The 143,061-nt window shown below is 45.7% G+C and overlaps 3 protein-coding genes across 10 annotated transcripts; 2 read left to right on the top strand and 1 right to left on the bottom strand.

Moving 5' to 3' along the window:
* Positions 1-8,470: 8,470 nt before the first annotated feature.
* FAM43A (family with sequence similarity 43 member A) lies at positions 8,471-11,573 on the bottom strand. Its single transcript, XM_007171566.2, has one exon. It carries the CDS (start codon positions 10,627-10,629, stop codon positions 9,343-9,345), a length of 1,287 nt encoding a protein of 428 aa, XP_007171628.1. The 5' UTR covers positions 10,630-11,573; the 3' UTR covers positions 8,471-9,342.
* A 15,013-nt stretch (positions 11,574-26,586) lies between these two features.
* LSG1 (large 60S subunit nuclear export GTPase 1) lies at positions 26,587-53,174 on the top strand. The gene is made up of 14 exons (XM_007195156.2): positions 26,587-26,748; positions 28,398-28,524; positions 32,368-32,488; positions 32,668-32,754; positions 33,286-33,372; positions 38,732-38,792; positions 39,940-40,116; positions 44,399-44,797; positions 45,224-45,325; positions 45,472-45,615; positions 46,062-46,185; positions 48,555-48,634; positions 49,984-50,157; positions 51,650-53,174. The coding sequence occupies exons 1-14, from the start codon at positions 26,650-26,652 to the stop codon at positions 51,827-51,829; spliced, it is 1,962 nt and encodes a 653-aa protein (XP_007195218.2). The 5' UTR covers positions 26,587-26,649; the 3' UTR covers positions 51,830-53,174.
* A 9,998-nt stretch (positions 53,175-63,172) lies between these two features.
* On the top strand, positions 63,173-111,868 carry TMEM44 (transmembrane protein 44). Of its 8 annotated transcripts, XR_009008212.1 has the most exons (13): positions 63,174-63,579; positions 66,419-66,545; positions 68,257-68,350; positions 69,416-69,582; positions 69,796-69,882; positions 74,915-75,085; positions 77,704-77,844; positions 79,453-79,557; positions 84,767-84,925; positions 94,283-94,315; positions 96,923-99,231; positions 110,091-110,269; positions 111,694-111,868. XR_009008212.1 is itself a non-coding variant. In XM_007195157.2 (11 exons), exons 1-11 carry the CDS (start codon positions 63,443-63,445, stop codon positions 97,031-97,033), a joined length of 1,332 nt encoding a protein of 443 aa, XP_007195219.2. In that variant the 5' UTR covers positions 63,174-63,442; the 3' UTR covers positions 97,034-99,829. The 8 variants fall into 8 exon arrangements, 2 of the variants coding, with proteins under 2 accessions (XP_007195220.2, XP_007195219.2); XR_009008216.1 differs by lacking the exon at positions 111,694-111,868 and having other exon boundaries at positions 63,173-63,579; positions 79,453-79,553; positions 110,091-110,936; XR_009008211.1 differs by lacking the exon at positions 111,694-111,868 and having other exon boundaries at positions 110,091-110,931.
* Positions 111,869-143,061: the final 31,193 nt, after the last annotated feature.

The following is a 143,061-nucleotide window of genomic DNA, read 5'->3' as shown; positions in this document are numbered from 1 at the left end:
GGAAGATCCCACATGCCGCAGAGCAACTAGGCCCGTGAACCACAACTGCTGAGCCTGCGCGTCTGGAGCCTGTGCTCTGCAACAAGAGAGGCCGCGATAGTGAGAGGCCCGCGCACCGCGATGAAGAGTGGCCCCCGCTTGCCGCAACTAGAGAAAGCCCTTGCACAGAAACGAAGACCCAACACAGCCATAAATAAAATAAATAAATAAAAAAGAATTTCCCTTCTCCACTTTTTAAAAAAAAAAAAAAAAAGACATGCACAGGTTAAGGTCAAAATTATCTAGGTAATAGGTAGAGAAACATAATTTATCATCCAAACTAGGACACTTGTGAGAGTGAAATGTGGCTCTACTATAATTATGTGAGGACATCAGGCATAAATGGGGACTGTCCTGAGCAAACCAGAATCTGTGGTCATCCTAGCAGAGGCCCCTGTGGATCGTGGTCTCCCACGATATAGAGCATTCCTCAAGGAAATTGGTGATTTCTATTAGTTTAAGGATCCTTTAAGATTAAAAACAAGCCAAAAAGGAGACTCAGAGTACAATGGAAAGGAAAGGGTGACGTGATTTGAAGTTTTTCTTGGCCGAAATCTGGGAGGATCAGCATAGCTCTCTCATTGCGCTGTGAGCTTTCACTGATCATTTCACACTAATGCCAAGCACAACATCTTGAGTTTACAGTACAGCTCAGCTGCGTCCTAGAGCACAGTCCCAGGCATACCCACAGGAACTTGTACATGCGCACACACACACACACACACACACACACACCAGTTCCATCAGAACAGGAGGATCCTAATTATTCCTGTGTGTACTCTATCTACATAGCATGTCTCCAAGGAACACCTCAGAACTTCCACATTTCTAGAAAATAGTCTAAAGAATCACTCTAAGAGAACCGTGTCCATTTCAGGGACATCCATTTGAGAAGTAAATGAAATCATGATTGTGAATATTTGTGGAAAGTTTCGGGAAGTAGTGCGTGTGTGTGTGTGTGTGTGTATGTGTGTGTGTGTGTGTCTGTCAGTCTGAGTGTAGAACAGTAATCACACTAGAAATACTGATCTGGCTGATCATCACATGCTGACAAAATGAATCTAATTACAGAGAACAAATAAAAATCTAGCCAGAGAACACAGGCAGTTGCCACGCTCTCCCGCCACAGCCGATGGAAGAGATTGGGCTGGAGGTGGAGTCACATAGTTCAGGTGGCTATCTAGAGCTTCAGACGGAAAATTGGCCCATAATCTTTCCACATAAAGCATGCCATTTGAACGCCCACCTACGGTTTCCTATTCTTAATAGATTACTTCCTTGTGTTTGCCTGTTTTCCCTCCTTGGGTCCCTGGAACATGTTTCATGGAAAATGTCCCTGCCCAGCTATACATTCCCTCCGTGGAGGAGGCCCACTGAGGCTCAGTCATCCCGACGGTGTTATTTCAATCTGAATATTCCAGCAGCCACCACTCCTTTCCTGGACTGCTCTTTACCGAGAGCACTGACTTATCCAACATTTAGATTTTGAGCCTCAAAGCAACCTGAGAGATCGTTTGGTTAGCTATTACTACCTCCATTTCACAAAAAGAAACTGGCCCAAGGTCAAAGAGCTGATATACGGGAAAACCAAGGCTAGAACCAGGTCTCAAGTCCAATTCTCTTTTGGCTCTACCCACAGACTCATCCACAAGAATACTACCCCCCACCCCACCCTAGCCCCCCAGTTATTTCATTTGTCAGTTAATATTGGACATTTGCTAAGACCTGGGTCAAAGAAATGAAGTGGCAGAGATATTACGTAACTAAAACCTCTTTGGACTTCATCAACGTGAACACCTCCAAAAGGGTCTGACCAGCCATGGGCTCCGTGAGCTTCCTTCATCAGCAACAACTGCTACAGATATGAGAGGAAGGGTCCCACACACCTTGGTGTGGCCCCACATCTCCTTCGGGCGAGTAGTGTGGTTTGGTGCGGGCACAAACAGGATCACCTGATCTCATGGTGCTCCTTTAAAGAGATGAGCTCCTCTACTGGAAATCAGGTGGTGTGAGCGTTTTCCCTGGGAATCGAGGACGTGGAGGATGAGTTGGCCTGGAAAGGCTAAGACAGGTTTACCTGCAGAGGAAGCCTTGGTGGAGGACAGACAGCAGCTGTGGACAAGGAACTGCTGATGGTTTTGTAGATCTTTAGATGGTGCCTGGGAATCATTTGCAAGCCCTGCTCTGGCACACAGAACTGATAGTAGGACCCAGTGGCCCTACCCACCCTCCCTCCTTGAACCCATGAGACTTTGGAAACATCACTTTCTCTGTGTATGAGTTCAGCTGCAAGAGTGTGACCTTTAGGAACGCGGCTTATGACGCTAGAACATCTGTAATGTTAGGAGAGGTATTCCCTGCACTAAAACATTTTTTCCTGCCTACTGTGGCCTCCTACATCACGGTGCCTGAAATTCTCTTATTATGGGGTTTTATATCTCAAAGGCTTTTAATATCCAAGAATACCCTATTAAAATGTCAGTTCCCTGAAAAGGCCACTTAGGTAAGAGTTTGGGACACACTGTAGGCTTTAGGAACAATTGCTTGAGGATGCAAAAGTGCGAACATTACCACTTAGGGAAGGGAGGGAGGCAGGCCCTGTGCTTCACACACACACACTTGGCCCACGTCACCAAGGCAGTGGGGGGAGAAATTAGAAGCCTGAGTTCTAATCGTGGCTCCACTATAAGCTCCCTGCAACACCTGAACGAGTCCTTTCCCTTCTCTGAGCTCGGTGTCCTCATCTATAAAAGGAAGGGACTGGTCTGGAAGTGCGCTGAGGTTCTGTCTGGCTCTCAGGCTCTCAGGGAGAGTAGATGATCTTGGAGTGAGCTGGTGACCTCTTGAGCCATTCATTGTTGGCTAATCCTGGAACAGAGGGGAGGGAGAATCCCCGACAGGCAGCAAAGAATAAATTCCCCTAGGAGAGGGATCCAGGATTGGGATGGGTGCTGGAGTAGGGAGGATCGAGAGGGTGGGGAAGATGCCCCAGGATGCCTACTCCCTCTTACTCCCAGACTTGTTGCCAGTGGGTCCTGATCACCCTTGTTAGGAAAACAAAACACCGTGCTACCAGGTGCCCTTATGGTCTTTGATCAGATGCCTGGGCTCTGCCAAATTTCCTTGAAGAGTGGCTGGGTTGCTTTCAAACTAACTTATCCCAACCAAAAAAATACAGAGAAAAAGAGGGTAGGACTTGGAGTTAGGAGACCTGACTTCTGGCCCCAACTTGCTGAGTGATCTTAGGGCAAGTTATTTTATGTTTCCTAACCTGGCCCTTAGATACAGTATCAGTCTGCATTTTAGGACACAGCATGGCCTCCAAGTTTTGAGGTAGTGAAAGGGATGTCTAGCAGGCAACTCCTGCTCTGGCTTGGCCAAGAGAACATTACCTCCAAATTAGACTCTGGTGAGGGTCCAAGCCACAGTGAGTCCTAAAGATGTCCCCAGAGCCCCAGACAGTTTCTAGCCCACAGTCAGAGGTTTCTTCTATTCTCACCCACTAGGGGATGGAGGAAGGCAGAAACATGCTTGACTTTAACCTTTGCTCCTTCTTTAATTCAGAACATTAGTTTTGCTATTATCTAATGCAATCCATCCATTTTACCTATGAGGATCCCAAGGCTAGAGAGGGGAAGTGACTTGACTGGGTCAGTGCAGACAGAGTCTCGATCACTTCAAGGCCTGGATTCAAGGCTCTTCCTTCAGGCTTCTGCCATACCACATTTTACGAGCCTTCATTTGGCTCAAATTACAGGGAGGTATATGGGCAATAACTTTGGTGACTACAATTCCATTAAAGCTAATTCCAAGTAAACCATCCTTCTCCAAACCAGAACCATCCCTTCCCTAAGAAGGTCGGGGAAGTTCCAAGGAAAATCTTGAGAACTGAATCTACCTGATATGGAGTGGAGGAGTCAATTGAATCCCAATCTTCCCTCCCTTCCAAACATAATATCCTTAAAACCTTGGCTCCTCCATCTGGGTGATGACCTTGAACTTTATCAGCCCTATTCTCATAGCATAAAGTGGAATCACCCCCTTTACTCCCTCCTTAGCATTTCCTGAGCACCTACTAGGTGTTGGGCTCTATGCTAAGTTTGGTGAATCAGAGATGCCTAAAGTCACATGCCTGTCCTGGGAGAACTCAGCCAACCAGGAGGGATACAGATGATTAATAAATATGGTGCAAGAGAAAGAGCTCCTCCACCCTCAGACTACACCTGCTCTTCTAGGGCAAGGCCTTGCCAGACCAGACCTCAGGGGTGGAAACAAGAGGAGACCAAGTTCCTCTGGGGGTGGCCACCCCACCCACCAGCAGCATCCTTGCCAGGAAGACAGACACCTGGCCCCTCTACCTTCAGCATCGTGCAGCTAGTAGACACTCATGCGCACTTGTTGGTGAGAGTGGTATGTTAAAGAATGGCACACAAGTTTATCATCCAGCACCTACCATGTGTAAAATGTAGGGGTAGCTAAGAAAGGGGGAAACAAAGAACAATTCAACTGCTAGTTTCTGCCATCCCAAAGCTAAAAATCTAGTCATAAGCCATAAAAACTGGAGGAATGTAAAAAGAGCATGGGTTTAGGAGTTTGAAACCCTGGGTCTTGGTGTCTCCTTGTATAACTTTGAGCAGGACATCACCCCTCTGTACCTCATTTGTTCATTTCTAAGTGGGGGGTGGGCAGGGCCAAAGCATGCCCTGGAGTTGCAGGATTGGTGTTGATGGATGACTGTGTGCTTGGTTTGTTTTTCCTTTAAAGTTTGGGCTTTCTTTTATTCCATGTGATTAAAGTCTGAACTAGGTTTGTGGGAAGAAGGAAAAATGAAGCCAGGATCAGGTGGGAAGCTGGGTAATAGGAGAAGCCCAAGGGGAATGATGTGTTACAGGAGGAAGTGGGGTGGGAGGTAGACGAAGAAGAGAAACAGGAAAGGAGGTGGTCAGAAGGGCTGCTCTCCCTGGGGGTTAGAAACAAGGGCCTTTGCTGGTGCCATGAACAGCCCTAGAGCGGTGAAGGAATTAGTGCCAAGCTCCAGGGCCACCTAGCCATTCAAACCACCAAAATGATGGTTAGTCAAGGCTGTTCAGATTGGGTCACTCCAGAGCTGGGGGGGTGGCGGGGGGGAGGGCGGGAAGTGGGGTTGGTCCCAGGCACATTGTGAACATGGATGAGCCAGCAGGAGCAGGAAAGGCCCCAGCTAACCATAAAGCCAGATCCAGATGGGGCCGAGCACATGGAACATTCTCCAGGGTAGATCACATGCTGGGTCACAAAGCAAGCCTCGGTAGATTTCAGGAAACTGAAATCATAACAAGCATCTTTTGCAACCACAACACTATGAGGCTAGAAATCAACTATATGAAAAAAACTGAAAGAAACACAAACATGTGGAGGCTAAACAATATGCTACTAAACAACCAATGGATCACTGAAGAAATCAAAGAGGGAATCAAAAAATACCTAGAGACAGATGTGGCCAAGTACAGAAAAACCTGGTGCCAAGAGTATAGAGCGCCCTGGCCCTAGGGGCCTCCTGCCCGCCTGGAGCCCTGAGTAGTTTCCCACGTGTCAGGCAAGGCTCCTAGCACCAACAATCCCTGCACATTGCTAGCTCTGTCATGCATCACTTACCAGCAGATGCTAAGGCTACGGTTGCATACCACACAGAGGAAAGAGTTCTTCTTATTACATTACTAAACCCTTTAGAAATGAGGGCAACGAGCTCCTAATAGAATTGTTACATTTCTCATGGTTCTTGGTGACTCCCATGAGGTTTCCTAATCTCCAGTGTGGTGCCAGGGGTGGATTCTACCAGCCCGTTCCTTCTCCTTTCACAAGCAGAACCCTTAAAAGCAACTCTGTCCCTGGGAGGGCATTGTGCTTTCTCAGTATAACAGAGCCTTTCTAATTTGTTTAAAATCTACTCTTCTGCTGACTGAGGGGCAGTGAGAGGGAAGGTTTTCTTTAGGGGGGGGCACATGTGTGTGTGTAGAGTGGGTGTTGTCTGACACTGTAATAGTTGAGAGGCTATGTAATACCACTGTCTATTTTACTGTCCTACTCCTCTCTCCTTCTGCCTCAACACACACAAAAATTGTACAAATGGGATGTTTGTGCCGAGAGAGGTGGAGAAACACCTCCTCTGTGGACGCACGCGGCCACCCCTGCAACCATCTCTCTTTCAGCCGGAAGCCACTCCGTGTTTCGTGCAGTCAAGGCTGCATTGTTGGACACCAAGGATTACTTAGGCTGGGGAAGACTGTGGCAAGAGTCTCGCTGCATTTAAAGTACCATCAGGTAGTAAAGGAGAAACGTGAGCCTCACCTTGCAAGACGGAAAAGCTAAATTTGATGAATAAACCAGACCTCAGGTGCTTTCTGGAACGTGTATTTCCTCTGCTTCACTGTGCTTTTGTCACACCACTCTTTTCCCCCTGAGTGTCAAGAGTAAATTGGTTTTCCGGTTTTGTTTTGTTTTGTTTTTTCATTTAAAACATCTCTCCTTACGCTAGTGATGTCATCCCTGGAAGACTGAGATGTAAGAAGAGGTGAATCATGTATCACCTTCGCATCTCTTCTAGAATTACATCAGCCAGAGCCCTGGGGTGCAGTGGGGATAAAAGCCAAAAAGTAGAGGGGAGGAAAGAGGGAAAGGGAGGGCGCCGGTGGGGGAGGGAAAAAGAGAGCTGGTTCTTTTGCAGTCTGCTTATTTTCTTCTTTCTCCTTCCTCACCCCCTAAACACCCCTTCCCTATTTATAAATCAGATAACAGGAAAAATCAGACTTTAAAGAGACAGTTGCCTTATATTTATTGATGGTGTTGGTGTAAATGTCATTTGTTTGAACTTTCTGACCAATCACCATACCCTCATCAGTCACAGACGAAAGCCACCTTGGTATTCTCTCTGGACACATCAATTGGATTAAGAAGGAAGATATGAAGACCCTGCCCCACCCCCCAAGTATTCATCAAATGATCTTCACCGTGATTAACGTTCTCATCAGTTTCAAACAGCAAAGGAACTGGCAGTGCATGGAAATAATTTGAAATATGAAATTACTGAAATGTGAAATCTAATCATGCAAACTAGCGATGACCCACAGCTGACTTTCCTGCCCTCTCTCTACCTGGGGGTTTGAAAACATCATTCAATAATGTGTAGCTGAGGTATTCAGGGAAAGGGATAGGGACTCTCAACCAAACCAAAATATAATAGAAGAGAAATATAAGATAGGCCTTGTTCTAATGCCCTCAGAAAGTGACTCTGAATATTTTTCAATTTCCCACACACCCACCCACCCTTTGCTTTTCTAAAGATCATCTTATGCCTGAACCACTCCTGTTAATTAGGAAGAAAGTCTACCACCCCCCTTCCTCTATGGCTCCAGTGAATTCCAGACTCCTTAGGATCACTGGGTCTAGCTGCTCAGAACATATTTATGATGAAAACAAAACCAAGGGTCTCAGGACACTACACTAGGGAAGGCCAGGAGAGCGCTCAATTTCTGCAACACAGGAAAAGGAGCCCATAGGGGCAAAGGGAAAAAATAGTTTGCAGAAGGCACAGTTTTGGCAGAATCTTATTACAGCTTCCAGCTGATCGGGTGTAGCCAAACTAGAGACATCTGTTTGGAGTTTACAACAGAAACAAACACACGGAAAGCATGAAAACGCTAAGACACACACACAGACCAAGCTCTAGCAGTCCTTCTCCGCCTTGACCTCCAAACCATCCTCCCACTGGGTCATGCTGGGTTGTAGAAGGGAAGGAAATAGGCTCTTCCACCTGCCCCTGCCCCGACCCCACCCCACGTGCACCATGACTCATTCAAGCCATGACTGGAACCTCTCCACTTTCCTCTCTCCTTGACTTTCCTCCCAGGAAAAACAGAGATGTTCCCACTCCTCAGAGAGCATCATGGGGACTTTCCTTAGCTCTCTAATTCACATCTTTAAAGCTCCTTGAGCTGTTTGGAAAGGAAAAGGTGAACCACAGAAGGAGGTGGTAAAACCTCAGAAGACCTTGAAAGTCACCCCTCCCTAAATAACCTCATAGGTCTGGCAATGAGGAACAGAACTCACCCGGCATCTCCAAGAATTGCCTCAAAGAAGCCAGAAAAAGCCCACACTCACATTAACTAATAATAAGTGAAGAATACGGTCCCAGCTGCAGCATCCAGAGTTGCAGAGGACCAGAAAGGCCCCAGGCTACGCATAAAGTGGGTTCCCCTTCCCTAATTACCTCCAAGCCCCCGCAAAGGACAAAGACTGTCCTCCCACCCCATCCCAGCCATGGTCACACCTTCTGCCGCCCAGCCCCACGGCCAAGCATTTTCTGAAGCAGGTCTAGACGCTCACCTGTTCTGTTAAATTTTCCTCTTTATTCTCTCCCCACTGGCGGGCAAACAGAACCAGAGCAGTGCTACTCTTTAAAAATAACAAAATGTTTTATACACATTTCTGTATATACAGCTGAACAACATTTTACATGTCCCTTTTGCACAGCAAAAGATATAAACATTGGACTCTGAGAACACAGTTATGTACAAAAAAAAAAAAACCAAAAAGATGTCAAAAATACTTCACAACAGTGCAAAAATATTTTACACAGTATCATGGAGTGAGATCTTTTGAGCGGGAGCAAGGTGTGTGTGTTTCTAAAGGAAAACTCCTTTTTTAGATATTAGATGTCTTTAACTGTAAACAAAATGCAACTTTCTTTCTCCCCCCCCTCCCTTCCCCACCAGTTATTTGAGGAATTTGGCAGAATTTCAAGGGTCTGAGTCTGAGGTAAACAACCCAAGCTCTCGCACCAAAAAGACTGGGGACAAGGAGGTGGCACTAAAGCCTCAAACATTGTGAGAGCAAATTCTTTTTTTTTTTTTTTAATGACATGTCAATGACAGTGCCAGGCCGCTCCCAGTTGGGGGCTGGTGGAGGAAGTTAACCCCTCCTCCTCAGGCCCCAGCTGCCCCACAAACAGGAAACTGGCCGGCAGACACCTCACGCCTGTGGGGCTTTGCTAACACCAGCTGCCCTTCCCCTCCCCAGACCCCAGAGGCTGCCTCTCTCCCCTTCCTTGTAGAGTTTCCCTCCCCCATATCTCCACGTGCAATCTGAGCCCTGCTTCAAACAGAGCCAAACGTATGGGGGTGGGGGAGGGTCTGGGCCTCAAGTGTCCCCTTTCCCCTTTCTTTGGGGGAGGGGGGGGTCGGGAAGGTAAGGAAGTGGTGGAGAGACGGGGGGGGGGGGGGGGTCACGATGGAGCAACAGGGGAGCGCACAGGACATTGCTGGGAGCTCAGCCCGAGTGGGGCTCGTCTGAGCTGGCGCAGTCGGCGGGGTCGGACTGGTCCCCGGCGGTGGTAGTGGTGGGTTCCGGGCCCCCTCCTTCGATGGAGCTCTCACTACCCGTGCTCTCACCCGACAGTAGGCGCGTCACCCGCAAGTCGGCCTGCAGGCTGCGTACGTCGTTGCCGAAGCTGAGCTCTCCCAGATCATTAATAAGCTGGGACAGCTCGGCCTTCATGTCGGAGGTGCTGCCCAGCAGCAGAGACGGCGACACAGCCTCAGGACCCGGCGAGACCCCGCCGCCCCCCAGCGCCTCTTCGCGGCCACTCTCCAGCGTGTCCAGCAAGTCCCCGCATTCGAAGTGCATGGCCACCACCAGCGCCCGCTGCGCCTCGGCCTCTTGCTCTGCCGGGTCTCCCTCCCCGGCTCGGTCCTCCTCCTCCTCCTCCTCCTCCTCCTCCGGGCAGCCCTCCGTGTGCAACCCTCTCTCTTCCTCCTGCAGCTCCTGCTCCTGCTGTTCGCCGAGCAGATCCTCGGTGATGGAGCCGAGCTTGGGCGCGCTGCGGCTGCGCTCCACCGGCGGCTTGTAGCAGCAGGGTCCGTGCAGGAGCAGCTTGCGCAGAGGCACTAGCGGGATGGTGTGCGCGCCCACCAGCTCCTGCTGTTGGTGACGCGCATCGTCCCGCCGCTTGAGCCGTTTAAATTCCGCCAGAGCGTTGGCTGACGTCTGGTAAAGCAGCAGGGCCATGGCCTGCGCCTTCTCGGGCTTGGACACCAGCACCGCGTGGCAGCGCAGCATTACCGCCTTGTGCTTAAGCTCGTGCCGGTACACCCAGGCGAAGACCTTGGGCAGTCGCGCGTCCGCCACGCAGTAGGTAACGCGGTGCAGCAGGTAGAGGTGGCCCGGGCGGCGCAGCGCACGCTCCTCGGCGTGCACCATGCGGATGCCCTGCGCACTCACAGTCAGCTTCATCTTGGTGCCCTGACGGCCCGCCTCGCTCTTGCTCCAGATCTTGCCCACCGCTAGGTCGGTGCAGCCGTCGCCGCGCGCCTGGATGGTGGTGGCATTGCCCAGGTAGAGCACGGTGTAAGTTGGGTCCTCGCTGGTGATGTGCAGCTTCTTGCGCTTGGAGCGGAACATGCTGCCCACCCGGCTGAGCGCGCCTTCGGGGCACGCCCGCGCCAGAGAGCTGAGCGCCGAGTAGTGCAGGCTCACCGCGTAGCCCTTGGGTTTGGACGCCTGCCGTGGCGGCGCCTCGGCCAGCAGCTCGAACTTGTGCTTCTTCCACGGCAGCATCTCCGGAGGGCGCCCCAGCGCAGCTGGGCGGCGGCGGCGGAGCGCCGATTGGGAGCCCGGCTGAGCCACCCGCCCCGGCCGGGCCCGGCCGGGGCAAGACCGAAAAATAAAACTCTGCTGGGAGTGGCCCAGTCGGAGGGAGTGGGGGCGGGGGAAATGTTCGAGAACCCCGCCGAAAGAGGTAGGGGTAGAATTTTTTTTTTAAGAGGATTTAACTGCAAGGAGTGGGAGGGAGGGAGGAGCACACAGATTTACCCCAGCCTGGGCAGGACCAGGGCAAAGAGTCTTGGGCAAGCAAAATGAGAGAAAGCACGAGAGTGGAGCAGAAAATGTCTTTAGAAAAAAGGGATGCGCGCGTGCAGCAAAAGCAGCCGGGATGGTGCGAGAATACGCAGGAACTCCCCGGCGAAGGTGAAAAGGGGCCCCCTCTCACACACACACACAATCCCCAGGGCTAGGGCCAGAAACCGCGGAAACTCAACCGCTAGTGTGCCCAGGGGTCGGTGCTCCCCACCCCCAAGGGGTGCTGGAGGCAGAGAGGCCCTCGGCTGAGCGGGTCCCAGAATCAGCTGCTTGCCCCAAGTGCGCTCAGATGGTGGGTCCGGCTGGCCGCGGCGGGCCCAGCGCAGCAGTCCCGCCGTGGCTCACTGCATCTTCTCTCCCGCAGGACGCCGGGGACTCGGGCTTCTCCGGCTCACTGTCCGGGCTGGCTCCGCCAGGGCAGCGCCAGGCTCCGAGGGCGGGGCGTGCGCATGGTCGGCTCCGGGGATGGTCGCTACCTCATTTCTTCCCTCCGGAGGGTGTCCGACTGCGCTCCCGGGATCCCCTGGCTTGGCTGCCCGCCTTTGCTGCGCGCCCCCTCCGGTGTCGCGAGCGGTAGCTGCCTCGCCAGCCTCACATCCTTGCCGTCTGGGAGGAAGATCTCGGGTAAATATAGGCCGGCGCGAACCATTCGCCGCGCGGGGACAGGGGAGGAGCAGAGAAGAGGATCTGTTTCGGGCTTGGAAGCCCGGCGGGTTCCTGGTCTCTTAAAGGGACCTGGTTGCAGCCATTGGTTGAGGGAAAGGGGAGAACGGTCCAACCTGGCAATTAAATCCCAAGTTTACCAGCAGAAATTCTGTAGAATTTATCTACAAAAATCGCCAAGACCTTTGGTTACCCCGCAAGAAAAGCAACTTGAATTCTGACACTCCACCCCCAGCCTGAGTTGCAACTCACTGATGTGTGTCTCCATCGGAACTTCTGGGGGAGGTGGTGGAAGGTGGGATTTACACTATAAAATACAAAAAGGTTGGGGAAATAGTGATTCTTTCCGTGTGTAATAGCTTTCTGAAATTGACTGGGTGCTGTTTAATTTTTTTTTTCAGAATTTTATTCTATTGAAGAAAATAAATAGGGGCAAAGAAAACGCTGAGACTTATCTTTCACTATCTTGGAGCCCTTTCTCCACAGGCAAAGAGCAGATAGTGAAAAGAGAGATGAGTGGTAATAGGATGATTAGAGTGAACACTATAGTATGTGTTTGGTAAATAAGGTGCTTCCAGCTCCTAACCCCCAGCAGTGCCCCCTCCTTCTGTCAGGCCTCAGAGTAGAGCAGTTTCAAGCAGTTTTCTGAGATATATTCAATTTCTAAGTAATGCTTGTGTGTGGTTAGAACTCAGTTTATAATTTGGCAGGCCAGTCATTCAGTTTTATTACATCATTATGACATTATGGATGAGAATTCCTAGTAAAAATTCAAATGACGTTTTTTATTTGTGTCAAATAATGCCCGGCCACCCTCCACAGAGAATGGTTAGCATTAATCATTCTTTTCTCTTGTGCCAGCTGGATAATGTCGCTTTAATCATCTGGCCGGCTTGACCCTTGGCTAGTAACTCATTTCTGGGCCCTCGAAACAACCGGCTTGCCTCTATGGTCTGCTCAATCAAAGCAAAACCACTTCTAGCTGGAATGTGTGATAACTGTCCAGATGACCCTGCATCAAACTCCCAAACTCATCCCAGAGGAGGAGAGTAGGCCCTCCCACTCCCCAGGCCCAGTCTACTGGGGATTTGGATGTCTCTGGCTACCATGCCAGATTCTGATTTCAGAACAACTGTAGCTCCTCAAGGAAATTCTCTGGCCCTCTACCTTTGCTAACTTTTAACCTTTCTTTGAACTCTAACCCAATTTCCTAGAGTCATTGGTGCTGCGTTTCAATTTAACTAACTTTCCTGAGTACCTTTTGGTACCAGGCCCTGAGCTGGGAACACACCTAATTCCTGTCTCCAAGAAGCTCCCAATCCAATGAAGGATGTAAACTTCACCCACCTCTGGGCTTCTTCTGGAATGTAAGTCCTGTGAGAGCACCCTATCTCCCCCCAGTGCCTGACACTACTTAATTGTTGAATGAATGACTGAAACATGCATGTGAACAAGAAGACAGAGTAAACTAAATGCCCTGAGAAAGACCCAAAGTACTCTGAGAAGCTGGAAGAAAAGGTTCTTTGTGACTAGGAAAATCAGAAAAGGTTCCATGGAGGTGGTGAAGTTTGAAATATGGACAGGATTTTGCCACGGAGGGAAGAATTAAAGGGCTTTCCAGATATAGAGAACGGCAAAATTATAGAACCTAAAAATGCGTGCACATGTGTAGTTGAGGATGGCATTTGACAATTGTGACAATGAAAGAAGAAAATTTCCTGATCAAACAAGGAAGTCTTCTGATCATGCCCTCCTAGTCTCTGAGGGAAGGAATGGCCTTTTCATGGCTGGCTGGTCCCAGAATGTCATTAGACCAAAGCTCTAATGCCTTACTCCTCAGCTGCACTGATGGGTTAATGGAGGTATGGTGTTGGAATGAGCTGGTTAGGACTATAATAACCCATTTAAACCAAGGTTAATTCCTCTTCTGCTCACATTTCTGGAATATCTTGCAGTGGCAATGAAGCAGATAGTATGTGCTCCCAACAAAAAATTCCGATAAAAAACCCACCAAATTAAACTGTGCTAAGTGACCTTTAGCTGGTCCATAATCTCAAAGTCTAGACTCTACAAAAGCAGGCATCATGTTCAAGCAGTTAACATTTCCAAATTACTCAGAGGTCCAGGGACCAGAAGTGTTTGAGCAGGAAGAGGAGGGACCAGTGGTGGGAGCTAAGGCTGCTCTCAGCCTCCGCGAGAGGCACCTCTTTGGGCTTCATGCAGTGGCAGGGAAACCAGTGGACCACAGCAGCAGGGAGGACTCCACTGGCGGGCCAGACTTTCCAGTGGAGCCAGAGTGTCAGACCCAGATGCACAGGCCCACAGAGCCTGCTCCTGACTGTCTTCTTAATAAGCCTGTTTTCAACCTGGGGAGGACAGAGAAATTCTAGACAAATGTCAACACTCTGACATGTGAGTCCCGCTCTGTGCAGATTTGAGACACAGAGCAGTTCCAGAAGAGACCTCAGCAAAGTCAGCCGGAAATGGCTTAGATACTGCATGGGACCGCAGACTGCACCTGTTTTTTATGACACTGCCCCATCTACTGGTGCCAGGCAGAAGTGACACTTGATGAGATGGTTTCTCATAGAACTGGATAAGCCAGTGGTTGAATCAATACACAGCCAAGTCACAGCTGGAAAGAAACCCAGCCTCTAACGTAACATGTAAGAGTCAGCCTTTTAGCGCGCAGGAAGCTTTCAGGCTGGTTTTCTCCCACCTTATTTCTTGTATAACGCTCCTGCCTCTTGGTCCCCCTCCCCCTACACCCCACTGAATGAATATGGGCTTCAGAGATGACAAATGACGTATCTGGGATCTTCAACGTCATTCAGCAAATATTTGTGGATGTGATTTGTGGATATACTGTGGATGTGATGTTGTTGCTGGGGATACTGCCCCAAAGCAGACAGACGGGTCTCTGCCCTCATGAGATTTATATCCTATGGGGAGGCAGATAATCAGCAAACAAATAACTAATAAAATATCCGTTAGTGATAAGTCTCTGAGGAAAAGAAAACAGTGTTAGGAGTAGAAAGTAGCTGGGTTAGACAGCAGAGCCAGAGAAGGTATCTCTGGGCAGAGACCTGGAAGAGATGGAACCAGCCAGGCAAAGATATGGAGGGAGAACATTCCAACCCGTGTTGACCAAAGTGGTAGTCACTGGCCACGTGCATCTAATGAACACTTGACACGTACTTGGTCCAAATTGAGATGTGATGCAAACATGAAATACACTCTGGATTTTAAAGACTTAGTAAGATAAGAAGGATGTAAAATATCTCAATAATTTTATAGTAGTTATATATTGAATGATAATATTTTGGCTATTTTGAGTTAATAGAATATACTATTAAAATTGATTTTGCCTGTTTCCTTTTACTTCTTTAATGTGGCTGCTAGAACATTTAAAACTATACATATGGACAGCTTTGTGCTAGGCAAAGGACACACCCAATATGAAGTCCCCAAGGTGGGAATGACTCCAGTGGGTTCAAGGACTCTCTGGCTTCAAAATCCCACTGTGTGATCACAGCCTCTTACCCTTCCAGCCCTCTTCATTCCTTACTCTATCACATCAGTTATTTAACCTTCTCAAGACCTCCAGGATCTACATCAGCATTCCTCACAAGTAGACTCACCCACTGGCTGCATCAGAATTCCCTGGGACAAGTCCTGGATCCCACCCTTAAATGGGAATTTCTGGAGTTAGGGGCTGGGGGTATACATGCTTAAACTCCTCCATGATAGAACAGTTACTAAAGTTTAGTGAGCCCTGCCCTGGCCCACTTCATTTTTCCCACTATCAACTCCTTCCTAGCCTCTTATCCTTGCCTTCCTCCCCATCCAGGACCTTCTGGATGAGCATCGGGTCCACAATTTCTGTGCACTGCATCCACCCCATCCCTGGACCACTACCACAATCTCTATGCTCTGCTTCTGGAGCTATAATGCTGAGTAGAATCCCTCAGCTGTTCGGGCAGTGCCTCAACCCATTCTGACCCCTCCTATGGTAGGCAGAATAATGACCCCCCCCCAAAGATGTCTATGTCCTAATCTCCAGAACTTGTGAATATGTTACAGTGCATGGCAAAGGGGAAGGAAGATTCTACAATAGATGGAATTAAGGTTGCTAACCAGCTGACCTTAAAAAGGGAGAATAATCTGAATTATCCAGATGGGCTCAATGTAATCACCAGGGTCCTTAAAAGTGAAAGTGGAGACCTCAAAAACATTATGCTAAAGTGAAGGAAGACACAAAAGGTCACATACTGTATGAGTCCATTTATATGAGCCATCCAGAATGGGTGAATCCATAATGACAGAATGCAGATTGATGGTTGCCAAGGGCTGGAGGGATGGAGGAAGGGGGAGCAAGTGCTTAATGGATACAGGGTTTCCTTTTGGGGTGATGAAAATATTTTGGAACTAGATGGAAGTGGTAGTTGCACAACATTGTGAATATGCTAAATATCACTTAATCCTTCCCTTTTACAGGGTTAATTTTATGTTATATGAATCTCACCTCAATTTTTTTTTTAAATAAAGAAGGAAGCAGAAGAGAGGGTCAGAGTAGTGTGATATGAGAAGGGCCCAACTCTCCCTTGCTGGTTTTGAAGATGGAGAAAGGGGCCACAGGCCAAAGGATGCAGGCAGCCTCTAGAAGCTGGAAAAGGCAAGGACGAATTCTCCCCTAGAGTTTCCAGAAAAGAGGCCCTACCGACACCTTGACTTCAGCTCTGTGAGACCTGTATTGGACTTGTAACCTGCAGCATTGTAAATTTATGTTGATTTAAGCCAAGCTTGTGGTAACTTGTTACAGCAGCAGTACACCTCCCATCTAGCTGTCCATTCCTCTGTCACTCCCCTCAATGTGTACCCTGAATCCTCGCACTTTCTAGAAGCCACCCACTCCCCATTAGAGCCAAGCAGAGGACCTGGTGCTTCCTTAAAAAAACTAAGGCAGTTAGAGCAACATTAACTGTGTGCCAACCCCAATTAACCCGGTCACTTAGCTCCATCTATACCCATTCCCATCTTTCTGCCTGCCCCCCTCAAATCCACCCTTCACGCTCTCACCAAACCACAAATCTGACCTTGTACTTCCTCTCATTATAACCCTGCAGTGGCTTCCCACCAGCCACAGGTTACAGCCCCAGCTTCTCAGTATAACACGTGAGAATGTTCGGGTCTGGCACCTGCCCACCTCTGCAGCCTCATTCGTCGCCTCTCCTGACCTCGTAATTTATGCTGCAGCGATGGAGAAGAGCCTATGCTTCTCCAGGGCTCGTGAGACTGTTTCTTGTCTTCCTGCCATTGCTTATGTGGTTCTAACTGGAATGGCCTCCTCCTACCATGTCCCCTGGCTGACCCGGACTGGGGTCCCACCGTCTCCAGGAAAATGTCCCGAGATCCCTAACTCCTTCTCCATGCCCCCTTGTGTGTATCTCGACCTCTGTGATCACCTGCTTGTCATACTAGTGCCTTTAATTCTCTGCCTCCTTCACTAGGCTGTGAGCGCCTCAACAGGAGTGACTGTATTTAATTCATCTTTCTGTCCCCAGTTCCTAGCACAAGGCCTGCCACCAAGTCAGTATACGATAAACATTTGTGGACTGGACGTCAACCATGTGCTTATTTTCATAGCAATTGAATTGTCATAAGCACAGACTGGCAGGACTGGAAGGGCCCCTCAAGATAATCTAGCCTGGGGGCTTCCCTGGTGGTGCAGTGGTTGAGAATCTGCCTGCCAATGCAGGGGACACGGGTTTGAGCCCTGGTCTGGGAAGATCCCACATGCCGCGGAGCAACTAGGCCCGTGAGCCACAGCTACTGAGCCTGCGCGTCTGGAGCTTGTGCCCCCAACAAGAGAGGCCGCGATAGTGAGAGGCCCGTGCACCGCGATGAAGAGTGGCCCCCGCTTGCCGCAACTAGAGAAAGCCCTCGCACAGAAACGAAGACCCAACACAGCCAAAAAAATAAATAAATAATTAAATAAATAATTAAATAAATAAAGGAGTTCCTTTAAAAAAAAAAAAAAAGATAATCTAGCCTGCCCCTTGGTTTTATAGACAGGAAAATCAGGTCCTGAGAGTACACTCACTGGTCATACAGTTATTTTCTGACCAGGCCAAGATTAGGACACATGTGGCCTGAATCTCAATCCAGGCAATCCGTTCAGCTAAACATAAAGCCAGAGGCTTTTAAACACATAAATGTGTGGCACACATGTTCTGCACTCTCTCCCTTCTACGAAGGGCTATGTCTGGGGACTCATGGGGGGACTGGGCAGAAGCCGCCCTCATCAATCAAACGTACATCTCCCTGTGACACGATTGAGCTGCCACTCACTGGGCCCCTTGAAAAGTCCCCTTGTCACTGGCCTTCATGCCACCGAAGAGGTTCAAGGCAAACATGACTGTCGTGGGATCTACATGGTTGGACTTTGGTCTCCTTAGTGGTCGAGATCTCACCCAGGTCCACGACAGTCCGGTGGCCCACTGGGCTCCTCTGCTCTGCCCAGTAACCCTCAACCTCGCTGGGGTTTTCACCTCCAAAACAATGAGCGTTGTAGCAGTTCTTACTTCTCAGGAAATAATAAAAGATGTACAGTAAAATGAAATGAGTGTGGTAAATACTTGGAGATTTTCAAACTGAGGGTAGAGAGGATATTATGCAATCTGTGTTTTAGTTTGTCTCTCAGTTTTGAACTTCTCTCTGGGCATGTGGGCCTGACGGATCTCTAACTAGGCCACACAAATGAGCTGGCAAAGTCACAGCTCTTCAATCACAAATATTAACTGCACTGGCCTCTCCGCACTGGGTGCTGGGGAGATGCACAGGGTCTCACCCTTAAGGAGCCTATAATCCAGTGTTCACTGATTCAGAGAGGACTTGAGGAGGTACTTTGGGTATGTGGTAGGACACGGGTCCCCAACCCCCGGGCCACGGACCACTAACGGTCCATGGCCTGTTAGGAACCGGGCCACACAGCAGGATGTGAGCGGTGGGCAAGTGAGTGAAGCTTCCTCTGCCTCTCCCCATCGCTCCCCATCGCTCCCCATCGCTCACATTACCGCCTGAACCATCCCCCCACCCCACCCCGGTCCGTGGAAAAATTGTCTTCCACGAAACCGGTCCCTGGTGCCAAAAAGTTTGGGGACCTCTGTCGTAGGGGATGAAACATAGGTGCAAATAGGTTTAGTCTGAGATAGTGGAGACTGAGCTAAAGCGCTCTGAGGGCTCAAAGGGAAAAAGAAGTTCTAGCCAATCAGTGAGAGACCAGGGCCCTCTTCATGGAGGGGGTGGGTTACAGGCTTCACTGAAGGATGGGCAGGTTGGTGTGGACAGAGATGGGAGAGAGAAGTCTAGAGGGAGGAAAGGGCTTGTGCGATGGCGTTAGTGTTGAACCCTAAATGACGGGCAAAAGCAGGAAACTCAAGCGTATTGAGCACCTACTACACGTAGTCACTGCACTGATGCTTCACATCCATCTGAACGTTTCATCCTCTTAAGACTGTTGTGAGGGGCTTCCCTGGTGGCGCAGTTGTTGAGAATCTGCCTGCCAATGCAGGGGACACGGGTTTGAGCCCTGGTCTGGGAAGATCCCACATGCCGCGGAGCAACTAGGCCCGTGAGCCACAACTACTGAGCCTGCGCGTCTGGACCCTGTGCTCTGCAACAAAAGAGGCCGCGATAGTGAAGAGGCCCGCGCACCCCGATGAAGAGTGGCCCCCACTTGCCGCAACTAGAGAAAGCCCTCGCACAGAAACGAAGACCCAACACAGCCAAAAATAAATAAATAAATAAATAAAATTAAAAAAAAAAAAGACTGTTGTGAGGTTCATGATATTCCCTTCATTTTACACAAGGAAAGGACTGAGGCTAAGAGAAGTTAAGACACCTGCATGATATCATGTATATGTGGAATCTAAAACAATACAATTGAATGAATATGCAAAACAGAAACAGACTCACAGACATAGAAGACAAACAAGTGGTTACCAAAGGGGAAAGGTTGGGGTTGGGGGGAAGGGACAAATTAGGGGTATGGGATTAACATACGAGCTACTGTGTAAAAAATAGGTAAGCAACAAGGACATACTGTATAGCACAGGGAATTACAACCATTATTTTGTAATAACCTAAAATGGAGTATAATCTACAAAAACACTGAATCACTAGGCTGTACACCTGAAACTAATATAATATTGTAAATCAACTATACTTCAATTAAAAAAAAGAAAGAAAATAAACCTGCCAAAGATTTCCAAAGCCTATGCTCTTTTTATTTTAAAATTTATTTTATTCTAGTAGAGTTGATTTACAATGTTGTGTTAGTTTCTGCTGTACAACAAAGTGATTCAGTTATACATATATATATATATGTATATATATATATATATATATATATATATACATTCTTTTTCATATTTTTTCCATTATGGTTTATCACAGGATATTGAATATAGTTCCCTGTGCTATACAGTAGGACCTTGTTGTTTATCCATTCTATATATACTAGTTTGCATCTGCTAATCCCAAACTCCCAAGCCATCCCTCCCGCATCCCTCTTCCCCCTTGGCAACCACGTCTGTTCTCTATGTCTTTGAGTCTGTTTCTGTTTTGTAGATAAGTTCATTTGTGTCATATTTTAGATTCCACATATAAGGGATGTCATATGATATTTGTCTTTCTCTTTCTGACTTACTTCACTTAGTATGATAATCTCTAGGTCCATCCATGTTGCTGCAAATGGCATTATTTCATTCTTTTTCATGGCTGAGTAGTATTCCATTGTATATATGTACCACATCTTCTTTATCCATTCATCTGTTGATAGTTTCCATGTCTTGGCTATTGTGAATAGTGCTGCTATGAACATAAGAGTACATGTATCTTTCTGAATTATAGTTTTGTCTGGATATACACACAGGAGTAGGATTGCTGGATCATATGGTAATTCTATTTTTAGTTTTTTGAGGCTCCTCCATACTGTTTTCCAGATTGGCTGCACCAATTTACATTCCCACCAACAGTGTAGGAGGGTTTGCTTTTCTCCACACCCTCTCCAGCATTTGTTATTTGTAGACTTTTTAATGATGGACATTCTGACCAGTGTGAGGTGGTACCTCATTATAGTTTTGATTTGCATTTCTCTAATAATTAGCGATGTTGAGCATCTTCTCATGTGCCTGTTGGCCATCTGTATGTCTTCTTTGGCGAAATGTCTATTTAGGTCTTCTGTCCATTTTGCGATTGTGTTGTTTGGTTTTTTGTTATTGAGTTTTATGAGCTGCTTGTATATTTTGGAAATTAAGCCCTTGTCAGTTACATCATTTGCAAGTCTTTTCTCCCAGTCCATACAAAGCCTATGCTCTTTGTGTTGAGTCAGGTCAAGCCTGACTCTGGAGGACCTTGAATAGCAGGTGGAGGCATCTCACAGTCTGGGTGAGTCACTGGAGGCATTTGAGTAGGGACGTGCCTTGATCAGAGCCGGAGCTCAGACACCCACATCCCAGCTCTCACTCAATGAGGGTCCCAGAGCAAGATGTTGCCCCTTTCTGGCCCTCACCTTCCTGCTTGTGAGCTGAGCAAATTCCCCTTTGGTTCTAAGATCATAGGAGGCTGTGTTGGTTTTCTAGGGCTGCCATAACAAATTATCATAAACAGAGTGGCTTAAAACAATAGACATTTTTTCTCTCACAGGTCCTGAGGCTGGAAGAAGGAAGCATCCTTCCTTGCCTCTTCCTAGTTTCCACAATCCTTGGCATTCCTTGGCTTGTAGACATATCGTTCCAATCTCTATCTCCATCCTCTGATGGTGTTCACCCCCTGTGTTTTCTCTGTGTGTGCCCAAATTTGTATCTTCTTATAAGGACATCTGTCATTACAGTAGGACCCGCTCTAATCACATATGACCTCATCTTCACTTGATTACATCTACAAAGATCTTATTTCCAAATAACGTCACATCCAGGTTAAGACTGGAAGCTCTATTTTTTTTTTTTTTTGGAACCTCTGTTTTTGAGAGACACCATTCAACTCAAAGCAGAGGCCATGATAGGAAACTGCAGGGGTAAGAGAAGAAAATAGACAAGTTAGATGTCTATAAACTCCGAAGGTCACCCTGTGTCTGAAGCCCCCAGAGATGTTGTCACCATGACCTTGTTTGCGCTGAAGCCCCTCCTTTCATGCGCTGCTTGCTTGGAATATTTACCACCTGGACAAGGGCCAGGCAGAAATGCAAAGGCATAAGAAGGCAGTCAAGAGAAGTGAAACGATGAGCCTTGCAAGTGAGCCTTTCTCATCAGGGCCACCAGAGGCAAGGAATGCCAAGTTTGTCCCCTCCAAAAGCAGAGGGCAGAGAAATTGCTATGCCTGCATGGTTCCCTTTAAAACTGAAACCTTGTATCTTCACTTTTCCGTTTGTGCTAACAGTACTGTAACTAATGATGGCCACATTTGCTAGATGGTTGGTTCATGGTGCCCTCAACCCTCACATGACAAAGAGGGCGCAATGTTGTCTTCTCCCTGGGTTATATGGTGAAGGAACCGCCCTGCTATTGACAGCCTGGGCACCTTTTCTGAGACCGTCATTGTGCCCCTGTTATTTCAGAGACTGGAGTGAAACAAAGGGTAGCATGAAGCAGAAGGGAACCCATTGAGGTAAGGAGTCTGTTAAGCACCTTAGTGATTATGTATTCCAACACCCACTTTGAAGTATGAACATACTTGAGAACATCCTGATGCCTGGTTATTTAGCCTTTGCTTAAACACCTCCAGTGGCAGAGAGCTCACTACCTTTCAAAGCTATCCATTCCATATTTGAACCACTCCAATTGTAAGTAGGTTCAGACAGATGGCAGTGGCAACTCTGTAGCTTCTCCCTATTTGTTCTAGTTCTGCTTGCCTCACGTCTACTCAGAACTCTCGTCTCTCCTGTCCTAGGGTAGTCCTTCACATAAATAGAAATGGCCCATCATACCTTCTCCTGAGACTAGCCATACTTCCTCCACCTTTTCCTCATTCCCTCACCATGCAAGTGTACCTGCTAACATTATCAATGTATCTATTAAAGTGACTTAGGGGAGGGCCCACAGTTAGACACAAAAAGTAAAATCCCAGTGATCAGAAGATTTCCCAGTGGATTAGGGTCTACCTGGTGGTATAGTTCGTGGCTCCACCAGCGACTTGAGCTATTTAACCTCGAATGAGTCCCTCTGTCAGGCTGATCACCACTAAAATACAAGCTCATAGGGGCAAGGAGTTTGTCCAATGCTGAATCCCCAGAGCCTAGAGATGAATGAATGAATGAATAAATGAATGAATGAATGAACAAGAGAAACCTGGCACTTTCCATCTGCAGATTTTAGAGTTGGTGATTATTCATTCTACTTGGAGCCTTCTTTACTTTGTATTACTTCACTGAACTTTATTGGGTCTCAATTTCTACAACTAAAAGTTCAGAAAAACAACAGTGCCCTTTCTCACTTGACTGTTGTGAGGGAAAAAAGAATGGCAAAGTCATCTGTGAATAAAAGACCCCAGAAATTCCACATATAACTACAAGAGTTGGGAAAAAAATCCACAGGTTCAAATACAGTACACGTAGGATCTTGTAGCCTACACACCAAAACAAGAGGTCATTTACACGTTTCGTTGCACACACAATGACTTGCACAAGCACGAAATCAATGTTTGAAGTGACTCAAATTAATCATTTATAATAACCACAAAGGGCTACTGAACTACTGAAACTTGATTATGTGTAAGAATCCACTCATTTTCAACAGGGATAAATTGAGAATCGCAGATAACCGAAGGGAGTTTCCCTACTGATTCAGTGACTCTGCAGAGACTGCCAGACTTCTATTTTCACAACTCTCAGCATTATGCAAACTGCTTTAATGTCCTTGTGGAAGTACTTGGTGTAGAGAATGGGAGAGAGGGAGGGGCAGGGTTGCAAGCTTGCCTGGGAACAATTTTTCTACCAGTGACACATTGATGGCCAAGGGGTGAAAAGAAAACCAAAACAGAAACCCACCTACTCACCCCTCTCCACTCCCAGAGAGAGGTGGAGCCCAGAGGCAGAACAGTGTGGAGTTGGAGAGCAGAAAGCTACTCCAAGTTTTGTTCCTGAGTGTGGGTTTGTGGGGCTTGGAACTACATTTGTTGAATCACAGTAAATCAAGTAGTATGCAACATCATGAATGAAGAACACTCCGTATTGCTATCTGGAAACTGGATATGAGGCTTCCAATCTCAAAATCAATGCAACTTTCTCCAAGGGTCAGCTATTCAGAAAATCTTGGCTTCAAGAGAAGGTCTAAGCTATATGGGCATTCAGGAGGATCTGACCAGTCTTCCAGACAGAAACATTTCCACTATCGTGACGAAGTGATGAGAGGAGTTTGAGTGGGTTGTGTTGTTCCCTGAAGTGTGTGGGTGGAGTGGCTTTTGTAGTTAGAGGGCAGGGACCGGGCTGATTCATCTCTGCAACCCCCTCCCTCGGGAGCAGCAGCCAACACCTTCCCCATCCTTCACCACCACCATCATCACTCCCTCCTCATCTCACTTGGTTCCTCTGAATCTGGATACCATGATCGTGTCTCACCAGCATCCTCAAGTCCCCTTCCTCCTTGCCCTTCTCACTGAACTAGCCTCATAATCCCTCAACATGGACCAATTATACATCTGGATTCTCACCTGCATTGTCCACTTCTGGGAAAAAAATTGTTCAGTTGTGAAAATGGGTACCCCACAAAATACCAGGCAATGAACTTGCAGCATTATCTCATTTGCTACCTCTGCCGGACAGGAATTATTATTATCCCCATGAACCAGATAAGAAAACTGAGGCTCGGTCGGTTAGTTCTTTTTCAATGGTAGATTTGAGGAGCATCTTGGGGGGATAGAATTATTTATGCCTTACTTATTTGTCAGCTAAGAATAGTTGCTGCTATTTTAATTTTATAATGTCAGTGTCTTTTTGACACCCCACCCATCTTGATTAAACTATCACTTTATTTGGTCAAGATTTTTTGGAGCCCATAAGAGGAATGACAATAGAAACCAAAAGTGTCTGTTTTCCTTAAATCTCTGAAGGTGACAAAATCTGGAAGAGGAAATGAGGGTGAAGTCCCAAGTTTCTGATTGAGCTCTAGGAATGAGGTGAGGTTTCTTTATATCATCTATTATTATTATTTATTTTTAACATCTTTATTAGAGTATAATTGCTTTACAATGATGTGTCAGTTTCTGCTTTATAACAAAGTGAATCAGCTATACATATACATATACCCCCATATCTCCTCCCTCTTGAGTCTCCCTCCCACCCTCCCTAACCCACCCCTCTAGGTGGTCACAAAGCACCGAGCTGATCTCCCTGTGCTATGCGGCTGCTTCCCACTAGCTATCTATTTTACGTTTGGTAGTGTATATATGTCATCTATTATTATTATTGTCACTAGAATATAAAGTTCATTGAATCTTACTGTATGAGTTAGTTTTATCTTTAACCACTCAGCTCCAAGAGAATGCCAGAAACTGTCGGCTAATTCTCTTCCATGGGTCTTCTCCATATCTTACTTCTGGAGGTGATGGTCAGGTTTTTTAAAGATACACTGTTTCTAAGTTGAGAAATGGGAGAAACCATGTTCTAATGTATTCCTTCACTGATCTGCGAACACTGCCTTCCCAAAGCCTTGCCAGCTACTACATGGCTTGTCAGCAGCCCTTTGGGTGTTTCCCAAAGTTCACTCCAATTCAGTAAGAGTCAGCAGTGAGGTGTAGCACACAACGGTCAGGGTCCCAGCTCTTCCTGACCCAAACTTGCTGTGACTGACTTTTAGCCAGTCCACTTCAGTGTCTTCACTAGCAGGCAGTGGACTTCTCTTGCTACTCAGAGTGGCCTGTGGCCCAGACCAGCATCATCAGCATCTCCTGGAAGTACAGAGGGCCGGCCCCACCCTAGACCTTATCAATCAGAATCTGCACATTAACAACATTCCCAGGGGGTTCACATGCACATCAAAGTTTGAGAACTGGATTCTGAAATACACACTAACAACCGTCATTCTCCCCTTGCCCCAGGAACGAATAAAATAGTGAGGAGACCTGGGTTTGATGCCTGGCTCCGAATATATTTCATCTCTGACTTGGGCAAGCTGCTTCCTCTCCGGAGCATCACAAATTGAGGTGCTTCTCCTGATTAAGGAGAATGGAGCTTAAACGCCCAACACCCACACAACTCTAACCCGACTTTTCTAACGATAAAGTGAGAAACAAAATCCAGGCCGCAAAGGATGGAGCGGGGTCACTGTTTTTCACTTTATTTTAATTTACAGGAAAATTTAAATACAATTCTAGGTGGAACTTTTAAACGCTTTTTAAAAAATTATTTGAAAAAAAAAGCATTTAAGTCAGATCCATTTGGCTTTCCTTGCAACCTTGCCAAGCTCTTTCCATTCCGAACTGCCATCCAGGCTGGGACTCTTCTCACCAATTCACAGCTCCGGAAGACCAAGTATACAAAAAGCTGTTTAGTTGCCGTGCGTGACAGCGGCGAGGACACACCTTAGAACACCGGCCGAAAACTAGCGCCAGGAAGCAACGCCACCTAGCGCTGCAGGAACACCCTTCACCCGGGCCTCCGCCTCCTTCTGACGAAAGTAGCCGGGAGGCGGGGCTAGTATCCCGAATATGAACGGCCACGTTTTCCATGTCTCCTAGTTCTACACCGGACGCTAAAGACCGATGCACAAGTTTGGAAGGTACCATTCTTTTAATTTAATCAACTTATCAAAATTTGAGATATTCCTAGGAATATATATTGAAAATTAAGTCCTCAGACCACTTTACATTTATTTTCCATCATAGTGGCAAATATGAGATATATAAGTGGCGATTTGAAACAATTATTGTGTTTCCCTTCAACTTCGGGCCTTAACTACTTGGGCTAGCTCATACGTCACTTCCGGAGATCTATCGTCTAACTGTCCAAAACACACGAGCGGGTCCGGCAAGGCAGATTCGTGCGCCGACGGGGCAGCTATGGGTCGGAGGAGAGCGCCGGAGGCTGAGACCCTCGGCCGGGCTCTTATCCGCCAGCAAGTTCAGCGGAGCCGTAGCCATCGTCCCACCGACTCCTGGGTAAGACCGTGTCATCTTTCCCAGTCTGTCTAGTTATGAGAGTCTGAAAGCTGTGAAGCTTGGGGTCAGAGGTCACAGGGAAATTTTCCAGAGGAAAATGATGCCAAAATAGGGTTTCTAAGGATGAATACAGTCGTCCCCCGTTAACCGCGGGGGTCGGTTTGGGACCCCCCGACTCCCCGCGGATACCGCAATGCGCAAATGTTCAAGTCCTTTAGAGCCTCCCAGGCAGATAAACAGGCCCTCCTTCTAGCAAGGCACAGGGCCCAGAGGTGGAGGTGGTGGTGATGAGGTTGCAGTGAGATCTTGAATGCCAGGGTGAAAGTTTGGTCTTTGCCCTGTAAGCCCTGGAAGCGTTTGGAAGTTTCTGCACAGGAAAGACATAAAAACTATTTTTTTGTATTCATTTGTTCAAAGAATTGACCCTCCAATAGACGCTGGTTGGTACCAGAAGTACAAAATAACTCAAATTCCTGCTTCATCCTTTTTATTCCCTAGTGGTTTCACTCAAAGCTGAACAACTTATCTCCAACGTTTGGCGGGCCTAATAGTTCCCTGGGCCTGGGAACGATCATCATTTTTAGGATCCTTGAAAAGCGGATGAAGTAGTTTGACTTGTGTTTGTCATTTTGACATTCATTCCCTCATGTATTTGAGAACTCACGAAGTTCTCTGTAAGAATCTGTGCAAAGTCAAAGGTGTCTCTAATTATCCATGTGCACTTCACACCATCTAACTTCCATCTGTGTAATCTGCAGAGTAAACAGCATACAGAGCTCATCAATATTCATCAGGTCAGAGTTACTCTGGACATTAGATTACCAGTAATTTTAATTGATTTTGAAGCAACTTGTTGTTAATGTACCCATTAGGAAGCAGTGCGAAGATTCGATTATGAATTCTAAAGAACTGGATTCTAATCCTTATGCTGATTTTTGCTGATTCTGTGGCCTTGGGCAAACCACCTAGCCTTTTAACCTTCAATTTTTTCATTTACTTGTACCTGTACAGAGTGTAGAGCTTAGGATGGTGTTTATCTTATCAAACTGTGGGTTGTGTCTGGAAATCAGTTCAGTAGCTCGCAACTAGCCAGGTTTTTCACCCTACAGAATAGAATTCAAGAAAATACCAGTCTGTGTGGCATGTAATAAAGTAACTTTGTTTCAGGATTCCTTTGTTTCCATTTTACTATGCTGAATGGTACACAGTTGTATCACTAAGTTTCTCACAGCATTTGGGTTACTATGTGAAATGTATTTCTTACTGGGGGTCTCCATCAAAAAAATGTGACTAACAGTGGCTGCCAGGACCAGAGTATATGGTATATGGGTTCAGGTTCTTACCTCTACCACATATTAGCTTGCCACTATAGGTAAGTTATTTTATCTAATTTAATCCTGTTTCCTCATCAGTAAAGCAGAGATACAATAAAATTTATCTTAAAAGATTTTGAAAATAAAATGAGAAAATAAATGGAGAGTAACTATCAAGAGGTAAGAAAGTGCTAATTTAAATGTTAACTCTTATTAGTATTGACTCTAAAGGGGCTGATACCACCCTCAAGACCATAGAATAGTTACTTGGGAGTTAGTTTGGATGTTAAGAGCAGAAGAGAGCAGCTGTATTACCACCTTGTGTTTTATTCATAGTTGCACACAAGTGAACTCAATGATGGCTATGATTGGGGTCGTCTTAATCTTCAGTCCGTGACTGAACAGAGCTCCCTGGATGAATTCCTTGCCACTGCGGAACTTGCAGGAACAGAGTTTGTAGCTGGTAAGTTGTTGCTGAGTGCCTACAGCACATTTGTGTCTTTGCTGACTATATACAAATAAGTCTACTTGGAAGTGTTTTGCCGATCCTACCAAACTCATAAAGGAGCTGTCTTTAATCCAAAGGCAGATATCCCAGAAGCAGTGTGGGCAGGTCCAGATGAACTCAACTGGGAGGTACAGAATGTGCCACAGTTTTCAAATTCAGCTCTAAAAGACACTTCAGGTTATCCATCATCATATCAAATTCAAGAACCTCAGTCTCTCATAAGGAAAGAGACCAGTCAACATTACAGTGACAATACCAGCATTTTTCAGAAAATGTTTTCTGATACCATTGTTAGAAGCAAAATCCTGGGCCTGCTGCTGTAACTTAGGCAATTTGAATTGTATTTTAAAGCACTTGTTAACACATAATAGTGAATTTTTCCATGCATGTAATTTGTTTTAATCACTGCTTTCCCTTTTTTTGTTTTTGTTTTTGTTTTTTCTAAGTACTTAGAAAACTGCCTGGCACAGAGACAGCATTATAAACTACCATCTCTATTGCTCTTCTCTTATTATAAGTGTTATTATGTTGTTTAGCAAATTCATTCATTTGTTCAAAATGCTTTTATTGAGCCCCAGCTACTCTCAGGTATTGTACTGGCTCCTGAAAGTATGGTGTTGACTAAGACAAATTTTGTTTCTGCAGAATTTTGTCTAAGGTGCTATAAAAGAAGTCTGTATCAGGGAATGGGGTCATAAAAGATGGAGTTGGTGTTCATTTCTGTCTGAAGGAAAACTAGGGCCAGTCAGGGCAAGCTTTACCCTGGGGCTGAGTCTTAAAAGATGAGTAGATGTTAGCAGGACAGGTGAGATGACACAGGACATTATACACAGGCAGGCAGAGCACTTGAAACTAAGATCTGAGCAGCAGTCTACTTTGTTCAGAAAACGGTTAGGAGCTTCGCCCTGTTGGTGCTTAAAGTACATGGGGACAGGATGTGATGCACAAACACTAGGGAGGAGGGCCAGGGCCAGGAGAGAATAAGGGCTTTAAAGGAGTCTTTAGAGGGATGTAAGCAAGTAGGAAACATTTTTTGAAAGATCACTGATGGATTTTGAGGAAGAAAAACTAGTTAGGAAACTATTGCTTTAGTCCAGCAAGAGAATCAGGCCAGAACTGAAATAGTAGTAGTAGAAGAATGGAGAAAAGACTAGGAACAAGATTTTTAGTGGGCTAGAATAAACCAGACTTTATGGAGGGGGTGGAGTAAGTGAAGAGTGAGGAGTGTCTTTTTGCATGTTAATGAGGACCCCTAAATAGCTTCAGGATGGGAGTTGGTCCTGTGAGCAATGTAAGTATAATTAGAAGGTTGGAATTTTTAGCCCCACTGGGGAGAGGAGAGGAGCTGGAGATTAAGTTAATCACTAATGACCAATGACTTGAACAGTCATACCTACATAATGAAGTTTCCATAAGCCTTTCAAAAATCGGTAAGAATTCCTCATTGAAATTAATTTCATGCCTTTTTCTCTTTTTCCTTAATAATGTAGAAGTGATAGAATTTTGTCTCAACTCTCTGTGGCCTTCAGACAACACTTGTCTCCTGGACACACAGGGCCAGGGACTTAACCTGGAGGCTACAAGTTTCAGCTGTCTGTGAACCCCTCAGATTGCAGGCAAAATTGTACGTGTGTGTGTGTGTACATAGTGCGTTTTGAATCAGGTTAGGTCCATGGTTTTTAAGCCGGTTCTCACATGGATGGATCCCTGACCTTGCAAAGGAGAGCAAAACAATGAGAAATGCTAAGTGTTCACTGGGAACTCTTTACTTTTAAAAGATGGCACAGGCCGTACTCACTTCTTATGTTCAGCAAGTAAGAGGAGGATGTGATACTGTGATATAATAAGAAATACATTTATATTTGGTCTTCATCTCTGGTTCCTTGATACAAGAGCTTCTAAAACCCTTGTAATTTCTTGAGTGGTAGGGGTGAGAGGAGTGTCTTTTGTTATTCATAATAAGGCCCTTGCAGCCTTACTAGAGTTTATGCTAATGAGGTGACCCGTGGGCCCCTAGGTAACTTCTTTGTGGAGGCTGATTGCCACAGGAAGCAACCCTGGGATTTGAGGGTTGGGATTTTCAGAAACTCCTCCCTCAACCACTGGGGAGCGGAGACGTCCTGGAGATTGAGTTAATCACCAGTGGCCAATGATTTAATCTATGGGGCCTCCATAAAAATACATTCAGAGATTTGGCATCTGAAGTGGGGAAGTCACCTGGTAGTTAGTGTCAGAATAGAATTGAATTGTAGGACACCCAGTTGGTGTCTGGAGAGTTGGAGAACTGGTTGTTGGTGTGGGAAAACCCACACATTCGGTGTCAGAAGTGTTGGTAGTAAAAACAGTTCAGAGACAGGTGGCTGCGTTATTGTGTGATTACCTCCAGCAGAACTCAGCATCGTTACTGAATGAGAACGAGAATGGATAGTTGGCTCAGTGCAGTGGGCCAAGGAATTTGATGTTTGGTCGGAGAGTGGTGGAATGGATGGACCATGTGGTTTTAGCCAAATAGGGAAAGAAGTGAAGCTGCAAGCTGGGTGGTACACTGGGAGAAGAGGAAAGAATCAAGGGGCTGGAGACGTTTACAGAGGTTGGCCCAAGCAAAGTGGGAACACTGGGTGGGAGATCACCATTGGAAGGAGGAAATAATGTGAAAGAATTATCCAGTATGGGGCTAAAGGGATGTGTATTCTGACTGTTGGTTGAGGATGACATGAATGAGAATGGTGACTGAATTGGCTGTACTCTAGGTCAGGGGTCCCCAACCTAGGTACCAGTCCTCGACCTGTTAGGAACCGGGCCGCACAGCAGGAGGTGAGCAGTGGGCGAGCGAGCTAAGCTTCATCTGCCGCTCCCCATGGCTCACAGTAGCGCCTGAACCACCGTTCGCATTACCTCCTGAACCATTCCCACCCCACCCCACCCCCCCGCCAGTCCATGGAAAAATTGTCTTCCATGAAACTGGTTCCTGGTGCCAGAAAGGCTGGGGACTGCTGCTCTAGGTGACTGGACCGTGCAGTATTGGTGGTCCAATGAGGGTAGCAGATTGCAGTCTTTGCTTAAAGGTTAAGAGGAACATTGCTGAAGATGTCCTGTTATCCTTGGATAGGACCTCCCCTTGGCATTTTGGTAAGAAGCTTAGCTGGCTTCTCAGGTGCTTACCTCAGTGGAGTCACCTGCCCAGGAGACTAGGTGGCCATGTGTGGTACAGTAGAGGGGCCTGGAGCAACTTGAGGGGGATAGAGCCCTAGAGCAGAGGTCTCTGCTTATACATAGACTGGGCGTTTTTTTATTCCTTTGAGTTCTTATATAGCTTAATTGTGGATGTGCATAAATATTTCATATAAATTATAGCTGTGTAGTAATTTACCAGTTCTAACTGGAGTGAGTCTCCTTGCTGAATCTTTGCTTCCCCCCTCACTCCCACTGGCTTACAGTTATTCTCCACATGTAAAATGAGATTGGTTGTAATGAATGTTTACAATCTCTTCCCACTCTTATTGCTTCTGTTTCCATGAAATGCATTTAGCATGTGGAGTTTTATAAAATCAGTACTTGAAAAAGTGGTTGATCTTTTGAAAGTTTTAGTAAGGCTCTGTTCTTGTGTTCTTTTTTGGGGGGTGGCTAGAAAACTTCCTTTAGAAATTATAATTAATTCAAGGCTAGGGGAATCTATCTAAATAAAGAAAGCTTAAATTCTGTTTTAGGTGCTCATATTTTTAGTTTTCTAAATAATGACCAACATTCACTCTCTATACTTCCTCTTAAATAACAGTACTTTTTTTTTCCTACAAACAGAGAAGCTTAATATTAAATTTGTGCCTCCTGAGGCTAGAACTGGACTACTGTCTTTTGAGGAGAACCAGAGAATTAAGAAACTCCATGAAGAAAACAAACAGTTCTTGTGTATCCCAAGGAGGTGAGTTGAATAAAAATATAGGACATTAAAAGGCATAACAAGGCCACTAAATACAAAATTTTTTATTTGGTGTTCACGTTTTTCTGCTTTCTTTTCTCAGCTGCTATTATTAAATCCCAATCTCCTATATTATTTTGGTAACTCATGTGGAATTTTTTTTTCCTTTATGATTGTTGCAGACCAAAGTGGGACCAAAAAACTAGCCCAGAAGAACTCAAACAGGCAGAGAAAGATAACTTTCTAGAATGGAGACGTCAACTTGTCCGGTGAGTGTTAGCCTACAGGAAGATTTGCCTTGAAATTCTGAGTTAGGCATTTTAGTGTGCTTGCATTGCTATTTGCATTTTGAAGGCTTTGTTCTTTTAAAAGGGAAATGGTAGATTTCATCTTATAAGTGCAAATTGGTGTGTGTGCAAACCACATTGCTTTGTGCACATGCATCCTTGCACAAAGATGGTGAGTTGATTGCTCCATTCCTGGCCTTTTCTCCTTTTCATACCCTTCTCTAGCCATTAGTCACCCTGGAGTTGATCACTGCTCTCTGGAGCATTCTTCCAGGAAGAGGTGTCTGGGAGAAATGTCACTTAATGTGTTAAATAAACTTTCAGGGCTTAAAAAGCTTAAGTATAAAATTTGCATTTGATTTGCATGTTGATTCAGCAGAAAGTATATAAAAATCACTTGACAGTTAATACTTGTGTACTTATTTTTTTAATGCAGTGAATTTGGGTGTTTATACTACTTGAACCCTACTATTATAATCTGGCAGAGGTATAAACTTCTCATTCTAAAACCAGGTTGGAAGAGGAACAAGACCTAATATTGACTCCATTTGAAAGAAATTTGGATTTTTGGCGCCAGCTCTGGAGGGTGATTGAAAGAAGGTAGGTTACCGTTTTCATTTTGTGTAAGGGGTATGTGGTGGTGGCGGTATATTAGATTGGGAAGTTATATATGTTTGTGAGCCCAGGGAGGGGCTGAGGGGACAGGATCAAGTTATGCACGGGGCTACTGAGAATTATTATAAAACCTGAAAGTATGATACTATATTTCTTTTTAAATATAAGGGGTTTTTGTTATTAGATAAACACATTGATAAACTTGCAAGAGTGGTGACTATCTTCTGTAAGATGAGTTCTGAAGCACCTGTAGTTTTTCAGCAAATGAGTATGAGTTCCTACCTGTAATACGGAAAATATGGCTGGGAAAGGGGTAGGTGTCTGCTTGCAAAGAGCAAATATGTTATGGGGGAGGCCAAGAAAAGGGCCAAGCTCCAGGGGCATACAGTTGGATGAAATGCAATCATTGCACTAAGGTATGAGTAAAATACAAACTGGAGTGTGGTTCCTGTTGTATTAGAGAGAGGATAGTGGGCTGAGTCAGAGCAGAGGAAGGAGCAGTTCGTAGTATTGGGGGAAATTAAGGAGTGATTTGTTTTAATTGGGCTTTGAAAAGAAGAGAATGCCTTTGATAAGTTGAGACTGTGAGATTTTTTAAGTCTTTTCCATATCCTGATAGCTAAAAGGTTTTTATTTTTGTCAAAGAGTGTATGAATTATTTATAAGGATTCCATAAATGAACCTTTTTTTTTCAACATCTTTATTGGAGTATAATTGCTTTACAGTGGTGTGTTAGTTTCCGCTTTATAACAAAGTGAATCAGTTATACATACACATATATCCCCAAATCTCTTCCCTCTTGCGTCTCCCTCCCTCCCACCCTCCCTATCCCACCCCTCTAGATGGTCAAAAGGCACCAAGCTGATCTCCCTGTGCTATGCGGCTGCTTCCCACTAGCTATCTGTTTTATATTTGGTAGTGTATATATGTCCATGCCACTCTCTCACTTTGTCCCAGCTTACCCTTCCCCCTCCCCGTATCCTGAAGTCCGTTCTCTAGTAGGTCTGCGTCTTTATTCCCGTGTCCCTAGGTTCTTCATGACCCTTTTTTTTTTTTTTTTTAGATTCCATATATATGTGTTAGCATACGGTATTTGTTTTTCTCTTTCTAACTTACTTCACTCTGTATGACAGACTCTAGGTCATCCACCTCACTACAAATAACTCCATTTCGTTTCTTTTTATGGCTGAGTAATATTCCATTGTATATATGTGCCACATCTTCTTTATCCATTCATCTGTTGATGGACACTTAGGTGTCTTCCATATCCTGGCTATTGTAAATAGAGCTGCAGTGAACATTGTGGTACATGACTCTTTTTGAATTATGGCTTTCCCAGGGTATATGCCCAGTAGTGGGATTGCTGGGTCGTATGGTAGTTCTATTTTTAGTTTTTTAAGGACCCTCCATACTGTTCTCCATAGTGGCTGTATCAATTTACATTCCCACCAACAGTGCAAGAGAGTTCCCTTTTCTCCACACCCTCTCCAGCATTTATTGTTTGTAGATTTTTTGATGATGGCCGTTCTGACTGGTGTGAAATGATATCTCATTGTAGTTTTATTTGCATTTCTCTAATGATTAGTGATGTTGAGCATTCTTTCATGTGTTTGTTGGCAATCTGTATATCTTCTTTGGAGAAATGTCTGTTTAGGTCTTCTGCCCATTTTTGGATTGGGTTGTTTGTTTTTTTGATATTGAGCTGCATGAGCTGCTTGTAAATTTTGGAGATCATAAATGAACCTTATATTTGAAATGATGCTTTTAACAAGGAGCCCTTAGGATGTGGGTTTGTTTGTTTAGTCCATAAAATATACCCAATAAGAACATTAGGAAACAGGGCGCTTTAACTGGGATTCTCTGGGAAAGAATATTAGCACATTTAGCACCGTTACTAAGAAAAAGGACTTGGATTAAATTTGTAGAAGTTATTTACATTTCCTTTTAGAGTGATGAAAATGATCTGGAATTAGATAGTGGTGATGGTTGCACCACTTTGTGAATATACTAAAAACCACTGAACTGTACACTTTTTAAAAGATGGATCTTCTGATATGTGAATTATATCTCTCTCTCTTTTTTTTTTAAGTCACTTATATACCTCCCCCCATCATCTCGCTCCCTCAGGGGCAGAGAGGGCTGTTGGCCTGGGATGTGAGGAGGTCAGAGTAGCAAGGCAAATCTCTAAGCCTGAAGAAAGGGGAAGCTTGCTCCTGATCGCGGGCTCCATGCAGGCTTGAATGGGGCTTGGGAAGACCCAGTATGGTTCTCCCAGGGAGCAGAGTGAGCTAATCTCTCCTTCAGGGCCTCATTAGCATTTGGGGTACATACTGCTGAAAATGTCTGTTTTCTTATTTCCAAAGATAAATGGTAACAATGTGAAATATTGAAACCTCACCCTTGAGGGAATGCCCCCATTTGCACGCTTATAGTTTACTATTTAATTGTAGATTTTCTCCTACTTCCTTTATTGTCTGTCTTCCCTCTGCATTCCTTTTTTTTTTCCTACTTATTCTGGTTTCTGACTTTTACATAAGAGGCCTTCATCTGATGTCAAGTGATGTTTGTTGTCTGTTCATATTTAAGAACAAAGCATTACAAAGCTGATGGACAGGACTTTTGTTTGGGTGGAGTTTGCCCACTGGTCAACTTCACTGTACAGTAACTGAGCAGGGATCAATTTTATTTTTTTGGAATATGCCAAGATGTCAGTATCTATGGGTGTTTTCCCTAGGATCAGTCAGTTTCTTAAAGAGGAGGACTGTCTCCTGCCAGGAACAGGGCTGAAGGTGGTGGTGTAATACAAGGGAGCTGGGCATTTCCATCATTTGGGGTGTAGACTTACGTTTAATCCTCCTCTCTTCAGTACAGCACCTCTTTCCCACCTTCTCCTGTGCTTGAGGTCCCAGTTCAGGAGCCTGTCAGGTTCATTTTCTCCATGGGTTCATTTTCTCCACAGGGGCTGTGGGGTGGCGTGCGGCTGCCTGGCTGAATGGAACAGGGGCGTGGACCTAATTGCTCCCTGCTGAGAGTGATTTCAGTCCTATACCTCACTCTCGCCATGCAAGCTAGACGTGTTGCTTCTAATCCTGAGCTTTCTCGGAGCTCTGGGGCGTGAACAGGCTCACTTCTCGCTGGGCTGACGTTTCTTAGTTGCTGTTCTTTCTTTCTCTTTGTCCTGATGAGTTCCAGTCTTTGCTTTCATGTTTTGCAGGCTTTGAGAGGGAACAGTGGTAGCCATATGAGTTCTTCCAGATTTAACAGCAAGGCCCTTCCCTTGCTTTTCATGCCCCTAAATAAGCAATTTGTTTCCCCAGAGTAAGCCTGTACTATTGAAACTTCTAGCTTCTATTGGATTACAGCATTACTTGCTCTTTTACTTTTTTGTGATATTTCTCTGTGTTTTTATAAGAGAGAACATGTTTCTGACTCAGGGAATATAGTTTATATCACACAGAAGTGGATCTGAGTCACATAGAAACATCAATAAAGTGACTACTGCTGTGTCTTTTAATAGGAAATATTTATTGATATGTTCTGTACAGCAGATGTCTCCTGTTTGGTAACAGGCTAGCTACGCCATCTGCCTCTTTAATTTCAAGAGTAGTTATCAGAAAAGATTTGATGTATAATATGTCATTGAAATGGCGGAAACTGCCAAGGCACGGAGGGCAGAACGCTGTATTCCAGTAAGACAAGGCGCTTCCATTGTGTTGCATCAACCCTTCCTGGTACATAGCTGGCACTTTGCTAGGCATCCTAATTCAGCACACGAAGCAAGCTGCCTTAAACTTTTCTTCTTTTCTTACTGGCGTGTCTAAGCTGGTTATTCTTTCTACCTGTTTGGTAGGTAGACATAATGTGTGTGGACCTTGTAATTTTAGTTCATTAGGCTTTGTCCATTTTTTGCAGTCATTTTTGCATTTACTGTTAAATCCTCACAGTTGGAAAGTGGTAGATATTACCTTAAAGAAGGAAATACTAGGACCCACTTAACTAGAGAACTTAAAAGCAATTTGTCATAAATTAGCAGGTCTGTGAGTTTCTTTGACTCACTAGATCATGCTGGAAATTTAACTATTCTGAAGGAGAATGCACTTTGTCAAAAGCTCTGCCCTAGGGGCTTCCCTGGTGGCGCAGTGGTTGAGAATCTGCCTGCTAATGCAGGAGACACGGGTTCGAGCCCTGGTCTGGGAAGATCCCACATGCCGCAAAGCAGCTGGGCCCGTGAGCCACAATTACTGAGCCTGCGCGTCTGGAGCCTGTGCTCCGCAACAAGAGAGGCCGCGACAGTGAGAGGCCCCTGCACAGCGATGAAGAGTGGCCCCCACTTGCCACAACTAGAGAAAGCCCTCGCACAGAAACGAAGACCCAACACAGCCATAAATTAAAAATAAATAAATAAAAAATTAAAAAAAAAAAAAAAAAAAAAGCTCTGCCCTAAATGGTAACCTTGATTTAATACATTTCCTTCAGTCGCATAGGAGCTACCTCAGGAAAAGCTGACCAGATACGGATTTGCGGGAGACTGGTGGAAGGTGGTAGCACATCCACAGCTTGTTTCCTTCCAGTGGCGGTCACAGCTGTCCCTTAAAGCAGCTTTCCTAGCCACAGGGTCTGAAGGGAGGGAGGATTGTGCCGGAGAAGTGCAGTTATTTATTCTTACAGTGCTCAGCTGCTGTCGTCCCCACTACATTTGTGAGGGATTCGAGGGGCTTGCTGTCAGCCGCAGAAAGTTTTCATATTGCTACATCATCTTACGTGTGATGGAAGGCGTTGGACTCATCATTCCTGCTTCATTATGGCAACTTAAGTTGATATTTTGCTGTTTTGTATTTTTGCCATTTAAACACATTCTTGGAACTGGTGGATGATGATTTGCTACATGTACACTTATCAGCCCTAGGTTTAAATAAGATATAGGCTTTGATGGTGGCAGCTGTGAGCAGGTGATATATTAGGGGTTTTTGAGGCCTTACTTAACACAAGTGTAAACTAGGCACTGAGTGTACAGTAGACCTCACCTTGGATTGAAGTCTTTGGAATACTCTTTGATCTCTCCAGGAGAGTTTACTAGAAGATACAGGTAAAAGTTTTAACAATGAAACATCATCAGAGACTACAAGCTCTGGTCCAGAGTGCTTGCGTTCTCATTCCAGCTCCCTCACTTAGTAGCTGGTGACCTTGAACAAGCCACTTAGCTGTTCTAAACTTCAGTCTCTTCGTATATAAACTGAGGATAAGTGTACCTTAAAATGTTATATCAGTGCTTAATATGTGGAAAGTGTTTGCTACTATTTCCTTTCACTTCACAGTGATTGGTGTACCTCACATTTGTTTTCAGTGATATCGTGGTCCAGATAGTAGATGCTCGAAATCCACTCCTGTTTAGGTGTGAGGATTTGGTAAGTAAAATGTGACATGATTCAAACTTTAAGTCCTTGGGCAGCAGTGGGAGGACAGCATCACCGATAGCAGTGACCCTAGGCAGGCCTTTGCACCCTCCTCTAGCTTTGTTTAATCTGGCCTCCTGCTCCTCCCAAGGTCAGGAGCCTGCATTTTGGGACTGTTTAGATAGATGTTTTCTTCAAACAGTTGTTTCCATCTGCAGGAAGGCACAAACACTTGAACTTTCTACTTTTAGAAGCCACTTTGTTAATAGGCATTTGCCAGTGTTTCTCATTTTTTAAGAGACTCTAGTTGAAATAGCATTTTGCTTACTTTAGCATATGCCTAGTCCCTTCACTTAGTGGGATGGGTAACATCCCACTAAGCTTTCTCTTCTCACACCGTAGTTATTACCTCCTGCGGTATTTTACAAATGAAGTAAGTGTGTAAAACACCACAGGGGGTAGTCATTAAGGTGTGAGGATCACAAGAAATAATGTGATACAGGCTTTCAATTAATAAGACACTGAACACACATGAAGTATTCCTATTTTTGTTTGAGGACCAGAGTAGGAATAGTACTGATTATTTTAAAATCCACTGGTGAATAACAATCTTAATGGGGAAGCTCTTATTAATTCAGCTTTCATACTTCTGGTATATTTCCTAATGGAGAGCTGTACTTGGGAATTAATTTAATCACTGGGTCTTGTTTTCCTTTTAGACTTCAAAAATAGTTTTTTATATTAATAGGTAAGATTATTATTAGCTATCATCACTTGGCTTGAAGATAGTCCCTGCTGGCTGACAAATCTAGTTATACAGTTCTTTATCTTTGCTTAAAAGAAATAATTCAGGGTTATTAAAGAGAGGAACTATATAATTTAAAGAAATAAGAAGCTGTTAAACTGGGCAGGAAAGCATTTCTTTTTACCCTCCAGTTTCTTATGTGAAGAGTATTTTTTCTAAGTATAGATGACCTAACTTCTTTTCAGAGCCTGCTGAAAGGATCCATAGAATGTATCATGATTAAAAATCTTTAAATTAGGAATGATTTAAAACTGGGGGCAGTAAAAACTTTTAGTCATAGCTGGGGATCTTCAGTATAATTAGCCTAATTTTTCCCCTTTTGGAGAAATATCTAAATATCTTTATCTTTCATAGGAATGTTATGTGAAAACAATTGATGACAACAAGGAGAATGTTATTCTGATAAATAAGGCTGACTTGCTGACTACCGAGCAGCGGAGTGCCTGGACCGAGTTCTTCGAAAAGGAAAATGTGAAAGTCATTTTCTGGTCGGCTTTGTCTGAAGCCATTCAACTGATTGGTGACTCTAAGGTAACCTGGGGGACTTTTTCAGGTTGGGTTTCAAGGAGGAGGATTTTGGCTTCTGTTAAGTGTGCTCTGGTTTTTTTTTTTTTGGTTTTTTTTTTATTGTTGATGTGTGGGGTTTTGTTTCTTTTTTCCCTAAGTGCTGTGATAGTTGGGTGATCTATAGAAAAAGTGAGTCACAAGGTTGCTTTCTCTGGTTTTTAAATAGTCTGCTATCCCAGGGGTCTATGATGCACACTGATAGTAGCTATAATTTTTTTTTTTTTTTTGTATATTATTTTCAACACTTTATCCTAAGGTCTGCAAAGTAGATGCCCAATACATTTTTTTTTGTTTTGTTTGTTTTTTTATACTGCAGGTTCTTATTAGGCATCAGTTTTATACACATCAGTGTATACATGTCAATCCCAATCGCCCAATTCAGCACACCACCATCCCCACCTCACCGCAGTTTCCCCCCCTTGGTGTCCATATGTCCATTCTCTACATCTGTGTCTCAACTTCTGCCCTGCAAACTGGCTCATCTGTACCATTTTTCTAGGTTCCACATACATGCATTAATATACAATATTTGTTTTTCTCTTTCTGACTTACTTCACTCTGTATGACAGTCTCTAGATCCATCCACGTCTCAACAAATGACTCAATTTCGTTCCTTTTTATGGCTGAGTAATATTCCATTGTATATATGTACCACAACTTCTTTATCCATTCGTCTGTTGATGGGCATTTAGGTTGCTTCCATGACCTGGCTATTGTAAATAGTGCTGCAATGAACATTCGGGTGCATGTGTCCTTTTGAATTACGGTTTTCTCTGGGTATATGCCCAGTAGTGGATTGCTGGGTCATATGGTAATTCTATTTTTAGTTTTTTAAGGAACCTCCATATTGTTCTCCATAGTGGCTGTATCAATTTACATTCCCACCAACAGTGCAAGAGGGTTCCCTTTTCTCCACACCCTCTCCAGCATTTGTTGTTTGTAGATTTTCTGATGATGCCCATTCTAACAGGAGTGAGGTGATACCTCATTGTAGTTTTGATTTGCATTTCTCTAATAATTAGTGATGTTGAGCATCTTTTCATGTGCTTCGTGGCTGTCTGTATGTCTTCTTTGGAGAAATGTCTATTTAGGTCTTCTGCCCATTTTTGGATTGGGGTGTTTGTTTCTTTGATATTGAGCTGAATGAGCTGTTTATATATTTTGGAGATTAATCCTATAATTTTTAATTTTTTAAAATTTTAGGCAGAAAATTGTATAGGAAGTTTCATACTGACCTTGTATGTAATTGCTTTTAAGAGAAGTCAGAACAAAAAGTCAGATACAACTGAATGTAGTAACTTCTCTGGACTTGATTAGACTCTCTTTTGACTTTGTTTTGAAAACAAAGAAATGAAGTAGTCCTAAATTAAGATATACCATGTTATTTTCTGTATCTTTTAATCCACTTTTTACAGAAACAGTTTAGGAGTTATTTTCTAGTAAAAATTAATGATAACCAACTATGAAAAGAAATTAGTAATAGAATCTTAGAGCTGGAAGAGACTTAAAGTCATATCTTTTCCTATCCACCTCCTTTCCTCTCACCTCTATTTATCAACTATTTGCTGACTGGTTAGTGTGCTGAGCTGGGTGCTATGAATACAGCACCCTCCCTTGGTGAGCTCACAAGTTAGCGAGCTCTAACTCTGTGAAGGAGTTCTTCCCTCCACCTCCCTGGCAGTCGCATGCTGTCTCTGTGACTGCTTTAAATGGCAGACACCAGGTGTCTCATTCCTTTTTATCTCCAAGGTTAGAAAGTTCTTCAGTCCAGTGAAGCTAAGTCAGCTTCCCTACCTTTGCTCTGAGGCCTCTTCCTCTCTGCCCCTGTTCTCTCTTCTGCAGAAGATACATTGTCTGCTTTCCTGCTCCTTATACACATGACCTCCAGAGCACTCCTCACCCTGAGCGCCTGTCTGCCTGTGTCAGACACCTAAAATGGGTGGCAGCTGGTTGAGTACAGTATTCCAGGTGTGGTTTGCCCAGGACATGTACTCTTATTTCTTGTGATCAGGATACTCCCACTAATTCAGAGTTTTTGTTGATTCACCCCCTTTCAAAGGAGCTTATGCTCTTGGCTCATTGAACCTGTGAACAACCACATCCCTCAAATACTTAAAAGAGAAGACTTACTAAGCAGATCTCATCCTATCTTTACATGTGGCAAAAGGTATTCATTTTGGTTTTAGCTCAGCTTAGGATCATGCTGTTCCTCTTAAATATTAGTGATTTGGGAACAAGGTAGAATCATTTTGCGTGTGTCATTTGCTTTTCTCTTCTTCCAGCTTTGAATGATCTGCAGATTTTGTATTGGCCCTTCTATATATTCTTTCTGGTCATTGATAATGCTGTTGAGTAGACCGGAGCCAAGGATAGAGCTCTGTGACCTTTTGTGGACTTAAGAAGCGCTCAGTACCAAGCATTTTAGTGTGATGCATACAGATGTATTTGAAAGGCTATAACAATAGTTATTCTGTTACTACTGTTAATAAAAACTAACCCATAGAAAACTTATTCTTAGCCAGGCACTACTATTCTGAGTACTCCATGTGTTTTAGTCATCTCATCTTTTACATCTGTGGTACTCCCTGACCTATCAACCAAGGAGTAGATTGCAAAGGGAAGTGGGATTTGTTTGCACCATCAGTTCTCAGGGAACCCTTGTTGCCTCCCGTTGCTGTCAGGGGAGGAATTGTTTGGAGGAATTTCCTAACTTGAGGAATTGTTTCCCTGTCAGACTCTGGATTAACAGTGCATGATTTATGGAAGATATTCTTTCTTCCTTTTTAAAAGTTGAACCCTATTTATTCCTCCCAGGTCTTCTGAAATCTGTTATTCATGATTTTCCAAGTCAAGTAACCAGCTACCATTGTGATATATCTAATCACATCTGTCATTTGAGTATCAAACATGAACTTATTAAAAATAGATGCTTGCTGTTTTCTCACCTATCTGAAGTTTGGTTCTTTCTCTGTGGTTGCTTAACCTTTCTTATTTTTAAAAAATAGGACATTTTTTTGAATTGAGTACTTTGGTTTTCTCTTGGCCATCTCTTAAATTGCACTGTGTTCCCCCAAAAGACTGACTTTTCCCTTCTTTCTTTCTATTTTTGATGTAACTACTGCAAAGTCCTTTTGTTGCCTTTATCATTTTTCCTGAACCAAAACTGCTTCTAGCCTTAGTTTTCCTGATACACATTCATGTTCAGTTTACATTCTTGTGTTCTGCAGAAGAGCACACAGTGACTTCTTTACATTTATTGCTCATTTATCATAGAAATTGCTTCCAATTCCATATTTCTTTTTGAGTTGCCAGGACTGACAATGAAGTCATACCTTTTTTCCCTGACATTTTTTTTTAATATATCCTTCCTAAAATGTAGGATGCCTGTTTAACTGAGTCCATCATGCCCTCTCCTGTGGCGGCTACTCATTGTAATGCTAGATCATTTGGAAATGATAGAAGGTTTCCATCACTTGTAAATCTGAATCAGTTCTCCCTTGCTGATACTAATTGGTAATAGTATAAATTATTTCTGCTTTGTTATCCCTAGGAATTCAGAAGGATTAATACACCCATGAATCGTAAATGATTTTTACCTTTCTCTTTCCAAAGGAAATCGTTGGTTGGTGAATAATTTCCATACGTAGAGTTGAGTTTTATTGCTCTCATACTTCACACACAGGGACCTATGCTCCATGGTGCTATGATTTATTAAAGGCAGTTATAAAAGAATAACAGTTTGCTTAACTATGCAAACCACTGTCTTTGAAAATGCAAATATACAGTGAAGCTCAAATTACAAATTATACCCTTCTTGCTTTGTGCAGAGAAGAGAATGTTAAATGTTTTATCGTTCATGAGAAATGCTTTGTTTTATTCTACAGCCCATTGCAAAAAAAATGTACTGCCAAGGAATTCAACTTGATACAGGTTTTTCTAGACCCTTGCTTTCTTTTAATAGGTAAAAGAGTTATCTATTAGAAAAGTAATACATGTTATTTGTACAGAGTTCAAATAATACAAAAATGTGTAAAGTGAAGGTCCACCACTCCAGAGGACACCACTGTTGATAGTTTGGTTATATCCTCATGCTATCTTCTCCCTCTATTCACCTTTTTCTTTCTCCTTCATAACTTTCCTTGTTCTCTGCTCATCTTAGATAACCAACTCTGAATGTTGTTCACCAGAGTGAAGAGTGCAGTTGTTACACACTTCTGAACTTTTGTGGTTTCTGTTATTTCATCAGGAAGAAGTAAACGGAGACAGTGGAGAAGCCATCACAGCTGAGTTTGAAAACTCCAGTTGTGACGAAGCTGAAATTCTACACAAAGAGACTGAACATCTTTCACTTAATGAAGTTGCCAGGAGTGATGAAGATGACAGCGAGTATGAGGACTGTCGGGAGGAGGAGGAGGAGGATTGGCAGACGTGTTCAGAAGAGGGCAGCAGCCCTGACGAGGAGGCCTGTGGCCAGGATTGGCAGGAAAGCTGCACTGTGGATTCTGAGGCTCAAGGAAGAAAAACCCCACAGAAGAGGCAAATACGCAATTTTAGCCACCTGGTATCAAAGCAGGAATTACTGGAGATCTTTAAGCAGCTACACTCTGGAAAGAAGGTGAAGAATGGACAACTTACTGTTGGACTGGTAAGATGAAATATGTCATAAAATTGTTCCGTGAGGGTCTGTATTCCCCATCCTTTGGTAGCTACACTGGAACTCCAGAGATCAGTCAGGCCCTGGCGTCATAGGGAACATTGATGCCCTCTTGTTGCCCACAGGCATCCTGGGAGCAGGCTGGGTGACAGGCAAAGCCCAACTCAAAGAATGAACTTTCTCAAGGCTTATATTGGTTACACCCCTGTTCATATTAATTATCTTCTACAGTCTCCCAGTTCATCCCTACCTGTCACATCACTTACAAGAGATACTAGAGTGAGAGCTTTCAGGGTTGTCTTCAGACTTCCAGTCCAACGTTCTTACCTTTAGATAGGCTTTTTAGATAGGGCAGGCTTTCGGCATCCTGTGATCCTTGCCAACTTATACTGTAAACATTCCTTCTGACCCTTCTAGGTGGGCTACCCAAACGTTGGTAAGAGTTCGACAATCAACACCATCATGGGCAACAAGAAGGTGTCTGTGTCTGCCACGCCCGGTCACACCAAGCATTTTCAGGTATTTCTACAGCATCGGCCTCTGTATTTCCTTCTCTGCCAGTTCCTCCCTCTGGGTGTTTTCTGGAGTTCTTTGCCACTCATGGGCTGCTCCTCTTTCCCTTCCTGTGCTGTATGCCCAGCATAAACCTCTTACTTGTCTTTCAGACTCTCTATGTGGAACCTGGCCTCTGCTTATGTGACTGCCCAGGCCTGGTGATGCCATCCTTTGTCTCTACCAAAGCCGAGATGATTTGCAGTGGAATCCTCCCGATTGACCAGATGAGAGATCACCTCCCACCTATATCACTAATATCCTCTGTGCTGTGCCAAAATTCTGGTTGTTATGTGTATATTAGGGCTTAAGAAAAATCTGGGTAATAGACAGGGGAGGAAAAAATAATCACTCCTTACATAGTTGTAAGGATTAGAAACAAACACTCGGTGCTTTATGTCTGAATTAGGGTCATCTCACAAATCTATAGTGTATTTACATAAAAATGTGTCATCTTTAAGGTCTATTTCAGAGATAATATTTTAATATTTTTAAAGGATACATTTGGAAGTGATCATTGTGCATAAGGCTTTGTTTAAAAGAGGGGAGCAAAGTCTTTTAAATTAACGAATAATCGTACTTCTTCTTTGGAGAGGTGAAAAGTTTTTTTGTCACAGAGGTGCTGAAATACCATGTTCTTAGAAGACACCATGGGGAGGAGGAGGGGGTCAGTTCAAAGAAACGGATTCCTTGACAATCTTACGTTTGCCAGAATATTCCAAGACGTGTTTTAGAAGCTACGTACGGCATTGACATCATAAAGCCTAGAGAAGATGAAGATCCCCAGCGACCTCCAACATCAGAAGAACTGTTGACGGCTTATGGATGTGAGTTGTGATTTATTTTAAAACGTGAACAAAATATAATAGTATAGCTACTAAGAGAAATACTCTGCCAAGGTACAAGTTCAGAATTTTTCCTTAGCATTTGTCATGTCATCTTTCAGGCTTGATATTTTTGTTGTCCTGTTGGTCTTGCCCACCAGGTGGCCTCCAGGTAGCTGACTTGGTCCAGCAGTAAAGGAGGGAGAGCCGGCCACTGCCTGAGTGGTATTTTACTTCAGTGTTAAGTGCTTTTTAGAGTTAGAGAAGGAGATGCTCTGTATCCTTTGCCTCTTCCCCAGGTCTTCATCATAGAAATCAAGTGCCTGGGAGACACATCTTCCCAGGCTCTCTCAGGCCCTTTCCTATAGGAGGCCTAGGACCCAAGTGTAGACACAGGGCTTCTGATCTAAGGCTATGTTGGCTTTTTCTTTTTCTGCATGGGGATTATCTTTGTCATTTCTCCAATTCATTGTGATTTATTTACCTTAAACACAAACTTTAAAGGTAATCTGGAAAGACGCGTATCTACCTAAAGAAAAAGCGGTGTTAAAAAAATTTCCATGCGTGTGTGGCTTGCCTTGTAAGGAATTGCCCCCAGCCGGGAAGGAGTTCAGGTTATTTGCATATTTACTGGCAGAGAAAGGTGATTTGATATAAACCACAGTTATATGGTTAAAATCAGAGCTTGAATTTACTTTAGTTGAGCGACTTTAAAGAGGATGAATACTAAGCACTTGTTGCAAGACTGCTGTAGTCACAAAATCATAGGACAAGAAGGGGCCTTAAAGATTCCCCCACCTCTCATCCCCCTTTTCGTAAGGCAAATAATCTGATATCAGAGCATGAAATGACTTGCCCAAGGTGGTGTCTGGTTAGTGGCATAGCCTCAGTGAGAACCCAGATTTCCTAATCTAGACCTCTCCAGTGTGCTAACCTGAAAGATGGGGAAAGGTAGACTTTGTACTAAACTTTGCATCTGGTTTGATTTCCAGATAAAACTGAAAGGAATGTGAGTCTTTTAAGATTTTTCATCTGATTCTCTCTGATGAAATCAAAGAGAGTGAGGACAAAACCAGTTTATAAAAACAGATGAGTAAACATTCTTAAAGTATTAGTGAAATTCAACATCTGTCCATATATTTGTTAGCCATTTTGTCTTCTGAGAATCACTTTTTTCTATGCATCATTTGTTTTTGTCGTAATGATTTGTAGGCGTTCTTTGTTACCTGTGCTGCAGATGTTTTTCCCAGTGTTTATTTATGGTTTCTTTAGCCCTGTAGAAGTTAACGACTTAGTAAACAATGTTTTTTTTTTGTTTTTTAGGGGGGTTTTTTGGGCTGCATTGGGTCTTTGCCTCTGCGCGCAGGCTTTTCTCTGGTTGAGGCGAGCCGGGGCTACTCTTCGTTGTGGTGCACGGGCTTCTCGTTGCAGTGGCTTCTCTTGTGGAGCACGGGCTCTAGGTGCACGGTCTTCAGTAGTTGCAGTGCATGGGCTCAGTAGTTGTGGCTCGTGGGCTCTAGAGTACAGGTTCAGTAGTTGTAGCGCACGGGCTTAGTTGCTCCGCGGCATGTGGGATCTTCTGGGACCAGGGCTCAAACCCATGTACCCTGCATTGGCAGGTGGATTCTTAACCACTGCCCCACCAGGGAAGCCCAGCAATGTTTTTCCTTCTTAGTTTTGTTGGGTTCGGTGTTTTACTTGGGAAAAACTATTTTACTGTAATCCTTTTTTTTTTTTTTTTTTTTTAAATCTTAGGGGTTTTTTTCCCCTTTTCCTAAATGTATTTTTGTGTACGGTTCTAACTATTGATACTTTCTTCTAAACTGAAGGAGCCAACATACAGCTAGTATGGGAGGGAACTGAGTTTTGAACCTGTCAGCCAAAGCTTGTGTTCTTACCCACTGTGCTCTGCTACTCCCTTCTAATTGAGTTAGTATTAAAGGGATCTTCGTTGTATGTTTGGGAAACTGAAAAAGGTGTAGACATATCATTAAATAAGAAAACTTGCTCTATTGCTTTGAGTTTTGCTAATAATATTGACGACATAGCATTGTACAAGTAGCCTCCTTGAATCAATAATTAAAATCAGAGAGATAGAAGAAATGACTGGAGTAGAGAGAGATTGAATGTGTCACAGCATGTTGCTAGGTGGTTGTCAGAAGATCAGATGTAACAATATAGTCTATTCTGGATTATCAGATGTTTTTTGGTAATGCTAACCAAAATATTTTCTACATTATTAATTGATTTTTTTTAAGGTTAAATAAGAATGCACAGTGTAATAACAGAAAAGACTAGATTTCCATCACCTCAGTTGTCTTTGTTGTGATGTTTTCTAACTTAGGTTTTGCAAAATTCATTTCTCCTCACAGGTATGCGAGGATTCATGACAGCACATGGACAGCCAGACCAACCTCGATCTGCACGCTACATCCTGAAGGATTATGTCAATGTAAGTGAACCCTGCTTCTCGTTCCTCTGGAATAAGTAGGTCTTCTTTCTCCACAGCGTATGTTTAGGGTAATGGCAACCAGCTGGGTTATAAAGGAGATATCGTCTCATTGATATTGTGCCATAACTGGAATTATATTCTTGATCCAGCAGAGCTAGCATCATATAAATCATAGAAGTGATTGACATAATATGAAAGAGATGAAGGTCTCTGAATACCTCTTTGCAGTGAAGGTGAAAAATTTATGTCTCCAGTTTTTCCATCTCCTCCAGCCCTTGGGTGTTTCTACTGCAGCTATATCACAATATTCCTTGTAGTGTAGCTGTTTATATACCTGTCTTCCAACACTTGTCCAGTAACAATAATAATCATAGCTAACATTTATTCAAAGCTAGGCCTGCTAGGAATAGCTCTAAATGTTTTACGTTTGTCATCTCATTAAAAATATGTAAGTCTGTGAAGTATTATTCTCCTATTACAAGTGAGGACGTGCTAAGTTTTGGGTTTTCTTCATCAGTAAAATAGGAATTAATAGTACCTATCTCTTAAGATTATTATGGGAAATAAATGAGAACAGTGTATGTGTGTGGAGACATACACACACACACACACACATGCATGCACATCACTAAGCTCAGTGCCTGGCACATAATTAGCCCCAGTAGTTTTTATTTATTAAGCTACTTCTTTCTACACAAAAGCATTCGAGGGGCTTAATTGGTTGTGAGGATTTCACTTTATTCCCTCCTCTTCTCAATATACCATCAGCGGAGCTTGGAGCATAGAAATAAAAGAGGGCAGCCGTATTCTCTTTTTTTAAAATTCGGGAGGAAAACAGTTAATAGAATATTTGTATAGATGAATTATTTAGTCATTTACCATTTGTAAAACTATGGAGGGTGGGGGAGATGAGTTAAAAACAACCACAGTTTTTAGAGTGTTTATGGTGGAAAGAGGAAACTTGGCACCCAGTGGACAACAGCAGCAGGCCCAGTGTCCCCATTAGTACAGCCACACTGTCCCACTACGTCCTGGCTTTGGTTTTGGAAAATATTCTCCTAAGTATAATCATATACATGTACTGAAGAGTACGATAAACAAGGTAAAAGGGGACACAGGGAAGATTTCGTTCTTGTGTGGGAGCTGTGGGAAGAGGTAGACCTCTAGAACACTAAGGATCATCATCAGGGTGTAAGTTGGGACTCTCCAGTTGCAGTGACCAAAACTCAGCTCAGCTGTCAAAAGGCCGAAAGTTCCGTCAGAGTGTGCACGGTGGAGAGGCCTCCTCTGTGGACTCTCACACAGGTGGCCCTGAGGATGTGCAGTTACCATGCATGTTGTCTTTGCAGGGTAAACTCCTGTACTGTCATCCTCCTCCTGGAAGAGATCCTGTGACCTTTCAGTATCAACACCAGCGACTCCTAGAGAAAAAAGCGAATGGTGGGGAAATCAAAATGCAGCTACGCAGAAATAAAAAAGCAAATCAGATTGAAAATGTAGTGGACAAAACTTTTTTCCATCAGGTAAGTTTTGAAGTTTTTCTTTAACTTCTGATCCAGTACATTTTGTAAAGCAGCTTTATTGAAATAACATTCACATACCATAAAATTCACGCTTTTAAGATATACGGTTCAGTAGGTTACAGTATATTTGCAGAGTTATGTAACCATCACCACTCACTCCAAAAAGAAACTCTGTACCCATTAGCATTCACTCTCCACTCCCCTCTGCCCCCAGCCCCTGCCAACCACTAATCTACTTTCTCTATATAAAGATTTGTCTATTCTGGACGTTTCATGTAAATGGAATCATACGCTCTGTGGTCCTTTGTGACTGGCTTCTTTAGCCTAATGGCTTCAAGGTTCACCCATGTATCAGTACTATATTCCTTTTTATTGCCAAATAATATTCCATTGAATGGATGGACCACATTTTGTTTATCCATTTATCAGTTGTTGGACATTTGGGTTGTTTCCACTTTTTGTCTGTTATGAATAATGCTGCTATGAACATTCATGTGCAAGTGTTTGTGTGGACATATATTTCATTTCTCTCGGGTATATACATTAGGAGTGGGATTGCTGGGTCATGTGGGAACTCTAAGTTTAACAGTTGAGGTACTGCCAAGCTTTCCAGAAGTGGCTGCACCATTTTACATCCCCACCAGCAATGTGTGAGGGTTCTAATTTCTCCACATCCTTGCTAAACTACAGAAAGGAAGTGATATTTAAGCTGGACTTTGAGGAACAAATAAAAATGTGTCAGTTGGAAGAAGCGGTGAGGGCCAGATTTCCAGGCAGAAGGAGTAGCATGAACAAAGGCAAAAAGTTGTGAGAGTGGATTTTTTCAGTAAAGGGCCCATGTTGTAGGTGGCCTTGTATACCATGTGAGAGAATATGAACTTGATTCCCCAGGCCACAGGCGGCCATCAGAGATCAGTGAGGACAGGACTAGAGAGATACAGAATGGAGAACTCTGATAGAAATGTGCACACTGGATTTGAGGAGTCTTGCAGTGGTCCAGTGGAAGCTGATGAACACCTGGGTTAGGGCAGTGGGGATGGAGAAGAGGGGGAAAGATGTACAAAGTTCTTGAGAGTGGAATCCACAGAACTTAGGGCCTGGCTGTATGTGATAGGTAAGGAAGACAGAGTGTGTGCCGTCTTCAGGGCTGGGCAGATTCTTATACCACCAGCCGAAATAATGGAGAGTCAGCTTCTAACTAACTTTGGGTTGCGGCCGGTTGAAGTTTGATATCGAGATAGAGATTTCCAGAAAGTAGCTGGTATTGAGTCTAGTTATAGACGTTGTTTGAAGCCATGGACTAAACAAAGTTGAGGACAAAGAGAATGAAGTGAAGACAAAACGCTGAGAAGCTTATTTAAGGAATGGGGAGAGAAAGAGGACCAGTGAGAGATGGAAGTCCACTCTCTTGGAGTTCTCCATAAGCAATCCTGTGTATATCCTGTAAAGGAGACTGCTGACATCGCCAATAATATTTTCTCTTATTTCCTAGGAAAATGTGAGAGCTTTGACCAAAGGAGTCCAGGCTGTGATGGGCTACAAGCCTGGGAGTGGCCTGGTGACGGCAGCTACTGTGAGCTCTGAGACGAAGGCTGGGAAGCCCTGGAAAAAACATGGCAACAGAAATAAAAAAGAGAAAAGTCGTAGACTCTATAAGCACCTGGATACGTGAACTTGGGCTGCAACAGAAGTAGCATCTGCACTGTGCGTCTGTGGTGCTATAGGGTGGACCCTGCCCTTGTGATTCACACCCAACAGCTGATATCAAGACCGAGGGGCTCCTCAGAGCACCAACTCCAATTAACAGGGTCGTCTTGGAGCCCCAGAAACCTGCTCCTGTAAGAGGCTGAATCTGAGATGAGGGAATGAATGATGTATGTTTATTTGTGTAAACATATATACAAATGCATAGTAATTTGTAAACTGGGAATATCTTGAAGAGATAGTAAAATTAAATTGCCACTTATGGATTTTTTATTTGTTCATGTAGCTACGCTGCAATTTTGACGTTTCACATTATTTAAACAATTTTAATCTGCTAAAACATGCTGGGATTTTAGATGGATTTTTGAGCACATTATGAGATTTGTGATTCTCCACCTCACACACATACCCAGCACACACCCCTAATATGGCAGAAGGCATATCAGATCTTGGAATAGGGGCTAGCACAGGTGATTTTTAAAAGCCCTTGAAGAGCATAATCCTCTGTTGAAAGTCACCGTGAGCCTCTTCCCCAGAGGGGAGCGTGGGTTTTTCTATAGCCAAACCCACAGCGAGTGAGGAAAGAGGCAGCTAAGCAGCTGGTTCTTGTTTTAGGTGTAGGGATCCTTGATGTCCTTAGCACTTAGGACCATCAGGAGTAGTTGACCGACAAGGGCAGTTGACCTTTTACAATCACCTTTATAATACACTATGGCTGCTTCAGCCTCTCACTTCTTTACTTTTGTCTCTCTTTTTCTCTGAGCCTCATTATTCCCTTAATTCAGATCCTTACCTTGTTCTGTGTCATAGATATTTTTGGAAATCTAATGGAAGTTATGGATGCTTTCTCCAGAAGAATGCACAGTCCCACCTACACAGTTTTGCAAAATGTATCAGAAGATTCACAGGTCCCCAAAGTTCATGAATTCACTGTTAAGAAGCCTTGCCTTGGGAATTCCCTGGTGGTCCAGTGATTAGGACTCTGCTTTCACTGCCAAGGGTCTGGGTTCTATCCCTGGTGGGGGAACTAAGATCCCGCAAGCCATGAGGTGTAGCCAAAAAAAAAAAAGTGTTATAATTTTTTTTAAAATTTTTTTTAAAAAGAGGCCTTGCCTTTAACTGACCATAATGTATTTGGTATATTTGAAAATTGTTATATGTGGGAAATTAAAAATTTTTGCTCATTAATAAGTATTCATTGACCAAATTTTAATTTTGATGAAGTCCAAATTTATCTTTTTTTGCTTTGGTTGCTTGTGCTTTTGGTACTATAGTTAGGAAAGTATTGGCAAATAAAAGCTTCCTAAGATTTACTCCTGTGTTTTTTCCCAAGAGTTTTAGGGTTTTAGCTCTTAAATTTAGGTCTTTGGGCCAGAGTTAATTTTTGTATATGATGTGAGGTAGGGGACAAACCAACTTCATTCTTTTGCATGTGGATATCCAGTAGTCCCAACACCATTTGTTGAAAAGACTAGCCTTTCCCCATTGAATTATTTTGATAACCCTGTCAAAAGTGGAACGTAAGTGTGAGGGCTTATTTCTCAATGTATGCCTTTGATATTTAACATTCATGGGTGTGTAACAATTGTGAAGAGTATCTGACTCAATTTCTTAGCACGTACTGCTGGTAAGAGATGATGTCTGTACAGGTGCCCCACCCACTCCTCATCCCTTATCCTAATTGGAGTTCGCCTGCAGCCCAATACACGGTTCCTGTGCAGACTCACAGCTTTCCACAAGCCCTGTGGTTTCTGCTTTCCCACCTGAGGACTTTTCCTGCACCCCAGGAGCTTGCTCAGCCTGCACACAGGGCAGTCTAGAAGGGCTGGGGGCTTAACACTCCCTGGGGTAACCCCCAACCAGTAAGGAATGGGGGCCAGTTGGTAAGCACCCCAGCTTCCCTTTCACCCAGTGTGTACATTCTACATGTTCTTCCTCAGTGGAACTGAGCCCCACTTGCCCACGGCTAAAACTGTCTCATTAACTCACCTTTCCTTTTCTCCCTTCCCGGTCTCACTTTCTCCTCTTCCTCATTTCTGCTTCACGGAAGTGCCACCCAAATAAACTAACTAAACCTAAGTCTTTGTTTACAGTCTGAGGAACCCAAACTAGGACACCATGAAAAGGGAATTTCTATTTTCACCTTTGCTTCTGCCCAGAATATGTCTCGTTAAGCATCCTCGCAATTTTTAAGTATCCTCCCCCTTGTTTTACAGGTTAGTACTTAAACTTACGAAGTGCAGTCATTATCATTATCACATTATCAAATTTTTTGTTTCGAAATTTTTTTCCAATATTTAATTACAAGGACTATGCCACCCTTTTCAAGTAGAACCTGCTATATACATCTGTCATCTGTTTACTTTTCAGGAAATTAGAAGGAAGTGTGGTTTCTCTCAAGAAACCAAGAGCAGTGTATGTTTTCTTGGTGGAGAACCAGGAAAAATTCGGCAGCAAGCCAGAAATCTACTTACTGCCACCTTGTTTTACCAGCCTTTTCCCATCTTCGGTCTTTGTGGAGAAGTGAGGAAAATCGTTTTAAATTTCCACCCTTAACAACCATTTGTTGTCTGTTGTGTTCAACATACTGTATACCAGGCAAGGGTGAGAGGCCCTACAGAAAGGAAAGATGGTGCTTTCAAAAGTTTCCAATATAGGGATTTCCCTGGTGGTCCAGTGGTTAAGAATCTGCCTTCCAATGCAGGGGACGCAGGTTCGATCCCTGTTCGGGGAACGAAGATCCCACATGCATGCCACAGCTAAGCTTGCGTGCTCTAGAGCCCATGCCTCGCAACGATGCGGCCAAATAAATATTCTTTTAAAAAAGTCTCCAGTATAAAGAGGAAACAACCATTTTGAGCAATTTAAAAACAAAAGGCATTATGTTAGCAAAAAGTAGACCCTCAATAAAATTTTTAAATGTTTTATTGAAGTGCAAAATATGTATACAGAAAGTGCACAATCATAAGTGTACAGATAGCTGAATTTCCAAAAGCAACACATCGATGCAGCCAGCACCCTGATGCAGGCACAGAGCATGACCAGCACCCACCTAACCACTATTCTAACCTTTTCGCCTCACTTTATATTATATAGAAACAGAATCAACGGTATGTACCCTTACGTATCTCACTTTTTTAATCAGGGTTTGTGAGATTCGTCCATATTCTCACGTGTAATCGTAAATCGTTCATTCTCATTACCAAGTAGTATTCTATGGTGTGAATATATCACAATTTATCTGTTTTATTATTGGTGGACTTGTAGAGGTTTCTCAGGTTTGGGGTTTTTTAAATTTTTCAATTAATAAACTTTATTATTTAGACCAGTTTTAGGCTCACAGCAAAATTATGCAGAAAGTACAGAGAGTTCCCATTTATCCCCAGTCCCCCCACACACAGAGCCTCCCCTACTGTCAACATCCCCTACCACAGTGGCTCGTTTGTTACAATGGATGAACCTACAGTAACACATCCTTATCACCCAATGGGTTTTGGTTTTTTAAAATAGTGCTGCCATGGATGTTGTAATACAGTGCTGTTCAACAGAACTTTCTGCTATAATGGAAATGTTCTATAATCGGTGCTGTCCAGTACGTAACTACAGCCATATGTGACTATTAAGCACTTAAAATGTGGCCAGTGACATCTTCAGAAGTTAACTGCTAAAGGTAATGACTGTTAACTCCTGCCTGACCCAACAATCAAAGGTCAGTATGATGAGCTTTTTTTCAGAGTTGGGGGAGAATAGGGGTAAATTTCACATTTATAATTTATACATCTTGTCTACTTCTAAAGTAGGCAACACACAGTATTAAAACACTTATAATCCTTTGGATTATAAACCATTGAGTTTTTTTAAAAAGGATTTTTGAATCCATAGTAATATTCAAAAAAGGGAGAGGAAGGGAAACTTTTTTTACAAAAGCACCCCAGGGAGAAAATGTAGAAGGAATGATAGGATCATCATTTAGTAACCGTCAACGAAATCAAGGATTCAGGCAAGATCACCAACGGATGCTGAAAGCACTGAGTGAAGGGTCGTTGTGGAACTGGATGGCCACACCCCTCTAGGTATCACCCACCCTTACTTATTAAATTCAAAGGGAAAGTGCTTTCTACAGTGGAGCAACCTGGCAGCCACTACGTTAAACAAGTGATCAAACTCAGCATCACCCGTGGAATGCCAGCCTGGCATTCTGCACCCCCGATGTGGTGTATTAGGGAGTACACGACATCACCTTGTACCGCTTTTGCAAAAGCATTTAACCTCAATATAATCACGAGGAAACAACTAGACGAATTCCACATTTGGGACAATCTATAAAACAAGGGACCTGGGCTAAAGAGACACACGGCTAAATGAGTGAATCCTAAACTGAAAAAAAAAAAAAATCAACTACATTACTGGACATCATTGGAACAACTGAGCAAATTTTAATATGGATTACATTTTTTTCTTCCAGTTTTATTGAGATATAATTGACATACAGCCCTATGTAAGTTTAAGGTGTGCAGCATAATGATTTGATTTACATGCATCATGAAGTGGTTCTCACAGTAAGTTTAGTGAACATCCACCACCTCATAGAGGTATAAAATTAAAGAAATAGAAAAAATTGTTTTCCTTGTGATGAGAATTCTTATGATTTACTCTCGTAACAATTTTCATATATAACATACAGCAGTGTTCATTATATTCATCATGTTGTACATCACACCCCTAGTACTTATTTATCTTATATAACTGGAAGTTGGTACTTTCCAACCACCTTCATCCACTTCCCCCTCCCCCACCCCCATCCCCGGATTACATATTAGATAAGATTATTGTATCAGTGCAATAGAAGTGTGGTTCTGAGGAGACTATCCTTGGAGAAACATGCTAATGCATATTAAGAGTAAAATGTCATGATACCTGCAATTTCAAATGGTTCCAAGTGGAGACAGAGAGATAAAACAAATACGGCAAAATGTTAACAGTTGGTGAATCTAGGTGGGTATTCTTTCACCTTTCTGTAGTTTTGAAATTTTTCAAAATAAAACATCGGGGAGTGAGGGGTTGTAAGAGTTGACAGTTAAATACCATAAGGGCTCAGGAGCCATTCAGAAGCACAGACAAAATTGTACCAGAAGACTACAGAATCAAACAGTTACCACGATTAACAGAAACATGCAGAGCTTCTGTCTTTGCTCTTTGCCTTTGCTGGCTTTTAGGCAGGGGGGTTATCCAGCTCCCATACTGGCATGTAGGAACTTAGCTGGAGGCTGGTTGCTTTCTGAATTGCAAACGGCAGTGAGAACTTACATTTCCTTTAAATAATTATCTCAATGCATATATTCAAGTACTGAATTTATATATGTATAACTGAATCACTTTGCTGTACAGCAGAAATTAACACAACGTTGTAAATCAACTCTATTTAATAAAATTTTTTAAAAAGATTTGGAAGAGTCATTATTGCATTCTCTTAGAATTAACTTCTCTGTATTTATAGCAGGTAAAAGAAACTGATGCAGAACTTTTTTTTTAATGTTGTTGTTTGAGGAGTAGCCCCAAGCCCTTCCTCTCAATAATGCATTTTAAAGAACACTGGCAGGAGGCAATGTGTCCTCAGAAGAGAAAAGCTGTTGAGCTGCTAGCCTGTCCCACCCACCACCACAAGCGGCGGGGATTTACGGCCTGATTGGCTGCCCATTCCTCAGAAATGCCCAGCCCACTGCAGCCCTTCCTTCGTCAGGATAATGCCGATGGGCGCAGTGCCTCTACCAACAGGACAAGTTTACGAGCTGTGAGGGAGGACGTGTGTTATGGTCCTCTTGTTAGTTTTTCTTTCTGGCAAACTCTGGACCATGGCCAAAAAACCATTCTCTTCTGGGCCTCGGAGGAGCCTGGTAAAGGAACTGAGACACTTCCTGAGGGCGGATCAGGTGGAGAGCCCTATGGAAGGTACTGGAAGAATTTGGGTGGGATCCTAATGGCAGGGAGGGAGTTGGTTAGAATACATCACCCTAAGTGTTCCCTACAGGATGAAGTCCTGGCTCCTTCAGGACCGGACCATCTGCCCCTCTCGCCCATCTCCCCTTGCTGCAGAACCTCTGCTATTTCCCGTGCCCATAGGCCAGCTCTTCCCACCTCCAGGAGCACCTTTGCAGGACTGCTGCCATGGCCTTGCCACCAAAAGCAAACATTTTCCAAAGCCCAGCTCATGCGTTTCTTGAAAGCCTTCCCCAATGTACCCACACATGCAATGTTAGGTATCACCAAAGCATTTTTTTTCTTTTTTTTTTTAACATCTTTATTGGAGTTAATTGTTTTACAATGGTGTGTTAGTTTCTGCTGTATAACAAAGTGAATCAGCTATGTGTATACTTATATCCCCATATCCCCTCCTTCTTGCGTCTCCCTCCCACCCTCCCTATCCCACCCCCTAGGTGGTCAAAAAGCACGGAGCTGATCTCCCTGTGCTATGCGGCTGCTTCCCACTAGCTATCTATTTTACATTTGGTAGTGTATATATGTCCATGCCACTCTCTCACTTCGTCCCAGCTTAACCTTCCCTCTCCCTGTGTCCTCAAGTCTATTCTCCACATCTGTGTCTTTATTCCTGTCCTGCCCTAGGTTCTTCAGAACCATTTTGGATTGGAAGAATCAACATTGTGAAAATGACTATACTACCCAAAGCATTTTCAATATGTTCTTAAGTACATATCACATTTCTTTGGCCTGTTTAAAAATCAATATTTTCACTCCGTAAATATTTTTCTAACTATGGGCCAGGCACTGAGCTGGGGAGACAGGTAGGAACTAACCCACCCCGGCTGCAAGGTGCTCACAGCCTGGTAGAAAGACAACACTCATCGCGCTTGAGAGGCACCCTAACAGAGGAGGAGAGCAGGCACCTACCCCCTCAGGACCAGGACGCCCAGTCACCTTGGTAGGGAAGACCACCGGTGGAGCAGCTTTGGGAAGGAAAATCACCCAGTTTGGTTTTAGACGTGCTCAATTAAGACATGCAAGACGTGTCACGCATAGGCAGTTGCATATGTGAGTCTAAAGTTTGGGAGCTCTGAGCTGCAGATAACTCACTCGGGAGGCACAAGCACAGAAGGCAGCTGTTCCTGACACATCTGGTGGTGGGGAAGGGAAGAGAGCTCAGAACTGAGCTCTGTGTCTCCCTCCATTGTTGATCTTCCTTTTCACATTCTCTTTATACCTCTTTTTTTTAGTGGATCTGAGGTTCTTCCTAGGAAGGACAATAACAATAATAATTGCCACTGCTGACACGTGCCAGATGCTTTATCTGCAGGACGTCTAATAATCACAGTAACTCTATGGTAGGCACTCGTATTCTCAGTTTACAGGTAAAAATACTCCCGTGCAGAGAGAATCAGTGCTTCGCCCCAATCACACCTGCAAGGACGCAGAGTGAGAATTCCAGTCAAGATTCTCCAAAGCCCACATCTTCCCGCTGCATCATCCAGTGAGCCAAGATATCCAGAGACTGGGAACAGCTCCCCGCAGCTTTTCCAGCCCCACTGAGGGCCATCTCATAACCCAGTGTGTCTCATAAGAATCTCCTAAGAAGGGACTTCCCTGGTGGCACAGTGGTTAAGAGTCTGCCTGCCAATGCAGGGGACATGGGTTCGAGCCCTGGACCGGGCAGATCCCACATGCCGTGGAGCAACTAAGCCCATGTGCCACAACTACTGAGCCTACACCCTAGAGCCCGCGAGCCACAACTCCTGAGCCCGCATGCCACAACTACTGAAGCCTGCATGCCTAGAGCCTGTGCTCCGCAACAAGAGAAGCCACCGCAATAAGAAGCCCGCACACCGCAACAAAGAGTAGCCCCCGCTCACCACGACTAGAGAAAGCCCGCGTGCAGCAATGAAGACCCAATGCAGCCAAAAATAAATAAATAAAATAAATAAATTAAAAAAAGAAAAAAAGAATCTCCTAAGAAGCTTGTGCAAAGCAGTGTAGTTGACTAAATAATGGCCTCCAAAGATGTCAAGTCCTAATCCTTGGAACCTGTAAATGTTGCCTTATGTGGAAAAAGGGTCTTTGCAGACGTGATTAAGTTAAAGAACTTGAGACAAGAAGATTATGGTGGATTATCTGCGTAGGCCACAAATGCAATCACAGTGTCTTTATAAGAGAAAGGCAGAGGGAGATTTAGCACACAGAAGAGGAGGAGGCAATGCAGCCACAGAGGCAGGAGGCAGAGACCGATCAGAGGGCTGCAGCCATAAGGCAAGGAACGCGGGCAGCCACCAGAAGCTGGAAGAGGCAGGGCAAGAAGCAGCTTCTCCCCCAGAGCTGCCATGGAGAGGCGGCCCAGCCAACACCCTGATTTTGGTCCAGTGAAAACTGATTTCAGACTTTTGGCCTCCAGAACTGAGGGAATACGTTTTTCTTTCTTTAAACCACTGCATTTGTGGTGATTTGTTTCAGCAGCTCCAGGAAACTAATCCATGTAGATTCCAAGGACACATGCCCAGGGAGTTGGATTTAGTAGGTCTGCTTTTTGACAGGCAGCCAGAGTGATTCTGATACCGACCATCTGTGGGCCACACCGCCTCGACTGCTCAGGCAGGGGACCTGTAGGACTTAAACCCTTAAACTAGGGGTTTTTAGTCTGGGTCTATTCTGCTATGGAATCCATAGTTGAATTTCAGGAGTTCCATAAATTCCTTAAGATTATACGAGAAACTGTGTGTGGGTGTGCACACAAGTTCATATTTTTCAGGGATGAGGTTTTCTTCATCCTTAAATTAGATGAAGAATTTCTAATTTAAGAAAAAGACGTTACTAATTACTAACTACTAATTTAAGAAATTACTAATTTAAGATTTACTAATTTACTAATTTAAGTAAATTAAATTTACTAAATTAAATTTACTAATTTAAGCAATTTAAGAATTACTAATTTAAGAAAAAGAAGTTAATGTGTGTAAACCTGGTCCAAGGTGGGTGAGGAGAATTGGCCAAGCAGGGTTCTTAGTTCCCCGACCAGGGGTCGAACCGGGGCCATGGCAGTGAAAGTGCAGAGTTCTAACCACTGGACCACCAGGGAATTCCCTGAAGCAACTTTTATTTTTTATTTTTTTTTCAGCTGCACCATGCAGCTTGTGGGATCTCAGTTCCACGACCAGGGATCGAACCCGTGCCCCCAGCATTGGAAGCACAGGGCCTTAACCACTGGACAGCCAGGGAAGTCCCCATAACTTTTAAATTAGGCCCGCCTCCCCAGGGTCTATGCTGAGCCTGAGAGAGAAGGAAACCGGAACAAAGATTGAACCAAATTAAATAGTGGTATCTTCAAGTCAAAACAAAACTGAGAGCATAAGGCAACCTTAGGGCCTGGTGAGAGAGTGACACAAGACTGTGGGCTGTGTCCTCACTTCAGTGAGATAATTAGTGGAATAGATTATCTTTGGATAGATCTGCCTTTGGGAGCAGTAAGTAGACAGCATCACTAGAGGAACCCAGGATCTAGGCAGTCACCGGTCAGCACCCACAGGAGAGCAAGGCAGAGATGACCATTTGTAAGCACACAGGACAAACATCGGAAGAGCCCGAAAAGAACCAGAAGGCAAAAATAAAGAAGAAAAAAAAAAGATGAAGAAGAAAAAAAAAAAAGAATCAGAAGGCAGAGGTTTCAGACTAGGAGCATTTATTGTTTATACACTATGAGAAACTTGGGTTACATATATTTTTCCTTTTAATTTAACCCTTTAACCTTGTCTTAGTTGGCATGAATTTTATATCAATTCATCTTAATCATTTTACTATTTGAATTTTGGCCCCTTCTGTTTAATAACATTTTAATTTTATCTTTATTTGCTCGATTGCCTGTTTAATATCTCTCTCTTTTCTACTGGACTGTATATTCCACTGAGGTAGAAAAACATCTGTTTTTCTCAACAATGTGTCCCCCGCTCCTAGCACAATGCCTGACAGATAGTGTTTTATTCCTCCCGTGTGTGGTCATAACTTTTAAAAATGAATGAACCAATAAAATAGTGTAGCCACTTTGGAAAACAGTCCAGTAGTTCCTCGGAACTTGAAACACAGAGTTACCATGGGACCCAGCAATTCCACTCCTAGGTATGTGCCCAAGAGGACTGAAAACCTATGTCCACACAAAAACTTGTAGACAAATGTTCACAGCAGCATTATTCATAACAGCCAAAAAGTGGAAACAGCTCAAATGTCTATCAACTGATGAAAGGATAAAAAAATGTGGCACAACCATACAATGGATTATTTTTCAGCCATAAAAAGAAATAACATACGGATACATGCTACAACATGGATGACGCTTAAAAACATTATGCTAAGTGAAAGAAGTCAGTCACAAAAAGGTCACTATTGGATGACTCCATTTATAAGGAATGTCCAGCATAGGCAGCTCCACAGAGACAGAGGTAGATGTGTGGTTGCCTAGGGCTGGGAGTGCCTGAGGGGGGCTGGAGAGTAACTGCTAGTGGGTACTAGGTTTTTTGGCAGGTAATGAAAATGTTCTAAAATTAGATAATGGTGGTGGTTGCACAACTCTGTGGATATATTAAAAACCACTGAATTGCACACTTTAAATGGGTGAATTTTATGATATATGAGTGGGATCTCAGTAAAGCTATTTTTAAAAATAAAAAATAAGAAATGATATAGTCATGTCCTTTAAGAAAAGTTATTAAAATCAACAAGGAAAATTTTAAAACATAATAATAGTTTGTTTTCAAGAACAATAGCCCTGTGTACTTGAACTGATGGCAGTGTGGCTGGATGGGAGGGGACAGAATGCAAAAATCACGGGGCTCCCTGGCTGCGGGGGTCGCCGGGTAAGAGGACTTCGCCTCCAGAGCCCCGCTTGGGCAACGGAGCAGGGACACAGGGTGCAGCTCCAGCCTCAGAAAAGAGTGAGGGAGGACGCAGAGGGGCGCGTTTGATTCCTCCTTCTTGGCTTCCCACAGCACCCTTTGTATTGTGCCATTTTAACGATCTGGACCAAGCCCCACTCATCGCGGGATCCCCAGCGCCCAAGCAAGCTCCCCAGGCGCCAAGTATGTATTGTTTGACTCAGGAAATATGGTGGGTTAATGAACGGACGAGGTGCCTCACAGTGCGCCGGCAGGTCACTGTATTCCGCTCTGGCCGCCGGGTTTGGGGGTGCGTGACAGCGAAGGGGTCCGCGGGAGCCGTGCTGCCGCTGTCTGGGGGGGGCGGGCGGCGCAGCCTTTGTGCAGAGGCTGCTCCCGGCTTCCGCCGCTGGGGGGCGGCCTCCCGCGCGCCGACCCCCCGACAATAGCGCGAGGGGTGGGGAGCCGCGCGTTCCCGGAAACTTTTCCCTCGAGTCTTGACCGCCGCCGCCCGCCCCCGGGAGCGCGGAGCTGGGCGCGCCCGTCTCCGGCCGGCGGTCGGCGCGCTCGGCTGGGGCCGCCGCGAAGGAACAGAACCGGAGAAGGGGACGCGCGGGGAGGCAGCGCCCGGGGCGGCGGGCAGCGGGGGGAGGCTGCGCGCAGGTCCCCGGCCAGAGGGAGGCGCGGGCACCGGGCCAGGCGGAGCCGAGACAGCCATGGAGGAGGCGCCCAGCCCCGCGCCCGCGCTCTGGAACTGGGACTACCTGGACCATTGCTTCGCCCGCCACCGTGTCTGCATCTCCTTCGGCCTGTGGATCTGCGCCTTTTCCTGCTGGATCGCCGTCCACGCGCTGTAATGGGGACCGGGGCCGGGCGGCGCCGGGGCGGGGACCGGGGCGGCCGTGGGGGGCAATGGGGCACTGCCCTCTGCTAACTCGCGCTTGCAAACCTAGAGGGAAGGGGGCAGAAAGGGAGGATGCAGGAGGCAGCACAATTGCAGGATCGAGCGGAACATTTTGCTGTAGACTGAAATCAGATTACTTCTTTCCGGATTCCACGCACAAGGAGGCTGGTCTGGGAGCCAGCAGGAGGAGGCTGGGTGGTGCAGTGGACGGGGCCGTGGACCGGAAGCAGCCAGTCCTGGGTTCTAGTGTCAGCCTTTCCCCGTTTACTAGCCATGTGAGCTGGGCGAGCTATAAGTCCTCACGTAAATGGGGATGATAGCACATAATACGGCTGGGAGGATCAAATAGTGCTGGTAAAGCTCTTACTAAGTGCTCATTAAACAGCATTATGATTGCTCCAACACTGCCATCAACCCTTGGCGGAGGGCAAGGGCCTTGGACAAGTCTCTCAATGTTTCGGGCCTCAATTTACTGGCCCTCTTAGCTGAGAAGAGGGGAGGCTAGTACCCGACTCTGGCCACAGACTTTGCCCTGGTCTGTCCGACACCTGGAGTGTTTTGGCCAAGTGGTCCCCATAACCTGGGTTCTAAGGGTGAAGTCTGGCTAAAGATGGTCTCCAGATCTTCTGCCACCCTGTCCCAAGCTCTGGAGGATGGTGCCACCCACGTATTCCCTGGCAGGGGAGAAGGACCACCCCTGAGGGAGGCTGGCACTGGCTCACCTTCGACAGGCCATCACGTTCCCCTCAGGCATTTGACGCTGGGGGAGAGATTCTGCCGCCCCACTGCCCAGTCCCTGGCATCTGAATAAGAAGACACTTAGAACAGTGACTGAGGGCCTTGTGCTGCGTTAACTCACTGACCCCTGCCACAGCCCCATGGGGTAGGGACTGTCATTGACCCCGCTTAGATGAGAAGCCTGAGCTGCTGAGAGGTTAACTAACTTGCCTGAGTGAATGGGGAGAACCGAAATCCCAGAACCTACAGAAGGGGGCGGGCTTGTGAGGTAAACTACCCAGATCAGAGGATGGGCACTAACAAGGCACTTTTCGTGCATTATCTCTCTTGTCCCTCACCACCACCCTCTGAAGCCAGTATTATTAGACATCTTACCCTCCAGGAACTAAGGCTTGGAGAGGTTAAGGAGCTGCCTCGAGAATGCCCAGTGGCCAGGCTGAGAGCACAGCCTCTGCCTTTTCGCCTTGCCTCAGCTGTTTGGGGACTGGGTCAGGGTCAGCCCGGGAAGTGAGAGCTGGGGAAGTGGCCGAAGAGCCACAGGGCACATGCAGAGCCGCCCCACGTGAAGCAGAAGCCCTGCCATTAACTCACCTTTCACCATAGGCCTCAGTTTTCTCCTTTCTCAAATGGGAGGGTTGAAATGAATTATTTCTTTTTTTTATAAATTTATTTATTTATTTGTTTGTTTTATTTTTTTGGCTGTGTTGGGTCTTGGTTGCTGCGCGTGGGCTTTCTCTGGTTGCGGTAAGCGGGGGCTACTCTTCGTTGCGGTGCGCGGGCTTCTCATGGCGGTGGCTTCTCTTGTTGCGGAGCATGGGCTCCAGGCGCGCAGGCCTCAGCAGTTGTGGCACGCGGGCTCAGTAGTTGTGGCTCGCGGGCTCTAGAGCGCTGGCTCAGTAGTTGTGGTGCACGGGCTTAGTTGTTCCGCGGCATGTGGGATCTTCCCGGGCCAGGGCTTGAACCCGTGTCCCCTGCATTGGCAGGCGGATTCTTAACCTCTGCGCCACCAGGGAAGCCCTAAATGAATTATTTCTAATTTGGGTCCAACTCAGAGAGTCTCTAATGTAGGAGTCTTCACTCCTGGGCCTTGAAACAGTTTCAGGACCCAAATTAACAGTTGGTGTTCCCACTGTGAGCTTTGGGCTTCAGCTGGCCGGTTGGGGAATGTTTGGGAGCCCAATGGCCTTCTGTCCTCATTCATTAGTCCCAAGGGCTGACGCTCAGAACCAGTCAAATGGTCCTAATGATGTACAATGAGTACCACCCTGTGGTTAGAGGAAATGAAACCAGAACTGCAATCATGCCTCAGTTTCTCCATAGAAATGGAGCAGGGAAACATCTAGAACAAAGTATTTCCAAGGTCCGATCAATGATGCTGACAGAGAGACATCTGGCCCCTTCCAGTCTGTCCTGCCTTCCTGCGCTTGTTCCTGGGGGTGGAAAGCAGGCAGTAAGGGAGAGAAGCCAGCAGTGGGGCCCCTAGGGGGAGGTCAGCCCAAAGTGCCATCGCAACTTCAAGGAGTCTCCCCCAGTGTGTGAAGAACATGCACCCAAAATGAAATCAGTTTGGATGCAGCTGGCAGAAGCCAGGCCATTTCACTGCACAGATGGATTAGAAAGATTTCATTTTAATTTCAAAGAAGCAAGTTGCCTTTTTAATCCAGGCAATTAACTCTGCTCTGCAGTTAAACTGCAATGATTGGGTTACTTTTATAACCCTCCTGTTTCCTTTCAAAAACGTAAAAGCTGACAGCTCATTTGTCAGCACTGAGTGGTGGGTCATGAACTTGAGGCAGCCAGATTTGTAGGAGGAATTTCTTTCCACCTTTCATGAGGTCTGCCTCCTGCCATGGGCTTGTTGGTCAGAGGCTCGGAGGCTTTCCATCCTTTCTTTTCCCATCTGTAAACTAAGGTCAAAACCACCTGCTGAATATCGGGAAGAAAGTGATTCTGAAGGACATAAAGTCACAATTGCCCTTTTCAGACACCTGCTTTGGGAACCCAAAGTCACATCTCTGTGTTCTGCCCACACGCCTGTCTGTCCCCACAGGCTTCTCTATCTGAGATGTGGGAAGAAATCCGGACGGGACCAGTCGGCGCTGTGTGCTGCCTGCTGCCTCCTGACCAGCCTGTGTGACACCATCGGGGCGATTCTGGCCAAACAGCTCACCATCCAGGTGTGTTGGGCCCACAGGTGACAGTGGTTTCTGTCTTGTTCCTTCCCCATGCGAGGCAGTTTCACCTCAGGGCTTGTGCCCCTGCTGGTCTTCCTGCTCCTCCAATACCCACGTGGCTCACTGCTCACCTCCTTTAAGTCTTTGCTCAAATATCTCCTTCTCAATAAGCCCTCCCTGATCACCTGTTTAAAAGTGTGCCCTGCCTCTACCACAGGTGCTCCAGACCACCTCATCTTGCTCTATTTTTCCCTAATATACCATCGACTTTACTTATTCATTATGTTTATGGCTTATTGTATGTTAACCCCTACTAGAATGTCAGCTCCATAAGGGCAAAAATTTTTATTCACTACCATATCCCCATCACTTAAAACAGCAGCTGACGCATAGTAGATGTCCAATAAAAAGGGATTGTTGCTCTTACTGTTTTTAGAGCCCAGGGCCCAGCCGCAGCTGAGGCAGGGGTGTCTGAATCCTTTCCCAGGTGGTGATGTGGGCTTTGGAGCAAGTGAGAAGCAGTTGCAAGTTTTTCCAAAGTCTAGACCCTCAAACAAATCTGTGTAGAAGGGGCTTATCCCAAAACACATATCCCAAGGAGGACCTATGGGTCCCACTTTAGGGGGCTGGTCCTGGCCTTTTGCCATCCAGGTAGATGTGAAGGAGGGGAGCCTAGTGGTTGGACACAGATCTGGAGAGTTCTAGACCCTGCTGTGAGCAGCATTCTATCAGAAACAAATCACCTTTCATTCTGGGAGCCCATTCTCATTAGCTGATAGACTATAATGAGGCCTAGCTCAAGTCCAATAATAATAGCTGATATTTATTAAATACTTAACTATGTACTTGACATTAAGGGCTTTTCATGTATTAACTCATTTAATCCTCAAATCGACCTATGACGTGGGTGCTCTCATTATCCCTGTTTTATACATGTGGAAACTGAGGCATAGAGAGGTTAAATAACCTTGCTAAAGTCACCCTCTAGTAAGTGCAGAGTCAGGATTCAAACCCCAGAATGCGTGCTCTTAAGCACTAAGTACAGTGGACCCTTGAACAACATGGGTTTGAACTGTGTGTGTCCACTTATACGTGGATTTTTTTCAATAAATACACACTACGCACTACAGGATCCACAGTTGGTTGAATCCATGGATGCAGAACCCCGGATACAGAGGGCTGACTGTAAAGTTATACTTGGAATTTCCACTGCAGAGGAGTCGGTGCCCCAACCCCTGAGTTGTTCAAGTGTCAACTATACTGTCAGTAGCTAGTGCATGTATGGGTGGGTGCATTTTACTTTCCTCCAGTCGCTGGCCTAAGCAACTTCCCATGAATCGGCCCATACAATCTACTTAACAATGAGGGAGGCACTGTTATTATCCCTGCTTTATAGATGAGGAAACCGAGGCCCAGGGAAGTTCAGTGGCTGGGCCAAAGTTGCACAGCAGAGAGTATGCTGTCCAGTGGAAAGTGGGGCGGGCTGAGTTCTTGTCCCATCTCTCTGATGGGCGTCTGCATAATGGGATTGGTTACTTAAGCAACTAACGAGGGTTAGTCAAATGGAGGTGATAACCAACCTTTCCTGGGGTTGGAGGTGTCCCTGGAAGCCCTACATCAGTGGAACACACGTGGTAGAGGAGATCCAGAATGAGAGGTGCTGCAGTTGCTGAAAGATGTTTGAACACCAACACCCTCTTTCCTTTGCTCCCAGGTCTTCACTGGTGCCTACCTAGCAGCTGTTGACCTGGTGAACTTTGTGTCCATTCTCTTCCCAGTCTGCAGCTCCAAAGTCAAGTCCAGTTCAGGTAAGCGTGCTGCCATCTGTTCCTGTCTTCATCCATCCACTCATTCCATCCATCAGTGTGCTGAGTGCCTCTCCCCGTCACGCCCGAGCCTGGACCCTGCCAGGCACAGACGAGTGGGCGAGCTCCCTGGCTTCACCCAGAGTGGGGAGTCAGGGGCCTAAAAGGTAGTTAGCGCTGCTAGTAAGGGGGTGTGGGCACACAATGGGCAACCAGAGGAGGGGAGGGGCTGCAGGTGTCAGAGAAGGATGTGACGTCGGAACTGGGGCCGCAAGGAAGGGCATTCCAGGTGAAAGAGCAGCATGGGCAGAGGTCAGGAAGGGGAGCGGGCAGGGCTTTGGGGATGGGCAGTGATACTCAGTGTGCAAGTCCAGGGGCTCCAAGCGAAGCACCTGGGCTGCCTCAGGCCGAGCGGGGGCTGGAAGTGACTGAGATGGGACGAGTAGCCTTAAGCATGTGGGACTGGGACGTTCCTGAGAAGGGGCAGCAGTGTGTCCCAAAAGGAAATGCTTGCATCAGGGGGTAATGTAAGATGCTCGAGGCTGCCCAGAGGAGGAATGTTCTTTTTGGAATTGTTCAGAGGAGGATCTGTCTTCTGTTTCAAGGAGACTTTCAAAGACGATGCTTATCCTACTCACAGCTTTGGTGCCTTGGCACCAGTGTGCCCACTCATAGTACATTCACCAAGCTTGTGCCGGTTCCACTCTGTGCCGGGCTCCGTGCAGATTATAGAACTGGCCGGGCACGGTGCCTGCCTTCAGCGGTCTCCAGTCTAGGACGGGCGACTCTGTGTGCATGCAGACGCATATGATAAAGGATCACGTTGCCCTGCCTTGAAACATAAAACACTGTGGGGGAAGAGTGCCAGGCATGGGGGGGTGGAGGGATAAGGGGAAGGGGGGAAAACGCAACCACAGGCCCTTGAAGGGGGGGTGAGGGGCTGGCCTGTGCAACAGTGTGGGAGCCCATCCTGGCCTCGGGTCTGGGGTCGACACCAGTTCTTCCCACGCAGCTGTCTGTAGAGTTCCAGATCCCGGGAGCCCTGTGGGATCTTGGTGTCTGTTGCAGGTCGGGGCTCCCGGGAGAGAAAGAGGAGGCGGCAGCTCAGGGCCAGCATATTTGCCCTGGTCCTGCCGCTGAGCCTGGGCCCAGGCTGGGCTCTGTGGGCCGCTGTCCCGAAGGCTTCAGGCCCCATCCGAGGGCCACAGCGGAGGCTGCTGGGAAGCCTGGTACAGGTGAGGCCGAGCCTGCTCAGGGGGACCTGACAGCGGTGGGGCGGGGGGTGGGGGGAATGCGGGCCCCTCCCCTCCTCCTAGTTCCAACAAATGCCCTGGGGGTGGGCGTCAGGGTTAGGCCTTGTTGGGAAGAACCTCCTAAAAGCAGAAAAGGACGGGCCTGGGGTGCATGGGCATCTCCTCGGGGTGCTGAGTGTATCACTCTTCCCACAGGACAATACTGAAATCCTTGGCTACCTGCTGGGCGGCATCGCAGCCTTGGGCTCCTGGGCTTCCCGGATCCCCCAACTCTCCAGAATCGTGAGTCTGGGGCCGGGACTGTGGGTTCCAGCTGGTCTGGTCTCAGGGCATCTGGGAGCATCCTCCCAGCTCCAGGTCACCGGGGTGGAGAGGTGGTGTCTCCGTTCACATGTGCGCATGTGGGTGTGTACGTGGGTGTGTGTGCGTGTATACACGTGTGTGCGGGCAGCGGACAGCCGCCCCCAGGCCTCAGGGGGTCCTGAGGCTCACAGGGAGAGGGCACTGTGTTCTCTCCATTTCTCGTAGCAAGTGAAAAGCAGGCTCTCCGGAAGGAGCCCCTGAGTTTGGATAGGCAAGCACCCCATGAAGGAATGAGAAGATCTGAGGTTTTAGAGAACAGGATCATGCAGCTCCTGTGGTCTGTGTATTCGAGAGTGTCTTGTTGGCAGATATTTTCCAGGCATCTGGGATGAGGGAAGCCCTGTGATGGCCAGTCCCTTGGGGGAAACAGACGTGCCTTGAGATGCCCTGCTTGCCCTTGGGGACCTCACAGTCTCCCCAAGGAAGACACAGAAATGGAAAGCAGGATGTTTGAATGCTCTAAGAAAGAATCAAATGTTTGGGGTTTTGGAAGAAAGAGAGAAGCCTCCTACATTATTCAAATGAGCGAGGGTGAAAACTGTTCACACTGCCAGGCACTGGGTGCTGGCGCGGCCCCAGGTTGGCAGCGAAGGCCAGGTGGGGTCTGAGGAGGCAGAGGTGAAGGGAAGGCGCCCAGGGCAGAGGCGAGTGTGTGGGAAAGGCCACCGAGGCGGGAGAGCACCTGCCGAAGAGCCACATATCATGGACGCGTGAAAATGGCCGGGCCTGACACCAGAAATGTGACGGCCCATCATTTAGTCTTGCCCAAGAGCACTGTGGTTTAATAGCAATCCCAGGAGAACAGGATTTGAGGAGGCGGGTGCTTAGTTGACCACTTGTGGGAGCTGCAGCCTGAAACCTCCCGGGGCACAGGGCCTCACCAGCAAAGATGCTGTCTCCAGGGCAAGGGAGGGGGGCATGGGGGGCACTGTGCTCAGTTCAGCCGCCGCTGGGACGGGCCTCCAGGGTGTGGTCAGGGCTGGGAAGCCGTGTCACAGGAGGACCTCTGAAGGAACCGTTGCAGTGCCCTGACCACCTGTATTAGCTTCCTGCTGCTGCCATAACAAAGTATCCCAGACTCTGAACAACAGAAACGTACTGTCTTTAAGTCCTGGAGGCCAGAGGTCTGATACTAAAGTGTCAGCAGGGCCACGCTCTTTCTGAAGGCCCTAGAGAGGGATCCGTTCCAGGCCTTTCTCTAAGCTTCTGGTAGTTCCTTGGCTGGTGGCAGCACAACCCCAGGATGTGTGTGGAGTTCTCCCTGTGTGTGTGTTGTGTGTGTGTGTGTGTGTGTGTGTGTGTGTGTGTGTGTGTGTGTGTCGTCACATGGCTTCCCTCCGTACATTTCTGTGTCTGACTTTGCCCTTTTCACAAGGACACAGTCATCTTGGATTAGAGCCCACCGTAATAACCTCAGCTTACCTTGATCATCTGCAAAAACCCTATTTCCAGATAAGGCCACATTCACTACCTCTGGCGGTTGGGACTCCAACATCTTTTTGGGGGGACACAATTCAACCCATAACACCATCCCACCTAAGATAGCCCCAGGCCAGCCCCACCTCTGTGTCCCTCCCTCTGCTTCACTTTCTTCATCGCATTTATCACAGCCTGAATTAGCTCCTTTAGTTATTTACCAAGTTGCTGCCTGGTCCCCTCACAGAGCATCAGCCCTGTGAGAGCAGTGACCTTGTCTGTTCTATTTCTCACTGTGTTCCACGTGCTTGGGGTCTGCCCAGGGTATGTTCCAGCAGACACTTCTTAATGAATCACTGCATTTGGCCTAGAAAAAAGGAAGCTCATGGATACAGGAAACAGAGGGCTGTCTTGGGGCAGAAAGAGCAGCCTTGTTCTTCTCAGTCTCGGAAAACAGGACCAAGACCAGAATCAATAACCAAGAGGTTACTGGGAGGGCCGCTTCCCATTCTGTGAAAGGAAGAATTCCATGGGTTAGACACTTTGCCCAGTGCCTGGCATGTTGAGAACAATTGGTATTGTTATTCCTGCTTTAGGAGGTAGTGGGCTCCTCATCACTAGAGCCATTCAAGCCTGATGGCCCCTTGGCAAGAAGATAGAGGGAGATTGCAAGGGGACTGAGCTGGGCAATCTCGGAGGGGCTGCCAGCCCTGAGTGTCTCTGGTCCCATGAATAACCCAGAGCCAGGGTTCCCTCATTAGGGAGAAAGCCAGCAGGGTTGCAGTGCTATGGGAAGCGAAGCCAAGCCAGCCTGGACTTGGACCCTGGATCCCCCGGAAGCCGCTTCTAATTTACCCCTGGAGGGGGCGCTGAGGAGCAGCCTGGCTGAGTGGCTTTGGTGGGAAAAGATCCCATTTTTCCAGGAGCAAGTCCTTGAACAGGACAAAGGGTGTGAAACACGCACTGATCAGTAAAGCGTTGTGCTGACAACGCCGGGAATCACTGCTGCTGTAAGAGTGTCTGAGGCACAGCCCGCTTCCAGTCCCCAGCGCGGATTTGCCGGGAAGCCACCAGGCAGGTCGTCCTCCCAGCCGTCTGTCCTGACCTGCTAGACAGGCCTGTGTGTGCTGGAGAAATTCATAGCACATCTCGAGTCACCAAGCCAGTTCCAGTCTTCAGGCAGTGATGCTTGGAGCACTGCTGTGAGTTCCGCGCCGCAGGCGGAGCCCTCTAGACCCTAGCACCGACCCTGAGAAGAGCTTGAGTTCGGAGTCAGTGGGCGCTGGGCATGAGTTGGCACTGGAGTGAGAGCAGAGGGCCCCCCCAGCTTGTCCTCATCCAGCTCAGGGCCCAGCCCGGCTCTGCAAGTCACCTTCCCCTCTGGCCATCCATGTCCTCTGTAAAGTGGGGGTGGGTGGGCTGGAGGACCCCAAAGTCTTCCCGCCATAGCAGTGCTGCCTGGGCTGTGTGAGGTGGGACGGGCTGATGGGAAGGGGTGACAGTCCACCCGCAGCCTCTGGGGCCAGTAGGCCAGGGGCCACCGTCCCCAGCTGTGTGCCGTCTGCTCAGGGGGTGGCGGGCCAGGAACAGGGAGGCCCGGGAACAAACCTAGAAGAGATGCAGAGGGAGATGTAACACTCCTGAGGAATCTTTTTTTTTTTTCTTCCCCTTTCCTTGGCCGCGCAGCGCGGCTTGTGGGAAACTAGTTCTCCAACCATGGATTGAACCCAGGCCCTTGGCAGTGAAAGCGTGGAGACCCAACCACTGGACCGCTGGGGAATTCCCAGGAATCTTTTTTTTTAATTTTTTTTCTATTTTTGGTTGTGTTGGGTCTTCGTTGCTGTGCGTGGGCTTTCTCTAGTTGCGGCGAGCGGGGACTACTCTGCGTTGCTGTGGGTGGGCTTCTCATTGAGGTGGGTGGCTTCTCTTGTTGCGGAGCACGGGCTCTAGGCGCATGGGCTTCAGTAGTTGTGGCTCGTCGGCTCTAGAGTGCAGGCTCAGTAGTTGTGGCACACGGGCTTAGTTGTTCCGTGGCATGTGGGATCTTCCCGGACCAGGGCTCAAACCCATGTCCCCTGCATTGGCAGGCGGATTCTTATCCACTGTGCCACCAAGGAAGTCCCAGGAATCTTTTTGAGGGTTAAAATTAAAATGGAGAAAATCGGCTAAAACATGCTTTTTCTCTTGAATTTTTTCCATTCCTTAACCAAGGCCTGTATGTCTCTAAGTACGGTCATCTAATGAGCAAACTAAGTTATATATATATATATATATATATATATATATATATATATATATATATATATATATATATATATAATTTATATTTATGTATTAATTTAAATACCTATGTAATTGGAAACACATAATATTTGTGTATATACTTAATGTGTATATAAAGTGACTTTATACCTGTAAAGGATACTTACATATAAATATTGCATGTTTCCTTTTTTTTTTTTTTTATAAATTTTATTTATTTATTTATTTGGCTGTGTTGGGTCTTTGTTTCTGTGCGAGGGCTTTCTCTACTTGTGGCGAGCGGGGACCACTCTTCATCGCGGTGCGCGGGCCTCTCACTGTCGCGGCCTCTCTTGTTGCGGAGCACAGGCTCCAGACGCGCAGGCTCAGTAGTTGTGGCTCACGGGCCTAGTTGCTCCGCGGCATGTGGAATCTTCCCAGACCGGGGCTCGAACCCGTGTCCCCTGCATTGGCAGGCAGATTCTCAACCACTGCGCCACCAAGGAAACCCTGCATGTTTCCTTTTTTAAAAACCAATATTTCCATTGCTCATTCTCCAGAAATATCCCCTTGGCTTCAAAATTTCCAGAATGTTATCTCTAATTTTCCTGACTTTCCCGTCTCGCCTGGTTCAGAGTTGGTGGCCCTGAGACGAGAAGGGTGGGCCCTTGGCTCTCCATAATTCAGTCTCCATCCTGCTCTCCCCACTGACATTCACGAGCCCCTGCCCAGTGCTGGGTTCCAGGGCACCAAGATGGTGAGGACCTCACCCCTGCTCTCAGGAGCCCTCTGTCTGTTGGACCGACAGATGTGCAAGGAGCTAAGTCATGATCAGGGTGAAAGGCACTCCAGTAGAGGGATATGTCAGAGGTGTGAGGGACCCTAAAGAGGGAATAACTTGCTCCCCTTAGGGTGGAGGTGTTAAGGGATGGTTTCCCAGAGTTGGGTTTAAGCCAGGTTCTGAGGGATGAATAGGAGTTCACCAGACAAAGGAAACAGCTTTTCTTTTTTTGGCCGCGCCGCGCGGCTTGTGGGATCTTAGTTCACCAACCAGGGATCGAACCCATGCCCTCTGCAGTGGAAGCGAGGGGCTCTAACCACTGGACTGCCAGGGAATTCCTGGAAGCAGCTTGAAGCCCAACAGAAGCGGCACCTCTGGGGACTGGCCATGGGCAGAGGGCTTGCCCTCCAACCTCTTACATCACCAGGGGCCTGGGTCTTAGAATCAGCTTTAAGGGAGCTGAGGGAGGTGGCAGTGTTCCTCCCAGCCCAGCCCCCTTCTCTCTCTGCCCAGTGCTGGGGTAGGACATTTCCCTCCATCTACCTGTGGACCCGGCTCCTGTCGGCCCTGGCTGGCCTCCTCTACGCCTCGGCTATCGTGGCCCATGACCGGCGGCCTGAATACCTGCTACGGGCCACACCCTGGTTCCTGACCTCCCTCGGCCGTGCAGCGCTGGACCTCGCCGTATCCACCCCAGGCCAGGGGGCTTGGCTGCTGTGTCTCATCTGCCCTCCTACCCTCTTGCTAGAAAGAATTCTTTCCCAGTAGCCAGGGTGGTGGTTTGAATCCTGGGGGAGGCACACACAATTGCAATGTGCAGTTTTGTGCTTTGTGTCCTTTTTTAATTTTAATTATTTATTCATTTATTTGGTTGCGCCGGGTCTTAGTTGCGGCAGGCTGGCTCCTTAGTTGCAGCTCGCTGGCTTCTTAGTTGCGGCATGCGTGTGGGATCTAGTTCCCTGACCAGGGATCGAACCTGGGCGCCCTGCAGTGGGAGTGCAGAGTCTTACCCACTGCGCCACAAGGGAAGTCCCTCCTCCTTTTTTCTTTTTTTTTTCTTTTTTCTTTTTTTTAAATAAGAAGAAATATCTCTTGACTGGAGCTTTGTGAAACAGCAGAGGGGAGTATGAAGCTTCCTGGCCTTGGGATCACAGAAGAGCCAGCCTCCCGTCTCGGTGCTGCTCCCCACCTGGATTGGTCCCCACCCTCTGTGAACCTGTTTTCCTCGCCTTTGCCTTGTCTTTCTCACAGGCTGGGAAGGGCTTTACGAGCTGACCTGCCCTGCACGGGTGATCATCTGCTTTCTGTCCTCTTTGGTGCTGGAGCCTGGGGTGGGGAAGCAGAGAGAAAAGCTGTCAGTGATCGCTGACCCACTTTCTGATCCCCAAGGGGGTGTTGCCTGATGTGCTGACACCCCAGTGACCTTGGTGTGAGGGCCTCGGGCAAGCTAAGCTCAGACAGTGGCGAGTGGAGATGCTGGGTGGGGTCGGGGGAGGGGTGGAAAACCTGTGGATTTAGCATAAATAGTTCAGAAATGGATTTTATCACGTACTATTTGAGTCTGCGAGGGCTGCCGTAACACATTACCACAAACTTGATGGCTTAAACCACAGGAATTTATTCTCTCAGATTTGGAAGCCAGAAGTCCGAAATCCAGGCAGAGCCATACTCTCTCCAGAGGTTCTAGGGGAGAATCTTTCCCTGACTCTTCCAACTTCTGGTGGCTCCTGGGGTTCTTTGGCTCCTGGCAGCATAATTTTTTTTAATTTTTTAACATCTTTATTGGAGTATAATTGCTTTACAATGGTGTGTTAGTTTCTGCTTTATAACAAAGTGAATCAGCTATACATATACATATATCCCCATATCTCTTCCCTCTTGCATCTCCCTCCCCCCCACCCTCCCTATCCCACCCCTCTAGGTGGACACAAAGCACTGAGCTGATCTCCATGTGCTATGCGGCTGCTTCCCACTAGCTATCTATTTTACATTTGGTAGTGTATATATGTCAGTGTTACTCTCTCACTTTGTCCCAGCTTACCCTTCCCCCTCCCCGTGTCCTCAAGTCCATTCTCTACGTCTATGTCTTTATTCCTGTCCTGCCCCTAGGTTCGTCAGAACAATTTTTTTTTTTTTAGATTCCATATATTTGTGTTAGCATACAGTATTTGTTTTTCTCTTTCTGACTTACTTCACTCTGTATGACAGTCTCTAGGTCGATCCATCTCACTACAAATAACTCAATTTCGTTTATTTTTATGGCTGAGTAATATTCCATTGTATATATGTGCCACATCTTTATCCATTCATCTGTCGATGGCCACTTAGGTTGCTTCCATGTCCTGGCTATTGTAAATAGAGCTGCAATGAACATTGTGGTACATGACTCTTTTTGAATTATGGTTTTCTCAGGGTATTTGCCCCGTAGTGGGATTGCTGGGTGGTATGGTAGTTCTATTTTTAGTTTTTTAAGGACCTTCCATACTGTTCTCCATAGTGGCTGTATCAATTTACATTCCCACCAACAGTGCAAGAGGGTTCCCTTTTCTCCACACCCTCTTCAGCATTTATTGTTTGTAGATTTTTTGATGATGGCCATTCTGACCGGTGTGAGGTTTTGATTTGCATTTCTCTAATGATTAGTGATGTTGAGCATCCTTTCATGTGTTTGTTGGCCATCTGTATGTCTTCTTTGGAGAAATGTCTATTTAGGTCTTCTGTCCATTTCAGGATTGGGTTGTTTGTTTTCTGATATTGAGCTGGCAGCATAATTTTAATTTCTGCCTCCATCTTCACCTGGCCTTTTTCCCTTTGTGTGTCTCTGCATTACTTCTCTTTTTCCTGTGAGGTTCCTGCCACAGGACTTACCTTATCCACCCTAATCCACTGCCACCTCATCTTAACAAATTATATCAGCAAAGACCCTGTTTCCAAATAAGATCACATTCTGAGGTTCCGAGTGGATATGAATTTTGGGAGGACACTATTCAACCCACTACGTGTACTGTTCCTGTAAGCCAGAGAAAATGGTTTTCAAAATCCTTTTGTGTAACAAGTATCTACTAAGTGCTTGTTAGAGGCGGCGTCTGGCTGGGTGCTGGGCCCTCAGGGGGACAGGAACTAGGGAGTGTCGGACCTGGCTCTGTCCTCTGGTGAGCTGGGTCTGTTCTGGGGCCGACCCGGCAGGATGATCCCGGGGAGGGAAGGAACCAGCCCAGGGTGGAGCCCTCAGGGTGCAGAGGTGAAGGCAGCACCGGTGGCTGAAGGTCTCCGCCTCCGTGGACCTTAACTTCACTTCTCAGATCATTTTCCTTTCCTGGGTGATGAAGAGCAAGATGAGGCACGCCTTGGGATTTGCCTCTGAAGCCAGAGAGAACGCCGACACCCAAGCCCTTTTGACCTGTGCAGAGAAGGAGGAAGAAAACCAGGAAGCAAGGACCGAGGCAAGGTCTCACAGCTGGACGGGGGCCCCCCGGTGTTTGTGCACAGTATGGGCAGAGGCAGCGAGCCTCACCGGGGCCGGGCCTGGGAATCCTGGGGGTCCCCACGAGCTTGGCCAGTTGGTCACTTTAAAAAACTACTGTTACGCGCAATGCTGAGTGCCCTGAATAAATAGGATCCTCTGTTTTCCCAAGTACAAAATATTTTTTTTAAGTTTGCTATTATGTTATTTGGTAATTTACATATATATATTTAAGTTCACATGCTATATAAACTAATACGTTAGTTTAGAAGTAATGTGCTTTTTGCCCTCATTTCGTAAAAACTTAAGTTCCCACTTTTGCATGCATCTGACATCCACAGCATCGCCACCGCTAACACAGCTTTTTTTTTAAAAGTTGGTATTACTAAAAAGCTGATTTTTAAAAGTGCTGTTTACAAATAACATCCACCCTTTACAATTATGTCATACCGGTAAATGTGTCTGTCTCTGTCTTTTGCTGATTTAATCAGGTGACCCCTCTAAGTAAACAGAACTATGGTAACGGAGGCAATTTTTCTTTGTCAGAAGTCCTTGGTTGCAAATAATTGAGAAAGTGCCTCATAATAATAAGAGAGCTCGTAAAGAGTTGAACATAAAGCAGCTCCCTCTTTTCTAAGATCATTTTTTGAGGAAAAAAAAATCTCGCCTACTACCTGGGCTCCTCATTACCCTCATTTCTTTTAGAGTAGAAATGAGGCTTCGTGTGAGTGAACCGGGTCCACTCCGAATTTTCTAGGTTTAACAGTGTAATCTGACTGAGTTAATGAAGTAGAAGATAGTGTGGGTATGACCAAGGTAAAAGGGGATATACAGGTGCTTAGACCAAAGATCCAAGTTCCCAAGAAGGCTCTAGTGGGAAGTTATTTTCATTCCATTCTAGAAACTGTTACGAAATTATATCCCAATGGGGAGCTAAGGTATTTAAAGAGGGCCCGGTGTGTTTAGTATTTTGAAGAGAGGAAGTGGAGCCTTTGTAATCTCTTCAGCAGTCTTTCCATCAGTGGTTCTCAAAGTGTGATCCCCGGACCAGCACTGCCTGGAAACTTGTTAGAAATGCAAATTCTAGGGCTCCACCCAGCTCTACCAAATCCAAAACTCGGGGTGTTTTTATAAGTCCTCTGGGTGCTTCTGGTATGCAGTAAAGTTCAAGAACCACTGCTTTACAAAAGCATTTATTTAGCACCCACTCCAGTGATTCCCAAACTTTGCCATACTTTAGAATTATCTGGGGGGCTTTTAAACTCTGTAAGTCACATCCCTACCAATTAAATCAGAATGTCTGGTGTGGGGCGGGGTGAGGGGGGTGAGAACTAAACTTCAGTCGTTTGGTTTTTTAAGAAGCCCAGGTGATTCCACGGTGTAGCAAAGTTTGGGACCCACCCACCTACTGTGACCTCAAAGAGACAGATAAGATACATCTTACCGGAAGCAGAAAGTGAAATGTGCCATAAAAGAACGGAAAACAAATACTGTAGGGGTTCTTTTGAAGAAACTGGGATCCTATTTTTAGAAAAGGTCTCCTGACTTTAAGAATCCCCCTTTCTGTCTCCCCATCCCCGCTTGAAAGAATTCGGACTGGGTGCCTCTCACCACGCTACCGTACTGCAAGCCCCTCAAGAGGATGGCAGCCGTCAGCCGCTACCTGGAGCTGACCATCGAGCCTGTGCAGCAGGTAAGTGGCTGTGGGCCACAGCCGGGTGTCCAGAAGGGTGGGAGGTAGTCCTGGAAGGCTTCCTGGAGGAAGTGACACTTTAGCTGCAGGAGGGGCGGAATGAGGCAGGAAAGCCTGTAAAAAGAGGAAGGAACTCTCGGAGGCCTTGGTGGGGGGCGGGCGGTGGCGGGCGGTCAGAGGAAGGGGAGTTCGGAGATGAAAGGGTGGAGGCGAGGTAAGGGTGAGATCGTCACACTGCGGAAGCTGACTATCATCAGAGGGTGACGGGAGTCCAGGAGGCTTCAGGACTGGAGACTCAGGGTCAGACGTGCATTTTAGAGCCGTCACTCAGGCAGTGTTGGGGGGCAGACTAGGGAGTGGAGACAAAGCAAGGGGGTCAGCGAGGGACAGTTGTAAGTCCAGGAAAGACATGGTGTGGCCTGAACCAAGGCTGCAGCCGATGGAGAAGCAGAGCTGCAGTGGAGTCGGCAGGTAGAGCAGTGGGGGCAGTGAGGATGTGGTGAGGAGGACCGCGTGCTCCAGATGACTCCCAGGGTTCTGGCCTGCACGGGGGGGCCTTCAGGAGGAAGAGGGGTGGAGGGAAAGAGGCGACAAGAAGCCCACTCCATGTCCCACACCCCACTAAGTCGTTCCTGTCGAGGCTACAGCGACCTCCCAGTTGCTAAATCCCGGGGTCATTTCTGTCCTAGTTGAGGTTCAACTCGTTTGGCCACCTGCTTCTTCTGATTTCTGGGCCCCTCCCTGTTCTGGTTTTTCCGCCACCCTCACCTCTGCGGGCTCCTCCTGGTGAGCTGACTTCAAGGTTGCAGTACCCCAGCTCCACCTCAGGAGGGCTCCCTTCTCTGGGTACACTCTTCCAGTCCCATAGCCCTACCTGCCAGCTCTGGCTGATTTCCCTGGCCTGTGTCTCCATCCTTTTCCTCTCCTTCAGTTCCAGTCTTGGCTGCCCCACTACCTCTTCATCTCCCCTCTTCATCGTCACCATGTGGCATCTCACACGTGCCGTGTCCAATACGGAATTCTGGATTTCCACGTCCAGACCGGCTCCTCTCCCCACCTTCCTCATGTCAGTAAGCGACACCACTGTCCGTGCAGTGGGTCAAACTCAGATTCCTCTCTTTCCCTCACTATACGCCCGTGCCCATATCACCCATTTGTGAGTCTTGCAAATACTTCTTTTAAAGTAGCTCCAACCTAGAGATTATAATACTGAGGGAAGTGAGACAGAGAAAGGCAAATATCATATGATATCACTTATATGTGGAATCTAAAAAATATTACCCCCAAAAATTACAAATGAACTTATTTACAAAACAGAAACAGACTCACAGACATAGAAAAAAAACTTATGGTTACCAAAGTGGAAGGGTAGGGGGGAGGGATAAATTGGAAGTATGGGATTAACAGATGCACACAACCATATATAAAATAGATAAACGACAAGGTTTTACTGAATAGCACAGGGAACTATATTCAATATCTTGTAATAAGCTGTAATAGAAAAGAACTGGAAAAAAAGAATATAGGTATATTCATATAAATATGTAGAAATGAATCGCTTTGCTGTACACCTGAAACTAACACAATATTGTAAATCAACTTTACTTCAATAAAGAAAGAAAAAAACCAGTAGATCCAGGAGCCTCCTAACTGGTTTTCCTCTCACTGCTATTCTTGTCCCACCCCCTCCATTTACAACCAGTAACCAGAAGGGTCTCTTAAAAATGTAAATGACATCTTTTTCCTCTTTGGTTTAAAAGACTCCTCTGGCTTCCCATTTCACGCAGAATAAAATCTAATCTCCTGACACAGCCCCTCGCTTTCCCCCTCCCTCACTGCCTCCTATTCTCCCCTCTTCACTTCTCTCTGGCTGCACAGAATTTCTCTCCGTTCCTCTGCCTACATGCTCTTTCTCCTGATTTTTTGCATGGATGCTTCTTTCCTGTCTTTCCAATTTCAGTAAAAATGCCACCTTCTCCTTCCCCCACCACTCATTCAAAAGTTGCTTCCACCCCTCTGCTGTTTATTTTATTACCTTTTGAAATGCTCTTCGAAGCACTTATCGTGATCTTTTACTTTTGTTTGTTTTCTGTTTCCTGCTGGGATATAAACTGTGTCTTCTTCTGTCTTGTTTGCCAAAACCCTGGTGCGTCAGGTCACGGGCTCTCCGTACAGGTGTTTGGAACGCAGAGTGCAGTGATAGCCGCCCCGCTGGGCTGCCCCTGGGACGGGCTGACGCTCAGACTTTGGGCCTGAGAGAGAGGTTTTACTCTTTGTTGTTGTTCCTTGGAAAGTGGGTGTAAATAACCTGTATGTGACGTAAGTGGAGTTCTGGGAGGTTTGGAGCACGCTTTCACGATTAAGAGCCCACTTCGGCCATTAAGCTCTTCTTCTGTCAAGAGGGTGGGTGGGTGGGTGATGGGAAGCCCTGGGGAAAGCACAGGGAGCCCTGGCAGCATCTGGCCAACGCTTTGCACTAGAAATTTTTAAGCCGTGGCACTTGTGAAAAATAATAGTGCAAAAGTTGCATTCACTTGAACCCTTCCAGTACCTGAATCTTGAGTGGATGCCCGCTGGAGAGCAGACTCCTAGAGAGAAGACTGTGTTCCTCTTCCGTTCTCCTCCACTGAGGCCGGCCAGCACATTTTTGAGCAAATACTTCCACTCGGCCTCTTCCTTCTGTGTCCACCAGAGGGCGAGAGTTGCCTCCAAGACAGCTCCCAGCAGGGAGCCAGGAGCCCCACCCTCTCTAGCCTGGGCAGAAGCCGCTTCACTGGGCTCTGGGGTCATCATTCGCGTGGTGGTCTGTTTACTGCGGGCTAACTACCTGCCAGGCTTTGAGTAAATAATAACAGCCAACACTTCCATGATGCTTATTGTACTTACTGGTCACAGTGCTTGGAGTACTGGTCTAAGTGCTTTACATAGATCAACTCATTTCATCCAACAGCCAACCCTTGAGGTATTATGCTCATTTTACAGAGAAGGAAAATGGGGCCCAGAGAGGTTAAGCAACTGCTCAAGGTCACACGGTTTGTTGGTGGTAGAACCAGGATTCAGACCTGTCTCTGCCGAGTCTGTGCCTTTGCCCAAAATGCTATGCTGCTTCTTACTCGGCATGATGGCTGACACCAAGTAAGCGCTTGATAAATGTTTTCTACAATTATTAGCAACGCAGATTCTTATAACAACCTGAGGTAGATACTATTATTATTTCCATTGTCATTTATTAATAGTTAATCATTTTATTATTCTTTTAAAGTGAGGCACAGGGAGGGTTAACTCACTTGCCCAAGATCCCACAGTTAGAAAATCACAGAAATAGGTTTCAGACTAATCCTGTCTGACTCTGGCACCTGAGCTCTTATAGAGAGGACATGCTTTTTTTTTTTTTTAATTAATTTGTTTATTTATTTATTTATTTATGGCTGTGTTGGGTCTTCGTTTCTGTGCGAGGGCTTTCTCTAGTTGTGGCAAGCGGGGGCCACTCTTCATCGCGGCGCACGGGCCTCTCACCATTGCGGCCTCTCTTGTTGCGGAGCACAGGCTCCAGACGCGCAGGCTCAGTAATTGTGACTCACGGGCTTAGTTGCTCCGCAGCATGTGGGATCTTCCCAGACCAGGGCTGGAACCCGTGTCCCCTGCATTAGCAGGCAGATTCTCAACCACTGCGCCACCAGGGAAGCCCCGAGGACATGCTTTTTATGCCGCCGTTTCATGCCACCATTTCAGGCCTGCTGCATTAGCAAATTATTTTCTTTTTTTCATGAGAACGTCCCGAAGGGCATGTTGTGGTGATATTGGTACCCTGTTGCCATGTGCCTTGATACACGTCCTGTCTGAACTACCATCAGGAAGTGGGCAAAAGAGCCAAAGTGGTGTTCACGCTTGCCAGCACCCCCTCCTGAGCACTGGTCAAGGAGAGATTTCCCAGGAGATGCAGCTGGGGTCAGGCTGAGCCTAGGAGGCCAAGGGCGTGGGGTCCTAGGAGTCAACAGCTTGCAGCATTTGAAAACTCCATTTTATCTGTTGACTCAGGTGTGGTCAGACCTGAGGAATTTATAGATTCTTTCATTTGTTGTGGCCTGGGAGGCCTCTGCTGCCCCACCTCCCCCCAGAAAGCTGTCTTTGTCTCCTTTGTGGACTTCCCTCCCTTCCAGCCAGACTCTCACAGGGAACTGTGTGCCCTTGACCCATCCAGGGCTGGAGCCCTGCGTGATTTGGGGACCAGTATGAGCAGCTGTTCTTCTCATGTGTCCAGGACATTTACTAAACCTGAGCCCCGTGACACCAGTTCAAAGGAAGCAGGGCAGGGGTTACCAGCCCCTTCTATAGATTAGGAAACTGAGACTCAGGAGGATAAGTTTTTTGCCAAGGTCATATGGTTAGTTGGTGGAAGATACGGTCCAGAAGGCGGGTTATTCCCCCTGTGCTGTGTCAGTGGGATGACTGCCCGGCTCTGAGAGCCCAGCCCAGAGCCTTGAGGATCTCCGGGGACACCCCTGTGAGGCCTGTGGGAGGAAGCTCTCTTCTGAGATAGATGGACAGACAGACAGACAGACAGACAGGTCATCTCACAAGTTTCTTCCTCCCTTAACCCTTCCCAACTCACTCTCATATGCTGCTGGCGGGTGCGTTGGTTAAGCCTCTATGGAGTGCACTTTTGGCAACAGCTATCCAAATTACAAGCGCTCATACCCTCTGATCCAGCAATTCCACTTCTAAGAATTTATCCTTTATATCCTGAAATTTTTAATGTACAATATAATTTACTGCAGCCAGGGTTGATTGTAAAAGCAAGAGACTGGGAATATCCTAAACGTCCATCAGCAGGGGACTAGTTTAAATAGATTGTGAACATCTCTACCATGCTACCAAAAAAAAAAAATCTGCTATAAAACTATTTCTAAGGCATGTTGTTAAGTGAAATAAAGCAAGATGCCTAAGAGAGTATAGAGTGTACTACCGTTAGTGGAAATGGGGGAAATATGTACATGCATTTGCTCGTGTGTGCACAGACTATTGGGAAGGACACACAAAGGAGGGCTGGCTGCCTCTGAGGAGGAGCTGGGTGGCCGCAGGAGGAGGGGTGGCGGCGGCTGCGTCCTTTCGTGCCTTTTGGATGCTGAAGCACGTGGATGCTCTGACAGTGCAAAAAACAAAGATGCCAACCAAGTCTCTTGCCTGCCCTTCCCCGCACACCTTGCAGGCGAGCTGCAGCGCCACCAGGCTGCCTGGAGATGGACAGACAAGCACGGGGGCCACGTCCCTGCAGGAGCCCCCCTCGTACCCTCCGGTTCAGGTCATCCGGGCGCGCGTGTCCTCCAGTAGCTCCTCCCAGGTCTCCTCCATCAACTCTGACCTCGAGGTAGGTGCTGTGTCCGCCGGCAGGTGCACGGGGCCTCCTTCACCCGTGCTTGCCGGTGCCTCTGTGGTGCCTGCACTGCTCTGTTCTCCTCGGCCCACGCCAGCCTCATGCCCGCTCAGTAGTGAATAAGCATCTGCCCAAGGACTCTCCCATGCTGTCTGCACTGAGGAGGATTTTCCGCAGTCAAATGAGTCATGGAAACACTGCACGCTGAATCACGGGGCACATTCAAGTCTTACAGAAATAAATGCTGACTAACAAACTTTTTAAAGAGTCTTGGTGTTTCCCAAACCCATTTGACCATGGAAGGCTTTCTTCCCCCCCAAGGATCACCAGGCTTCTCCCTGTGGTGCTGTCAGGGTCATACATGGGGGCCCTCAATGGGCATCGTGCCTGGCACTTTCATAAGCTTTGCCTCATTTTGAACTTTTGGATCTTTGAACAAAACACATCACGTTTTGGATACCGGAAATGGGTCTAACTCTCAGGTCTGCGGTCCTGTCACTCTCAGCCCCACAGCTGTGGCCCCCAGCCCTGGTCAGGAGGAAGTTTCCCTTTGTCTGTGGCAAGTGAGAACAAGGACAGCATAGTGGCCAGGTGGTACCAGGAGGGGGAGGGGCCGTCCTTCCTTCTGGGTTTGTTGGTTCTCCCACTCTTTTGATATTTAAATGCCCTTTTATGAATTGACGATAATAGGAAGTGCTAAGATGGTGTTGAGGGTTTGGTGTTGGTCTTAATGGCCTTATTTGGCAAAGTAATCAATCAGCTGTCCTGAGTCAGTCCCCCAGATTCGTTCAACTCGTAGTGGACCCTGAAATCCGAAAGACTTAGAGCCCCTGATCTGCGGGGTAGAGTCCAGATCCCTTAGTGTGGGGTTCAGGCCTTGCACACCTGCCCCAGCCTCGTGCTCCTCCCCTGCCCTCACATACATGTCCTCCTTGGCCGTGAACTCTTCCCTCATCCCCAGGGCTCTGGGCCTTTCTTCCTGGGATTTCCTCTGGCCCAACTGCCATGTGTCAGAATCCTACCCAGATGCCACCTGCTGTGTGAATGCCCCTCCCCTCCACGTACACACCAGAGATTAAAGCCTCCTCCCCTTGGGTGCCCAGAGCATACACCTCTCTTCCACCCCTGCTGTTGTTTGCCGTGTAGCCTGAGGGCTGCAGGGACCTGTCTCCCCGGCCAGGCTGTGCACAGGCTTTTAGGTCTAGGGGCCTGGGCTGCCCTCATCTTTATCTCTTGATCCTGGAACACACACAGCTGGTCATTGAGAGGTGGGTTTTGAGGGAGAAATTCTGCTCCAGACCAAGGACCATTTGGGGTCCGTGTATCCCCGAATCCTTCATTTGGTGCTGTTTATTTCTTGGATCTGGTCCCAGAATGTGTCAGACAACCCAAGGCGCATGGCTTGGCAGCCCGGAGCCAGCAGTCTGGGCAGAGTCTAAGGCTAAGGGGAGAGAGGGAGAGTGTTCAGTGAGGGGAAGGGACAGTTGAGTTGGTGAGATGGGGGAGGGGGCTTGGGGAGGATGGGACACAAGCTCGCTCAGTGGAAACCCTCAACTGAGCTAAGGATTGGACAGTGACCTTGAAAAATTCAGAAATTTGTCTTTGTGGCTGTTTTGGGCCGTTTCTGTGTTTTGCAGTCCTTTTTCTCCCTCTCCTCTATTCGCTCTTTCCTTTTAAATTCCAAGGGCACAGGGTCGCACTCATACATGAGGCAAATGGAGATGAATGCTTGTGCCCTTGTTAAACAAGGAGTATATTTTTAGAAGCTCAGGTGCCCCCGTCCACCCCACCCACCCCCTCCAGAACCCCCAGCACAGTCCTCCTACTTCATTCCCCAAAACACCCATACACTACACATGACAAAGCGCTGAGTCCCGATCGGAAGTTACTTAGAATCTCACTAAACACAGACACTGATGAAATGTGAGCAGGGGACAGTGTAGCTTGTCAGGCTTGTGGCCCATCCGGCCTTCTGGTAATCTATATATTCTCCGCTTAAAAGTAATACATGTTTATTGTAGAAATTTCGGAAGATGTAAAGAAGAAAATTAAAGTTAAGCCACAAGCCTATCAACCATCAGCTGCCTCAGGGTGGTGGGATTGGGTGGGCTCCCCAGTTTTTCAGAGCAACATTCCTTAAAAGTTCTGGCTCCTTGATGGCTGAAGGGGAGCAAGAGGGTGTCTTTTAGCCGACGAGTGTGACACTGCATTTCACCCACCTGTTTGGGTCACTCATTCAGAAACATGTTCTTGAGGGGGATTTGAAAGAAAAATGCATGAGGGCAGGGGGGCTGGCCTGACCCACCACACGCGGTGGGAAGTACTTGGTAGATTGGTCACAGTCTGATCATGACCTTGCTCCTCCAGACCACACCCCCAAGGGACAGAGGCGGGGCCCCAGGTCATCACCTCTTCTGGTTTGCAACTCCTCTTACTCCCAGGATGGATTGCACAGTTCAGATATTTCCTAACACTGGGCTGAGACACCCAGGGCATCTGTCTGTGCTCTCTGGCTACAGTTGTCTGTGTCTTTGGCCAGCCAGCTGGGCTTCTGCTTGACCCGCGGGTCCATAAGTGAATGCTTGCGCGCTCCCACTCTGGAGGCCTGGGAGGCATTCTGTCGCTAAGGTGTTGTGCTTGTCACCTCTGTGGTCCTTTACGACTTTGTGACTTAACTCTCAGAGGGTGCTTTTGTGTCCATGTCCTTGGGGCACATACCCGGGGGAGGTGGAGAGAAGAGAGGTCCCTCAACACGACACACATTGCATCCACAGCACTCAGCTCACTGCGCGTCTTTGAATTCATTGCTCACAGTGACTGCGTGTGTGTCATGAGGCAGGCGTGGTATGTTCTATACTTTACAAGCACTGTTTGGTATAGTCCTCCCAACAGCCCTGAGGCAAGTACCTTTAAATATTCTTGTTTCCCAGAAGAGGAGCCTGGGATTCAGTGAGTTTAAGTAACCTGCCCAAGAAAACATCATCTTCATCATCATCATCATCATCGTCTTCATTATAATTAGCAGACCTGGGGATTTGAACCCAGTTCTGTCTGACTCTGAAACCCTGTTGTTACCCACTACACCCCACTGCCTCGGCAGGAACTACCCAGGGCCGAGTTTCTTATCTATCATTCCCATTTTACAGATGAGAAAACTCTCTCCACAGGACTCTCTCCACTCACCTATGCGCTACCTGTGTTCTCAGGCAGGGTCCTGTCTAATAGACAGGATAAAACATTGGGATTTACAAGGAATGCCAGTGAATGCAGAACGCCCATGAAAAGAGGTGAAGCAGAGACAGATAAGGCATGGGAGCTTGCGTGGAGGGAGACCTGGGTTATTTTCACCTTTTCTCAAGGGTCCACTGGATGGGCTGGTCAGGGCACCAGACGAATGGCAGTGGAGCCTGAATGTGACCCATGACTGTAGACAGGCCATGTGCGTGGGCTGTGCGGATTTCTGGACGTCTCCGCAAGACAGGGCACACTCCACGGAGACTGCACCCACTCACTCACTCACGCAGCCGCTCGACACCAGGCAGCCTGGCTCCTGACACAGCCGTCGGAGGGCGTTCTGAGCACATGTGGAGGAAGGGTCACCGGCTCATGGTCTGTGGGTGAGGGCCCAGGGCCCAGAGGGAGCAGGGCTTTCCGGAGCGGCCCGCTCACTTGCCGGGGCAGCCAGCACCTGTTTTATGAGCGCAGGGTCGACATTCCCTCAGTCTTGAGACTGCTCCTGTGCCTTTTAAAGGTTTTTTGGCCTCCTAGCCTCTGGGATGCCAGAAAAGATTGAGTCCAGCTTTGTGTTTAGTCATTTTTTTCCTTCTGTGCTTCCTAGCAATGCCATTGAAGCTTTGTAGGAATTCTGCAAGGAGGCTGTTTCTGTCAACAGAAGAAAGTCTGCATGTTGAGAATGACTGTACCTGGAGCTGTCTCTGTGTGTGTGTGTGTGTGTGTGTGTGTGGTGTGTGTGTGTGTGTGTGTACAGAGCCAAACGCCAGACACCAGATTGCTATCTGAAGAGGCTCGCGTCCCAGGCCCCTGTGTCCTGCTAATTCTGTGCCTAAGGCTCTTGACAACCAGGACTGCTTGTTCCCTCGCCAGACCCTGCTTCCAGCACCAGCAGACCAGGACAGAGTCCCTTGGATGTTTGTCAGTCTTAAAGCCAAATCATTCTTTCAAGGAAAAAACAATTAATTAGTTAGTAAAAAGAATACACACACACATACTGATTCTAAAAGTGCTAATTTTAGAAGTAAATACATATAAGTATGAAGAAAGAGGCCAGAAATTTCTAATAGGTCCCAAAGACCAGAAATCAAGTTCAGGGCATGGTATCTGCCCTGCACAGATCTGTGTGCCCCTGTGTGCTCTGCAGCAGTGAGAGATGGTGCGTCCGGAAATGTGTGGACAGTCAGCTAGTTCCCCTGGGGGTAAGGAAAGACTGTACTAGGGCCCCCAGGGCAACGGGGCTGAGCAGGAGAGAGAGGGCTCACCAGGGGTCGGGTGGACACACTGGCTTGTCCAGGCTCTCGCTGACCTGCCAGGCGGCCTTGGTTCTGCCTTGGACTTCTTGGGTTTTAGTTTCTCCCTCTGTAAATGGGAATCAGGAGACCTGCCCTACTTACATTACGGAGTGATTCTGAGGATCAAATGGGGGTGCTGCTGGGGCCCTGCAAGCCTGCCGATGGTGCTAGATGCAGTGCAGTGGACAACGGGCTGCAAGTGGGCTCGGACACCTATGCTGGCCCTGAGAGCCTTTGAGCCAGGCGACGCCGTTCATTCCTCTGGACTTGCTCTGTAAGTGGAGATAATGAGCTCAGGGAGCTGGTGAGGCTCTGACAGAGCACTGTTCCCGCAGATGCTGAGCTTTGAGCTGGGCCATCTTTCAGGTCCCATTTAGCAAGTGACCTTAAGTGAGAAAGTGTACTGGGGGAGTTAGGCGGAGGTTAATTACACTGAGTCAGTTCTTAGAAGTGGAAAGGCTTCCATCAGGAAAACAGCAGGGTCAACCACCAGCAAAATGGGCTGCTGTGTCTGCCTGGGTGCCGCTCAGAAACCTCTTCTGGCCTCCGCAGTCTCTAGAAGCATTTCCATCACGCTGCCTGAAATCCAGGGAAGAGCCCCTGACTGAGGTCCTGCCTCCGTCTCCCCTCCTTTCAGGGCTGTCCTACCCAAGGTCTTCCCAACACTCGATCAGCCCCATGGCCTTCCTGCTCTAAGGCCCTCTGTTACAGTTTATGTCCAGACCCCTTAGCCTGACCTCTAGGACATTTCATTGTCTGGTTCTGGGCCAACTCTCCAGGTTTTCCTCTGCACATCCAGCCAGCTTTCCCTTCTCTGGGTTCCTTTGCTCATCTGTCTTCTCCTGCCCTTCAAGGCCCTGGCTAAATCCTGCTTCCTCCGGGAAGCCTTCCCTGTGTTCCTGAGTACGGTTGCTAGATTTAACAGGCAAAAAATACAAGAGGCCAGTGAATTTGAATTTCAGATAAACACACCTATACTAAAACATTATTTGTTATCTGAAATTCAGATTTCACGGCGTATCCTGTGTTTTATCTGCAGCAGTCCTGCTCCTGAATCCAACTTGATCGTGGCCATTTCCCGCCCTTCCCTGGGTCACTTCTTCGGTTCTGAGCAGCATATGAATAGCAAACTTTCTTCCAAAAAAATCAGGAACATACAATGTTTTATGTCAATTATATCTCCTGTTTTAATGGGAAAAAATAATTTTAAAAAAATCAGGAACAGGAGCCAAGGTTGCCAAGGCCTTTCCCACTGGTGGTCTTGGAGTTTGGCCTAAATACAGTATTTGCATCTCCTTGTGAGTGGAGTTCGGAGGTGCTCGCTCCCAACCCTTGCTGCCCACCGTTGTAATACATAGGGCTTCATCTCGGCTTCCCCTTCATCCCAACCTTGGGATGTCCCTGCAGTGAAACTGTCATCTTTATAAGGGAAACTGGCCCAGTGTGAGTCAGAACTTCTCTCTCACTGATCCAGTTCACCATGGGCCTTGCATACAGCACTCCACGGCCTGTGATCCATTTTTCCTCACATCCCATTTTCCTCACGACAGCCCGGGAAGGAAGAGCTGAGTGGGGAGTTTGGGCTGGTAGAGGAGGAAAGAAAGTATGGGAGGTGAAACTGCGTTTGATCCAGAGTAAGTGCTATAGAACTACTTAATTAACTAACTAAAGAAACTGAAAGGATGAGATTTTTGAAGAGTATGGTGTTAAGGTTTAAAAGCCTGTAAGGTACTAGGAAAATCAAAAAGGAAATCTACTTGATGAAATCTAAGATAGAACTGTAGCTGGTGTGTATCTGGCAAGTCTCAAAACTTTATGATCAGAAAAAACAAAAAACCTTTATAATGGGTCCTGAGTTCAACACCATTTCACCTCCCCCATCTTGGGGAAGTCACTTCTCCCCAGATGTAAGAGGAGGGAGTTGAACAAATGGTTTCTGAGGGCCCATCCAGCTCCCAGTCCTAGAAAGTGACCCTGTTTCCTCAGTGGCTGAGACACACCTCAGAGTCTTCAGGAACAAAGGAGAACTTACCACGTGCCCTGTGGACAGGGCCTATAGGTTGCCTCTTGGTTTCAGAAGCACGAAAAAGTGTGCTTTTAGAAATGAGGTGAATTGAAACCCTACATGCTGTGGTTCACGGAGATGATGGAATTGTGGTCCTAAAGACAATTTAAGGATATGTGGAAATGCTCACTATATTTTAAGAGAGAAGAGCCATTTGCATAATTTGGGGTGTGTGTGTGTGTGTGTGTGTGTGTGTGTGTGTGTGTGTGTATTTCAGAGGGCTATTCAATAACTGTTCATAGAGGCCCTCTTTTAGGGATAGAATTCTGGGCAATCTTTATTTTGGGTTTTGAAAAAATTTCTATACAAAAATGAACAAATTTTGCTCTTGAAACAGGGAAAAGACTACAAAAATGTTTATTTATTTTTACTTCTTTGTGGGGGGTGGAGAGAGACCTCAGTTACAAAGTTTTGGGTTAATTGTATTCCTTAGGCACATTATCATTGGTTTAGAAAGTAACTTAAAAAAGAAATCCTGGCTACTACTTCCACTAGAGGGTACTCTTCTGAAATTTTAGATTGTTGTGATGCTGAAGATTTTGGAAAGGAGGGTTTCAAGGTTTCATTTCAAATTCAGTTGGAGGACTCTTAAACTTCTTTATTTGCTTGCTTGTCTTTAAGTACACTTTTTCTTTTGGAATAATTTTAGATTTACAGAAAAGTTGCAAAGGTAGGACAGAGAGTTCCTGTATACCTTCACCCAATTCCCTCTAATGTTAACATCTTGCACCACCATGCTGCATCTGTCAACACAGAGAAATTAACATTAGTACATTACTATTAACTAAAGTACAGACTTTATTTGGATTTCACCAGTTTTTCCGTTAATGTTCTTATTCTTAGCATATTTTCTTTCATCTCTCTTTTTATTTCTATTACATTTGCAGAAGTTATGTAACTTTTTCCACCCATGTTGTCATCAACATTTCCGTCTTTTGCAGTGTGTGTGGAAACATCATTTTTAGTAATTTTGTGTGCTCTCCATTTAATCTTTTTTTTAGTTTATGTTCTCCCCAGCAGGATGTCATTAAAAGATGAATGCTATGGAATTATCACAGTTTTGTTAGGTATTAATGGCACTGTGCTCAGGATTTTTTAAGTCCTTATCTATGAGATACATACTGAAGTATTTACAGATGAAATTATTTACTTTAAAATACTTCAGCAAATAAAAAATTGGGGGAGCGAGAGCAAATGAAAGAGTATATGTCCACGGGTGTTCATTAGATTATTCTTTTGCTTTTGTGTATGACTGAAAATCTTATAATTAAAAAGTTGTTCAAAAGAAAAAGGCATGGTACAGCTGAAGTCAGTGGTGACTCAAGTTTTCTAGGTCCATTCTGTTCTCCCGTGGAACGGGGGAAGGAGTTCATAGGTACCCAGCTGGAAGCATGTGACCTGGAAGGGGTGGGTGGGAGAGGGAGGGAAGAGGGAGAAACTGGGGAGACGACTGTCAAGCTTCATTTCTACCACCCACACCCCCATATCCTGCCCTCCCTCCTGCAGCGACCACCACATCCTACCCAGCAGGGAGCAGGGAACTCTTGTGGGGGGCACTGACCAAGGACCCAGCTTTGGTGCCCCTTCCCTGCCCTCCTCAGTCTCAGGGTGGGACCTCTGCCCTTTGCCTCCAGTCTGCCAGGTGCCCTGCCACGGAGCTTGGGGCACAGCTCTGCCAGCACAGCCTGGGTCAGACCTCTCTGCCTGACTCCACCCCTACCTCCAGCTCTGACCCAGAATGGGACTTGTGCAGGCCCCAGAGCAGAGCCCCATCTCTGGGCTAGCACAGATATCAGCGGACAAATAGAGGTGTTCAATAAAGTTTTTATAATCTTAACAGACACACAGCTGCACACACGCACGCACATACAGATTCACGTAACAGACTTGCTGAGTGCATTCCGTGCCAGCCCTGCCAGCCCTGAAGACTCAAAGTTGAGTCAAACTGCAGCCCTCAAGGAGCTCAGAAAGACCAAACAAAAGCAAACAAACAGAAGTTGTTCAAAATGGAAATTTTAAAAGAATTGAACAGTAGGGGCTTTGTTTCAATGTGACAATAAAGCCAAATCCTGTGTACTGTGCAGATTGGCAGCAGTTCAGTGTAACAGACATACACAGATCAGTATAACAGACATTTGCAGATTCATAGCTTATGAACACACACACACACACACACACACACACACACACACACGTATCCTGGGCACTACAGGAGGTGCTGTACGAATGAGAGCAGACAGCGACGCTACCCTTCAAGAAGCTGAGCCAGACATATTTGAGGCTTGGGGTGGAACCAACCGTGCAGTAAAGGCTGATTAAATATGAATCTTGGCTGGTAGCAAATACCCCATAGTTTCAAGATGAGGATTTTATTTGCATCTCTCTTTCTTAGTTTTATGGGTTTGAGTTGACTCATCTCAGCCATGTGGTTAATAAATGGAATCTTTATTATTATGATTATGCCTAATAATAATTTCTAATAATAGTAATTTAAAAATCTGCATAGATGGTAATTTTTTCAAGGACCTGTAGCCCTTCATAATTATCACAATTATCCTACTGACCATTTAACTAAGTTGTAGCCACTAGTAGCTGCTGCCTTTTTGCTTGCTGAAGTCAGTTGTTCCTTTGCCTCCGGACCAGCGGAGGGCCTGCCTTCTGGCTCACTGAGCAGACAGGGGCTGGCGCTGATCTCTGCTCTGTGATGGTGGCAAAATCTAGTCAACACTTTTTTTTTTAATCTCTCTTTTTATTCTGCAGCAGAAGTATTGGGAAGCCCTAAACTCGGAGCAGGTATGGACAATTGTGCTCTCTCTTTATTCCGCAAGGGACTTCCTGTGGCTTGATTTCAGTTCCTGTTTTTGTGAGCCCCCCTTGGATGGCTGGGCCCGTGCCAGATTCCTCTAGGAAAAAAAAGAATTTGAAAATGAGAGGAGAGTCTGAAAGTCGAGGGTTTTTTCCAGGCTCTCCATTTCAGAGTTCTTTCTGCTTTGTCCAAACCATCTAGTAGGGGCTCAGAGAAGATGCATAACCCAAGGAAGAAACGTGCTTGGAACAAACGTTTTTGAACAAGAGGAAGCCCAGCAGGTCACTAATGGTAGTGGTGCCAGGAGTGGCTGCAGGAGTTGAGATCAACATTCCCCTCTGTTGTCATTGTGAGACCTTGGGCAGCTGGCTGCTGTCTCTATGCCCTCCTCGCCTCCAAGTGACAAATAAGCACATGATTCATGACAGCCACCTGTGCCTGTCACCTCCCAGGATTTTTTTTCTGATAAGAGAGTAGATTATCTTTTGCTCAAATTCTCTGAATGCCTGGATTCCAGCGATGTTTTTATTACTTAAAATGACATTTTAAAACACATTATTCTGGGAATTCAGAAGGAAGAGATTTAAATTGTTTTCGAAGGCTTAACCCGCTTTAAAGAGCGCACCTGACCAGAGTGGTGGGCTGTTTCTGTTTGCCGGCAGCGGAATTGGTCAGGAGTAGCAAGGATAACTCTTAAGAAGACATATTAGGAGCTGGGGCAGTGGTTCTGACACATCAGGGCGGCTAAGAATCACCCTAGGAGCTTGTTCAAATGCCAAGCCTTAGGTCCCAACCCACAGATAGGGTCTAGGGTGGGTCCCCAGCATCAGTCTTTTTGATGAGCACCCTGGGCCCTCCTGGTGAGACTGGTCCAGAACTGAGATCTAGAACGTGGGTCTCCACTTGAAAACAGAATTCATCAAAAAGCACACTGTCCATTCTCAGAGAATGGACCAGGCCCCCACTTCCACTACTAGGCAACTGGGTCTCGGAGGCTGAGGGGCCAGGGAGCTCTTTTACTTGGGATCTCTGATAACGTCTGGAAGGAATTTGCTTAGAGGTGCCCCCCCCAAGTCCACCTCCACAGGCAGATGAGAAATTAGCACACATGTGCCTGACACAGCCCCAGACACGTACAAGGGGCTGAGCTGCACCAACGAAATCAGCTCAGTCCCTGGCCTGCAAGGTTACGGGGGTGAGGTGGTCTTTTTAACATGATGCTGTTTTTCATGACCAAGTAGTAGAACTCAGTTCAGTTATGAGCAGTAAATCAGTAATTGAACGGGACTCTGTTTCTGTTGGAAACAAAGCTACAATTTGTGTTTTATAACTAGTGGGGTGTGAGCATTATCTTTCAGTGGCTCAGGGAGCCTTGAGGACCTTGTCCTGACCCTCTAAGGACTGGACTGTTGGATTCTGCTCAGGTTTGAGTAGCTGGTGGAACACTTTTCTTGGAGTGTATGTCCATGCCTGGCTCTATTTTCTTGCCCAGATAGATTGTCTGGCCCGGGCTGACATATCCTATGTGGCCTTTGCTTGTTGTTTCCTGGGTCTTTTGCTGCTGTCAAATGCAACCTTATGACTCAGAATCACCAGTCATAGAAACTCAGAAATGAGAGATCGTATTATCCAGTTGCTGATTCAGCCTCCCAATTTACACATGGAGAAATCAAGATCCAGAGAAGAGAAAGCAAGTTAGTGGCAGAAAGAGGACCTGAGCCCGGCCCCTACTTGCCTCTGTGGCTGGAATCACTAAAGACGATGCCCTTGCTCTTGGCCCACATGAAAAGCTCTCCTTTTATCTGTCGTTTTAAAACAATAGGAGGATTTTGCAAACAGCTTCATCAGTGCTTGTGTGCTCACCTATTTTTTTTTTTCTTTTAACCTTTTTCTTTTAACCCCTGCACATTTCAGTTTCCCATACTTGTCTGAGTCAGAGTGATGAGATATTCACTGGCAGTGACCACCACTCTGGATTAGGTTTTAAATGTTTGTTTTTGACAAGTCTGCTGACCTCAAGTTTAGAGGAAACACCACGTGGGGGGCAAGGGCAGACCAATGCCCTGCTCCTAAGAAGCTCTGTCATCTACCTGAGAGGACAAGGTGGACACCCAGGGCAGGGCTGCCCACGCTCAGCTGCAAACCAGTGGTACAGGCAGTAGAGAAGGGGGGGAGAGCTCAGTGGGTGTCAGGATAGGCTTCTTGGAAGAGGAGGAACTTACCTGGGCCGTAAAGAGTGGGTTGAGTTTGCCTGTTCTTTTCCAGGAATGAGTTAGGCAGGGAGGTGGGAATTCTCAGGATAAAGGGAACATGACTGAGTCTCACTAGAGAAGGACTTGGTGAAGACGGGGGAACATAGAGTAGGAGGGGAAGTAGGGCTGGTCTGTTCAGGGTGTCTGTCCATTAATTCCTTGATTTAAAGTTATACTTGCCCTGTTAGGTTCTAGAAACACAGACCTGGTTAACTTGTCCTTACCTGTTTGCTCTTGTCTGTGCCTGGGCCATGAGAACCAGGATTGGAGCTGTTGTTGGGGAAATTGTAAGATGGGAAGGGCCTATTCCACCAAGGTACCTCTTGTGTCTTTTCTCCACAGTGGGATCCTGAAGACGTAAACCTTGGAGGGAACAAAGACAACATGGAGATATTCAGACCCCGGGTGCACAGGTGGTCTATGAAGCCAGTGGACTTGATCTCTGATAAGTAACACTTTCTGGAGCCAGCTCAGCAGCTCAGAGCCCAAGGTCAAGGTTTTGTCAGGAACTGGACAGGGATCAACCTGCAGAGACAGCCATGGCAGGAATTTAAGCTTCTGTCAAGGCTGCCCATGAAAGTGAGGAACCAGGAGCTGTCACGGAGCTTGGCTGGTCTGCACCACGGCTCAGAATGGAGCTAAGACCTTGGGCCCCGTGGACAGACCTGCACACACCCAGAGTTTGTTCTGAAAATTCAAAGTTCACAAACCAATCTTGCTTTGAAATATAGTCTAAAATAGTTTGGCCTCTCTTTTCCCTTTCCCTTTGGATTCAACCCTACTCTGAATATCTGCTACAAACGAGTTCATCTAACAAACAGCTAATATGTTTGGATCTTAGGAAATCCCCACTCCGTAAGACCTGGCTAAGCCTAGAGAGGGGTGGGCCCGCGTTTGGGGGTTTGGGACACAATCACAGGTTCTGATGGGACCTGGCTCCTGCCCTCCAGTCACCCACTTGAGTTTTCTGCTAGAAGTTGAGAGAGGACTGTTCGATCAACCAAGTGTTTGCAAGGTCACTGGTATTGCAAGGGTGAGCAAAGCAAAGTGCTCTAGGTACCAGGACTTGCTCCAGCCTGGCCCAGTGTGTGCTGGGCTAGGGTCTGCAGGTGAAGGGGACCGTCTGCTTCAGGAGGTAACTGAAAGCATGCAAAGGGTAAGAGGCATGGTGGGAGGGGCTCGATTCAGGCACCGAAATCCCCTCTCAGGATTATTTTGGAGCTAAGGTGGGAGGAACGCTGCAATGAATAAACCCTGATTGAGTGAACTGAAGTATCTCACCATGGAGCACAGAGATACATCTGAATCCCAGCACAGCCACAGAAGTTGGCCACCAGGGGACCTGGGAGAAATGCCAAGAAACACAGCTCTGCTCCTAGCCGGCCCCTGGCAGCCTGTGTGACTCAGCTGCAGCTGCCCAGTTGCTCCTGAGGGGTAGTGCAAGTCCCAGCAGCATGAAAGAGGGGGTGCCTCAGGGAAGCAGGTTGTTCCACAGGTCTCTGCACAGATTCCAATCCCCTGCATGATCTCTGAACTAGAAGTGAACCTAAAGCCACCCTATTTATCCAACTGCTTTGGATCCTGGTTGTCTTTTAATGGAGTCTGCTAAAGTCAATTTTGCTCTGTGATCTTAATCACTGAAGCTGTACTTTGAGGGAAGATGAAACTTTTAACTGGGGACAGGGGGAGGTTGGGAGAACATTCCAGCAGATGAAAGCACACAGAGGATTGGAAGCAGGGAAGGGGGGACTCTAGCTAAGGAAAGAGGACTCTGATGTGGCCAGAATGGGTGTAGGGGGTGGGTGAAGAGGCTGGAAAGGAACCTGGGAGTTGGTGCTTAATTCTTTGGCTGACTGGTAGCTGTTGCAAGATACAGAGTAGGAAGCTGACTGACATGCCTCAGGTGGGCCCCAGCTGATCGGTGAGTTTTACATCCCTGCAGCCACGACTTTTCAAGAAGCAGAAATGTACAGTCATGGATACAGTACCAACTTGGGGAACATGTTGAATTTGATTAGTAACAGCAGGGCAGGAGGAGGGCTCATCTTTGGAAAAGCAGAAGGCCTGGGGATAGGATGACATCCCTGGAGTTTGTCTTTAGCACATCGCCCCTCCCGACGGGAGGCTGGCTCATGTCCCTGGGGCACCAGAAATTGGTTGGATCCTAATGGAAATGGCCATTCACTCAAGAACATCAAATGCTCTCGCTGGCTTTGAGCAGCACGAACTACTTGAGCTCCAGATGTTAACCATCTCTCTAGATCCCATCGTCCCTGCCTCTTCCTTCACAAACCAGTTGTTATCGTGTCCAAGCTGGTCTCAAAATGGGATCTCAGAGTGAACTTTTAAACTGACAATTTTGGCAGCAAAGTTTGGCCTCGTCGTTCAATGAGAATCTGCCTGTTATGCAAAGCTCTGGAACTCTGGAGCCTTTGGGAAGAGATGCCAACCCAAATGCCTTCCTCCCAGCAGGAGTGTTCCCACCCTGGGCCTCCACTGCAGCTTCATCCCTAGCCGTTAGTCAGACCAGGAGGATAACGGGAGTTACTTTCCCTGAAGACCCACTGAGCAGCGCAAGGGGGTTACCTACACTAGGGAGAAGCTGGGGGAACCAACTGTGTCATCATCCTCTCCTGCCCACTCATCTGGAGGTGAGAGATGGTATAATAGTTGTAGTTGTGCTGCCTATTATCTGCATGGCTTGGAGCTTGTTACCTAACCTTTGTGAACTCCTGGGGTAGACTGAGAATCATACCTATCTAGAAAGCTTGTTGTGAAGATTAAATAACGTATATGAAATGCATAACACTATGTGACTCAAAGTAGACACTGAAGAGGGATTAGTTTCCTTCCTCCCTATAATTCCTGGCCACATATGACCTGCAAGCCAGTTGGTAACCAAAGAATCAGACCCACAGATGGAAAGGACTTCAGAGGATTGAATTGCCTTGACAACAACCCCAATAAGTGATTACCCAACCCCTTCATAAGCTACTCAAAAAAAAAAAGGATTTCACCCATTTTAATCTCCCAAGGAAAGAAGTCTGTGTGATTTAGGGAGAGCTCTATCCCTAAGATTTTCTTAAAACCCTGTCTAGACCCTGAAGAACCAATCCCCTTATCTCCCCCAGTACTTCAGTATGATGAAGAGATTTATGAGCAGTCATCTGATGCCACACTCACATCTGATGGTTACAATTGGGTATGAGCTCCTCCAGAGCAGGGAGAGGCACTGGGCCAAGGAGCATGGCTGGGGTCCAGTTCCTAGGTCTGATTCAATGTGATCCTTGTTAAGTCATTTCCTTTTCTGGTCACAGTTTCCTCATCTGTAAAATGAAAGGACAGATTTCTTTCCTTTTTTTTTTTAACCTTTTATGAATATGCCAGTGAATTTTTTTTTTCCTACGGAAGACTGACATCTTCATAAACTCTCAAGAAAGAGACAATATCAAGAGAAATTTCAGATATATTTTAAAAATAGGTTTCATTATATAATATACACTTCTCTCTGTTTGGATTTTACTATCCATTTAAGATAAAATTCCCCTTTTATGAAGAACCCAGGCTTTGCTGTAACAAGAAGAGATCACAGCATTTGACGTTTAAAATTTTTGCAGTTTCCTTCCAGTACTGAAAATTTTTAAATGTGATATATGAATAATATTTTCCAGTGACAGAAAAAGAATTCTGTATCGATCATTAAGAAAAAGAAGAGCAGTGTCTTAGTGTTTCAAGACTAATTTTGCAACATTTCCAAGATTCTCTCCACTTCTTTTGCTGTCCCTTCTTGATCATCCCCCTCCACAGTTTCCAACTATGAGGGCATTGCTCTACTCTCTTCCACTTTTCATTGTTTTTTTCTGACGTTCAAGTCGATGTTTTGACAGAGGAGGCCCTACCTTGAATGAACCCAAGATTTGGTGTAATGGTGACGAACATCTCTTCAAGAAGTTTACACGTGCCTGTCTAGTATTATTCTAAAGGTCACCATCGCGTGAGAGAGACAGTCTTAGAGTTCAGGGAATGGTGCTACATCAAGTGACTTAGAGCACATCTGATTTGCCGTTTCCTTACCCAACTCTGAAAGCCAAACAAGGCACCAGGCATCCAGCACCGCTGCTTCTGGACCGGACACTTCATTGAACAGAGCGTTAACTTCCAGTGTCTCAGTTAATCTGTCGCCTAGAGAACTCAGCATACCCTCCCAATTCCACTGGAAATTTTCCACGGGCAGTCGATATTGGCGGCAGAGGGCCAGGCTCTTCTCTTCCTGGGCCTCGGGGTCCTGCAGCTGTGATTGCAAGAGGGCTTAGTCCCTGCCGTAGGTCAGGGGCGCTCGCCCCCTCTTCACCCTCCACTGGGCTCCTCCACGACCGTCCTGGCGGGGCAGTAAGTGGTCTCCTCAAGCTGCGACGGCGAAGGAGGCCACTGTTGGCACCCTCAGAAGTGAATCCCGACCTGCTACTGCCTACCTCTCCCGCAGAGAAGCGGCCTAAACCCGGCGGCCTGCTTCGCATTCAAACCACTGCCCTGGGACTTCCGGGAAGAGAAGAAATGCCCGGCCCCGCAAGCGAGTGCGCACTAAGCAGCCGCCGCCTCGCGCGAGTCCGGCGCGTCCCACGCCACCCCCGGAGCCCCAGACCGGCGCGGGGTCCTGTTTCGCCGCCTCCGGGGAGCTGCTGAGGGCGGCTCCTGGGGTGCATTTCACACCGCTGGTTTTGTAAAGGGATGATAACAGGATTACGGTTCCCAAATTATTGACAGCATTCAGCATCCTTTATGGTGTACTGTAAAACATCCTATTTGTTTTTAAATACATCTAAAATGTTTTTTGCAATATAGTGCAGGTACACAGTTTTTAAAAAGAGAATCAGATTGTAACAGAAGGCTTATGAAGTAGAACAGCAGTGCCCTGCTCCTCCGACCCCAAAGGTCCTGCTTCTCGCGCGTCCACTTTTTTTTAACATCTTTATTGGAGTATAATTGCTTTACAGTGGTGTGTTACCTTCTGCTGTATAACAAAGTGAATTAGTTATACGTATACTTATATCCCCATATCTCCTCCTTCTTGCGTCTCCCTCCCACCCTCCCTATCCCACCCCTCTAGGTGGTCACAAAGCACCGAGCTGATCTCCCTGTGCTATGCAGCTGCTTCCCACTAGCTAGCTATTTTACATTTGGTAGTGTATATATGTCCATGCCACTCTCTCACTTCGTCCCAGCTTACCCTTCCCCCTCCCCGTGTCCTCAAGTCCATTCTCTACGTCTGCGTCTTTATTCCTGTCCTGCCCCTAGGTTCGTCAGAATAATTTTTTTTTTTTTTTAGATTCCATATATATGTGTTAGCATACGGTATTTGTTTTTCTCTTTATGACTTACTTCACTCTGTGTGACAGTCTCTAGGTCCATCCACCTCACTACAAATAACTCAATTTTGTTTCTTTTTATGGCTGAGTGATATTCCATTGTATATATGTGCCACATCTTCTTTATCCATTCATCTGTCGATGGACACTTAGGTTGCTTCCATGTCCTGGGTATTGTAAATAGGGCTGCAGTGGACATTGTGGTACATGACTCTTTTTGAATTATGGTTTTCTCAGTGTATTTGCCCAGTAGTGGGATTGCTGGGTGGTATGGTAGTTCTATTTTTAGTTTTTCAAGGAACCTCCATACTGTTCTCCATAGTGGCTGTATCAATTTACATTCCCACCAACAGGCAAGAGGGTTCCCTTTTCTCCACACCGTCTTCAGCATTTATTGTTTGTAGATTTTTTGACAATGGCCATTCTGACCGGTGCAAGGTGATACTTCATTGTAGTTTTGATTTGCATTTCTCTAATGATTAGTGATGTTGAGCATCCTTTCATGTGTTTGTTGGCAATCTGTATATCTTCTTTGGAGAAATGTCTATGTATGTCTTCTGCCCATTTTTGGATTGGGTTGTTTGTTTTTTTGGTATTGAGCTGCATGAACTGCTTGTAAATCTTGGAGATTAATCCTTTGTCAGTTGCTTTGTTGGCAAATATTTTCTCCCATTCTGAGGGTTGTCTTTTCGTCTTGTTTATGGTTTCCTTTGCTGTGCAAAAGCTTTTAAGTTTCATTAGGTCCCATTTGTTTATTTTTGTTTTTATTTCCATTTCTCTAGGAGGTGGGTCAAAAAGGATCTTGCTGTGATTTATGTCATAGAGTGTTCTGCCTATGTTTTCCTCTAAGACTTTGATAGAGTCTGGCCTTATATTTAGGTCTTTAATCCATTCTGAGTTTATTTTTGTGTGTGGTGTTAGGGAGTGTTCTAATTTCATTCTTTTACATGTAGCTGTCCAGTTTTCCCAGCACCACTTATTGAAGAGGCTGTCTTTTCTCCATAATATATTCTTGCCTCCTTTATTAAAGATAAGTTGACCATATGTGCGTGGGTTTATCTCTGGGCTCTCTATCCTGTTCCATTGATCTGTATTTCTGTTTTTGTGCCAGTACCATACTGTCTTAATTACTGTAGCTTTGTAGTATAGTTTGAAGTCAGGGAGCCTGATTCCTCCAGCTCCATTTTTCTTTCTCAAGATTGCTTTGGCTATTCAGGGTCTTTTGTGTTTCCATACAAATTGTGAAATTTTTTGTTCTAGTTCTATGAAAAATGCCATTGGTAGTTTGGTAGGGATTGTATTGAATCTGTAGATTGCTTTGGGTAGTATAGTCATTTTCACAATGTTGATTCTTCCAATCCAAGATCATGGTATATCTCTCCATCTGTTTGTATCATCTTCAATTTCTTTCATCAGTGTCTTATAGTTTTCTGCATACACGTCTTTTGTCTCCTTAGGTAAGTTTATTCCTAGGTATTTTATTCTTTTTGTTGCAATGGTAAATGGGAGTGTTTCCTTAATTTCTCTTTCAGATTTTTCATCATTAGTGTATAGGAATGCAAGAGATTTCTGTGCATTAATTTTGTATCCTGCTACTTTACCGAATTCATTGATTAGCTCTAGTAGCTTTCTGGTAGCATCTTTAGGATTCTTTATGTATAGTATCATGTCATTTGCAAACAGTGACAGTTTTACTTCTTCTCTTCTGATTTGGATTCCTTTTATTTCTTTTTCTTCTCTGATTGCTGTGGCTAAAACTTCCAAAACTATGTTGAATAATAGTGGTGAGAGTGGGCAACCTTGTCTTGTTCCTGATCTTAGAGGAAATGGTTTCAGTTTTTCACCATTGAGAGCGATGTTGGCTGTGAGTTTTTCATATATGGCCTTTATTGTGTTGAGGTAAGTTCCCTCTATGCCTACTTTCTGGAGGGTTTTTATCATAAATGGGTGCTGAATTTTGTCAAAAGCTTTTTGTACATCTATTGAGATGATCATATAGTTTTTATCCTTCAGTTTGTTAATATGGTTTATCACATTGATTGATTTGCATATATTGAAGAATCCTTGCATTCCTGGGATAAAGCTCACTTGATCATGGTGTATGATCCTTTTAATGTGCTGTTGGATTCTGTTTGCTAGTATTTTGTTGAGGATTTTTGCATCTATGTTCATCAGTGAAATTGGCCTGCAGTTTTCTTTCTTTGTGATATCTTTGTCTGGTTTTGGTATCAGGGTGATGGTGGCCTCCTAGAATGAGTTTGGGAGTATTCCTCCTTCTGCTATTTTTTGGAAGAGTTTGAGAAGGATAGATGTTAGTTCTTCTCTAAATGTTTGATAGAATTTGCCTGTGAAGCCATCTGGTCCTGCACTTTCGTTTGTTGGAAGATTTTTTTTTTTATATAAGCAGATATTCATTTTTAATTATTATTTATTTATTTATGGCTGTGTTGGGTCCTCGCCTCTGCGCGAGGCCCCTCTCCAGCTGTGGCAAGCGGGGGCCACTCCTCATCGCAGTGCACGGGCCCCTCACCATCGCGGCCTCTCCTGTTGTGGAGCACAGGCTCCAGACGCGCAGGCTCAGCAGCCATGGCTCACGGGCCCAGTCGCTCCACTGCATGTGGGATCCTCCCAGACCAGGGCTCGAACCAGCGTCCCCTGCATCGGCAAGCAGACCCCCAACTACTGCACCACCAGGGAAGCCCCTGTTGGAAGATTTTTAATCACAGTTTCAATTTCAATGCTTGTGATTGGTCTGTTTATATTTTCTATTTCTTCCTGTTTCAGTCTTGGAAGGTTGTGCTTTTCTAAGAATTTGTCCATTTCTTCCAGGTTGTCCATTTTATTGGCATATTGTTGCATGTAGTAATCTCTCATGATCCTTTGTATTTCTGCAGTGTAAGTTGTTACTTTTCCTTTTTCATTTCTAATTCTATTGATTTGAGTCTTCTCCCTTTTTTTCTTGATGAGTCTGGCTAATGGTTTATCAATCTTTTTAATCTTCTCAAAGAACCAGCTTTTAGTTTTATTGATCTTTGCTATGTTTCCTTCATTTCTTTTTCATTTATTTCTGACCTGATCTTTCTGAGTTTTTTCCTTCTGCTAACTCTGGGGTTTTTGGTTCTTCTTTCTCTAATTGCTTTAGGTGTAAGTTTAGGTTGTTTATTTGAGATTTTTCTTGTTTCTTGAGGTAGGATTGTATTGCTATAAACTTCCCTCTTAGAACTGCTTTTGCTGCATCCCATAGGTTTTGGATTACCATGTTTTCATTGTCATTTGTTTCTAGGTATTTTTTGATTTCCTCTTTGATTTCTTCAGTGATCTCTTGGTTATTTAGTAGTGTGTTGTTTAGCCTCCATGTGTTTGTATTTTTTACAGATTTTTTCCTGTAATTCATATCTAGTCTCATAGCGTTGTGGTCAGAAAAGATACTTGATACGATTTCAATTTTATTAAATTTTCTGAGGGTTCATATGTGATCCACAATGTTATCTATCCTGGAGAATGTTCTGCGTGCACTTGAGAAAAAAGTGTATTCTGCCACTTTTGGGTGGAATGTTCTATAAATACCAATTAAATCTATCTGGTCTATTGTGTCATTTAAAGTTTGTGTTTCCTTGTTTATTTTGTTTGGATGATCTGTCCATTGGTGCAAGTGGGGTGTTAAAGTCCCCTGCTATTATTGTGTTACTGTGGATTTCCACTTTTATGGCTGTTAGCATTTGCCTTATGTATTGAGGTGCTCCTATCTTGGGTGAATAAATATTTACAATTGTTATATCTTCTTCTTGGATTGATCCCTTGATTCTTTTTTTTTTTTTTTAAATGCCTCTCCCCTTACCAGACTTCTTTTATTTATTTATTTATTTATTTATTTATTTATTATTTTTGGCTGTGTTGGGTCTTCGTTTCTGTGCAAGGGCTTTCTCTAGTTGTGGCAAGCGGGGGCCACTCTTCATTGTGGTGCATGGGCCTTTCACTGTCACAGCCTCTCTTGTTGTGAGGCAGAGGCTCCAGACGCGCAGGCTCAGTAGTTGTGGCTCATGGGCCCAGTTGCTCCGCGGCATGTGGGATCATCCCAGACCAGGGCTCGAACCCGTGTCCCCTGCATTGGCAGGCAGATTCTCAACCACTGCGCCACCAGGGAAGCCCAATCCCTTGATTCGTATGTAGTGTCCTTCTTTGTCTCTTGTAATAGTCTTTAGTTTAAAGTCAATTTTGTCTGATAAGAGAATTGCTACTCCACCTTTCTTTTGTTTTCCATTTACATGGAATATCTGTTTCCATCCCCTCACTTTCAGTCTGTACGTGTACCTAGGTCTGAAGTGGGTCTGTTGTAGGCAGCATATATACGGGTCTTGTTTTTGTATCCATTCAGCCAGTCTATGTTTTTTGGTTGGAGCATTTAATCCATTTACATTTAAGGTAGTTATCGATATGTATGTTCCAATTACTATTTTCTTAATTGTTTTGGGTTTGTTATTGTAGGTCTTTTCCTCCTCTTGTGTTTCCTACCTAGAGAAGTTCCTTTAGCATTTGTTGTAAAGCTGGTTTGGTGGTGTGAATTCTCTTAGCTTTAACTGGTCTGTAAAGGTTTTAATTTCTCCATTGAATCTGAATGAGATCCTTGCTGAGTAGAGTAATGTTGGTTGTAGGTTTTTCCCTTTCATCACTTTAAATATGTCCTGCCACTCTCTTCTGGCTTGCAGAGTTTCTGCTGAAAGTTAACCTTATGGGGATTCCCTTGTATGTTATTTGTTGCTATTCCCTTGCTGCTTTTAATATTTTTTCTTTGTATTTAATTTTTGATCGTTTGATTAATATGTGTCTTGCTGTGTTTCGTCTTGGATTTATACCGTATGGGACTCTCTGCACTTCCTGGACTTGATTGACTATTTCCTTTCCTATATTAGGGAAGTTTTCAACTATAATCTCTTCAAGTATTTTCTCAGTCCTTTTTTTATCTCTTCTTCTTCTGGGACCCCTATAATTCAAACGTTTGTGTGTTTAATGTTGTTCCAGAGGTCTCTGAGACTGTCCTCAATTCTTTTCTTTCTTTTTTCTTTATTCTGCTCTGCAGTAATTATTTCCACTATTTTATTCTGCAGGTCACTTATCTGTTCTTCTGCCTCAGTTATTCTGCTATTGATTCCTTCTAGAGAATTTAGAATTTCATTTATTGTGGTGTTCATCATTTTTTGTTTGCTCTTTAGCTCTTCTAGGTCCTTGTTAAACGCTGCTTGTATTTTCTCCATTCTATTTCCAAGATTTTGGATCATCTTTATTCTCATTACTTTGAATTATTTTTCAGGTAGACTGCCTATTTCCTCTTCATTTGTTTGGTCTGGTCGGTTTTTACCTTGCTCCTTCATCTGCTGCGTATTTCTCTGTCTTCTCATTTTGCTTAACTTACTGTGTTTGGGGTCTCCTTTTTGCAGGCTGCAGGTTTGAAGTTCCCATTGTTTTTGGTGTCTGCTCCCAGTGGCTAAGGCTGGTTCAATGGGTTGGGTAGACTTCCCAGTGGAGGGGACTGGTGCCTGTGTTCTGGTGGATGAGGCTGGATCTTGTCTTTCTAGTGGACAGGACCATGTCCGGTGGTGTGGTTTGGGGTGTCTGTGAGCTTATTATGATTTTAGGCTGCCTCTCTGCTAATGGGTGTGGTTGTGTTCCTGTCTTGCTAGTTGTTTGGCATAGGGTGTCCAGCACTGTAGCTTGCTGGTTGTTGAGTGGAGCTGGGTCTTACCGTTGAGATGGAGATCTCTGGGAGAGCTTTCACTGTTTGATATTACGTGGAGCTGGGAGGTCTCTGGTGGACCAATGTCCTGAACTCGGCTCTCCGACCTCAGAGGCTCAGGCCTGACACCCAGCCAGAGCACCAAGACCCTGTCAGCCACACGGCTCAGAAGAAAAGGGAGAAAAAGAAAGAAAGAAAAATAAAATAAAATAAAGTTATTAAAATTTAAAAATTATTCAAAATAAAAAAATTAAAAACTAGTGTAAAGAAATTTAAAAAGAAAGAAAGAAGAGAGCAACCAAACCAAAAAACAAATCCACCAATGATAACAAGTGCTAAAAACTATACTAAAAAAACAAACAAAAATACAAACAAAAAACAAAAACAGACAGGAAGAACCCTAGGACAAATGGTAAAAGCAAAGCTATATAGACAAAATCACACAAAGAAGTATACACATACACACTCACAAAAAGAGAAAAAGGAATATATATATATATATATAATATATATATTATATATATATTATATATATATATATATAAAGAAGAGAGCAACCAAATCAATAAACAAATCTACCAGTGATAATAAGCTCTAAACACTAAATTAAGATAAACATAAAATCAGAAACAAATTAGATGCAGAAAGCAAACTCCAAGTCTACAGCTGCTCCCAAAGTCCAGTGCCTCAATTTTGGGATGATTTGTTGTCTATTCAGGTATTCCACAGATGCAGGGTACATCAAGTTGACTGAAAATTTAATCCGCTGCTCCTGAGCCTGCTGGGAGAGATTTCCCTTTCTCTCCTTTGTTCACACAGCTCCCGGGGTTCAGCTTTGGATTTGGCCCTGACTCTGCATGTAGGTCGCCTGAGGGCATCTGTTCCCACCCAGACAGGAGGGGGTGAAAGGAGCAGCTGATTCGGGGGCTGTGGCTCACTCAGGCTCAGGGGGAGGGAGGGGTACAGATGTGGGGCGAGCCTGTGGCGGCAGAGGCCAGCGTGACGTTGCACCAGCCTGAGGCGCACCGTGTGTTCTCCCGGGGAAGTTGTCCCTGGATCATGGGTCCCTGGCAGTGGCAGGCTGCACAGCCTCCCGGGATGGGAGGTGTGGAAAGTGACCTGTGCTTGCACACAGGCTTCTTGGTGGCTGCAACAGCAGCCTTAGCGTCTCATGCATGTCTCTGGGGTCTGCTCATAGACGCAGCTTGCGCCTGTCTCTGGAGCTCGTCTAGGCGGTGCTCTGAATCCCCTCTCCTCACGCACCCTTTTGGGGAGTCTGAGGTCTTCTGCCAGCATTCAGTAGGTGTTCTGTAGGAGTTGTTCCACGTGTAGATGTCTTTCTGATGTATTTGTGGGGAGGAAGGTGATTTCCACGTCTTATTCCTCCGCCATCTTGAAGGTCCCTCTCTGGAGTTAATTCTTGAGAGGAATTTATTTCATATATCTGCTTTCTGCCTCTGGTCTCTCGTTGCTGCTTGTCTTGTCATTGGCTGAACCCAAGTGAAAGCCAGAGGGCAAAGCAATCCACTGATTTTGTTTATAGAGGCACCTGCTGTAAGCTGGGGTTTTTATGAATCTGAAGTGGCTTCTCCACTGTCTCTTTCCCTTTCTGCCAACTGAAGCAGAAGACTCTGAGGTTTTAGAACAGGGCAGTACTCCTCAACATTGTCGAGGTCATCAAAAACGAGGAAATATGAGAAATTGTCACAGCCAAGAGGAGCCTATGGAGACATGAAGACTAAATGTAACGCTGTTTCAAATCAGCAACGTTGAGGAAATTTTCTGAACTTTCCCAGAATGCTAGTCCATATCGCAGAGAGTTATTTAATAAGGCTAATTATTGGCAATGTTCTGAAAAGGTAACAACACCAATAAAGTTTCCTGGGCTTGCAAAGAAAAAAGAAAAAACAGGTGGTTCTCCTGGCAGTTCAGTTTCCAGGGCTAATTGACGTGCCGTCTGCTTGCAGCATAGAGTGGTAACCATGGTTCACGTGTCACACCCTAGGCCACCAGTTTTTTAATTGTTTTGTTTGTTCTAGCAGTTTTCTCTTTTAGGTTTGATATCAAACATGCTTTCCAGTTGTAAGGTTCTAAGATTATACTGTATTTTTTTGCCTGTTTGTTTTCGGTAGATTACCTCCAACTTCCATTAAGTACAGGCTAATGAGACACCGCAGCTAGGACAGGACCACCAGTGTATTGAGAACGTTTGTCAAAACTGTCTTCACATCCTGCAGGTTGCTGTGGAATCCTTCGTGCAAGGGACCCTTCCCCACGCCGTTATTCCTGAGCTAGTTTCCAGCTTCTGAGTCCAGACCGCACCAACTCAAATGTGCTTTCAGAGCAACCTGTCAAGTCCCATGCCTCTGCTCTGAACTGGACCTTGACCTTCATCCTTTTGTCTTTCCTGCAGGTGTCCTAGTATTTGGGGCGTCTCCAGTGCAAGTCTGAGAAATTTTCTAAACCCACAGCTGGAACAAGGGCTCTCGTACACTGCAGCTGCCACAATCTTTCCCAAGGGCAGCCTGACCACGTGTGAGAAGAGCTATCCCATAGGCCTTTCCTCTGACCAGCACTTGCACTTTGGAATATGTAGGTCCTCAAGCTCTGATGTGTGTGATATCTGTTCAAATATGGGCTCTTAGTCTCCACTCCAGGGTTTCCTAGATCTGGGCAGGGTCTGGGAATCTTTGACAAGCTCCTCAGGTGATTCTTTGAGAGCACTGCCCTCAGGAAGTTACTTTTAAAGTGATCTATTTGTATGAGATGTTCTCATAAAACTATTTAGAATAGGGGGAAAAAAAGTGATAAAGCCCCAAAACTCCACTTGTTCGGAAAGATTAAACATTATAGTTTCATGAAGAAATGCTATTTTGGCATTAAACCTAAAAGATTACAGACCTGTAGACTGAGGAACAGACTTGAATTACCTTGAAATCATCTACTTCAGTGCCTGAGCGGCCTGCTCATTCTCACAACACGAATTCCCAGTTCTAACATGGGAAGAAAAATCTGCAGAAGACAATGTCAGGTAATAAAGTAGAATCCAAGAGAGCGTGTGCCACCATCAGCAATTATTTTCAAAACACTGTGTACTGACAATATCAGATGAGTCTTACTGTGAGACTTTCCATAGTCAGGGGATTATGTGGATTCTTGTACTAGTGGTTTCTGACTGTGGAAGCAGTTGAATACATCCCCCAATTAAAAAATAGTTCCCCCTAAATTCCCTTTCCTTTCAAGCTTGCAGCATAAAACTTTGTTTCCAAAGGAAACCACTTGCCTCAAGAAGCTGTTGTAGTTCCAGTTCATTGCCAATCACATCCCCCAAGACCAAAGAATGGTAAAGGGAGACCAGATAGCATCGACTCCCAAACTAGGGAAAACAGGTAGGAGAGAGCCCCTGAGAAAATATAACAACCTAGTTACCATTTAAAAGCAAGGCAGGAAAATTAAAAGGACAGAATATTTTGAGTTCTTAGTATGAATAAGAAAAGAGGCATATGAAAAAGTAGGTATTATATAAGTAACTTTGTCATGGATATATTTATGAATGTTATGCTTTTTAATACTTTTTGGTGCTTCATAAACTTTATAAAATTTTTTTTTATAAAATTTTTTTATTGGAGTATAGTTGACTTACAATGTTGTGTTCGTTTCAGATGTACAGCAAAGTGAAAGAGATATATATATATATGTATATTTATATATATATCTCCATCCATTCCTTTTCAGATTCTTTTCCCATGTAGGTTGTTACAGAATATGATAAACTTTTTCAATTAGTATAGGTCTCTTATATAATCAGACAAAATAAACTGAAGAAAGTTATAAATACATATATGGTCCCCCAAATAACATTCACAGAAACATTAGAAGAGGGGAAGTTTATAAGTAACTATACTGTGTATTGTGAATGTATTTTTATCTTGCTCTCTGTGTGTATGTAGCAATTATATTTCCATTATACTTTTCATTATTCTATACCTTTTCCATAATGAGTATTTCTTTTCTAGGTTAAAAACAATGTGATCCACCATAATAATAGTTGACAGACAAGGACCTCAGTAATTGCTGAAAACACGTGAAAGGTTATTGGGAGTAGGATACTCACAGGATCTCAATGTACCACCTGTTGATGAAAATTCAATTTAACAATCAAGCTAAGAAGAAAAAAAAGGGAATTTTATTTGAGCCAAACTGAGGATTATAACCCAGAAAACAGACTCTCAGAAAGCTCTGAGAACTGTTCTGCCTGTTAGAAGTCAAAGGCACAGTCATATCATTCTCAAGACAAAGGATCATACATCAAATGATATTTTACATAAGGTTCACCAAGGTTACTTAGTCCAGGTAAGCACATACAAAGTGGGCTGCAAGTCAGCACAGCCCCCTGCAGAATTTGGAAAGAATGCTGTTCTTCAAAGAAGTTACATTACTAGTGTCAGAAGAAAGGGGGAAAAAGTTATCTTGTTTTTTTTTTAAACAGGATTTATGTATTTATTTGTTAAATCTTATTATTTATTTATTTATATTTTGGCTGCATTGGGTCTTCGTTGCTGTGCGTGGGCTTTCTCTAGTTGTGGCAAGCGGGGGCTACACTTTGTTGCGGTGCGCGGGCTTCTCATTGCAGTGACTTCTCTTGTGGAGCACAGGCTCTAGGCTCACCGGCTTCAGTAGTTGCGGCACGTGGGCTCAGTAGTTGTCGCTCGCGGGCTCTAGAGCGCAGGCTCAGTAGTTGTGGTGCACGGGCTTAGCTGCTCCATGGCATGTGGGATCTTCCCGGACCAGGGCTCGAACCCATGTCCCCTGCATTGGCAGGTGGCTTCTTAACCACTGCTCCACCAGGGAAGTCCCGAAAAACGTTATCTTTATGGTGAAGGCACTCCCGTCTTTGAGAAGTTCTGGTTAATGTGTAATGCAGATGCACACTGCACATTAGGGAGAGAAGGAGGAGGCACAAATGGGCACAGAGAGAGGATCTTATGTTTAAATTTTCTTGATCTGCCTTAAAAGATAAATTTTGTTTCATCACACCCTGCAGAGTAGTTTATGAATTACAAATGGAAATGGGTTTGTTTACAATGGGGAAATCTGGATCTCACCATGGGGGTGATATGAGGATATCACCATAACCAAGTCATCAAGTTCACATTACCAAGACGGGACAAACTGACATCATGTGCCTCCTGTTGTAATATCCTGATCAGGATACAACATCACCTGTGAAATATTCTTGCCAAATATTTTCATCGGAAATCCATTTTTGAGGAAATAATCAGACAAATCCAAATTGTGGGCCATTCTGTAAAGCAACTACCTTGGATTTTTTTTTAATGTCAATGTTATAAAAAACAAAGAAAAAGACTAGAGAACTGTACTGGTTTAAAGGAGCCTAAAGGCGGGGGATGGGAAGCTACATGGGATTATTGGGACAATTGAGGACATTGGAATATGTACAGTATATTAGCTAACATTATTATTTCATTGTCTTGAGAATGATAATAGTATTATGTTTGTATAGGAGAACGCCCTGTTCTTAGGATAGATATGCCAACTATTTAGGAGAGAAGCATCATGATTTGGCAACTTTTAAATGTTCAGACCAAAAAAAGTATACATGTTTCAGGTATTTATGTATATGGAGAGAAAGAAGTAAACATGACAAAATGGGATCAACTGATGAATCCAGGTGAATAGTATAAGCACGTTCGTTGTATTATTGTTGCCACTTTTCTGTAGATTTGAAGTTTTTCAGAGTAAAATTTGAGGGAGGAATTACAGGCGTGAAGACACTCACAGTCAGCTTCACCACGAGGTCGCCCTCCATCACTCTTGCTGGTAGAGGACCCTGAAATCCTAGGGCTTTGTGAAGGAAGCAGCTGGATTACTGGTGACTGCAGCTTCCCCATGCAGCTGGCTTCTGAGCCGGCTAATTGTGGGATGATGTCAGGCCACAAAGGGTAGACAGATTCCAGTTTGTCTGGTACTGAGAAAAAAATAGTCCCTGTATCTTAGACAGCCCTGATAAGGCACCTCCGTGGATATGAGTAATGGTCAGACCCAGGGGATGAACCGGGGCTGAGAAAGCTGGACAATGGAAAGCCGGGAGCACCATGACAAGGAAATTCTTCCCTTGAATTGCCTTTTCCTATTGAGATAAGATAGTACGCAATAAAGCACCAGACTCAGAAGTGCTGTCACCAGCGGTAGCAGCTGGCGTGGGGCCTGAGTTGCAGCACGTGAGTGCCTAGTGTTGTCAAGCATCTAGGGGGTCTCTCGAGGGCTCGCTCTGGCCTGCCGCACAAGGGGCAAAGTCAGTGACCTCAGACCCAGAAGACCTGGGGGCAAGTCCTCATCCCACTACTCACCAGCTCTGAGACTGATTCTGTTTTCCTTGTTCACAAAATAAATGTCTACTTCTCTCCTACCTGCCTTACTGATGGGTTGCAAAAACTGAAAACAAACCATGAAAGGGTTTTTCAACCCAAAGGCTGTTGAGATATCAGTATTATCATGACTTCCTAGGCATGAAGCAATTCATTTTGTAGCTTTCCCCCTCCTCAGGCCCAACTCACCTGAATGTCTTTTAGGCTCTGAGTACGTTTTTATTCTGAGGTTGTATGAGTAAAACCTTTCAAACTTCTGAGGAAGCAGGATGGAGATGCTTTGAGATGCTCTAGTGTCTCCTGAATAGGCAGAGTGTGGCAGCGAATGTTACCCCTTTGTTATACCTTAACTGGGAAGTAGATCCCCATAGGCAAGCAGTGACTCGCCCACACTGTCCCGAGTGAGTCAGTGTCCCAGCTGAGCGAGCACGGGTGGCCCTGGGCCAGAATGCCACAAAGGAGGGGAATCTGGGACTCAACTCAGTCCAGGATGTGGGCCTTGGCATCTCAGGGGCAGTAGAGCAGAGCCGACAGAGTGAAAATGGAGCAAGCCTTAGGCTGGTCTTCAGGAGAGGATTGAGCTAGTGGGTATATGCTACAGAGAAGGAGTTTAACTCAGTGCAAGGGAGAACTTTCCTTTGGCCCTGTCCCAGCTGCAGTGGTGGCCAGGAGCTCCCTGGTCCTAGAGTGATCCCACACAGCTCCATCACCCCTCCTCTAAGATGTTTCGGGAAGATGCACCACTGACCAGAGATGGATCAGATGGTATTCCAGGGCTCTTCCAACCCTAAGAATCTGAGCTACTTTTGTCCAGCAGTGAATTTGCATTAACCCATCCTCTGCTTACTAGTCATGTGACCTTGGACACGTTCATTAGTTTTCTGATCCTTAGTTTTCCCAGATGTAAAATGAGATTATTAACATCTACCCTACTTATTGGGTTGTTAGAAACATCAACACAGATGAGAAGTGACTCCTGGTGAAATCATAAACGTTCTCCCCACTCCCTCAGGCCTCTGCCCACAGTTCCTGGGTGACCAGGAGAGTGGCTGGACTGGCCTGTCCCATGGGTCAGAGCAGAGGTCACAAATGCTCAAGGGATCAGCACTGAATCTGATTTCACTAGCCAACCTCCATCCCTGCTTAGCACTTTGCCCTGTCTGGCTTCCCCATCCCTCTATCTTTACCCTTCCCTTCTTCCTTTCCCTTATGCTCAGTCGGCTAGCACTTTCTGAGAGGGTACTATGTCTCAGACACCCTGCTGGGCTGGAGAGCGTGTAAAAAATACCCAGTCCTGCTAGCGTGTCTTGCCTGGTTGTGGGGAGAACATAGAGAACAGATGAGGTGGGCAGTGCTCTGAGGGAGGGTTGTGCTGGGGCTCACACGGGCAAGCCTTTGTAGGGGCGAGGCCAGGAGGGCAGGCTGGACAGGAGAAGTATCCACCGAGAATAAGACATTTGAGCCTGTCTTTCAACAGATCACTTTCCAAGTAGAGAAGGCAAGCAGAGGGCATGAACAAAGAGCATGTGGATGTGAGCCTTGGCCCCACGGGCCTGGCTTCTCTGCTGGCCCTTAGCCAGCTCCTTCCCTCTGGTCCACTTCCACAGGGAGCTTCCTTCTGTGCAGGAGGATTTGGAAACTCGAAACGGTTCCTGGAAACACTGCTGCCTGGTCACTGGGGGCTGTGAAATGTTACTATGAAATAAAGGCAGTAATTCTCAACCTTGGCTGGGCACCAGCATCACCTGTGGTTTGTTTTCGGTTTGTTTTAAATTCACATTTACTGGCCCCACCCTTCATGTACTCTCATTCAGTAAATCTGGGGTGGGACCTCTGAGACTGGTGTGATCTGCTTTCACAAAATTGGAGGTAGAAATATTGTCCCACTTTTGTTTTTCCAGTTCCTCACTAAGGACTGCACATGTTTTATTGCGGGAAGTCCAGTATCCCCTAGTCAAGATTCCCAACTAGCTTTGGTTTTCTGAGAATCCTAAAGGCTTAGAAGTTCCAAAAAGCGGAGGAGCTGTGGTGGGATTAGATGGGATTAGTCCGGCCTCCATTCCCGGAGGGGAGAGAACGATGGTGAGCAGTCCACTACTTATATCTTCTCTGAGCCTCAATTTCCTCATCTGTGAAATGGGAATAAGAACAGTTCCCACCTCATAAGATAGTGGTGAAGACTAAAAGAGCACAGAGAACACAATATATAGCACGTAGTAAGCACTCAGTCAACAATGGTTAATGTTATGGAGGCAACAAGACCTGCCTGGCAGTTAGAGGGGTGGGCTCTGGAGCCAGACGGCCTGGTTCACAGTCTGCCAGCTACTTACCATATAACCTCCATGCCTCAATTTCCTTTTCTGTACAAAAGGGGTGATAATAACTCCCTCACAGAACTGTTATTACATGAACGAATAAGTGCCAAGCACTTAAATCAGTGCTGGGCGAACCACACCAAAGAAACCTCAGCAGGGAATCATGATTTCTGCTGTGACCTCTAGCTGCCTCGTGGTGTCACTGTTGGACACTGGTCCTACCCCCTCCTCAGCTGGTGTCCACTGGTGCTCCCAGCAGCCTTTCAGGCCCAGCTGTAGCCCTTCGAGAAGGAACCACTGCCTCCCCCTTTACTAACCGTGGCCAGGGGAGACATGGTCTCCTAATATAGCAGTTCACCTACACAGCCTCCTCCCAGGACACCAGCCAGCCTCGCAATGCTGAGTCAGGCCCAGTTTCAGCCCCACCAGCTGGCAGAGCCAGAATCTCCTCTCCCACCTTCTTCCCCGCAAAGATCTACCACAGGGTCCAAGGTCTCTTCGACCATCTTGGAGCCTAAAGCATCTGAGTACATCCCTTTCCCCAGGGAGGCTACTCTTTTAAAGGAAGTTATTAGGGTAAGTCTTGGGTCCCCAAGCCCCTCTTTGTTCAGAAGGCTGTCTGTCCTCCTTGGCGCCAAGCAATTGGCCCTCATTAGGGAGATTCCCCAAGAGATTAGCAGGTGCCAACACATACCCTTCTGGTGGAACCACTACCAGGGATTCTAAAGTGTTCTTTTGGCATGTTAGAGAAGAGAGGAGGAACCCCACCTCTGCTTGGAAATCATATTATATGTAATTTTTTAAAAAACACCATGCGTGATTCTATTGATAACATGCCTCCAGGGTAAGAATCACTAAAGTAAGAAGACGAGACCTAATGGTTATTAAAACTCCCTGTACCAATGGGAGGCTGTGGGCTTACACCCTGGAGGCTGCCGTCCTCAGAACATTCTGATCCGAGAATACAGGAGCTAAATCTGTCCCTAGAGAGCGGCTGGCTCAATGATTCTCAAATTCAGTGCAGCAGAATCACGGGGTCTGCCTATTGCACAGATTCTCAAGTCTTGCTGATTCAGGAGGTCTGGGGATGGAGGAGTGGGGAGGAATCCCAAATCCCAGTGAGATGCCACGGAAGAGCCCTGTGGGGACGGGGGGAGGCAAAGCGGGTGGAGGGCTGCCCACAGAGTGCCGCTTAAGCAGGGGCTTATGAGAGGCAAGGGGGCTTCTGCGGGAGGCTCAGACAGGAGGGAGTTGTCATCTGTGCAGTTCTCAAAGTTAAAGCTCAAATCTCTTGCTAAGTAATATATCTCCTCTCTGGCTATCAGGACATGCTTTCAGATGGAAGAAAGTATATGTCCAAAGCAGGAATCCCAGTATCAGAACCCTCCGTGGGAGCGGAGGTGAACCCCTGGGAATGCAAGCCAGGAAGACAATTGCTGCCACTGGTCAGTGAGGAAAGCCTTGGGCTCCGATGACCTCATGGCTCTTTTCTGTCGCCGGTGACAGGACACACCCTTCCCCTCTGCCCACCTCCACCCACAGGCATATCAGACAGATGACCGCATGAGCACAGGGGAAAAGTGTTCCCTGTCGATAACACACATTCTCACGTGCTGCTGCCGCCACTGGCCTCATCTTCCAAATGTCCCATGATGTCAGGCTGAGCAAGCCTGGCTGAGGTCAGTGGGAGCTCTCTCTCCCTGGAGACGCAGGAATTTTTGAAAAGTTGTCTAAGGGCAAACGTCTGATTGTGCCTTGAATTTTTTGTGTGAAAACTTTAGCTCTGACCGCTCAAGTCACATTTGCCTCCTGGCTCACTGTGCCTGATTTTGTTTTTCTGAGCAGTGCTCATTGTGAGAAGTAAAAGAATATTTCCCTATCTCTCCAGAGGAGTCGGCAAGGCAGCTTGTCCAGCCATGAGGTAGGTGATTGCTGAATCAAACTAGGCTCAAATGCTTATAGCCTCCAGAATCCATCCCTCAGAAGGAGTCTCTCCCCTTCTCCCTGCATTCCGGCAGAGACCCCAAGGTGTCCCCTTACCCCCAAAGAGCTCAATTAGTGATAAAGAAGTCATGGGGCCAGAGCCTCCTGGGTATCACCATTTCCATCAAAATGCCAGAAGATCACCAAAAAAAGTCCTTTCCCCACATTATCAAGCTCTCAAACCTCTGACAGCTCCCCAGTCGTCCCCGGCCTCCTGCTTGGCTAAATATTTGGGAGCTGAAACAATAGCCTTACTGAAGCAGTGATGGGCAATTACTGGAAAGTCATGTGATTGTCCAAATTCAACCAATTTGTCAGACCATTTTCCTTTCACTCATCACCTCCCCCACGATAAGATAGGGTGCCAGAGCACAATAATCCTTTCCTGAGATACAATGTAGAGGCTCCTGGGAAAAGAAACAAAAGTGGGGCTAATTTTGGCTTTTCTGGGACTAAAGAAAAGCAGGCAGGCAGGCAGGCAGGCTCCGTCCAACTCAAGGAAGCCAGGGTGGGCCTTGTTGCATTGCTCCAGGGTGTCTGCTTAGATCACCAGGGGATTTGGAAAACAATGCAAGGGGGGAGGGGGAGGGGAACAGAGTTCTGGCTCTGGCCACGGTGACCAAGCTTTGTCCAGGCTCTGAAGAGGTCTCTGAAACGGCAGCCCATGGCTTCAGACTTGAATTTTTTTTTCAACAGTAAACGCCTTGCCACTCCTCCCCAACTTAATGAATTAAGATTTGGGAATTCCTTCCAGAGCCAGCAGTGGTCTTTGTGCTCTGCAGGGCTCTGTGAAGGCCCTAAAGTTGTAGGTGAATGTTGGCAATCATGGGCACTTTTTTCTGGGGCAAGGGTCCGTGGCTTTCCTCTGATTCTCAGAGGGATCTGCCATCCAAAAAAGACGTGCCCCTCGAGGCAAAGTGTCCCCCCACCTCTCACCCCAGCCCCAGGGAGAACTCCTGTTCTTTGTGGCAATGCTGGCCAAATTTCCATGTACATTAGCATCAGCTGGGTATCAAGTTAAAATGTAAATTCGAATTCCTTCGGTCTTGAAGGCGAGCAGCGATTCTCCCTCCCCAGGCCTGGATCATGGTCACAGCCTCCCACCTGATCTCTAGTCCACCCTCCCTCTGGCCACAGGAGTGACCTCGAGGCACATTTTAAAAAAAATTTTTATTGGAGTAGAGTTGATGTATAATGTTGTGTTAGTTTCAGGGGTACAGCAAAGTGACTAAGTGATACATATACATATATCCACTCTTTCAATGCACGTTTCTTTTTTTTTTTAATTTAATTTTATTTTTTTGGCTGCGTTGGGTCTTCATTGCTGTGTGCAGGCTTTCTCTAGTTGCGGCGAGTGGGGGAGGTGGGGTTTCTCCTCTCTTCCCACTGCGCCACCAGGGAAGTCCCTCGATGCATGTTTCTAGCTGTGTTCCTTCCCTTCCTTAAAACCTGTGTGCCCTTCCATCTCTATGTTAAATAAAGCACCTCAGAATCCATAAACAAGATGTTCCATGATTTGTCTTCATCCTATCTTTTCTCCCATTGTATCTCTCCCTGAGCAGCTAATTCCATCCATGCTGGACTACATAAGAGCAAGGACTTGGGAGGTGAGGGGATCAGACCAATGTCTGAATACTATTCCTGCCATTGACCATCTGGACTCCAGTTTCTTCATGTGTAGAATGGGAATAAAAATACCTATCTTGGGCTTCCCTGGTGGTGCGGTGGTTTAAAAATCTGCCTGCCAATGCAGGGGACATGGGTTCGAGCCCTGGTCCGGGAAGATCCCACACGCCACGGAGCAGCTAAGCCCATGCACCACAATTACTGAGCCTGTGCTCTAGAGCCCGTGAGCCACAATTCCTGAGCCCGCGTGCCACAACTACTGAAGTTCGCGCACCTAGAGCCTGTGCTCCACAACAAGAGAAGCCACCTCAATGAGAAGGGATTGACCCAAGGTCTTGTAACAAGTAAATGAAACACTCAATACCCATATCCATACCTGCTGACTAAAGGTCCAGAAATTCCTTCTATTGTGACAGGATTCTGGGTCTCCTAGCTAGGAAAAGATGAAGCAGGATAGCAAAACAACCCCTCTGCTACTTACTCTCAGTGCATTTCCTGAAACGGAGGAGGGGACCAGGTGAGGTCTTACGGCTGTGGGAGTATGGGAGACGTGGGGCTAGAGGGAGGGTAGCCCTTCCAAGTGCCAGGGAAGTGGTAGTTTTTACAAGTTCCCCCAGGTGACCTATTACATAGTGACAGTGAAGAAACAGGATGGGTTAATTTCTGACCTGCTGGGAAGAGCTGGGCAAGAACCCGAGTTCTTGTGTCTATCTGGTCGACATTCCACAACGTACCATGTGGCCACTCCAGCCTTTAGACTCAAGGCTATGAAAGACCAGAGCAGACAGTGTATACAGAGACCCCCTGGGGGGCCATGTGTTCCAGGTACACAGCAAGGCAGAGCCATCAGGTGTTCAGGCATCCAGCCCTCAAGCCAGTGGCCTTGTCTTACTGCCACTCAGTGCTGGAAGAATCCAGGGGAATTAATGGAGAGAAAATAATACTTTTGCCCAAAGTGCCTCCCAGAAGCCTTTCCCCTAATGGTGTTTTGGAGTTCAGTGCATATTTCCTCATTCCTCCTGCACTTGATAACTAAGTGGTCCAAGCCCAAGAGAAGCAGGCTGTTATTATCCACAGATGACAAAATTACAGGTGGAAAGGTTGAGACTTGCCCTGGTCACACAGCACACTAACAGCAGAGGCTGTGTATTGGAAACAGAAGCCCTTGTTGTCCTGGAGGAAACACCATGACTTAGCTGTTCAGAAGCAGCAGGTCTTGGCTGGGTAGCTCCATGGAGAACAGGGCACCTGTCGGAGGTGCTCCCGCCTTCTCGAGTCCCAGCAGGAAGGGAGAGCACACCTCAGGCAACACTTCTCTAGCAGGGCAGCTCTGCAGCTGTGTTTTGGCACCTCAATATCTCTCACATGTTTATCAAGCCCTTTCACATCTTGTCCACCGGTTCTCCCCGCCCTTGTGCTCAGGCACGAGCTCTCTCGGCTATCCCCAGAGGTGTCCTCTGCATCATTCCATCCGGAAAGGCAAAATGACAGGAAAGCTCCCACCAGGGGGTGGAGAGGTGATAAGAAGGAAAAACTTTAGGCTTTCAATTGTCCTGTGGTCAGTAGAACAGCCGCTGAGGTGCTCTGGTGTGAAACCACACTGTGCCAAAGTGGAAACTCCACCGGCTCCTACAGAGTGCCGCCCATCACCACACATGCAGATTTTTGGTATTCTATTGACCAAGAGTGAGACATCTGTTGTCATCAAAATCCAGTATGCCCTGTAGATTTCTTTTTAGCTTTGCTCAGTGGAGAATCATTTTTGAAGCCCTGCTGTTGTTTCCCTACGCCTTCCCACTCGGCTCTAAATTCATTAGCAGCCATAGACAATGAGCATCAGGAAACTGGGCAACCCAGACACATAGCCAACAAAGAGTTTGTGCAGCCAAGCAAAGCGCCTTTGTATGCCTTGGCTTTGATGGTCCCAGCTGATGCTTCCCTTTCGGGAAACTATAAATTCTTCACCTTTGGGAGGTTATTCGGGCTGATGGAAAATCTGATAGACCAAGAACACCATCCACAGACCCCTAGGCTAGAATAGCCAAGACAGTGAAGCACCTCTCTCAGTCACCTGCCCTTTAGCTTTCTGTCAGCACTGCTCCCATCTGGCTTTACCTGACCTCTGCCATGCCAGGTGTGGCAGCCAGCCACCCACGTGACTCCTCATCTCTTGGTATTCACAACTGTGTAGTCCCCTCGCACAATGAAGAGGGCTGATCCGTGTGACCAATAGAATATTGCAGACCTGATGGTGTGGGGCTTCTTGAGCAAAACCATTAACAGAAATTTCAGCTTCCACCTTGGGCCCTTGACTTGCTCACTTGGGGGAGCCAACCACCATGTTGTGAGGACATTCAAGCACCTGTGGAGAGACGATGCTGGAAGGAACCAGCCTCCAGCATAAACTTGCCAGGCACTTGAATGAGCTACGTCTGGAAGCAGATTCTCTAGTCCCAGTTAAGCCTTCAGATGATTCTAGCTCCTCAGCATTTGAATCTTCAGCAAAGACCCAAGACATCAGGGAGCAGAGATAAGCTGTCCCTGCTGTGTCTTGTCTGAATTCCTGACTCACAAAAATAATGGGATAATAAATCATTATTGTTGGTTTTTGCCAGTAAGGTGTGCGAGTGATTTGTAATGCAGCAACAGATGCCTCCAGCCTAGTTGTGTATGGATAGGAGCCATCATAAAATTCTCTCTGCAAAGCTCATCCTACTTTACAAAGCCATCATTCAAAGCTGAATTCTTCTACCCCTGCCTTCTAAATTGCATTCATGTGATCTTGAGTATTCATAATTGAGGTGGGTCCTCCACCTACCAGTACCAAGGAAGGTGCAAATGTACCTTGTGGGTGGAGGGGACCATACAAAGTCCACTAAAGGAGCCATGGCTTGAATAGGCAGTTAACTTTCCACTCCTCCCACCAAACCTCCCTTAAGAGAGGGAATCTGACTTTGGTCTCTACCACTCTTTGGGAATCATCTTCTCCTCAATCATCAGGGACCGCCCCATCTCTAACTCCAGGAGCCTAAATTCTAATTCCCCTATACCTTCTTGGTCTTCCCCTCCTTTGATTTTCTTGATACCTACCTCCCTTTGTTCCTCTTTGGTCCACCTACTGCTTCCTCTATTTTAATGGCAAATCTTCTTCCCAACCCTTTTTCATCCTGGACTTCTGATGAACTCCTAATGATCTGGACTAAAGGAAAATGGGCCACCTTGGGAGGCAGAGAGCTTCCTGGTGTTGGTAGATGCAGGGTGACCTTCTAACAGGGGTGGCGTAACAGGGGTTCCAGCAGTGGTCTCTGAGACACTACTCAACAACATAAGTCTGTAAGTATTGAGAGACTTGAATATCAAGATAACTTAAAGAATATTCAGAACTGGGACTGTTGTTATTCCAGAATTCAGACTCATCACATAGAGTCAAAGATTGACACTATCTTTAAAATCGTCTATATGGTCTTATCCACTCTAAAATTTTAACTCTCCCTGTAGAGATGACTTCCATTGTTTTCTCATGACTAACCCTATTTTTCAAGAGCTAGTCGCAAGTTTCCTCCAGGAACCTATACATCTGCCCTGGATGTATCGTGTGCCACGCAGACTCAGGCCAGCTAAATCAGGTGCACCCTCTTCTTCTTCAAATCTACTCATCCTCCTGACCTCCTTATCTCAGTTAGGCACACTCTCCTCTGGTTGGGTCTCCAAGGTAAAATCTTGGAATCATTCTTGTGTTTTTCCCCGTCCTTCAAATCTCTGTTTTATCGGTTGCCAAGACATTCATCTTTCTCCTTAATGTCTCTCTCATCTTCCTCCTCTGTATTAGTCAGGGTTCTCCAGAGAAACAGAACCAATAAGAGATAGATGGATAAGGGCTTCCCTGGTGGCGCAGTGATTAAGAATCCGCCTGCCAATGCAGGGGACACGGGTTCGAGCCCTGGTCTGGGAAGATCCCACATGCCACGGAGCAACTAAGCCCATGTGCCACAACTACTGAGCCTGCGCTCTAGAGCCCGCGAACCACAATTACTGAAGCCTGCGCGCCTAGAGCCCGTGCTCCACAACAAGAGAAGCTACTGCAATGAGCACCCTGCACACCGCAACAAGGAGTAGCCCCTGCTTGCCACAACTAGAGAAAGCCTGTGTGCAGCAACAAAGACCCAATGTAGCCAAAAATAAATAAATAAAATAAATTCATTTAAAAAATTTTTAAATAAAAAATAAATTAATTAATTAAAAAAAGAGATCGATAGATAGATAGATTTATATAAGCCAAATCCTCATTATATATAACACTATTACTGAGCTGAGGCTGGCAGTTCCTACAGTCTGTGAGCTGGAGACCCAATGGTTTAGTTCCAGTCAGAACCAGGAAAGCCAGTGGTAAAGTTTTCTTTCAAAGGTTGGCAGGCTCAGTGCCCAGGAAGAGCCAATGTCTCAGTGTGAGTCTAAGAGCAGGCAAAAAAGCTAATGCCTCAGTCTGAAGGCAGTCAGGTAGGTAGAATTATTTCTTACTTGGGGGAGGGTCAGCATTTTGTTCTATTCAGGCCTTCAACTGATTGGATGAGACCCTCCCACATTAGAGAGGACAATCTGCTTAGCTCAGTCTACGGATTTAAATGTTAATCTCAGCCAAAACTGTCCTCACAGAAACACCCAGAATAATGTGCACCCCATGGCTCAGTCAAGTTGACACACAAAAAATTTTTTTTTTGGCTGCATTGGGTCTTGATCGCTGTGCGCCAGCTTTCTCTAGTTGTGGTGAGCAAGGGCTACTCTTCATTGTGGTGCGTGGGCTTCTCATTGCAGTGGCTTCTCTTGTTGTGGAGCACAGGCTCTAGGCGTGCGGGCTTCAGTAGTTGCGGCGCGTGGGCTCAGTAGTTGTGGCTCACAGGCTCTAGAGGACAGGCTCAGGTGTTCTGGTGCACGGGCTTAGTTGCTCCACGGCATGTGGGATCTTCCCGGACCAGGGATCGAACCCATGTCCCCTGCATTAACCACTGCACCACCAGGGAAGTCCCGACACATAACATTAACCATCATATTTTCCTACCCATCCCCACCACCTCTGCCTTAGTTTGGGCCTGTATTAATTTGCTTTCCTTGCTACCACTCTAAACCTCTTGGCCTATAACTAGACTCAAGTCCCAGCAGGTCCCAAGTGAGGTACCAAGTGTGACCCATGAGGAGATCTAATACACTCAAAAACAAAACAAAAACAAGAACTGCATGGGGAATTCCCTGGCAGTCCAGTGGTTAGGACTCGGCGCTTTCACTGCTGGGGCCCGGATTTGATCCCCTGTTTGAGGAACTTAGATCCTGTAAGCCACGTGGTGCAGGAAAGAAAAAAAACTGCATGAGTTTTCCAATTTATACATATAGAAATCTGGGGAACACAGTGTAGAATAGATCTTAAAGGTATAGGATTATGGTGGAAAGACTATAAAGTTGGATCAGACAGAATTTATTGATATGAGCCCACTCAGCAGAGATTCTGAATTCAATGCTTTAGATTGCGGGGAACCTCAGCATCCTTGAAGAGTTCTGTGGCCACTTTTCTCTGTAGGTCAAACATTACAGTAGGAACTACAACCACCACACCGGGATCCCTAATGCAATGAGGATGATGAGATCCCCAGAGAGGCCCATACCAAGTGACAGCACTTAATCACAAAAGATGAGTGTGGTTACCATAATGGACAACAGAACCAAAGCAGTCATCACAATAGACTGACTCACAGAGACCTATGGCATTTGGCTAGCAGATCATGGTCCCTTTGGGGAAGACTTAGAGAAAGATTAACAGTACTGTATAAAAATTTGGCAGTGTTGGCAGAGCCTTTCCTCAAGGGACCTGGCCTCCACTTCATTCAAGAGCTCCTTGGCCTATAAACTGACTCAAGTCTGGGAATTGACTGAAGGGCCATCATGACTCTGTTTTGGTGATCTAAGATATCCTACTGTTCACTCAACCTAGAATTCTTATGCTTATACAGATGCAAGAGTCTATGCTGATTCACGGGCTGTGGGCAATGGTTTGGCTGAATGGGCAGGGACTTGAAAGGAACATTATTGGAAAGGTAGTGACACGGAGGTTCCAGGAAGAGGTCAGTGTATAGACCATCTCTGAATGAGCGAAAGCTGTGAAGGTATTTGTCTTCCATGTGAATGCTCACCAAAGGGTAACCTCAGCAGAGGGGGCAGTTTAATAATCAAGTGGATGGGATGACCCATTCTTTGGATATCAGTCAACTTCTTTCTTCAGTCAGACCTGGCATTGCCCATTGGGCTCATGAACAAAGTGGGAATGGTAACAGGGATGGAGGTTATGCATGGGCTCAACTTCTACTCACCAGTGCTAACCTGGCTATGACCACTGCTGAGTGCCCAAATTGCCAGCAGCAGAGACCAACACTGAGATCCCTTTATGACTCTGGGGTGATCAACAAGCTACTTGTTGGCAAATTGATTACGTTGGACCGTTTCCATCATGGATGGGCCAGGACTTTGTTCTTATTGAAATATCCACTTAGTCTAGATATGGATTTGCCTTCCCTGCACACAACGATTCTGTCAAAACTACCATATGAGGATGTACAGAATACTATATCCACCACCACACTATCCCACATAGCACTGCTTCTGATCAGGAAGCTTGCTTTACAGCCATGAAGTACAGCAATGGGCCTATGCTCATGGAATTCACTTGCCTTACCATGTTCCCCATCATCCTGCATCAGTTGGCTTGATAGAACATGGAATGGCCTTTTGAAGACTCATTCATAGCACCAGCTATGTGGCAATATCTCATGAGGCTGGGACAATGTCCTCTAGGATGCTGTGTATTCTCTAAATCGGTATCCAGTATATGGTGCTATTTCTCCCGTAGCCAAGATTCCTGGGTTCAGGAATCAAGGGGTGGAAATGGGAGTGGCTCCAGTCAATGTGACTCCTAATGGTCCACTAGCAAAATTTCTGTTGTCTTTCCTTGTGACCTTAGGTTCTGCTGGTCTAGGGGTTCTAGTTCCAAAGGAAGGAATGCTTCAACCAGGAAACACAACGATTCCATTGAACTGGAAGTTAAGGCTGCCACCCAGCCTTAACTCTGTATACCTCTTTATTAACAGGCAAAAGAGGGGTTACTCTCCTGAGCAAAGGATTGGAACATTTCTAAGGAAACGTTACCTAAAGGCATGTTTTCTATCAGTTCTTCTTATAAGAAAAAGAAAAAAGAAATACGCATATTTCATTTTTCTTGGAACTGCCAAAGTTCCAAATAGGTATTTGAGGGACATGATGGTCTTCTTTATGTGTCAACTTGGCTAGACCACAGTCCTCAATTAGTCAGTCAAACATTGATCTAGATGTTGCTGTGAAGGTATTTTCTAGATATGATTAAAGTCCTTAATCAGTTGACTTTAAGTAAGGGAGATTAACCTAGATAATCAATTGGTTCAATCAGTTGAAAGGTCATAAAAACTTCTTCCTTGGAGAATCCACCTGAGAGTTCTAGCCTACCTTTCTGGATGGTCTGCCATATGGAGTTCAGGCTTGCCTAGCCAGCCCCTACAATTACATAAGCCAATTCCTTGCAATGAATCTCTTAATATATTAATATATGTTTCCTTCTTGTCCTTCTCTAGTTGAATCCTGATAGAGACATTAAAAACCCTCTCTCCAAAGCCCCTCCCATTTCCCACCTTCCCATTCAATGGAGAACCTAAGAATTAGGCAGGATCGTGTGGGCTCATTTTCTCAAGTTAAAGGAAAAGCACATTATAATGAAAACATAAAATTATGTTGACAAAAGGAATGTGAATTACTTATGTAGACCCATTGAAGCTTAACTAATCCTTTTGTTTCTGGTTTTTTGTTTTAACTGAGATATAATTGACATATAACATTGTGTAAGTTTAAGTTGTACAGGTGTTGATTTCATGCATCTATATATTGCAGCATTATGACTACCACCATAGTGTTAGCTAACACCTCTATCAGGTCACATAATTATTATTTCTTTTTTGTAGTGAGAACAATGAAGATCTAGTCTCTCAGAAACTTTGAAGTTTATAATACAATATTGTTGACTATAATCGCTATGCTGTGCATTAGATCTCCAGGACATATTTATCTACTAGTTGCAAGTTTGTAATCCTTGAGGTACAAGATGCATCTGATTTTTCTTTTTTTCTAACATATTTGGAGGAAAGCAAACTTCACTCTGAAATGGGAGTCACCTCTGTTCTGGACATCCTTTGTTTCCATTGTTGGGTCTCAGAACCACCTCTTCTCCATACCTGGCTGCAGAAAGTGGAGAGAAGAGAGAGAGATGCTAGAGGCTGTACAATTTAATTTTTTTTTTTTTTTTTCTGCACCGAGTGTGACATGCGGGCTCCTAGTTCCCTAACAAGGGACTGAACCCGTGCCCCCTGCAGTGGAAGCTCAGAGTCTTAACCACTGGACTGCCAGGGAAGACCTGGAGGCTGTACAATTTAGACACAAGAGGGAACATGGACGCAGAGATTTCTGATTAAGAATGTTGGTAATTCAAGAAAATGGGGTAGGAGATGCAGGGACTCCAGGGGGTTTAAAAAAGAAAGAGGGAATATGAGAAGGGAGAGAAGGGCTGATGTTAGGAAAGGAAGGTCATCCATGTGACTATAGGTCAGGGCAGTGAGTCTCCAGACTTTTTTTCATGGCAAAAGGACAAAGTTTGAGAAAAGAACCTCGGTGCCTGACATTCCACACTCCCGACTCTATATGGTTCACATCCAACACTGAAGCTTTGAGTAAAGAACTGCTTACCTTTGTTCGGACCTTGAGGTCTAAAATAAGAAGGGAGAGACCCCCTTCCTCCAAGATCAGTGTTCGGAATTAGAAACACCTTCATTGAAGCTGACAATGGGGCGGTGGAGGGGACAAAATTGTAGTGCCTTTTGCATTGCCTTTTACAAAGTAACCCAGAGCACAGAACATTGGGTGGAAGGTACAGGGTGACAGATTTCAGTTCTGCCAAGAAATATCTTTGAAGTGCTCTTTCTGACTAAAGGGAAATGAGCTGCCTTGAGAGGCAGTGGACTTCTTGCCCCATAGGTGTGAGTAGATGCAGGGGACCCCCTAACAGGGGTGGTGTGGGAGAGCACTCTGTTGAATTGTGTTCAACAACATAATTCTACAGTTATTGAAAGGTGTAGATACTGAGATAACTTTCAGAATATTTGGGACCAGGACCGTGAGGTATCCTTTTATAATCTCAGAGTTAAACCTCATCACAGAGAGTCAGAGGCGGACAGGATCTTTAAAATCATCTTGTCTAACCTCCCTCCTCTCCCCCTTTTATATAAATGAAAAAACATAAGGCCCAGAGAGAAGTGACTAACTCAAGGTCACACAGCTAAAAAGTGGAAGATCTGGGCTAGAACTTGTAGGCATGTTTCATCTCTCAACATCTTTGCTGGTCTCATTATCAAATCTGCCCAGCAATATCTGGAAACTTACCAGGAAAGAAAATAATGGAAACAATTAAACCTAGACAAATGACAGCTTCTTCAGATATCATTTAAACACAAAGAAACATAAGGAACTCAACTGCTGAAACTCCTTGATAACATCAAGGAAAAGGAGTCATTTCACATAAATCTCAGAGATGATGTCATCTAAACACACAAGCAGTTAGTGGGAGTTCCAACTCATTATAAAGGAAATGATTCTTATAAATAGTTTTGATCTGGAGATACTGTTTGGCATCTTCAAATCATAGATTCTTGAAATAGGAAGACCTATCATAGAGGTCATCTGATCCAGGGCACGCTGACCCTGCAATTATTGGGCCAGGGTTCATGCCACTGTCAACTCTGTGTCTCATGCTACCTTGTACCAGCCACTACTCCAGCATTTTGCATATTAAAGTACACCAAACTGAATGGAAGTTTTTTCTTCCAATATGAAAATAGTTTTTCCCTTAATAAAATAAACATGCTCATTGCAAAATGTCAAATAATACAGAGAAGTATAAAAAAAAAAAAAGCCTTACCAGAAATCTCACCACTCAGAGATAACCATTGTTAGCATTTTGATATCATTTAAGTATTTCTCCATGCACATATGTTTCCACTTGCACATCCATATTTTTGTAAAATTGGGACCAAGTATAAGTGCAGTATTGTCACATTCTGCTTTTCACTCATCTGTCTGTATAGATCTACATCTTCATTTTAATGGCTGCATGATAAACCTTAACATGGTGAGCCAGACCCTGACTGATGGGTTAGTTGTTCCCAGTTTTGTTTTTGTTTTTTTTTTTTGCTAACATGGGGGTTATTTCCTGCTTCAGGGAGAGAGGTCACCTTGGTCACCCTCGGGAGGGTGTATCATCTCTGGAAACTAAAAGTAACTTGCTCCTTCAAAGGGGTGATGGGGGGGCTTCCCTGGTGGTGCAGTGGTTGAGAATCTGCCTGCTAATGCAGGGGACACGGGTTCGAGCCCTGGTCTGGGAGGATCCCACATGCCGTGGAGCAACTGGGCCCATGAACCACAACTGCTGAGCCTGCGCTTCTGGAGCCTGTGCTCAGCAACAGGAGAGGCCGCGATAGTGAGAGGCCTGCGCACCGCGATGAAGAGTGGCCCCCACTTGCCACAGCTGGAGAAAGCCCTCGCACAGAAACGAAGACCCAACATAGCAATCAATCAATCAATCAATAAAAAATCTTAAAAAAAAAAAAAAAAAGGGGTGATGGGGTGATTGTAGGGCTAAGGCTCCCTGGAAAGTGAGTGGGTGGGTAGGAGGCAATATTGTCTCCTCTGGGAGTTTAAAGGAGCCTTTGGTTTGCTGGAGAAGCTGCCATAATCCATGGGGAGACCTCAAGGTATGATCAGTGACTGGAACCCATCTGACCTTGGCTGACTTCCAGATCAGCTTGGAAACCTGCCCCTGAGGTGCTCACAGCAACAGCCAGAATTGAGGACTGAGCAAACCTCTGGTCCAGAACTCAGCTCACGCAGGCCAGCTGCTGCTCTGTGACCAGGACTGCACTCCTGGAGCAAGAGATATGACTGCCTAATTCCTTGGTTGCTAGGTGAGGTCAAAGCTTCATTCACTTCCGGGCTTTGGGTATAGATTACTTAACCAGCTGCTGCTCTGTCACCAACCCTTCCCCTCACAATTACAGTAAGAGACACCACTATCAATTAATTCCCACGGGTGCTATATGAAGTGTGGAATGGTGGCGGGGGGGTCTGGGGCCCACCCACACTCTGGGGACAGCATGGGGTACAAAAGTACCACCATCACCACCTCCAGCTGAGGGAGAGAGAAGATGACAATGCAATAATAAGCATTTTTCTACTTACATTTCTCATATTTATCCAATTAGCTCCTTAATATAAACTCCTCTAAGTGGAGTTACTGGGTTTGCGGGGAAATGCTAAACAAATCTTGCAGTGATGCTGGGAGGTACCTGGGAAGGACCAGCCGGCCAGCTGCTGAGAACCTTCACGGGGTAGCAATATATTATAGAAATAGCCACTGTCCAGGGTCTGGCCTTGAAGGTTCAGAAACTTGATCCCATCAGGGTCCCAAAGTTAATGGGTCGGAGGAGACTGGAGGGGATAAAGCAGAATCCCAAGTGATTAATTTATAATGAGATATCTAAATGCCAGATGAAGCGGGCTTTTGGGTCAACATGACCGGCTTGTTCTTTCTCACTGTGGGCAGCCAGTGTGGGAAGCCAAATCACAATCAAAAGCTAGTGGTGGTCCTAGAATAGAGGAAGGAGAGTTAGTGTGGTGTAATCTGAATGGTGGCCTGATGCAGCCACTTCTCCACCAGAGCGAGGATAATGTACACCCCTGAGGTGACAGTGGCTACAAAGGTAAGTCAGGTGAGTTATAAGTACTGAAACTGCTCTGTGGCTAAGGTGGACCCCAAGCCACTCTCCTTACAGACCCCCTTGTTCTGTCCAGCAGTCTCTAGGGGCCTGGGGACTCACAGCTTTTCCTGTAGACAGAGAGGGTGCAGGCGGTCAAATGATACCATAAGGCCTGCTTTTTTTAATAGCCTAGCCGCATCTCACTTTTCTATTCATCTCTTCCTTTATTCGCACATTCAGCAAATGATGGTTGGGCACCAGTCAGATCCTGCAGAGACAGCAGTGGGGAAAATAGACCAAATTCCTGCTCTTGTGGAGCTCACATGCTAGGGGAGGAGAAAGACAATAGACAGATAATCAAATCAATAGACATTTTTTTAAAATCACCAAATAAATAAGAAAGTTGCTAACTGCAAAAACCTATATGCAAGATATTAGATGGCAATATTTGCTATGAACAAAAATTAAGCAGGGTAAGGGGTTAAAGAGTAACAGAGGAAAGTGGGGAACATTTTTAGAGGGTGATCAGGGAAGGTCTTTCTGATAAGGTGACATCTGAACAAAGACCAAACTGTACAGATATCTGGAGGGCGAGTATTCCAGGTGGAGGGAACAGCACATGCAAAGGCTTTGAGGCTAGAGGATGGCTGGAATAGCAAAGAGATCCATGTGGCTGGAATATATATAAGCAAGGGGAAGAAGGGTTAGGGGAGGGGGCCAGGGAAGTGATGGAGCGGGGGAATCAGATCATGCAGGGCTTTGTAGTGCCACATTGTAAAAACTGGATTTTATTCTGGATGATATGGGAAGCCACCAAAAAGTCAAACTCACCTTTTATAAGGAGTCTGGCTGTTGTGTAGTGAATAAACTGATTATTCTGTGTCAAAAATGGAGCCATTGAATATTAAGAAAGGGACCTTTGGAGATCAAGACTCCTGCTACACAAAGTGTGGCCTATGGACCAGAAGAATTGGCATCGCCTGGAGTTTGTTAGACATGAAGAAATCTTAGACCCCCACCCCAGACCTCCTGAATCAGAATCTGCATTTAACAAGGTCCCCTGATGATCTATGTTTACATAGAGGTGTGGGAGGCCTTGGTCTAGTCCAAGCCCCTCATTTTACAGGTGATGAAACCAAGTGTCAGTCTGCAGAAGTGACTTGCTTACAATCACATGGTTAGGTTCATAAGCGGGCCAGGGCTAGCGCCCAGGTCTCCTGACTCTGACGAGTCCACTTTCCATGGCCTCGCGTGGTCATGAGATTATAAAATCCACTCATTCAGTCAATAATTCACTCACTCACTCAATCATCACTAAGGCCTCATCCCATAATCGTACACAATCATCTCCCTAAAGATTTTTACCTTTTAAGAACTCACTAGCAAGTCAAGAGAAACTGATAACAGACTAGGCTAATCTAACTCAATTGACCACCTACACCAATTTAAAAAAAAAAAAAAACAGAACAAAACCTAACGGTGAGTGCTAGCAGATTTAGCTGCAATACTTTTCCCAACCCGTCTCATCAACTGCTGAGATTTGCTGGAAATGCCCAGGATGTTTAGGTGTGGTGTCCCCTGAAATGTTTCTTCCTCCAGGAGGGTGGGAAAAAGCACAGATTTCATTGTCTTCTCAGCAGAAAAATCCCCTATGGCCTGAAGCAATTTTTTAAAAAAAGCTCAGTGTGGGTACCACCCCAGGATCTTGGAGATTAGACATAGAAACCCAGGTCATGTCCCAAAAGGGAAGAGTCAAGATAGGAAGGACTCTATTTTAAGGGATTGATAGGGTGAATGGCTGGAAGTTTCTACAATGGGAACAAAAGGCGAGCTATCATCTCTGTCATTGCTATTATTGTTGTTATTATCAAAAACTTGTAAATAGTGCTCTTAAATTATTGTCCCTTTAAAACAATAAAGGAGATAATGGAGATTTCTATGGGCATTTGCTATTCACCAGCAGCTTTGCTTTCAGAAAAGTGGCCCAGTAATGACTGTTGGGACCTAGAGAGTTCCAGGGGCAGGCCTGGGTGTGTTGTATGAGGACTGAAGAGGGTCAGAGCCCTTAGAGAAATGGTTCTGGCAGACTGCAAAGGGCATTTCCAAGGGGAGAAGACCCACTCTCTAGGAGGCTATTGAAGCCAATCAGGGGATAGATGGCAGGAGAGAGGGTGAAGGAAGGAGGGGAGGGGTAGATGGGAGACGCTGCGGAAGTAGATGTCTGGGACAGGGCAGAAAGGAGGGCTCCAAGATGTCTCTGAAAGGTCAAGCCTGAAGGATTGGAAGGATTGGTGGTTTACCCGGAAAGTTCCTCAGTTTCTATATTAACCAGGGAGGTTAGCACTAGCTGCTGCCCACCTTCCTCCACCCCTCCTCCCTGTGACGACAAAGGCTTATTTACGTCTAACTCCTACAGTCTGTCGTGAGTGGGGCTGGGAGGGTGGCACTCCCACACAGCTGTCTTCCAGGGACTGAGGCATCCTGGCTGGGCCCATCTGGAAACTGCACCATCTTGGAACCCTTTGCTTTCAGCCAGATGGGCAGAAGAGAAAGTAAAGCTTTTTCTTCACCACCATGAATGGGAGGTGACCCATAACTTTCACTTGCTTCTGTTGGTGAAGATTAGTCATGGGACCCCCACCTTACTTCCAGGGGCCGGGAAACCTATTTTAGCCGTGGGCCCAGGAAGTGAGCCTGGCTGGGGAACACAGACAACTCTCTGCCGTGGGACCGCCACGAGCACACCTCGTGTGGCTGTCAGGAGGCTGGCCCACGGGCAGGGGCTGCCTTGCCAGGAGTGAGGAGCTCTTGGTGACCGTACTAGAAGGGAGCTTCCTTTGGCGCCTCCTCACTCCAGATCTCATCCTGCTGCCCCGTCTGGACTGTTCCTGGTTCGGGTGAGGTTTGGATGCCGCCAAGGCAATCCCGCCTTGTAAATGGCAAGGTCCTTTATTTTGTTTTTTATTGTGGCTGTACAACCTTTAATGCTCCTTCCAACACTGGGATCTGATGAATATTCAGAAGCTTTGGATTCTCACCCTGCCTCTCCAGTACCTTATCCTCCCATCTCAGGGGAGTCCCTTTTTCCTTCAGTTAGAGCCTTAGTTTCCCTAACTGCAGAGCGAGTGGGTTGGCCCAGATGATCATTCATGTTCTTTCTAGGCCTCAGAGTCTTCCTTCCCTTGAGGACTAGCTTGAACCAGCTCACTTCCACCTCTCCTGAGTCCTTGGAAAGGAATGAGACCTGAAAAACCTGGAGTTACTGCTGTGACCTTTGGTCCTATTTGATCCTGCCCAAAATTGCATAACAAACTCAGTGACTACTTCAGCTGAGCAGCTGCTGGCATTCAGCAACTATTGGCAACTATCCCAAAAAAGCAGGACCTGAATGGGTAGAGGGAGAGACCCAAGGGCATGTGCCAGGGCCAGAGGCCAGATTTCAAGGCAGCAAAGAGTTCTGCCTGCCAGGACCTCTATGAGATCCAGGGCATGAGCAAAGCCTAGAGCATCCATAGATGTGAGACGAAGTACATGAGTCAGGGTCCCAGCAGGCAACAGGTGCATGCTCAAAAGTGCTCAGGGGCCGAAGGGGAGAGAAGAAGACCTTAATGAAGGGACTGTTTACAAACGTGTGGCCAGAGTTAAGGGACCACACAGAACGGTGAAGCGTCCTGGGACTAAGCATCCCGGGACTTGGACCAGGCCTGAAGGGCAAGGGGAGGAGATGTTGCGTCTGGAGGCCGCAAGAGCCAGAGTCCTGGGTGAGGGGCCTCCCCACAGGAGCCAGAGCCGCAGATGTACGTGACCGCTGCCAGGAGTGCAGTAAAGCAGAGAGGAGGACGGTGGCATGGAGTGGGGAATAAATATGTCCACCTGGAATCTCCTGCCGGTGCTTCCCATTGGCCCAACATAACAAGAAGCCAAAGGAATAGGGAGCCTGGCGAAGCAGTTACAGAGAATCCAGAGGGGCCAGAGCAGGACATGAGTCTCAGGTCTTCTCTGGTCTTCCTCCCATCCTCTGTGAGATTTTGAATACCCTGGACCTGGTGGTACACTCTCAACAAAGTCCCCAGCCACGTGGGTGACAACAGCAATAATAATGAAGATGGTGACATTATCTTGTTTATATTACACGCTCTCCTGCAATAATATCTGGTTACCTGGAGCATGTTTCACCGCATCTGAAGGAGCCAGGTTGAATTTTTGGCATCTTACCTTGAGATTGCTTTTAGATACAGATTTGGACCCTGTTCCACCTTTTATCTGCAGTGGTAACACTAGCTGCTTTGTCAGTCCTGTGAGAGTTGGAAGACTGGGGTAAATTTAGACCAGAGAGTTATTGTGCCAGAGCCAATATTTTAAATACTTGATTTTTAACATGACCTTGACCTCTGTGCCTTGCATAACCACATATTTCTTGTCCTGGGCTTGGCCAGCTTTTCAGTCTCTCGCCCCCATGCTCACATGTATCTCCCCACCCCCGGCAGCTCTGAAAGGTCGGTGTGTACAATGAGCCAGGGTGCTGGGCTGTACTCAGTTCCCCCTCCATCAGATACTATCACTGTCAAAACAAAGTCAGCGATGTGAAAACCCTCACCATTCCCCCTGCCTCCTTTCGGAATGCACTGTTCCAACTGCAAGTACAAAGCAGCAATTTATAAGCATGAATTGGTACAGAAAACAAGACACAAAACCAAGAAAATGAATATGACATGGCATAGCATGAAACCCAGAGCTGTAAACAGGGAGATAGGGATGGAAACAGGAACAAGATGACATTTGGAGATCAATATACATGACGTAAGAGAGCCAAGAAACCAGACCTCAGGTATTTCTTTTATTGCTTTGTGTAGCCACACTCACTATGGAATGACTAGTAATGGATGATTTTCTTCTGGTACTTTTAAAACTCTTTCAACAATTGTGGCCATACCTTTTAGTACTATTTAAAAAGGAAAAAGATAAGGATATATATGTATTTTTTACCCTATAGTATAGTGTACTGTTTTCAAACTGTGGGTCACAACCCTTTAATAGGTCATGAAATTAATTTAACAGGTATGGCCAGCATTTTTCAAAAAAATGAAATAGGGTGAGAATCATCATAAGCATCAGAGTGTATTACACAGAGCAAAGTTAAGTGTTGGATGATACACGGAGACACGTGTGCTGGGTGTGAACGTAGGCTGCACTCTTTGCCATGGACCGCGGTGTGTACAGTTGGCTGGGTATCGGGGCACTTGGGCACTTGTTCCAGCACAGCTTTTAATCTTCCAAGTGGCCTCCTCTAGACAGTTGTCCTCTCTGGTGTTGGTATCCTTATGTGTAAAGTGATACATTTGGACAGAATGAACCCTAAGGGCCTTTCCATCCCCCAATTTAACACATATCTATTGAATACCTACCAAGTGCCAAGCACTGGGTATTTAGCAGCAAAAACCTTGCCCTCACTGAGTTTATATTTTGGTGGGGGGTTGCCCAGTAATAAACAAACAAATGAATAGATAAAACACTGAGTGGTGATAAGTGCAATAAAGAAAAACAAAGCAAGATAAGGGAGCTTACAGAACAATGAAGGGAGGGGATGCCACAGTGGGCAGGTGAGGCCTTTCTGATAAGGTGATATTTCAGTTGAGACATTAAGAAAGAAAGTGAAAGAATCAAGTCACACAGATATCTGGGGGAAGAGTAGATCCTGCCAAGACTGAAAAGAAAGTGCTTTTGCCTTGTTGGAGGAAGAGGCCAGAGTGGCTGGAGCAGAGCGAGCCAGGGGTCGGGGCAGCGGAGCATCACAGGGAGGGGGACCGGACCAGAGGAAACGAAGCCTGGAGAGGGTTGACCTGATCGGACTCATATTGTAAAAGGTTCCGTTTAAATTGTAAGAGGCTTCTAGAATACTCCAGAAGCAAGATAATAATGTCTTGCTCTAGGGTGGTAGAGAGAAGAGGTGAGAGGGATTCTGAATATATTTTGGAGGTAAAGTGAGTAAGATTTGTTGATGGTTTACATATGATGTGAGGGATAAAGAGGAATATAGGATGAATTCAAGGTGTGAGGCCTGAGCAGCTGGAGTTTTGATTTACAGAAATAAGGACAAGGATGAGAGAAGAGGCTCTGGGGAAGGGAGGGTGAGGTGCGAGATGCTTATGGGGTGTTGGAAATCTAAATATGGAGAGAGGCATTCATCAGCACATGATGATACAGAAAGCCATAGGGCTGGATCAGTGACCCCTGGGAGGATGGACACAGAGATTAGAAGAGGTCCCCGGGCCAATCCCTGGCCCCTCTCACATAGAGACCCAGTGGGTGAGAAAGAACCAGCAAACATGATTTGACTCTGTGACTCTTTCCAGAAGAGGCTGCTGAATGAGAAAAGGAAAACTTGGAAAATGTAGGTTTTGTTTTGAAATAATGAGCATGACTTTCCTACCAATCATTGCTAAACCCATCATTCCTGACTGCAACGATCACATCTTACACCAAACTAAGTAGAGGTTTGCTGGCAGGGTAAACGGAAATACATATATTGATTGACTCAGGGTTTCCTCTGGCTTGTTGGTGTTGTGAAAAAATGGGGTGAATTAGAGATTATTTGCTTTCAACAGATGATTCCAACTGAAAGAAATTGATTTCCAGGGTTTCCCCAGCAGCCCCCGAGCTCCAGAGGGAGGCTGCAGAGTGGGTTTCCCCAAATTTGCCCCCGTCAATGCCATCTCCATGTCAAAATATAATTGCAGTGCCAAGTCCTGAGCTCTCCGGGGAATTTCTCTCTCTCAGCAAAGGCAAGAGAGACCAGCCTTGTGAGGAAGTCCTCAGCACATGCCTTTCTGGTGCTTTCTCAGGCTTCAGGACTAACTCTCCCACAGGAGCAGAAAAAATTTGCAGTTGCAGAGAATTCAATGTACTCTTCACCTCATTAAAATGTGTCCTCTTGAAAAAGGATTCCAAACTGCCGTGTGCATCAAACCGTGTGGAGCTGCCGGGTGTGTCTTTCTGTTAGTCCTGGATTTCGACCGCAATGTCTATGGGCCATTTGGATGCAGTCGCAGTTGGAAGGTCGTGGTGGCCTCACCGAGATTAGAGGGGAGAGCAGAGGACTGCTATATTAGGAGCAGCCGCAAAAGGAACTAGCAATTTTTGCCCGCCAGGAAAACTTCTGAAACTGCCCTCCCCTACCCACCCCATCATTGTCCTCTGCCTCTTGGGCCTCCTTCCCTCCCCTAGCAACAAATTCTCTGATTCTATTGTGACTTCTCTGGACACCCAAGCCAGGACTCCGTGCATCCCAGAAACTGTACCCTGGGCCTTCACCCTCGCTCTCTTCACCCTCTTTGCCCTTAGAGCACTGAACTCTTAAAATAACTATGTCTGGCCTGCGAGACAGGTTGACAGATTTGGAGGCTCAGTATGGTTAAGTACTGCCTGAATCAAAAGTGAAGGCCCGCTGAATGTTCTCCAGCCTTCCGGGAGTGTACTTGCCAGGCTGAGGGAATGGGCTGGCAGCTCTGCTCCCTGATCAGCAGCGGGGACAGAGGACAATGTTGGGACCAATCTATAGCCCAATAGAGAGTCCGGTTTTGGTCTTGGCTGTACTTCTCTGCCCAGGCTGCGCATTATTTTTTAAAGCCCTTCCCTAGTTTCCTGTTGCTTGTTGTACAGAGGCTAACCTTAGTGGACTCTCATGCAAAACCTCACACCATTTAGGCTTCCCACAATAGTAAACCATAGCCTCTTACATATCCTCCCCAAGCACAAGTGTGCACACACACACTCACACACACTCTCTAACATTCTATTCATGACAGACACAAGGTCTTTACCCACAATGTCTTCCCACATTTCTGGGCCTTGGTCCAAGTCTTTTCCTTGTGCCTTGGCTCTCAAATCCACCTTCTCAGACCCTAAATTACCCTGTTGGTGGTTAGGGCACTTTATACTATGGCTTGCGGCAGTCTGCATGGCACTCAAGCTAGCTGTGTGGGCTCCCGCCCACACTTGCCCCCTCCCCAATGTCCAAGCACACAGGAGACTCTGAGCTCTTTGAGGGCAAATTAGCACTGGCGACAGTCACATGTCAGGGGCTATGGCACTTTCACAGAATCAAAGTAAAGAAGACTTCGCTAATTCAAAATGGTACCAGGCGAACGGCTCCCATTTTAGTTTCTGTTAATTTCCTGTTTAAAGACTCCAAAAAAAATGAAACTTGACATCTTCAAAAACAAAGAAAACCTGGCACATGACTTGGGACTTGGGCACATTAAACGCCCTCCAACTGTGGTTCCAAATAGATTGTGGTCAGGCACTTGATCAAGGCAGCTACCTGAGCACAGGCTTAGAAACGTAACCACTCCTCCCCTCTTTGACTCAGCAGTTCTCTTGCTAGGAATTTATCCTAAGGAATAATTATGTATGTCGATAAAGATTTAACCACAAGGGAAAATCGAAACAAATTACATGCCTAACGGAAAGGATAGGCTGAAAAATCGGGGTAAATCTGTGTGAAAGTGTACTGCACATCCAATAAAAATTATGTTCTAAAGATATGTCTACTGACATGGAAAATTGTCCATGACTTATTGTTGGTGAAAAAAATGCAGGTTACAAAACAGAATATATCATTCAAGTTTTATAATAAAAACCTACCATAGGTATATGCAGAGGATAAAGCCTGGAAGAATATACTTCAGAATGTGGACAGTTGTAATCTCTGGGTAATGGAATTATGGCTAATGTTTACTTGCTTCTTTTATATAGCCTGTTTATTTTGGCAATGAATAAGTGTTTCTCCATTAATATATAGAGAGTATTCAGAGAAAACCATAATTCAGAAAGACACATGCACCCCAATGTTCACTGCAGCACTATTTACAATAGCCAGGTCATGGAAGCAACCTAAATGCCCATCGACAGATGAATGGATAAAGAAGATGTGGTACATATGCACAATGGAATATTACTCAGCCATAAAAAGGAATGGAATTGGGTCATTTGTAGAGATGTGGATGGACCTACAGACTGTCACACAGAGTGAAGTAAGTCAGAAAGAGAAAAACAAATATCATATATTAATGCATATATGTGGAATCTAGAAAAATGGTACAGATAAACTGTTTTGCAAGGCAGAAATAGAGACACAGATGTAGAGAACAAACGTATGGACACCAAGGGGGGAAAGGGGGTTGGATGAATTGGGAGACTGGGATTGACATATATACACTAATATGTATAAAATAGATAACTAATGAGAACCTGCTGTACAGCACAGGGAACTCTACTCCATTTTGCTGTACAGTAGAAACTAACACAACATTGTAAAACAGCTATACCCTGATTAAAATATATATATATTTAGAGAGAGGGTATTAATAATAAATAGAGAAGCAACAGAGAGCCATGGATCAGAGCATAAATTCATCAGCAGACAACCTGAGTTGGATTTCATTTGCCAATAACTTGCTGTTGGATCCTGGAGAAAGTTCCTTAACTTTTCTTCTTCTGTAAAGTGTGCATAAAAATAATGTGTAAGGCGATTCTATGGAGAAAAGAGAGTCTTTTAAACACAGGGCACTGGAACCACTGGACACCCACAAACAAAAATATGAATCTAGACAGAGACCTTACAACCTTCACAAAAATTAACTCAAAATGGATCACAGACCTAAATGTAAAATACAAAACTATAAAACTCCTAGAAGATAACATAAGAGAAAATCTAGATAAGCTTGGGTGTGGCCATAACTTTTCAGATACAACACCAAAGGCCCAATCCATGAAAGAAAGAATTGATAAGCTATACTTCATTAAAGTTAAAAACTTCTGCTCTGTGAAAGACACTGTCAACAGAATAAGACAAGCCACAGAGTAGAAGAAAATATTTGCAAAAGACACATCTGATAAAGGACTATTATCCAAAATAAATAAAGAACTCCCAAAACTCAACAATAAGAAAACAACCTGATTAAGAAATAAACACCTCACTGAGTAAGATGTGCAGATGGCAAATAGGCACATATGGAGGAGGGTGCGAGCGCGTGGGGCAAGGAGGATATGGGTACTCTCTGCACTTTCCTCTCATCGTTGCTGTGAACCCCAAACTGCTCTAAAAAAATAAAGTCTATTAAAAAAAAACAGTTTCTGTCTCATTGGGGTTGCCGTGAGACTTAAACACGTCACTCCTGCAGAGCTGTTAGAATAGCTCTTTGGCAAAGAGTAAGCACTCAATACATTTTAGCTAAAATTAAGTAAAATCAACACACACACATACACAAGAAGAGATTTTGTTAATGCAAATGAGAAAAAGATTTCCTATCTGACTGGAAAAGCCCAGTGACTTCATACCCCAAACTCACAGAACCTGGCATATTCTAGATGCTCAATAAATGCTTGTGAACAGGTAAGTAAGGGACTAATCTCTGATTTAAACCTGAGAATAAATGAGATTGCTTAGGGTGAGATGAGCATGGGCCCAGGGCTAGGTCTTATGGCCTCTAAACTTAATGATCAGCTAGAGTGGAAGAAACAGGCAAAGGAAGCTAAGAAATGGCCAGATAGGAATCAGGAGTGTTTGGTGTCTGAAAACCAAGAAAACTGAGTGTTTCAGGAAAGAGGAAGTGCCCAGCTGGGCTGGGGGCTCTGCCGAGAGGCCAACACCAAGGAAGTATGAGCATGTCATCCAGGTAACAAAGGTCCTGGTGATGGTGGTAAATGCAGCTCGAAGGGGGTGGGGGTGGCTAGACAGGAGGGGGGCTGAAGAATGACTGACAAGTGAGGGAACGAGACAGGAAGGGGAGACACCTTTCAGGAACCTTGAGAAGGGAGCAAAGAAAGACATTAGCAACCAGAGGGGAATCTGGGACAGAAGAGAGTTTATATTTGTTTGTTCTGCTTTTAGGCTGGAATGAATGGAGCCGGTTTAATAAAATACTGATGAGAAAGGATGCTTCCTCCATGTCCATGAGGGATGACGGGAAAAGCATGATGCAGATGCAGTGGTGGGAAGGTGAAACAGTCCGCATCAGAGATTTCTCTTTTCTTTGTGCAGTAGGGAGCCAGGTCATTTGCAAAGAGTGAGGAGAATCGGAAGGGATGGGTGGATCTGAGCAGAGAGGAAGGTCTGACATGGTCTCTGTGGGGAGCAGAGCAGCCATAGATGGCAAACTCTAGAGGGACTGTGGGGTCCTTATCCATGCCCTGTTCCTTCT

This window comes from Balaenoptera acutorostrata, chromosome 4, assembly GCF_949987535.1.
Source record: "Balaenoptera acutorostrata chromosome 4, mBalAcu1.1, whole genome shotgun sequence".
Taxonomy (NCBI): Eukaryota; Metazoa; Chordata; class Mammalia; order Artiodactyla; family Balaenopteridae; genus Balaenoptera; species Balaenoptera acutorostrata.
The sequence above is the reverse complement of the archived record's forward strand: the minus strand, read 5'-3'. Positions and strand labels throughout refer to the sequence as shown.

What these genes read in the sequence shown, in the direction of transcription:
- LSG1 (XM_007195156.2), top strand. Translation starts at nt 26,650, where the DNA reads ATGGGTCGGAGGAGAGCGCCGGAGGCTGAGACCCTCGGCCGGGCTCTT. An exon ending in TTCTTGTGTATCCCAAGGAG is followed by an intron (nt 32,489 to 32,667) that starts GTGAGTTGAATA and finishes TGATTGTTGCAG; the next exon opens with ACCAAAGTGGGACCAAAAAA. An exon ending in ACCTCCCACCTATATCACTA is followed by an intron (nt 45,616 to 46,061) that starts ATATCCTCTGTG and finishes TGACAATCTTAC; the next exon opens with GTTTGCCAGAATATTCCAAG.
- TMEM44 (XM_007195157.2), top strand. Translation starts at nt 63,443, where the DNA reads ATGGAGGAGGCGCCCAGCCCCGCGCCCGCGCTCTGGAACTGGGACTAC. An exon ending in CAAAGTCAAGTCCAGTTCAG is followed by an intron (nt 68,351 to 69,415) that starts GTAAGCGTGCTG and finishes TGTCTGTTGCAG; the next exon opens with GTCGGGGCTCCCGGGAGAGA. An exon ending in TGCTGGGAAGCCTGGTACAG is followed by an intron (nt 69,583 to 69,795) that starts GTGAGGCCGAGC and finishes CTCTTCCCACAG; the next exon opens with GACAATACTGAAATCCTTGG.
- FAM43A (XM_007171566.2), bottom strand. Translation starts at nt 10,629, where the DNA reads ATGCTGCCGTGGAAGAAGCACAAGTTCGAGCTGCTGGCCGAGGCGCCG.